The following is a 121896-nucleotide window of genomic DNA, read 5'->3' as shown; positions in this document are numbered from 1 at the left end:
CTGTGAGTGCCCATGGAATGGCTCTTTCCAGCAAGAAAACTCCCCTCAAACAAACACTGAGGGACTGCTGAGCTGTCTGAGGAGCCCTGGGAATGTGTCAGCAGCCACTGCCAGCTCTGATGCTCCATTAGCAATCCAATCATTGTTTCCTGGGTAATCTTCCATCACTTAGGAGGCCTTAATCCCCTTTTAAACAAATTGCACTGGCTCCACAAATGGGGTCAGTCCCAGGAAGGTGCAGGAGGCTCTCAGGGATGAGACTGGGTGTGTTTCATGCCCTGCCAGTGCCAGGGCACAAATCCCATCCTCCCTGTGGAATATTTGCCTTTGAAGTGGGGCTGGAGAAACACTGAGTCATCCATGTCCAAACTTTGGGGCTAGAGGAGGATTTGAAGAACCAGGTAGAAAAAGATGGCTGAAAACTTTGTTTTTATCCTGTAGAACAGCAACATTGAATTGCTGCACTCAGTCTCACTCTGTAGGAGAAAAGAAGTCATTGACCAAACCTCCAGGGCCCTTGTGTGACTTACCCAGAGTTTACACAGTTATGTTGTGTAAGTAAATTACACAAAGCTGGAGTATTTCCTCTTCTTGTCTAACCTGCTATGAGAAAAATTTGGGTTGGACCCAAAAAGTGAAGCTGTTGGAAAATAAAGAGTGTGAAGGTAAAAGTTGTTTTCAACGCAGCTTAAGACCTGGTTTATTTCCTATAGAATGATGGGACCTCAGTAAATAATTCATGTGAACGTCTGGAAATGCAAAGAGAGATTCAGACAAAGTCCTGCTCACCTGGTTCATGAGAGATGCTCCACAGGGTCGAAGCAGCTGATTTTTGGGAGTATTGTGGCTGGGCAGGAGTTGGCAGGAAGAAGGAAAGGGAAATGTGCAGAAATTCCAGGCAGGTTTTGTCCTTTGCAATTCTTCACTCCCTGCAATTGGTTCTTAGGGCGGTGCAAACTCTCATGGTTAGAGTGAATTAAAAGGCAGAGATTGAAAAATGCTCATTTTGCTTTCTGTTAATTTGTAAAGGCAATGACTTGGAGAAATAAAGTAAAACATCTTCTGCTCAACCTCCATGGAGCTAGACCGGGTCTCTGAGCCTTTACATGGGGTTTGTTGCATTTCTAGGGATATTTCCAGGAGAAAGTCTGGACTAAAGATTTACCACGCTGAAAGAATCCATTAAATAAATAACTATGTCCACTGAGCGCCTGGCTCTGCCATCCCCGCGGGGACAGTTCCCTCCCGCCTCTGGAGAACGAGGAGTTGGAAGGAGGATGTGGAAGGACTCTGCCTCTCCTTCCAGGCAGGGCTGCATCAGAGCAGGGTGGAGGAGGAGCCCGCGGTGTCGGGCGGGCCGGCGGGGGCCGTGCTGGAGTAGAATTTCTTCTGGGAGCGCAGGAGCGGGGTCTGCGTGTCCACGTCCCGGCGGGAGCCGCGCTTCAGGGACAGGAACACGTGCTGGGTCCAGCCGTACACCAGGCAGTTCAGGAGCCCCTGGGAAGCTGCGGTGAGAGCCTGGGAGAGAGCACAGGGGAATCAGGGATCCCAGCACTGCTCCGTGCTCTGGGAGCCCTGGAAAACCTCCCCCCTCCCAGCAGGATTTTATCTTCCCTGTGACTGAGAAATGGTGCTGTTATTTTAATAAATGTTTAATAAATATCTAATGAAATATAAATGCTATACAAATAGAGAATATATTGAATATATGTTTATATATTAAATAAATATAATAACATATAGATAACTATAACTGTAGTATATATCTATAACTATATAGATATAATTTAATAAAATGTCTAACTGCAACATGAGATACAAGAAGGAGCTGGACAAGTGTTATTAAGGAATCACATCTGGAGACTTAGGGACATAGGGAAAACAAAGCCAATTTCTGGGGATCATTTCAGTCCTATTTGCCACAATTTCCATGACCACAGAATCACTGAGATTGGAAAAGACCTGTGGGGTCACCAAGTCCAAACATCCTGTTCACCACTAAACTGTTGGGATTTTGGGTACTGAGACCATCTCATGCCTGTAAAAAGCATAAACACCAAACCAAGATCTCTGTCAAACAAAACCACAAATCAGACTTGGGCTCACACAGCAGAGATCCTTGTCCAGCTGCATCCAGCAGGGATGCAGGGCAGGAGACTTAAGGTGAGAAGGCAGGAGGCTGCAGGGGCAGACATTTACCTGCAGGATCAGCAGAGCCATGTAGATTTTGCTGGTTGTTGAAGCAGTCAATTTCAGCATTCCAAGGAGGACAGCTGTGGAAAGGGATGGATGAGAGGGTGAAGTTAACCCCTCCTCTCTGGGGTTCCACAGGGGGATGCTGTGGGAGGAACACTCTGCTCACCTGGGGCCCAGCAGCAGAAGAAGGCAATGGGGTAAAAAACCACCCGTTGTTCCACCATCTTAATCATGGCCCACTGCTGATCCCCCAGGAATCCTGTGGAGTTCACAAACCTCTTGTACAGCCCTCGGGCCTGACTTAGGATAACCTGGAAAAGAGCAGGCAGATGTTATTGCACAGGCTGTGGTCTGCTGGGTTCATCCAGGATGGATCCCAGTCTATCCAACTTTTTCACACAGCACTGAAATCCTGTGGGAGGTGTTGCTCTGCACGTGGTCTTTTCTAAACTGAAGATTCTGAATTGATTTTAGAATCATTAAATTGTTTAGGCTGGAAAATATCTCTAAGATCACGGAGTCCAGCCATTAATCACCTCTTGCTGACCCATGCAGAAGGTGATCTCTTCTGCAAGCTCCAAGCCTTTGAATTCCTGCTAAATATTTCTGGGATGGGTTGACAGAACACAGGACTCCAGATGGATTTATCTGGTGGCACAGTGGTATTTTCCCTCCCCTACCACCCCTTCCAGAAGGGAAGCAGCACCACACAGTTATTCCCCTGCCTTATTTACCAAGAGCATGGAGTGAGCAAACGGGGGAATGGATTGAAAACTGAGAGCAGGTTTAGATGGGATACTGGGAGGAAATCCTTCCCAGAGAAGCTGTGGCTGCCCCATCCCTGGAAGTGTCCAAGGCCAGGCTGGAGAGGGCTTGGAGCAACCTGGGACAGTGGAAGGTGTCCATGCCCACGGCAGAGAGCGACACTGGATGAGCTCAAAGATGCCTTCCCACCCAAACCATTCCATGATTCCATGACTGCCCAGCCTCTGGAGCCATCCAAGGACTCCACAAGGACCAGCCTTACCAGGATGGCCACGAAGCTGATGAGGAAGGAGACGAGGAAGACGCCGATGCCGTAGAAATGCATCGCGCGGCAAACGGAGCCGCTCAGGCCCTGCGGCTCGCTGGGGGGCTCGGCCACCTCCGTGTGCATCAGGAGACACCTGGGGACACAGGGGACAGCCTGAGCTCCTGCCCACCCCCGGCAGAGCAGCCCTGGGGCTGTGCCACAGCAAGGGAGGAAGCTCACCCGTGCTTCTGGCTGAAGTTCTGGTAGCAATTACTGCTGTTGCCCAGGCAAAACACCGGCACCATGAGGAGGAAAGGGATCAGGCTGAGAGGAGAAAGGACAGCACAGTCATGGATTATTGCACTGCTCCACCTGGGCACTGCTGGGTTTTTATCCCATCACTACAGAGGTGTTTAAAGTTGTTTTTATTGGCACTGCTCTGGAAAAGTATTTTATCAGCTTTACCAGCATCAGGGCTTTCATTTGTGAGGGCTAATCATTGGTAAAGGGAAACCTTCTGGAAAACAACAACCAGTTAATAAAGTTATCATTAACTTGGTTAAAAAAAACCCTCTTACTCTGCATTCATGAGGTCACTCTGCTGTTACAGCTTTTTTAGTAAAACTTGATCCACACTCTCCCACTAGGGAAAATTAACTCTCACCAAATCCACACCCTGTGCCAAGGAGAATGAAATCTTACCTTGACAAGATCGTTGCTATTCGGCCAATACAACTTGCATAATCTACAACCTGCAAAATCCAAAAATCCTAATTAAAATTATTTCTGCACAGCCCCTGGTTCACAGGAAGCAGCTTCCAGGGGGCATTTCAGCAGCTGAGGGGGATCTGCCCAGCCTGCTGCTCCTGAACTTCCAGATGGAATATCTGGGATACAAAATTTGCTGTGCACAGCAAATATCTGGGGAAGCTGTGTAGGGCAGTGGGGCTGATGGGTTTGTTGGGAAGAGCTGCATAAGGAATGTGCCATCTTGCAGGAATATCTGGGGTATTCCCCAGCCTGGTCATGGCAGTGGTGGTGCCTCCCTGTCCTCCCTGTTTGGGTGTGAGGGAGGAATTAACTGCAAGGAGAGATTTTGGTCACAGGGTGTGTGAAGTATTTGCTCAGCCTGCAATGCAGGGAGGTTTTTCCTGAGTGTTGTGTCCTGGGTTTCCAGCCTTGACACCAGTCCCACATCAGTGCCACTCACCTGGGGGGGCACCCTGAAGAGGTTCTGGTTGTATTTCACCTTGAGGTCCATGTACAGGTGCCAGGTGTAGTTGACAGTGTAGAGAAAAGAGGCCACGTAGAATATCTGAGAAATAAAACCAGCATTTCAGTCCTGGAATAACAATTCCTGGAGCATGTTCAGCTCCTCCTAAACCCCATGGAACATAGGATGATGAACACCTGTCAAAGGTGAGGGTCTGAGCACAGGGGCTGTGCTCACATCCAGCTGGGAACAGCCAGGTTAGAGATTCCCACCTTAAACCACACAAAAGCAGCTTCACTTTGGCCAAGACAGGAGAACTAATGACAGCAGGACTGTCTTAGAAATAAAATTCTTTGCAATCTGGCACATTTTTTTGGCTCAGAGCCTGGCAATGAGGGTTTCAGAGGCACTTGGACCTTCTCAATGCTATGTCCATTAGGAAACACAGCACAGATGTGACATTTAGATTTCCTTCTTGCATAATAAGCTCGCTACACAGAGAATTCACGGAAACAGAAAACAATTGGATATTTCAAGAGGAATGTGAGGGCAGATATTCTCTGCCCTCAGCCTGAGTTAATATCCCAAAACCCCTTTTCTCCCTCCATGGGAAAAAGGAGAAAAGAGAGAGCACACTGAGAGTTTCATAGCCTTTCATTCCAGCTTGAGATAAATCCAATTATCTAAAGCTTCCTATAAACCCCCTCAAATCTTGATCAAATTTGTTTCCAGATTCATGCTTACTCCAGGTTGCCTAACCAGACCATGTACATGCCTGTGCTGTGTTTGTCACAGGAAACACAAACTACAGTGGCAAAGGGGAAGGGCTGGACAAGGGATATTTTTTTTTTTTCCTGTGGCTTTGCTATCCTCTGCCAAAAAGATAAGGAGCACAGGTTTGCCACCCTGGTATCATCCATGGCTGGGAAAGTGGTCACTAAACAAACCTGGCCTCCTTCACTGAGGTTGTGAATGCTCTTGGCTGGCTCAAGAGGCTGAGTCCAAGGGCTGCCACAGGAACATTGCAGTGACTTTCCAGCTCATTAAATGAGTTTTAATGAGGGGTTGTTACCCTTTTCCAGCTACTTCCAGAGAAGGCCAAAACAGCCCACAAGGATCATTCTCTTGCACTTCAGGACGCCTGGGAGAGGCTCATGAAATGTCAGTGCTGCCTTCTGGAACAGAGACTCAAATATCACTTGTGAAGGTGCCAGCAGGAAGGGAAGGGAATTTTGCTCTCCTGAGCCCCAGCTTTGGGGCTGGGGACAGTCCTGCAGTACTGCCCATGAGGAGATAAAGCAGAGACACAAGAATCCCTCATTATCCCACTTGTGTGGCTCCCATTGTGCTGCCCAGCATGAGCAGAGCCTGCCAGGACATTATTAGGCCACTGGAACTGAACTGGAAGAACGTGGGGGAGTTGTGCAATTAAAACCACAATATCTATTCTGGACTTTATTATTGCAATGCAGGAGGAGAAGAGAATGAAGGACAGCAAAAGGAGCAGTATTTACATTCACATCAATCAAAGTTCTGGGGCTGAAAGAGGGAAAATGCAAGAAACAAAGCAATCTCCTCCTTTATGACACAGTTTGGACACTGGGCAGCTCCATCCACTACATCAGCCTGTGATGGCAAATAATGGCAAACAGCCAGAATAAAGCAAAATATTGCCCTGCTCCTAAGGGAGTGCCTTGAGACATCACTAAGACTCCAGTGTGAGCCTCTCCAAGGGCTGCAAACTCCACTGCTGGGCTGTCCCTGCCTGTCCTGACCTCGGCTCATCCAACACCTTCTGGGTGCTGGTGTGCAGAGAGGCCCCAGGTGTTTGTCAGACACCCAGCAGCACAGTGAGACATTTATTTACTCATTCCATCAGCTTCCAGATCCCTCCTGCTCTGCAGAATCTGCTGGTTCAACCTGTTACCGGCTCCTTCTTACGCACAAGGTGTTCCCACCTCTCAAGGGCACTGCAGGGTGTTGGGTGAGGAGGTCCTGCACTGTCACGTGCCCTGGGGGAAAGGTTGCTATGGCAAGGGCTCAGTTTGTTTTAATTTCTCCCAGAGCAAACAGCAGCGACAGGTCTTGCCAGGCACAATCCGGCTCTGCCACCCAGGCAGTCCCTGTGCTGTGGGGACTGGTGGTGGCACACAGGAGAGGAGCCAGGGGACATTGGCTGAGGTCAGGGTGTGACTCTGCACACCCCACCACAAGCCCTGTCCTGGCCCAAGGCCAGCTCTGCCCACCCAGCATGAACACAAAGCCCCCACCTTGTCCCATCCTGTGCTGGTGTCCCTGGGAAGCACAGCCACAGGCAGAAAAGAGCCAGAAGTGCAAGGGAGCTAAGAAATTACAGGCATATTTTCCACAGCCAACTTATTTCTCCTCTAGCAGTGCAAATTGCTCCAGGCCATAAAAATATCACATCAGCTGAAAGAACTGTCCCCCAGGCAAGGGAAACAGCTCAGGAACAGCCTCAATCCTGCTTTGCTTCTTCCACCTTCCAGCTCTGAAAGCCTCTCCCAAGCTCTCCTCATTTTCCCATTTACCATCACCATCTTTGATGTCATTCTGCATCATTCCCAAGTGGCCTCACTGTTTCTCTCAACATGAACATACTGTGGAGGCAGTAGAGCTGGAGAGACCAGATATGAGCCTGGAGTGGAAATCCTCATAAACACATCTGTACCCCCAAAAACAGCTGCTGAAACAACCCTGGGCTGCAGGAGCCCATCCCCAGACACACAGCAGCAGGAACAATTCCATCCTGCACCTACTTCCTTGTCCTCTCTGAGATCCTTTCCAGCTTTGGATGCTGCTGTTCCATGAGGACATTCAGTTCCCAGTTGTAGGTGCCACCACATTCTCAGGGAGCTGCCTGAGCCCACACATTAAGGCTTCCAAAAGCCCCTTGCTCTTCCCAGCCATATCTTTCAAATGAAAATTAATTCCACAGATCATAATTTATGAACCTCCACACTCAGCTGGACCCTACAGAGATTTTTGAGAGCTGAGATTTCCAAAGCCTGGTGTCAAAATGGGAACTGGGTGAGGCAACAGCAAACTGTCAGGAAAACAGTGCTCACCCACCCTACTGCAGCTAGTCCCCAGCACAGGAATCAGCTGAGTCAATGGGACACGGGCTGAGCTTGTGCTGATGGAGGATCCTTGGGAAGAGCAAGAACTGGGATGTTCATGTGAGTAATTTAAGTCTGAGCTCAAGCAAGTTACAGAGTGTGTCTGTTTCTACCCAGGGTGGAGGAAGCACGAAGAGAAATAGAAAAGCTGCCATGTGAGAGCAGAGATCCATGGGCATGGATCCAAGAGATCGAGTCCCATCTGCTCATTTCACACAAGCAACCACAAAATCCCACCTTCTCCTCCTCTCACACACCAGAGGATCCTAAACCCCAGTGCCATCATCTCCCTTTCCCACACAAAGCCAAGAGATCTGCTAAAGCCCCCACGGCCACGCTCTGATAACCAGCGTGGTTAATTATGACAAATTACAAGGTTAAATATAGAATGTGGTGCCAAAGCCACTCACCTGTCCGGTGGCCTGCAGGTTGTAGCAGATGAGGTCCTGCTGGGAGGTGGGTGAGCTGTAGAGCAGGGCCCCAGCCAGCCAGCACATGCCCAGGAGCAGATCTGAGAGGCTCAGGTAGAAAAGCGGACGCACCTGGAAAAGGGAAAAGGCTCAGCAGGTGTGAGTGGAGTCACAGCCCTTTCACCCCCCAGCTGCAGTTCTACCCCCTTATCAGACATAAAGATATTTAGTACAGCCTTCCAAAGGTTGAGGAAAGTTTTTCAGTAGAAAAACCCCACTGCAAAGTTATTTTGAAAGCCTTAATTGAGGGGAAGTGGGGCATAAGTGGCACTTTGTGGAGGGATGATTTTACCCTCAGGGAAGCACTGTGACAGCATTTCTGAGAGCAGTCAATTCATCTGCAGCAAACCCTGAGAGATCCAATAAAAAAGTCTCCTCTACTTTAAAAGCCAAGCAAATTCAAAGAAAAGTTACCAGATGAAAACTTTTCAGTCTTTAGTCCTGAATATCATCCTTGTTTTCAGTCTTTTAAAACTCCTACACCAATTATAGCAGAAAGATTAATTGTGCTCAGACATCAGTACCAGGTTATCTGGTGTTATTTGAACACTGTCACTTCCCCTGCTCTTCTGGTGAGAAACTCTCCTTGCAGGGAAATTCCACATGGATTTGTGCTCTCAGGAGCTGTTCCAGTGCTCATTCCCTACTCCAACCACCACTTCTGCCACAGGATCCAAGAGCAGCATCAAAACTTACAGAAAATATCCCAAATATCCACCATGTTACAATTTTGCAGAACGGGACAGGTTGGCAGGGAGAAGAGAGATGGTGTTTTAAATAAACTCACATAGAAATCAAACTTACAGTAAACACAAACCTTTCCTCAGATCTGGAATGACTTGAAACAAACATTTTTCTATCTGTTCCATGTCATTTCAGCTGATGACTAAGATTAGGTTTATTTTACAAGCTGGATTAATTTCCACTGAGAGCCATTATTGCTGCATCTTGCTGGAAAGGAATCACGTCTCCTTTAACAACAGTTTCCAGCCCATTTCCAGTTTGCACACACTAGCCAGGACTGTAAACACTGCAGGAAAACATTTGTGCAAAAATTCTGGCCAACATTTTCTTTGTTAGTGGGACAGCAGAGACTCTGGAAAAGCAGCCTAATTACCTACATTCTTAATTAAAGCCTTTGGTATCTCATTTTCAGCATCCAGGAGAGAAAATTGTGGTGTTTTTCTTTCCCTAGAGAAAATTATAATGCCAAACACAGCATGGAAATGCCTCAGCAGGCTTTGATTTTGTATTTCTTTTCATGGAGCTGAATTTTTGCTGAGATTTGCCTCAATATTGTCCTGGAAGTAAATGTATGCCACCCATCAAGTTGTGTTGTATTGTCCCCATGTGCAGTGAGAGAGAGCTTAGGAAGAGTGATAAGAGTTAAGGTAGATCTGATTGAGCCAGCTGTGTCCTGAGGGCATGAAGGAGCACAAGGCATAAAGATCTGGAGTTAATTTTAATTTTATTTCATCTGTAAATGCCTTTTTTTTAACTAGGCTTTTCCTCACTGGTGCAGAAATGAAGCCCTGGCACGACAGGCTGGGGGCACTGTCCAGTTTGTGACCAAGGCAGGTTAAACCAAACAGATCTAAAATAAGCAAAGAAGGCACTTTTGCAATCAAACAGGTGACCTCTTTCTCCAGCACAAGTGCCCTTGGAGCAAGGCACTGCTGGTGGGCCCAGGAGCTGTTTTGGCAGAGACCTGGATAAAGAAGTAGGTGACATAGGGACATATGTGGCTCTGTCTTGAAAAAGGGGAAAGAAAATAACCACTGGTATTTATAAAATAGAGGAAGGGACTGCAAAGATGTAATGATTTACATCCTGGCAGCTCCAGCTGCAGCACACACAGGGATTTGGCTCTATGGCCATGGCCCAGGCACATGCTGAGCTGAAGGTTCTTCCTCAAACCTGCTGAGCTGAGGTTTCTTCCTCAAACCTGTGAGTTTGAGAGTTCTTCCTCAAATGTGTTGAGCTGAGGGTTCTTCCTTGCTTGCCATCATCTCTTCTGAATGATTTATCTCAAGCTGAAGGGTTTTATTGACCCCGTAGAGACAGAGAGCAAGCTTCAAGAATGCAATATTTGATTTCTGAGGTTGGGGGCAGGAAGGGAAGTGTTTCTAAGATCCTTCTCCTCCCAGCCAACAGAGCTGTTTATTTTTAAATGTTTTGCTGTGGGTCCTCATGACTCAGGGAATAATCTGTTTGTGGCTAGCCTTGATATGGATCTCTTCCAGCCCTTTTGTTTACAAACTTCCACTTCAGACCCGAGGCATGAGGACAGGACGATGGGGAAGTTAATGGAGATTTTGTCACTTTTGAAACCCAGCACCAGATCTCCCCTGGCAGCAGAAGAGCCTGCAAGGCTGATGCAAACCAGTCCCTCCAGCTGGCATCCAGCCCTCCTATCCGGATTTGCAGAAATAATCTGAGCAGAACCATCTGGACCCTCTGGAGCAGGAAGGGCCCATTGTTGACCTGGAGCCATGAGTGGCTCATGAGCAGCTCCCAAGCCACAGCCCCATCACATGACTGAGAGCAGAAGGGCTCCTGAGCAACCAGGCCATGGAAGCCAACAGGATGAGGCTGCTGAGTCACACCAGGACACTTGCCAACCCCTGCTCCACACCATTCCAGAGAGAGGACCCCAGAAGGAATCACATCTGGAGCTTTCCAGGTGCAGATGTGGTAGAAGGAGGCTTTGATGTGTAGCAGCAGAAGCTCAAGCAGGTTTTCCATCCCAGCACTAAGGTGAAGTCTCAGCCTTCATTCTTCCCTGGGAATGCATGGAGAGCTCCACAGTTTATTCTGGATGTGCTGGGCAGAGCATTTCCAGGAGGCTGGTTGGGAGCAAGGTCCTCCCTGCTGTAAGTGGGACAGCTTTGCCCTGCAAACATGGACTCATGTTCTCCTTCCCACCGCATCATCCAACAATGTGTCAGCTGCCTGCATTCCTTACTTCTCCAGGGATAGCTCCAGGGATTCCCCTGGAAGTCCCATTCTCTGGGCTATAGATCAAATCCACAACGTCCAAAGAACATGAAGATGAAGGAAGGACAAATACAGCTGCTACCAGCTCCACTGACTTTCTGCATGGTCCACAGGCCGGGCTGAGCCGGCAAACCCTGGACAGCAAATCCCAACTTCACAGGGATCAGCCTGGCTCACTGCCCCCAGGAAGCCCTGGACACACAGAAGGACTGTGTGTGGACACCCAAACCTGACAGGATGGGAGGGAGGCTGTAGGGTCAGTTTTAGTAGCACACCTGCCCAGAGAAACTCCTCAGAGACAGCCAAAATCCAACACTTAAAAAAACATTTCTGCAGGGCAGCTCCAATTTGCACTTCAGCAGCTTTGTGCACAACTGCTCAGCCTCCCAGGAGTTTGGCCCCACTGAGGAGGGCACAACAAGAAATCCCCGCTCCCAGGAATGACTGGAGGACTTTCCTGGAGCAGCAGAAAACACAGGACTGAGGAACCTGCTTCTCCCTGCAGAAGCACAGGTTCAAGGTCAGTCCTTTCACCTCCTACCAAGACAAAGAGCCCAATTCTTAGCAAGCCCTTTGCCTCCCAGCAATTAAACAAGGTTTAACCACATAAACTTGAGACCTGCAACTGCTTCTAGGAGAGGGTCTGTGCTACAGGTGTGACCCTCTGACACCACGGCTTAGGGAGGGAGAAGGAAGCTCAGACCTTACCTCGGGGGACCTCACTGCGTTTTGGAAGACAGCGTAGGCAATAATTGAGCTGGAACCTACAACGCTGAGAAAACAAAGCACAGGTTGGAACAGGAGCGCGTCTGCCTCGCTGGGAGACGCGAGTTCTCTTTTTTTTGCTTTTCTGGGTAAAATCATCTCCACGACAGTAACTCTGTGGGCAGCGTGTCGTACCTGAGCATGGCCATGGTGAACTGGATCCACTGGAGCGCCGAGTAGACCTGGGGAGAAGGACGGGACACGGCTCAAATGACACGGCCCCAGCCGCGCCAGAAGAGCCCCCGGGACCGCGGGGTCCCGGTAGGAGCGGGCAGTACGGACCGGGGAGCGGGGAGGAACAGCAAGGACCGGGGATCGGGATAGGAGCGGGCAGCGCGGACCTGGCAAGGTGGACAGGCGGGTCCCGGAGAAGAGCGGGCAGCACGGACCGGGGACTGGGGAAAGCGGGATCCCGAAGAGAAATAAGGAGCGCGGACCGGGGGAGGATCGTGCACCGCTGCCGGTGCCGCCGGGCACGGACCGGGGCGCAGGGCTGGGGGAGGACCGTGAGGGGATGGAGGAGAAGAGACGCGCACAGCGAGGTGCCGAGGAGGGGGCAGCCGCTGTCCCTAGGGGTCCCGGTGCCGGCGGGGCTCGCTCACCTCCTGCCAGCCCCCATCCAGCCGGTCCGCCTCCGCCGGCAGGGCCATGGGTACCGCCGCTGCCGCCGCACCGCTCCGGGGCTGCGGGCACCGCCCGCGCTCCGCCCCGGGGCCACACCGCGCCCGGCCCCCGCCGGCGGGGCCGGCGGCGGGGAGCGCCCGGTGGCAGAGAGGGGCTGAGGAGACAGGAGCCCCGGGCAAACAGCGGGATTGGCGTCCCGGGCACCGGCGTCCCGCACATTCCTCCAGGGGCAGAACCGGCCGAGCCCCGGTGGGCGGGCTCGCTCCGGTCACCGCCGCCCCGGGCTCCCCTCACGGAGCCGCCCTGAGGCGACCCTGCGGAGCCTCTGCCCCGCCCATCAGTGACGTCACCGGCGCCCGGGGGCGGGAAGGCGCTTCGAGGAGCGCACGGCGGCGCTGAGGGAGCTGCTCCCCTCAGAGAAACCGGGTACCGTTCCTTCAGAGTCCCGGGGGCTGCACCCCTCAGAGAAACCGGGTACCGTTCCTTCAGAGTTCCGCGGACTTCTCCCCTCAGAGAGACCAGGAACGGTTCCTTCAGAGTCCCGGGGGCTGCTCTCCTCAGAGAGTCCGAGCACGGCTCCTTCAGAGTCCCGGGGGCTGCTCCCCTCAGAGAAACCGGGTACCGTTCCTTCAGAGTCCCGGGGGCTCCCCTCAGAGAGTACGGGCATGGTTCCCTCAGAGTCCTGCGGGCTGCTCCCCTCAGAGAGCCCGGGGACTGCTCCCCTCACAGATCCAGGGCACGGTCCCCTCAAGTGCTGATCATATTCCCTGTTCCCTTCAGTGTTCCGGGAATAGTTCCCTCAGTGCTTCGAGAACGGCTCCCCTCAGGAGACGATTCCCTCAGGGTCTCCAGGGCTGAGCCAAGCGGGACATTTTCTCCACACAGCCCTCCCAAGGACTGCCCACCCTGCCGGGGTCCTTCCTCCGCTGCTCATGAGGGGAGAGAGCGCTGCGCCACCCTCGGCTCTCCTCACCTCGATTCAGCAGTCACAGCCTCCCCTCTGACCACGAAATCAGCTGTAGTTTCTCTATAGTGGTTAAGAAGCAGCTCTGAAGTGGAATTTTTTTTTTTTTTTATTATAGCATTATTAATACATTTTATCTCGCAGCAACATCTGCTCCTTGTACCCACCCCGAGATTCAAAAGGCAGCAAAGCTCCCACAGGAATCAGTTTTGTTTAAAGCATACTTTTAAGGTAAAACTCACAGGTGTTTCTGTTTTCAACTCTGTCACCCTGACCAAGGACTTCAGCATCTTCCAGGGGCATCCGAATTCCACAGAGTGTGAACTGCACAGTTCTGAGGACTGACCTGATCCTTGGGCCAGGCATCTGCTTTTAAATAACACAGACGAGGCTTCTAAGGACACAAATACTTCTGCTTCCTCTTACAAGACCTCATTTTCAAATATTCAGAACTACCAAACACTGATGAGGCTTTAGTTTGAGTGTGCCAATTGTTTCTGGAGACTAGAAACACATTTTGTTCATGAAGCTTGGACAGGTAAAACACTTCTTCAGCTGTAAGAAAACTCATCCAAATTTACCTCTGAAAACCTGATTTTTTTTCACAAACTGGTGAGACTGAGTGTAATAGCACCTCAAGGAGACTCTGCCCTTGCTCAGAACTCACTTCACTGTGTCAAGGTATCACAAAGGATTTCAGGAGAATATTTGATGAAACGGCTGCTCTGGACAGAAAATGAGGGGCAAGCTGTGTCTTCACTGCCAGCATTTGGCTGATACCCAAAGCAAACAGGGACAGAAGCCACGGAAGGAGAAGGCAGAAAAAGGAAGCTCTGAGTCTCTTAGTCAACAACAGGTAAGAACAAGACTTAGAGCCAAAGTGGGACAACACAAGGAGTGTGAGGGGAAGATTAACAAGCATAAAACCCAAGGATATTACAGACAGGGAAAGGTGGGGATGTAGAGGGCACCCAATCTGTACCTTTTCCAGCATGTAAGATGAAATGAGAGACTGAATTTTGTTATTTGTTAGCCAGGGAACAGCTGTAAAAACCACCAGGAATGAGCTTCCAGCCAATCTAGAGCTTCTTTTTTTTTTTTTTGTGGTCTGCTTTAACACTGTTAGTGGATAGCATTACACAATACTTGCTGTGTCTTGCTCTTAGGTGATTTTTCCAACATTTAAAACACTGTGTTTTTAAGGAATGTCTTCCTCTTGATCTTCTAAACTGAGAATCCCAGAAGGAGATCTGCTGCCCTCTCGAAGTCAGCGGGAAGTTTGCTTGTATTAAGGAGAACTGGTTAGGACTCTTGACAATGTTTCACAGCTTGTAGAGAGTTCTCCAACACATCAGAGCTCATCTTTTTCACTACTCTTCTTCCGGAAAGAAGTGAGGATGTTGAGGCTTTTCTGGAGCTCCTCCTTCTTTCCATCACTCATCTTGTTCTTCTCGATCAGCTTTGTGATTCGGACGACTTCGTTAGCAGCAAACTCCTCTCCCTGCTCCAAGATCTTGCTCATAATTTTCAAGTATTGCTCTGCTGACTTCTTCTCGGTTTCTTTTGCTTTCCCTAAATTCTCCTGGCCCTTTTTCAGGAGGGCCTGGCGATCAGATTTCTCTGTGGTGCTCATAAATTTGCTGGCCAGCACATCATACTCCTTCAGGCAGCCTGGCATCCCCAGGTAGATGCCATTACTCTTCAGCCAGCGCTGAATAGCCCCAGCCTTGATCTCACCACCATAAAGCAAAGGATTTTTAAAGTCACCATCCTGGAACAAGTAAAAAACAGGGAACTTTTCCTTGTCCAGCTTGTACTTCTCTCCCAGCTCAGTGTTCAGTTTATCACCGTAATCTGTCAAGGGACAACGAAACACAGAAAAGCGCAGTTAATCAAAAATTAAATTAGGATTCCCTCCCACACAAATATTTGTAGGCAGAGCTTGGACATGTCTTAATAACCTGTCTGCCAGGAAATCACAGAGTCATGGAAATATCCTGAGCTGGAAGGGACCCAAAAAGATCACCGAGTCCAACTTCCAGCCTTGCTCAGGACACCCCAAAATCCCACCCTGTGCCTGAGAGCACTGCCCAAATATTCCCAGAACCCTGGGGCCCTGACCATTCCTTGGAGAGCCTGTTCCAAGGAAATGCCACATACTGAAATAAAAACACCCCATAAAATCATTTGTCCAAGGCAAACATTCAGTGGCTTTTCCAAAGAAAAAGACTTTAATGGTGTTTTGCTGTGACTGTGAGAGTGTAAGACATTGACAGGACCTTTTATATAAACCCTGTCCTCCTTATGGGAAATCAATACCCTTTTTTCCTCTTATTTTCCTCTAGCCATTGATTTTATCTGATTTTACAGTGAAATAAGAGTTTTTCCTGTCTGTGTGCAGAGAATGATTTGGTTCTGACAGCATGCCAAGCTACAAGACGTTTACTCATCTTACATAAATGATATTTATTCTTGAGGACAGAAAACAAAGCCATCTCAAATATGCTACTTAGAGAATTCCACATATGTTTAGAAATATCAGAGTGGATAAAACTTCACAGTTTGATAATTAATCCTAAATTCTTAATTCAACCTACAAAGCCAGAGCTTTGTCAGGTGACAGTGATCTATTCTTCACTCTTTTTCTCTTGAATCCAGTCACGGTCACATCGAGTTAGAGCAGCCACAGTGCAACAGCCCCTTGCTGTGCTGCCCCAGGGTTTGCTGCATGGAATTAATCACGCTAAATATTCTTTGTCTGACCAGGACTAAGCTAAAGCATGATTCTTGTGAGGTCTATTCCCTGCATGTGGGACAAAAAGGTTTCTCTCAGCAAAGAAGGGGAAAAAAAAGGCAAGAATTGCTGGGGATGAGGAGGTGGCAGCAGTTCAGCAGCGTGGGCTGACTCCTCATTACCTAGCCCAGATGGATAAGCAGCTCTCCCACGCACAGCCAGGCTCAGCCAGGGCAGGAGTTCCACTGTCACATCCATCCCTCCCCCAGAACTGTCTCAGAACCTGCAGAAATCAGAAATGTATCCCCTCCTCCCCAGCCCACACTGTTTGCATGTACTCAGAGTTCCTCACCTGATATTCCCACTTCAGCCACCAGCAGATCCTCACTGGAGCCTGAGCTCTCCGCCAGCTTTTTAAACTCATCTTGTTTCTCACCATAAGGATACTGTGTGTCAAACTTCACAAGGACAAACTTATGCTTTGGAATAACCTAAAACAAGAAGAAAAGGGGGAAGAAACAAGACAGAACTTGATCATTTCAGGTCTGAGCAATGTACAAGTCACCAAAAGTTGTTTTTGCTTGTCCTTTTTTCAGTGTGCAATGGGGAGATGCAGAGGAGAATGGAAATTTTATATAATTATGGCCTTTCAGAAATGACTCACTGTCGTGTGGAGGAAAGACTGAGCTTTGGGTGTCTGTATTCCTGCACCAGATGATAAAGATAGTACGTGGTAGGTTTGGGGGAATCTGATAATGCCTTTAATTATAAGATTTGCTTATTGTAAATCTGACTGGCATCTTGGAAGAAGATCAGCGAAAACATTTTCCAGTGGGACATGAAGAGGAGAGAGGCCAAATTAAATGTCATTCTGAAGTGTCCCAGCACGAAAGCTGCACTCTTGGCTAGGAGGGGGCACAGGGAGGCAGTGCAGATGCTGGAGGTGTTGTACTGGTACATGAAATGGAGAATTCACATTTAATTGATTTCTTTTCACTTCAACCTTGCTCTGCTGAGATGATGCCTTTTCCAATTAGTTTGGCAATGGACTCTGTTACCCCTTGAGGGATTTTCCCCTCCCTGCAGTAGAAGACCTTGCAAAATCTTTTTGTTCTCGCGAACAGGCTGAGGTTGCACCACAGCTCCCCACCTACACAGCGCTCTGCCAGCCCTGCTCAGGCACTGCACAACATCTACATGCACAGGTGGCTGCAGGCTCCGTCCTGGCCTGCCGAGCGGTCAGTGTCCCGGTGGGGAGCGCACAGGGCCCGGGGAAGATTCCTTCCTTGCAAAGTGATTCAGTGAAGGGAAAAAAAAAGGTGGGGAAAAAAAAAAGCCTGTTGCTGTTTGATGAACAAGTGAAAGCCAAGCAGTGCCAAGCAGCGCCCCGGCTCTGTCCCTGCACGGTCCTGCCCTCCCTCAGCGGCACAGACAGCACAGCCCCCGCCGAGGAGCCGCGGCTGCAGCCGCACCTCCCCGCGCCGGTACCGCCGGTACCGCCGGGCCGGACCCCGCGGCTCGGCTCCACTTGGACCGCGCCGATTGGCTGCCGGCCGCGGCCGCCGCGCTCCCATTGGCTGAGTGCTGCGGCCGCCGCGCTCCCATTGGCTGCGGCGCGGCCGCTCCGCCAGCACCGAGCGCTCCCCGCGCCGGTGGCGGCGGCAGCAGCGACCCCGTGCCCGCGGCCCCGCCGCGCCCCCCGCGTTCCTCCCGGGCCCCGGGGCTGCCGCCAGCCGCGGGGCACACGGCCCGGTGCGGCCCCACGCCCGCCCCCCGAGCGCTCCGGCAGGCCCGCCAGCGCCGTACCTTGTAGAAGGTGATGGTGTCGAGCGGCACGGAGCCCTTGGTATGCAGCGTGCTGCCGCCGGGCAGCACCAGGCCGAGCAGGCAGAGCAGCACCGAGCCGGCGGCAGCCGCCGCAGCCATGGCGGAGCGCGGAGGGAGCGGAGCTGCGGAGCCACGTGACGGCGCGACGGCCGCCGCCGGGGGCTCGCCTCGCCCCGCCCCGCTGCCCGGGGCCACCGGGGGAGCGGCAGCCCTCGGGGGCGGGCGGGGGCCGGGCAGCGCGCACGGGAGCTCTGCGCCCCCCCGGACAGCACCGCTACTGGTGCCGGTGAAATAAGGACAAGAGAACGGCTGAAGGCGGCGAAAGGGCAGGAGGGAGGATCGGGCTGTGCAGGGCAGCAGGGAGAGAAGCCGTGAGGTGGGCGTTTGGATCCAGGTGGGCACTGCCACAGCCCTCTCAAGAAGAGGTTTTTGTGCTGCCAGGGGAGATTTCATGCACTGCCAGCCCGCACTTGCACACAGCGTGTCCTTATCGTGGAAAGAATGGATGAAAACCAAGCAAGCACCGCAGAAAGACAGACTGACAGCTCATCAAGTAAAAGCACTGTTCCATCCACGCTCCCTCCCCCAGCAGACATCATTCTGCACCTAATCCCCAGCTGGAAAACAATGAGCATTTTCCCTCTTTTTCCATCCTTCCTCTTTGTCTGTTTTCATCTGCTTGTCCTGCACCAGCATAATCTGGCTTCACCACAGAGCTTACAAAACCAGTGCAGACAAGCACTTTGATCACATCCAGACCATCCAGGCAGAAAAATGAGGCAGCAATACTGATTTGTAACGAAACTGACTTTTATATAAATTATAAACCCATCCAGTTTAAAGCAGTTCAGTTGCAGCTGTGTCACTTAAGTCCGTAGAAGGCTGAGGCGTACATATCTCCTACAGTCATAAATTAACAATAATCAAGGAAGAGAAAGTTCAGATAAGGCTGCAAATACAACAAAAAAAATCCCTAAGTTTACTAGCCGTTAAAATAAAGTCATGATTATCAAGGATTGCAAAATATAAATGCAATTTTTGAACAGTTAAAAAGTACAAAAATGATGGACAACACAAATAAGCATTGTACAGTTTGTCCTATGTGTAGACAAAGCAGAGTAGGAGATTTCCACCCTTTATCTACATCAGACACTGATTTTAAGCCAAGAGGAGTTGAGGAAATCTGTAAAAGGATCGTGGCTCATGATCCCAGTAGTATAAAAGCAGTAATTTTTCAGTCTGTAAACAGTAGTCTTGGTAGCTTCTTCTAGGTATGTTTTTCAATTCATCACCCAAAGAAAATCCAAAACAAAAACAAATCCTAAGAGTGGAAAAAAGGGGAACAGCAGCAATGGGTTATAGTTTGAATTTCTTACCAGGTCCGTGTGGGACATATTCTGGAGGGGAAATGCTCTTTCATAAGAAATATATATATATTTAACTGTACACAATTTATAGGGGGAGAGAAACTCTCCCTCAACCAAGCCCTCCAGTCACTGGGTATGGAGTCATTTTTGTACACTGTTTCCTCCTAGAGAAACTACAGCTTGGGAAGAGACAGCCTCTGCTTTTAGAAACCACTGAGCAACCCCAACGTTCTGTGTTTGACAAGGCTGTCATTCCCAGTGGCTGGAAGTGGCAAGAGAACAGCAGCTGGCACTGAGAACAGTCAGAATTCCCTGTGCTGGAAGTGAGAGAGCCATGGTTCCATCCTGTCCCAGCCCCTCTCTCAGATGACACCAGTTCCCCCCCACAGTTTCAGTTCTGCTTCCAAGGGATGCAGGAAACCTTTTTTTAACCCAGCTTCTGCTTTCAGGCACACAGGAGGATTTTAAATGCTTGGTTCTCTTAATCTTAAACCTCACTTAGGTTGTCACCATTGCTTATTCATACAACTGAGTTCAATCTGGTGTAGCAGCAGTGGAAGGAAACTCCAGCCTGGATCAGCCCTGGGACTGTCCCTGTGTCACCTTTGCTGTGTTTGTGCAAAGCCCTCTGCAATTAGGGGGAGGGGACAGGGACAGCAGCAGTGCCACTGTGTCCCCTGACTGGGAAGGGCAGTGCCTGTTTCTGGCTCAGGGCTGTTCTGAACTGCCCCACCCCAGCACTGGGGTGGCTTTCACTCACCCTACACACCTGACAGGATCACCTTCAGTCACCAGCCTTGCTTTCATTTAAGGAGCACACCTTCCTTTCAAAAATGATATTTCTAAACAACATGACAGTTCTGTTTGCTTTTTTTTTTTTCCTTTTCTTTTTTTTTTTTTTTTCAGTAAAAGTATTACTATAAAGCAGACTTAACACATTTTGGTATTCCTCCAGCCCAGAGCACTTACCAGACATTGTGATTCAACCATCAGGACATCCTTTACAATTTGACAACCTGCAGACATTCTTCTTTCCCTTTCAGGATGGGGCAAAGCCAAACTAAATCCAGCAAGAGCAGCTATGGGACTTTTTTTTTTTTTTTAATACAGGGGATTTATTAAAAAAATACTCTCATCAACATTCTAGCATTACTAACAAAACAGAGGAGATGACAAAGGCAGTCAAGCTCTCTTCAAACTTTAAATCTAGACTCGGATACCTGTGGCTCTAAACCAGGAGATCAGGAATCTGTTGGGTCTGACCTGTCCCTTGTATTGCAGTTACATGACCTTTTTTTTTCTTGCCTATCAATTTTAGGCTGCATTGCTCTTTGAACATGAAAAAACCCAACAGAAACACAGATTCTGTGGGAGCAGATGATATGGTCACACTTTCTAACAGAAAGCTTCATGGGCCAGTGCTTGGATAATCAAAGTTCAACTGCAAAAAGCAAGCAGACAGGTACAAAAAGGATCTCAGCCTCAGACCACAGCGGAAGCAAAAGTTACCTCTGCCAACTTAAAACCAAAGCCAATAGGATTCCATTTCTATTAAAATATTGAAGTCTTAAAGTTTCAATAATCTAAATACACTTTTTAAAAGTCATGACGTTGCTGTTTGACATTAAACTGACATGATACCAGCGCAGTGTCACACTTCACTGCAGCCATTATTTACAAGGTCTCGCTTTGTCTTTTTTTGCTGAAACACCCATTCCCATCTCCCTCTGAAATTTGCTCCTTATCACATTTGCAGTTTTCCCAAGTTGTGCACAGACACCTCCTCCTTGGAGGATCCTGCCCCAGCTCCGGATAATTCCCAGCCCACCACGGAGGCCTCACCTCTCCCTGATGGACCAATATGGAATTCTGTCAGCAGGACCAGGTGGTTTGCAGACAAAACAGGCAGCTCCAAGCCAGGCTCAGTTCATCAGAGGTGGCTGAACGTGGACATCTACAATTCCTGCATTTCTAAGGCAAGGACCATACAAAAGTTATGAACACTGTATGGTGATGAAAATATCCTTGGAGATGGATGCTTTACACTGGATTGCTATTGCTGCTTCTAAAGACCATCTCCAGTTGGTTCTAGAGATCAAAAGGGAAGAAAGTGACTTTTCTCCTGTTGCAATATGCTTATGAACATGTATAAAAAGTGGTCAAACCCCAGGAAGGGTCCCTGCTTCTTTTATGTACAATAATTTAAATCAGCTCAATACATCTGTAATACCTAAAAAAATTGTTTCATGATTTTAAGTCCTTCATGCATTATGAGGAAGTTCTGGATTTAAGTGATGGTAGAGTGGATGTTGTTTCTGTCTGGGACTCTGGTGTCACTCCCCTGTGGAGTCTGTCAGGGATGCATTGCTCAAATCTTTAGTTTTTTAATGGTATCAAGTCTCTTTTTCAGCAGCTCTCCAATTTCCTGAACTGAGTGATGGTAACTGCTCTGGACCTTCCCTTGCACAGTCTTTGTAAACTTTTTTTCTTCCTGCAAAGTGCAAAAGAGAAATCATTCACTCCACAGCAACTGTTTAAATCCCCCTTTTAAACTTTCTCCAAGATCTCAAACAGCAGAAGGAAATTCCTGAGGACCACGGTGTTTGCACAGGGAATCTCTTACCTGTAAAAGCAGAGTGTCCTTGAGGGACAGCTCTTCAAGTTTTAGTGCAGTCAGAATGATTTCAAGCCCTTTGATATGATCTATTACATTGGAAGTTAATGTCTGGAGTTCAGTTACATAATCCAGGAAATGGGTAAATACAGGTGGCTACAAAAACAAACACAGGTCTTGAATTTATAAACACATATTAATGTCCATTTTCTATAACTCATTTTGTAATACACAATTCTCTTCCCACCAGTGCTAAGCTATAATTTAGCTACTCAGATAAACACTCCCAGCCGACAAGTTTACTGTGGTACATTCCAGGCAGGAAGGTCAATGACACTCCAAACTGTATTTCTCATTAAAAAACTGTCACATGATGTCACAGATATGACATGTCCCTGATTTCAAACAGCAAGAATTAGCCCCGAGTAACCATTACCCACATCAACCTCCACAAGTTTATGAAAACCAGTTCATGTTATCTACCCTGATTTTCTTTCAGAATAAATAAACTTCGATTAGGGGTGGGGGAAAAGAGAAAGAAACATTGTTTGTACCATTGCTACACTGCTTTCTTTTTTTTTCTTCTTCTTTTTTTGCAGGTTGGATTTAAAAGGTCGGAGGACACTGTCACAGTAACTGGATACCCACAGGGCAATGGAGATCGTCTGGAACAAAGGTAAAAATATGTTCTAAGTGGCTTTTAGAGGAGGCTTCTCAACTCATTTTAGTGTTCCTGGTAAAATTCAGCATGATTAAAATATGCACCAAAATCCCTCATGAGTTCTCTTGAGTATCTGAGATCAAACTTGCACTGTGTTTCAGTCCCAACATTTCTACCCCACAGCACTCCCAAATTTCTAGTTTTCAAAGGGGAAAAAAATACCTCAACAAAGAAGACTAAGTTTTCTAACAGGTTTGGATGAGTTTTCAAGGTGCCATCTCTGACTTCAATCAAATCACCTTTACATTTATTGAACAAGTCTGAAAAGAAAAAAGAAAAAAGCCTTACTTGAGGATGAGGGAGATCATCTTAAATGTGCATTTTCTGTACACCAGGTATCTGAGTGCAATGTGCAGAACTGTCAGGGCACTGACCACTGAGTCCTCTCCAACTCCTCTGAGTTTTGGCTCATTACAAACATTTCCACACCCCTGATGAGCCCCCCTGACCCAAGCACCAGGAGAAGAAGCTGCCCAGACTGGGAGATAAATGCACTGAAGGGCACAGCACGTTCTGAGCATGCAGCAGCTTCAGCACACAAGCCAAGGGCGATCCCAGCCTTGTTCTCAAGCTTTCACAGGGTCTGCAGATGCATCACCACAGCCCATCCCTGCAGACACTCCACAGCCATCCTCAGACAGCCAGGAAGCTCTGCCTCAGTGTCTGTTCTTGAGTTACCATTTACCTGTCAGTCGTTCTACTAAAGACTTGAAACTATTCCCTATTCTTTCCTGGATTTCTGCTGAATCTTCTGGAAAAAAAAAAAAGAAGTAAAAAATTATAAGCTACAAACTTCTCTTATTTTCTGCTTCCATAACTTCAAGAGGCATTTAAATGCAATTTAGTGTCAGTACTCAAAAGTAAATGCAACTGTTCTCAAAGAGGTGCCAGTATTACAGCACCATATACTGTAGAAAAATGAAGACTTACATAAAACATTAAATGAAGGCACTGGCTCTCAGATAATTTAGTTTCAGGCAGAAAATTAACACACAAGTAACAGTTTTGAGTCCATCTCCTCCAACGCCCAGCAGTTTTCAGACTCAACAGAGACATGTGGCTCCCTCCCACCACACACCATAGCAATGTGGTCAAACCCCTGCCCCAAACACTTACCTAAGCCATTGGTATCTAGTTCATAAATATCACTAACAAGATAAAACAAGCTAGTCTGGCACTGACAGCTGCCATTGCTGAAGAAGCCAGCCATTCGGGTAGGAGGAGGGCCAAGGACAGGATACTAGGCAAGAAGCAAAGAAAAAATAAAGGTGTTGCAGCTTTTCCTCATCCCACCCAGTGCCTGGCACATCTCCCAGTCAGTCACACACACAAACCCAGGGGCAGTTCAATGCACTCTGCAGCCTGCACGACGCATTCACAGCCAACCTTCGGGGAGAGCTTTTGCCTTACTGGTACCTGGATTTTTTGTTCTAGAAACTTCTTCCCTGAATCCACCGCCGCTTCCAGCTGCTGCAGCAGGGCTCGGATGGTGTCAATCTTGGACGAGACACCGTTCTCTGCAGTCTTTTCAGAGTTCTTTGGCTGGATGGTGTGACCAAGGGTTGGGAGTCCGCTCACCAGCCTCAACGTTAAAGAGCGGATTCGCAACCACAGCGTTTCCTCCTCCAGCGAGAGCTTCCGATGCTCCTCAGAAATGTCCCTAGAGAAAGGCACCAAAACTTTCAGGCAAATGCTCCAGGCACAAAAGCCTACCCAAAGCTCCCCAGTTCTGTATGATGAGGAAGGAGTGGTCAGAAATTCAGAAAAATTAATATCTAAAAGGGCAGCACTGCCAGACGTAGTGGATGGTGCTTAAGCCAGCCAGCTCAAGGAACACTGAAACATGGCAATTGCCCTGAAAGGAATTTCTTTGCTATGTGTCAGCTGAGGATATTTCTACTCACCTGTCTTTTGGATCCCAGCTAAACAAGACTGTCAGGTCTCTGTTGTCACGCAGATCTTTCCATGGAATGTCATCCTCCTCTGGGCTCAGACTCATGGACTTTATACTTTCTTCTAAACTGGTTGATCTGTAGGTAAGAACAAGCAAATCAAACCTCATCACTGCAGAGGGAAAGCAGCTCACTAACAGATCGTGTTCTGTGCACTGCTCAGCTCTTCCCACCGTCAGGAATGTGACACACACAGCACTGACAAGGATGTGAAGGGACAGCAAATCAGAATCATAGAATCCCCAAAGGTGGAGAAGTCCTTTAAGATCTCAAAGTCCAACCACCAATGCAGCACTGCCACCCATGGCCTCAGTGCCCTCCCACACGTTTTCTGAACACTTCCAGGCATGGTGACTCCACTGCTTCCCTGGGCAGCCCATTCCAACACCTGACAACCCTTCCCACAAAGGAAATTTTTTTAAACCTCCTCGGTGCAACCCGAGACCATTAAAATCAGAATGAAGCTTTAGAAGCAGAGCTGCAGCTCTGAGATTTCTGCAGGTGCAACTCCACAAAGGCCCTCTTGGCCCTTTCCCAGTTTTCCCATGGCAGGAGCTGTACTCACATATTTGCTTCAAGTAAGAGGTCCAGCAGCATCCGCTCGGTGCGAACCTGCGCGAAGTGAAGGGAGGAGTTCAGGCGGTTCCTGAAGGCGATGAACTCCGGGATCTTCTCGAACGCCCCGTACTTGTAGGCTTGGATGATGTATTCTGAGGTCTGCAACACAACACATGCCAGCTCTCCTTAGTGACTCCCCAAATTAGCAACAGCCAACAAGGTCGCTGACAAGGAACTGCATTTCTGTGGTTTTTATCAGCCCAGAGGTGCAGGACCTGGCAGATCCTCAATCCCTGGGAGGAGTTTGTGCTTCTGCTTCTCCAAGTCACCCAGGCAGTTTTGCTGCTTTAAATTGGGAATGCCCAGATGCTCCACGGGCAGTGAGGTTTAACAACCAAACCAACACGAGACATCATGTCGTCGTCACCACAATGAGAAATATTTCACAGAGAAGAGAAACTGTTGGAAGGGTTTTTTTTCCTTCTTTTTCCTTTTAGATGCATGATTCAAATAATTAAATCATTATTTCATTGTGAGAAATAATTCCAGGCAAAAGAAATCTAGCCCAGATTTTCTGGAACTGACTTGGATGTACATCACCATATCACCACAACATAGATGAAAAAAAAAAATTACTCACACATTTTTTATTTCTCTTTTTTATTAGAGTTTGAATACAGTATAACACAGTGTGTACACAAACACCAAAGGAAGCTCTCAGGGTCCATGGGATATTTTGCTTTCTCTCTGATGAAATGCAGCAATACAAGGCAGGCAGCCAATATTTCACTTCAGTCCAAGCAATCTCCAAAAAAAGAGATTTTTATGATGAAGGAACTCCAGACAAGCAGTGTTTTAATGAAAATGTCTAACTGTAGACACAGAGTGGACTATTTCTGCTCCTAGCCATGAGTGATAGCTGAGTTTTTACCTCAGAATTACTCCACAACTGAGAAATTCTGGCAAATCAACTATTTTCTTCTGAATAAGTTTATGAACTGCACTGAAGATGAAAAGGTTTCTGCTTAACTGAATTCTATATAGTCTTAACAGGCTCAACTTGTCTGGAAGGCTCTGAGAGACAACAAGAAAACACTCACAGATCTAAAACTCCTTCTTTTTTTCCCCTCCAAACCAAGAAATGTCCTCTAGGGAGCTGTCTTTATTTTTTTCCCCCTTAAGTAATTTTGTTATTTGCACTGAATGAAAAAATATGCCAAATATTCAACAACATACCCTCTGATCAACAGCCTTGCAGAGGTGACTGTCAGGGACTGGGCTATGGGCTCTAATTCAACTGCATCCACATGGTTTTTAAATCCCCCCAGGACACGCTGGAGTGGTTTGCCTGCAGTATCTGGAGAGATTAAAGATGGATGGACACAAGAAAATTAGAGAGATTACTGGTGATTCTGCATAGCTGAAGGAGGACTATCTTGAGGAGGACACAGCTGCCTTTTTAGTTTTGGCCAAATATAGCAATGCTGTCTTCTCTCTCCCCCCTGTCCTTGGCATCCTCTCCCAGAGCAGGAATAGTGGCAGGATTGCACAGCAGCCTACATGGCTGTTACTCATGGGATCACTGTGACACAGGATTCACGTCAGGCTGGGAAGTTCAGCAAGTCAGGAGAATGGATTTATCCAAAGCAAGAAGTCTGATTCAGGAGCTCTATTTTTATGCCAGACTTCATTTACATCCCACACTTCCTGCTCCAGGCAGAGTCCCACACACAGCTCTGTGCTGTGACATTCCAGCTAATCTCAGCATCAACCTAGGGAAGAGCAGGCAGCAGCAGAAATCTGTAAAAAAGGGAACTTTTAAAGGACAGACACCTTTAAACACTGCAGATGTGATTGTGGGGCTTGAGTGGGAGCTGCTCCAAGCACCCTGAGCACAAAGGGGCAGCCCCAGCAGAACCACAGCAGCACAGAAACTGGGAGTAGATCCTGACCTTGTGACATGTTTTATAGCAAGGAATCCTTCTTCATCCCCACTCTTGTCACACCATCATCCTCATGGAACAGCAGCCTGAACTGAGCCTTCACCTCCTGCAATTCATGGTTGCAAGAACAGCTTTTGAGGCACTTCCCATCAAAAGGATCTTAAGGAGACAAGCACTGCAAATGTCCAGAGCAGGAGAGATTGGGAGACCTGAGAGCAACATCAGCAATACCATCTCCAAGGTATGATGTAAGTGGTTCCAGAGTCCCATCCTCATCTTGTCACATGGGGAATTCTGTCCTCCTGCTGGCCTCTTGAAATCCCAACATTTGAAGGTGCAGCAGCAAGGCAACACCTTTTTGGGATTTCTGGAACACGAGTTGTGTTTTCCTGCCAACAGCCACTGGAGACATCCAACTCTTCTCTGCCACAACCACCATCATTCATGCCAGAGAATAACCTGCTCCCAAGGGAACCACACCTCAGTTACTTCAGATTGTTTTCCATGGAAAGATGATTTCTTGATGCTTTACAACACCCAAGTGTTCCCAAGCAGAGGAATCACATCCAGAAGTTTTTTTTCACTTTTCCACCTGGCGCCCAGCAGTCGTGGGTTTCATTCAGACAGTTGGTTCCAGGAATGTTTTTCATTAACATCCACCAAATGACTTTTAAACAAGACTGAAAAGTTACACCTTAGTGAAAAAAAAAAGGTGTCTGGATCCAGGACTTCGCTCCCAGGAATCCAAAGCTTATTAGCAAGTAGGAAAAAATGAGTGAGGGATGGAGAGCAGAGTGAGCTCCCATCCCACTGAACAATCCATGTGCATCCCTCAGGAAAACCTCTGTGTCAGACACAGCTCACAGGAACTGGGCACAGGGAAATGGCCATGGCAACCTGTACACAGGAACCACCTGGGCTGCCAACAGAGCAAGCTGCTGCTTCTGAGTGATTTCTGTGTGAGAACCTTTACTGCTCAGTACAGACAATTCCTGTGGTTTTATCTATTGCTGGAATAGTGGGAAAGCAAATTGTGTGACTGCAGAGCCAACTTAGACAGTGGCTGACTGGCAGATTTAAAACTGGCTGGCACCTTTGTTTCTTAGAAAGTAAAAATAATCTTCTTCACCTACCTTTCAACAGTGCCCATCCAGGGTGTGAAATACAAATTCACAGGATATATTCCCACTCCTCAGAATGGGAAGGTCCCTTTAAAGCACCCCTCACCATCCACTGAAAACACACAGCTCCAGTGATTGTAACATAAAGGATTCATCATGTGCCATCCCCATCCTGGCCCATCATCACTGGCTGCTGCCTTACTTTCCAAAATGCCAAATTTATGACACCAGCACTTATTTCCACAAGATATTCTGCTTCAATTATTGCATAAAATCACAAACATTAATTTAAAAGCAATCATACCCATTTTATGAGGAGCATTAAAACTGGCTTTGACAGAAAGGAAGCTGAAGCAAAACCTCATGTAACAGCAACTCACAAATCCTTGTAGTAGGAAATGCAGGCTGAGACAACCTTTACTACAAAGCTGCACATACTACTTTGTTATGCTTTAAACCACTACATTTGCACAAGCCTTGCACAGGGCTTCTCTAAAGCCCTAAAGCTTCTCAAAGACACTTTGCTGTGTGACAAGGTCATGGAGGGGGTTTCTTTCAACTTACATCTTTCTGGTTGGAGTGGAAAAACCTGAGTGCAAAGTTGCAGGATTGGGAAGCAGCAGCGTAGTGGCCCAGGGAGCCGGCGTAGCGTGTCAGGAGATAACTGCAACAAACAGCACGAGGCAAATGTCAGCCACTGCCCTGGCAAGCAGCTGCACAGGAGACATCTGGGCATTTAACAGCATTAAGAGCATTCATGGGCAAGTTCAGGCTTTTAGTGGAATGAATTCCCAATTTTTTTAAAGCAGTATGTGAGGGCTTGGAGTTCTTTCTTCACGTTAAGGGTGTAAGAGCTGCTCTGTGAGAGATCCCCAGTCACACCAGGGTGTCTTGGCTTTCATGGGTGTTCCCAAGCTGGAACACCAAGTTGTGACTGGCAGCCAGCCAGCCATTTCACCAATTTCCTTCAGATTAATTAATACTCTAAAAAAATCCAACACAGCTCAAAATCTCATGGGCGAAGACACCCTAGAGAAAGGGGGAGCATGCAGTGGACGCGCCTCCCAAAAACCCCAGAACATTTTTGCACAACAGGACACAAAAATGTGACAATGTGCTGAAATCTGGGTGGCAGAGGGTGCTTCAGCTGCCAGGATGGGGCCAGCAGGAGCGATTGATTATTCTCAGTATGTACCACCCACCCGATGGTGTCGTGCTGGATGTGCTTGGCGTCCAGGCTGGAGTAGAGCTCCGAGACGGGCTCGAAGGCGCCGAGCCTGCAGTAGATCCGGATGAGCAGCAGCTTAAACTGAGCATTGGAGGGACTGTGAGACAGCCCCTCCTCCAAGAGAGTCAGGCACTGCCACACAGCTGCCTCTTCACCTGGTGACAGACACAGCACAGGCAGGTGTGAGCAGGGACAGGCGCTGGCACAATTCCCTCTGCCCGCGTTGCACAAGGCTCAGAGCGCTGCCAGGGATTTCAGTGTGCCCAAAGAACACCTGCTCCAGCACTCCAGCTGCTCCCTGAGGGAATGCTGGGGGAATAATCCCTCCCAGGGAATATCTAGCTCACATCTGCACAGAGCACACTGCAGGCAAAGTGACCTTCCCTGATGAATCCTGGGCTGTTTGGGAATTCCAGCTTGCACATTGAAAAACAGCCAGAAATTGAAGAGCCCACATCCACCTTCCTGCCAGAAACCTGACCATGGATTTAGTCAGGCTGAAGACTAAATCTTCCTTGGCAAAGACAAGAGTGTAACAGATAACATGGAAGGGCAGGAGTATACATGTGGACACCCAGCACTGGCCACTGTGGGATTAAGAGTCTAACACAGGGAGCAGGGGTGGAGTACAGACAAATTTAATTCAGGGAACAGGTTCCAGCAAGTCTAGAAACACGGGATCCAAAAGACAGAGTATGTCAGGAAGGGAAAGAAATGCTCTCAAAACACTTCTGCTATCAGAAAAGAGTTATCAGCAGAATTTGTGTAAAGGGAGAGAAAAAAGGACTTAATCAGAAAAATTAAATCTGTTCACAGAGATCAGTGAGATTCAGGGCAAACACCAGCTGATCAGAGGGACTCCTGAAATACCTCATATTGCAAAAAAAACCCACAAAACAACCCAGAAAGCTCCAGGCCTAACAAGCCATGCCAAGCATTCACTGGCCACAGGGACACAGCCTCCCTGTCCCAGCCTCACACAGAGATATTGGAGCAAGGCACAATTTTGGGAACATACCTTCCAGCCACAGATCAAGCAGCAGGTGAACTGCAAGCAGGCAGTAATAATCTGAAAACTGCAATTCAGTTTTCAAACAAGATTTCCCTAAAAAGAGAAAAAAACCCAGTTACCCTTGAATTACTAAAACTAATTATTCATTGCTGCCAGCTGATCTCACAGTCAGGGTTATTGAGTGGCACCAGGATCAGAGAGCACCACATTTTAATTTATAAAATCAGAACTGTCTTAAAATCCAAACAACTTCACACATCACTGAGTGGCCTTTGGGGCACTTCAAACATTGACATCTGCTGGAAGAAGAATTGACTCCCACAGCTGCAAGATTTACAAATTAATAACTCCTGACCACAAATGTGTCCTATGCGCTTCAGTGAGAAAACCTGGCTTTGCTTAAAAGCACAGGCAATCCTGCAAAGTCCAAACAGACCATCTGAACTACCCAGGAAAGCCTCATTTATCTTTAAGATACATGGCTGAAAAGAAAATAAAAGGAACCACAATTCAGGGAAGGTGAAGGGGAGAATCAGAAAGGAGAAAACCAAGTTTTATCAGATTTTCCTCACCAAACTCCAGCCCGTGGCGGTATCTCAGCATCAGCTCCCGCACCACTGCCAGCTTCTGCTTCTTCTCCATGGCGTGGTAGATCCCCAGCAGCCTGGAGAGCTGCACCACACACAGGTGCTGCTGCAGGGCCTTGATGTCACCTGGCAGAGCCACCTCGTTCTCGGCCGCCGCCGCCAGCGGGATCACGTCCAGCAGCTGCCGGATGAACTGCAAGAGACACCCCCATGTCACAGACATGTTTGATGGAAAATCTTTTCCTCAGGATCTTTTCTCCTGAGAAGCTGAGAGGCCTCAGAAACAAAATGTAAACTGATTATCTGCTGCTGTGGAATGCAACAGGTGCATCTTTGACTGGTCTCATGTGGCTGTTTTTAATTAATGGCCAATGAAAGTCCAGCTGTCCAGACTCTCTGGTCAGTCACAAGATTTTATTATCATTCCATTCCTTTCTATTCCTTGCTAGCCTTCTGATTAAATAATTTCTTCTATTATTTTAGAACAGTTTTACTATATAATTTTCTTATAATATAATATATATCATAAAAAAATAAATCAGCCTTCTGAAACATGAAGATTCTCATCTCTTCCCTTGTCGTGGGACCCCTGTGAACCACCACACCAGTGGCAAAGGCTGCAGGGCTGCACCACAAGGTGGGGAAGCAGCATTTCCTCCCTCCAATCAAACCAAAAAAAGGCAAGGTGGGAATATCCATGTTGATGCCACACTGACTCCATGGTTCAAGAGCAGCCTTTGAGATTTTGAGTTGCTCAGTATTTTTTTTTTTTGAGTTGCTTGAGGTTTTATTAGGTTTCATCAAACAGATGGAGGGTAGAAAAATCAGAGGTAGGTTTCCAATTCATTGATACACCAGGGAGTTCAAGCACCTGTTAACACTCGTGGTAATAAGAGATGCAATTAAAATAATTAGTTACTGACAGCCTTCTCAGCACACTTCCAGGCAATGATGGTTTTGCACTGTTACATTTTCCCTCAGCTCTGAAGCAATGTGCAGTTCTCAGTGAGGTCATCAAGTCTGATTAATGACTTCTTTTTGCAATTAAGCTGTAAGAAAAGCAGCTTCTGATTGTTTAGTTTTAATGGGAGACAAAAAACTCCTCACAACACACAGGGCTGGGCAGCAGCTTCTTGCCCTAAAACCCAACATTGTCTGCAAACTGAAACCTGAGTTAAAGCCAATGAATTTGGTTTTACTACACTTGGTACTGACACAGAAGAGCTGCATCAAATGCAAGCCTGAGGCAAAAAGCTCAGGAGCAGCACCCAAGCACAACACACACCAATTCCAGTTTTCCCAAAGAATTTGATGAATGCTGTGTTGACAGATCTTTTCAGTCTGAAACTCTGCCAAGCTGAGCAAGGTCAACCACATCATTGGCTCTACTGTCCAATTTACACCTCTAGGAAGTCAAGGCTGGTGTTGTGACCATTATTTCTGGACTATCTCACATGTCAGTGGCCCAGCAAGATCATGATCTCAGCTACTGAAGTGGAACTCTCTTGTCAAACCTCCTCAGCTCCTCGTGTCCTTGACCAAGCTAAACTGCTGCAGATGCTGCTTCAGGGACAACCAGAACACCAATACATCAGTTTGACACAATATATATTCCAGAATATATTCAGTAAATCAGCAGCAGTTTTAAGGCCAGACAAGAGAATTTTAAAGTCAGAATCATGGTTTTACAAACACTGTGACAAAACTGAAGTCTGAAATATATTTTTTCCACTTCTGGTTTTGAATTTGCTGTCTGGAAAGTTAGGATGAAACCTGTTCAGTACTTCAGGGTTCCTTTACAATGGAATCACGATTTCCAGGACTAGGAGTTCAATATCCTGCTGGCCACATCTCTGGCCAGTGGGCTAAAACCACACCTTCAAACATAAAACATCAACAACAGTCACCCCTGCCAGAGCCACTGCTCCCCTCAGCAGTGGGGCTGTGGGAAGAGCTTGCATTAGGAGTCAAAAAATACTTTAATAAACCAAGAGAACTTTGCTACCTACACTTTGTTTACCAACATTTTATCCCCAGGCTCTGGCTGATCCTGGATTCTCTGCCCTCCCCAGCACTGATCCCTGGACACAATGGCTCAGACAAACACTGGGGTGAGTGACAGAATTCCCAGCTGCTGAAGTCACTCCAGGCTGCTCATGACTCTGCACAAATGGGCTTTTCAGAGAAACTCTTTTCCAGAGAGTTGTTTCAGAAAGAGATTCTGGAAAAAACTGCCATAGGTGCCTCCATGACCCCTGGATTGGGGTCACTGTGTCCCTTCTTTGGCACTGCCACAGCCAAGCAAAACATCTGTGACATCCCTGCATGGGATGAGGGGGCAGTTTCTTCCCATTAAACAGAAACTTTGAGCTGAAAGCACCCTGACACCTTGAAAAATGGGAATAAAAAAGCCAAAGGAATACCAGATCTGAGACTCTGCAGGATCAAACTTAGCTTTAAAGCTCCAGTAAAAATCCTCTGAAACTTCTCAAGTGTTCAGATGTTCATGATATTTTCTACAGCACAAAGAGTTCTCTGAATTTCAAGCTGAAAGTAAAAATTTGATGTTTCCAGTCTTTTAATATGATCCACAGGTATTTTAAGATAAAGGGAGCAGAGTGCAAACAACCACTGCAGTTCCTGCCACCACTTGGTATTTCCTTACCTTTGTGTACTGGCTGGGTGGGAGGAGATCCACAAACACTTTGAGATCAGTAAAACAGCAGGGCTTGTCCCCAAATTTTTTGAAGTACTGGAACATTAGTTCTTCTGGATCACCTAGGAAAAAGGCCAGGTCACCTTTTTAACACCCTCCAGTAGAAGTGAAATCTGTAAAATCACTATGACAAATCTCTGTTCATTCTTTCTTTTTTCCCCCCCCTTCAAGATTACAGAGTGATTTAGAAAGCAGAGAGCTGCACTAGTGCAGATTTTAACAGAGCCTCAATGTCTCTGGTAACCAAAGCCACAATAAAAAGAGCCCAAGAGCTTCATTCAAGCTCCTTTAGCAGATAAGAGCTCAGCAACCCAGGCAGGCACATGCAGCCTCCACTTATCTCCCCACGGCTTCTTTTGGGATGGAAAAACAAAAGGAATTAGGAAATAGCACAGATGTTGCTCTAATCACATTCCCTTTCGTGGATTCCCTAAATGCCATTTTGTGATGCAGGTTTTTAAAAAGCAAAACCTGGCCTCGTTGCCATAAAAACTTAAGTCAAAACCCAGCCAGAGATTCCAGCACCAACAGCAAGACTTTCCACGAGGAATACAGTGTGAGTGACTGGATGCTCCTAAATCCCTGAGGTCCTTCTCAATACTCCAGGGCCTGGAAAAGTCAGCAGGGAGCTTATCTGAAAATACCTTCCTTCCTTCAAAGTTCATCTTCCAATGCTTTTCAAATTCTTTACATACACAACAACAGGTTATCATTTCCTAACGAAACCTGTCTGTAACTCAGTGATTTAGCAGCAGGTTTGTGCTCTGTCTGCCTCTGTGCAGAGAGCAGCTCCTGCCCCAGGAGGTTCTTACCCAGCTTGTACTCATCATTGCAGCCCCTGTGTCGCAGGCGCCTGATCAGCTCCAGCTTGGCCAAGTACGGTCCCCGCAGCGGCCGCGAGCTCTTGGACTCCTCTGCTATCCTCTCCTCGATGAAATTCACAGCCTGCTCGATGGAGCAGTGCACCTCCCCCTCCAGAGAGCTGCAACCACACAGACAAAAGATTCTTGGAGAGGTCTCGCTGATAAAACACGCTCAGCACGCTCCCCGACAGGGAAATGATGGATTCTGCAACTCAGCTGCCACAGAAAGCGTGAGCTGGAAGAGTTCTATGATGTACAAACTACTTCCATGAACTATTCCCAGCCTCCAGATAAAAGCAGGGAAAACACACCAAACAAAGCAGGGAAAACACATCATTTGGGCTCTGACATCAATAACTCACTCTAATACTGAATATATGAACCCAAACAATTTGCTGTAGCACAAAGGGAAAACAAATCCACAGCAAAATTTTCAACTTACTGCTCTTCCTCTGCTGGAGGTGTCCAGGATTCATCAATGAGTTGAAACACTGAATCAAAGTAAGTTATATAAAACTGCCAATCATCTGAGCTGAAACAAAAATCAGGCACAGGACAAAATTTAGGGAATTGCCAAAACAATTAACAGCTAAAGCTACGTTTCTTGCCAAAGCTGAATTAAGGAATAACACATAATCATATTACAGAAAAAACTCCAATTGTAATCATAAAATTGTTTCTCCTTGAAAAGGAGCACCATCATACTGAATTTCTGGAAACATATTAAGCAAAACCATTTCAATTCAAAAGTGAGGCAAGCTGTGAACTCTCCTCCTAAAATTCACATTCCAATCACAGCTCAGCAACATCCCCACAAAACGTGAAGGCAGAAGTTTCTCTTCTGCATTTAACTTATATCTAAGATGAAAGCACAGCTAAATTCAAAAGCAAACACCACATCTCTGCTGACAGTTCTGAGACAGATTTGATCACACTGGAATGTTCTGTCTCCTGATGCATCTGCTCCAAGCAATAAATACATTTCCCATGATGAAGTCTGGCCAAATGGGAGAAATTCAGATGTAGAAAATTTAATGTAAATCACAGACAGGATGAGAACTGCAAAATCAGAGCTAGACAATCAGCACAGAACTTAGAAATAAGGAGTTAAACAACCTTTTATTGCGTTAATGTGTTGCCAAATTCTGCCTGAAAAAAGCAGCAACTCCAGTCCTGACCCTGACTCTCCCTGACCTTCACCGTGCCTGGCTTCAGAGTGGAAAAGCTTCCCAATATTCTCCTATTTTAACCAGAAAAGCCACCAAACAAGGCCATTCCCAACCAGGTGAAGGTTTTATCTCTTTGCAGGACTGCAGGAATCCTCTCTCACTTTTTGAGCAGCAGCCTCCTGGCCAGCGCGTTGCACTCGGGCCACCGGTGCAGCTTCTTGTACATGGCCATGCACTTGTTCTCCCGGCTCTGCAGCTCACTTGTCAGCTTCTCTGCACAAAAAAACATGGACAGCTCAGCTCAGCCCTGCTCAAACCTCCTCATTCCAGCCCAGCACCAAAGCAGGTCTAACACAGCAGCAGCCCTCAAAGATATCCCATGGAAATCTCCACATCCCAACTCCAAGTGCATTTTAATCTTCAGTTCGACTCCTCTAAAATGCAGATATTGAAGATTTTTCAGTTTTGAAGATGGCAGCTACGACAAAGAACACAATCCAAATTTACCACTGCAAAGCTCAGCCTGAGTAGTGTTTAAATACCATAAACAAAGGTAAAACCAGGTTGCACAAACACCTCCAGAGTTTACACTGAGGTTAAAACTGGTGCTAAGTCAGGCTTCCTAATTTTTTTTTTTTTTTGAAGTAGTGGACAAGTCTGAAGTGAAGGGGGACTGCTGTATTCTCCACATTACTCTGATTTAACACAGAATAAATTACCTCCAAGTTTTCCCCTCACAACATCTAAGGCTTCCTTGTACTTCTCCAAACGTTCCAGGATCATGTAGTACAGTTCCACCTTAAGAGAAAGATTAAACTGCAATCAAATTTGCCAGGAAGATCATACCCAGGTGTGCCAAAAGAGAAAACTGGGGATATCAGGCCTGCAAAGCTATCTTTAGTATCCCAAAGGGTGCAAGACTCAAATTTAGGTCTTTTTTTCCATTCTTAGTCCTCAGGTTTTTCATGGGGCCTTCCAGAGAGCAAAACACTTCATCAGTCAAATCAAACACCAAAAATTGCCTCAGCCACAGGATTCTGAGGCCCCCTGATTTTGGTTTTCCTTCTGTCCCCTACATTCACATTTAATTCCAAACCACTGTTGATTATTTTAAGTTTTCCAAGGTAATCAAGTTTCCTTAACAGTGCATTCCTTGTCTGAACAAAGCTCAAACCAAGCCTTACTTCAGCTTCAGCTTCAATCTTGTCCTCTTTCACCATTTTTTCCACCATTCTTTCAGCAAGTGGCAAAAACATTGTCTTGGAGAGGTTTTCATCCTGTGCTGAGATAGACTGAGGAAGAGAGGGATTATTGTAACAGCTCAGCAACTTGCTGTCATGTCCCACCCACTGCTCTTTTCACTTTAAAAGAGGAAAAAAAAACCCAACCCAGGTGCTCCAATGCCCCCCAGCCACCTGTTTTGGAGCTGCCATCTGTGTCTTGAGAGTGCAACTGCTCTGGGGAGAGGCAGCAATAAAATTGCTGCTGCACAGAAAAGCTCATTTTTGATCAGATCAACCAGAGCCCTGCATGTCTGAACACACAAACCTCGTGGTAAAAACATGGAGCCAGAACATTTTTGTGTTTTACACAGCACAGGATTTTAGAGGATGTGATTAAAACCCTCCAAGCTTATTTTTGTTTGATTTTATGTCTGATTTTTAGTGCCCAAATGTGCTGCCTCAACCAGCAGCAGCACAGCTGATCTGTGCCTATTCCTGCAGACTTGCTGCTAATTCCAGAGCTCTCATTTATTCCCTCCAAGAGCTTTTATAACCTCGTTAAAGAGGAACAATTCTGACTGAGAAACTGCAGATAGCTGAGGATTTATTCATTATCTCTGCCAAAAGGACAGGTGGACATTAGTGCAGATGAGAGAATAATTCAAGTTGTATAAAGGTGGTAAGGCAACAGTTAAATTGGATTATAAAAACACCTCAGAGTTTATTTTGAACCACAACAGTAATGTTACTTAAGGAGGGCTCAGCCTTTCTGCCAGCATCACAAAGAAACAGCTCAAACACACATTTTACCCAAAATCATCATGTTTTCCCTCAGAAAACATTTCTGCACCAGCACTGCAGTCAGAAAAGAAAAAAAAAAAAAAGAAGCAGCCAAACCCAATATTGCACACACCTGCATGATGAGGCTCATCACAGACCAAAAATAATATGGATTTTTGGGAACAATCTTATAAAGTGCCATTCCAGCCTGAAAAACAGAACACACAAGTTTCATCATCCCTGAAATAGATTTAATGCTCAGATCTGGTGATGGGCAGCAGTGATGGGAGGGGGTTTGCACAGGGCAGGATTTTCCCCACTCGTGAGTTCTTCCCTCCTAGCACAGATCCCTGAGGAAAACAGAGGGTGGAAATGTTTCCAAGGACTCTGTGTAGGTCTGATGAGAACAGCAGCAAGCACTGACTGCCCACACAGCTTGAACTGGAACTGGGAACTCCAGGAGGAAGCAGGTTTGCTCTTTGGGAATGAGGGGATTTCTCCAGTGCTGCAGGACACAGCAAACCCACCCCTGCTCCCAGGAACTGCCCTTCAGCTCTCACTTTACACCCACTGACACCCCCAAATTTGGGGTCACCTCCAGGTGCAAAGCAGGGGGAGCAAAGGTTCAGCAGAGAATTTGGCTGAATCAAAGCAGAGCCAAAGAATTCACAATTTTCCCTAACACATTAACAGCTAATCCCACATTTCCCTCACAGTGCCTGTATGTAACAAAGGACAAGACTTTTACCCCTACAAAATCTGTAATCAATTTCAAGAAACTACACACAATATTCTACCTCCACAGCTGGACTTTTGTCCCAACTCCCTGACTGCACTTGGCATTTTCCAGGGTTTTCAGCACAGGACACTGGGGTTTATTTTCATCCCCTAATTAGTCACCATCCACACATTCCTCACATCCCTAAATCCAAAAGCACAGGGCAACATCCCACTCTGACAATGTGATATTGATAATGATGATTTGATTCAATTGATATTGAAAGTAATTTAATGAGCTCCACATTTTGATGTCACTTCAGACATACAAAAGGTCACATAAATGTCAATTATTGTTATCTGTGGCATTTTCTCCACTCAGTGATTGTGATCTATCACATCTAAAGTTTGGGTTGTACCATGAGGTTTCTCATTTCAGGTACACCAGAACTCCTTTTAGCTATTTAAGCCAAACCTGTCACAGCAGGAACAAGAGGGAGTTTAGCACTTATTTCTTGGCTCTCTGTGCTCTTTTTTTTTTTTTACACAGAAGAGTGAGCACACAGGCCTTGAAAATCATCTTCCATTTACAGGCATTCTCCAGGCACCTCATTTGGAAAGGATGAAAACAAAACCAACCTATGTGAGTGACACTGTGCTGCCAGCTGACAGGGGATATTTCAAGTGCTTTTTAGTTTTTCTTCACTGAATGCCATCAATACATTATTTTAGGTACTCAGAAAGAGCGTGGGGAGGATTTATCTTCCTAAAGTTAACAGAGAACTGAGGCCAGAATCAAATGTGAAAACATGGATCAGATATGCCTATTCCAGAATTCCTTTATTTTCTACTGTAACTACAAAACCACAGATGAGTAAAAGACACAGCCTTAAGTTAACAAAACTTTTGTCTCAGACAACCCACCTCCAAAAATGAGGTTCAAACCTCTCTATAAAAACCAAGAGTTTACCTTCTGCATTAACCCAGCTCAGCTTTTGTGGAAGATTACTCATAACACATAAATGAGAGTAAAAGACAAGAGAAAAATACACTTCAAACCATCCAGAACACAAATTTTTGGTCATACCTGTTGCATTTTCTTGTATTCTCCAACCCTGGCATAGGCCATGAAGAGGTGGGAGTGATACTCTTCACTGTTGGGGACCTTCTTCACAGCTGCCTCATAAAGTTTAGTCACCAGCTCAGCTAAACCAAATCCAGATGCCAGAGTTAAGACCAACTTAGGAATATTTTAAAGCACAGCTCCCTAAAGAGCATCAGGGATGCTCTGAACAGGAATGAATTCCACTCATCAGCCCCAAAAATGGTGCTCTGTCCCCCAGGCACTGCAAACAGCAGGCAAAGGAGGAAAGTGCTTAAAAAACTCTAAATAAACCTCAATATAGACTTAAATCAAAATAGAGTTCAACAGCAGCAACTGAACTGCTCAGAAGAATTTTAGGTCTACTTTTAAAGTAGGTTTTTCTCTATTTTTGAGCATTGAAATGAATGAAGGTTTCTCCTGCTGGCAGAATGACTGCTCCATGTGAATCATGTATCAAAACAAACAGTTTCAGAGCCTAACAGCAAATTCATTATTCTTATCACAGGTTTACTCATATTAATCATATCCTGCTATTTCCCAATTGCCTATATCAGAACTCTAAACAATTGTTTCACACTAAACTTTTTAATAACAGTTCTATCATGATAAAATACTTCTGATAGTACAACATGCAAAACTTTCTTACATTTTCATCCTTCCATGTTGTTTTTTCTCACACAAACAATTGTAGCTCAGAGTAGGAACAGAAAAACAAATGTAATTTGCCTTTCACACAGTTTATACATCCCTGACACAAATATAAAAAACATCTAATGACAATTTTCTTGCAGGACCAAAAGTGGAAGTGCTTCACACCCACCAGTTCCTGAGTTACAGAGCTGAAAGATACAAAGCTCAGCTTAATGGAAGCTGTTAACAATCACAGAGAGGCTCCTGTCATTCATAGGGGTTTATGCTGAACTCAAAAATACACAAAAAATGTTGGTATTACTCAACAAATGATGCTTTAACTCCACAAACACACAAAGAAATCAACTAGGAGAACATAAGCAATTCTCTTTTGCAGACTGATGCAAACACCCTTTTCTGAAGCTGTTTCACCCCTCGATCATTTCTCCAGCAGTTCAACAATAAATTTTGGTGCTACCACCCACCAAACTCCACAATAAACACTGGTACCACCACACCACACTCCCCAAGAAGCTGCCAGAAACAAGAACTGTTTGAGCTGCAGAAAAGCAGGACAAGAGGGCTGGCATCTTTCAGAAAAGCACAGGAAACTTTCCTCCATCTCTCCAACACTGATGAGTCAGTATTTTCAAAATACAAATCACTGTGAGGAACCTGACAAAGCTGATGTGGCCAAACTGGGAGGTCAGGATTTCCCTCCTGTTTTTCACCACTTTCCTGAAGCTTTTCATCATGCCCTGTGGGATTTGTCATCTCTGTCACTCTACTGACAACAAATTCCTGTAGTTTCACTAACAAAAGTGAACTCCATGCTGCTGGATCGTTATCAACACGCTTCACTTAGGACCTGCCACACAATTGTGTTCATAACAAGCCCAAATGAGGATTTTTTTGCTTTATAAAGATCACTCCAGCTTTAAAGGCACTACAACAGGCATCACTTCAATTCTGAGCCTCTTAACAGTCTCTCACATACACAAATCCTGGATTTTACACTTTTCCCACCAAACTGTAGGGCACAAACCTTCTGGAAGAACACAAAGAGAGATTTCTGGGAGAGGAACAAACTCACGTCTGTGCATTTCCCGGTACAGAATGGTCAGTGCTTGCAAGGAATTGTCATCTGTGGGTTCAAGTGCTGCTACTTCTTGTGCCAGGGCATAGGCTTCATCCTGCTTGCCAGTCCTCTGCAAGCCAATGGCCTTCAGCACCTGTGGACACAACCCAGGCAGCTCTCAGAGACACAGTTTGCATTTGGAAACCCTCTCACTCCTGCTGGGAGCAGCCCAACCACCTCATTCCCTCTGCAGAACTCCAGGATTTATTAAGGGAAACCCCAAAATGCAACAGCATCAAAGAGAGGAACTGACTTCTTAATAAATGCTGAGGTTGCCCTGAGGCACCACCACATGATTTTCTCTACCTGGAGGCTGCAAACTGGCAATTTTCCTTAGTTTTCTTTCACTAACTGGCCAGAGAGAAGTGACATAAATGAGATTCAGGTCAATGACACTCTCTGCAGCTTGGGAAGCTTTCAAAATGTAGAAGTGGAGTGAACTGCAGAGGGAAACCCCCAGGGAAATGAGAAAAGCAGAAAGAGAGTCACACGTTCAGGAAAGGGAGGACCAGAACCCTTTCCCTCAGTAGGGAAGGTGGTGAACAAGCAAAAGAGCAAGTGCCTCCAAAATCATGGAATCCTGGAGTGCTTTGGGTTGGAAAATCATCCAGCTCCATACCCTGCCATGGGAAGGGATATTTCTACGGACCAAGTTGCTCCAAACTGGCCTTGACCAATTCCAGGGGCACCCACAGCTTCCCTGGGACACCTGCTCACCTTGGAATGTTCTCCTCAGACATTTCCTCCCAAGGAGATGCTCTGATCCAAACTCCTGCAGATGGGCATCCCAACTCCAGGGCTCCAAGAGGCATTTTTAAAGCCCAGCCCACCTGCAAAGGTCACCTGGAGTGGTGCTGACAATCAGCCCAGGTGGAACCAACACTCCAGTCCCTATCAGGTCATTTTCAGACAAGCAAGATTACAGGTGGGCTGGAACAGAGACATTCCAGAGGGCTCAGAAATCACTGTGGAGGCTCCCAGAGAAGGGACAGTGGAACACTCTTGAGGCTCAGGCAGAATGAGCTCAGTGGCACCCCCCAGTCCCACTCACCTTGGCACAGTGAAGGTCCTTGTGCTTTTTGAGCAGTTTATCTGCTTGCTGGATTGCCATTTTATTATTGCCATTATCGAGATAATCTGCAGGGGAAGAGCACACACAAAATCACACCAGAACACCAAGGCCATTCTGGAAAGCCACCTCCAATTTTACCAGAGAGCATCTGCTGTCACACCAGCAGCACAAACCACATTTTCCCTGTGCAGCTCCTCCTAAGCCAAACATTCAGGAAACTGTCATTTCAGGGATGAAGGATTCATCTCGTTGTACTGGTTTTAGTCACTCAAACAAACAAGCTTTTGTAATTACTCCACACAGATCATTACAGCAACAAAAGAGACCCATAATAGAGAGGATTCTGCAGAAACAGCTCTTTGCTGGCAGTGCAGCTCCAGTGCTTTAGCAGGAAAAGTAGAAATTAATTTGGTGTGTCTTTGGGAGACTTTCAATGACTTTTAACAGGCAGGAGGTTAGAAACCAAACACACACACACACCAGCAAAGTGGGAAACACTTGTTCATAGCATCCATACTGTGATGATGATGCTGAGCAAACCTGTCCCCCTGGAGTACCACTACCCTTCCACCAGACAGGTTTTGAAGACACAACTGTGAAGCATCAGCATTTCCTAGGGGGATATCCCACTATCTCCAGACCATTTTCTCCTTTTTTAGCTCAGAATTAAAATTTTCAGATTGATCTTCACGTTACTACACAATTACAAACAAGCAGTTTTAGGCCAGGACACGACCCCTACGTGCTCCCCTTCCCTCAAAAATCCCTCCTCCCTCAGCAAACCCAGCTTTGCTGCCCCTCATGTGCCAGGGGAAGGAAGGGGCTGCTCACACACTGCTCTGGCCTCTCTCCTGCCAGGTAACAGAAATGACACCACACACCTTTACCTCATCAAACCTCTCGCTCCCATTACGAGCCAGAACTCTTACTGAGAGGTGACCTTTGGCAATCCTCAGCAGAAATTGTGCATCTATTCTGATTTACACATTTACATTCAACAGCTCCCACATTTGCTCCTGTGGCCAGGTGGATGCTGTATTTAAAGCAGAGATAATTGGGCTCCTGAGCCTCTCACGAGGCAGCCCTTCCCCACTCACCAAAATAAACATTGTGGCATGAAATCCAGTCTGAAGCCACAAATTTCAACTTAGGAAAACCTCTGTGTCACCTCTCACATGAAAACTCTGAGGATTTCCCAGTGAAGAGCTTTCAAAGGTGTGGAACAGCACATCAGAGGCTTCTTGCTTTAAGGCTCTGTCACCCAGTTTAGTGACACACAAATTATCCCCCAGGCTGAGCTGCCTGACTGGGATTAACAGCTGTGCCAAGAACATCTCAGCATTGGGTGCTCCAAAGGAAATCAAATAACCCTCAAACCTCCCTAAAACCCAGCAGAATGAGGAGACTGCATTTTCCTAACGAGTCAGGTTGTTGGAAGCCAAAGCAGCTTCCAAAGGAAACGAAGATAAATGAAAATAAACTTCAGCCTATGCTAGCTCATAGGTGGGGATGTTCAAAGGCTGGAAATGCAACACCTGAACCTTCAGGTGAAGGGAGAACAAGTCAAGATCAGAGATAACCAGAGCTGTCGAGGAATCCTGGGGAAGCATGGGACAAACCCAGGCACACCTTGAAACCCAGAGGCAGCCCTTGGACCTCGCACTGCACCTCCCCAGCTGCTGAGGTGGGGAAGTTGTGTGTGTTTATCACACGTTTTATTTCGGCTTCTGCAGCACCACAGCCTGAGATCAAACCTTGCACTGCAGAGAATCCTTTCCAGAAGGAGCAGAAAGGAATGCTAAAGCTCTCTCCAAAATGAACAGAGCGAGATGCTCAACATCACCTGCTTCCATATCGGCTGAATTTACCCAGATTTTTCTGTTAGTACCGTTTCTCACACAGGTTATGACAGAAATAACTGCACGTCAATGAAACTGCCAATCACAGCACGGATAGAAAACTAAGGAAAAAAAAAAAACCTTAAAATCGTTACATAAAGACAAACTGCACCGAACTTGAACACTTCTAATCGAACAAAACCATCTTCCTCCCTTTCCCTGGAACCCACCGCGGACGCAGCCTGTACTGCACCATCCCTCTGCCCCGGCAAAGGACATCCCAAAGCACGCCCAGCCCAAACCAGGGCAGCTCTCCGCGTCTCTAGGGAGAGGTTTTTATCCCTGCTGAAAAAGTTAAGAACGTTTTCCCCAATCTCTATCAAATCTTCAGTTTTAGAGACGAAACGATACCGTAGCCCGGGGAACTGTTTTCCTTTTATTTCTCCATATTTGCATAGAGCCAAGCTTTGCCTACAACCTCCGAAGCAACCCCAAGAGCGCAGAATACCCGGGGACACAACAACGCCGGACAACTCCCAACGACACCGTCCCCTTCCACTTCTCTCCTGCCTCCCAATTAATTCCCCCAACAGCGTCACCGCTCCGTGCCACAACATCCAGCACAACTCCGGGGCATCCGCGGCTGCTCCTTCAGGGATTAATCCACTCCCGGCTCCTCCGCGGCAGCGCAAAAAGCTCCGGCCGGGGTCACCTCGGCTGCGGGCGGCGGCGGCTCCGCTCCCCCCGGGCCGAGGGGGCACCCCCGGGGCGCCGCGGGACCCCGGCCCGGCCGGGCGGGCGCCGCAGCCCCGCAGCCCCCGCGGGGCCGGGAGCGTGGGAGAGCCGCGGGGGGGGCCCGGCGGGGCGGCGGCGGCGGCGGGGCCGGGGCGGGGGCGCGGCGGGTCCGTACCGTAGATGGGCCGCAGGCGGCGGTCGTTGGGGTCCTGCACATGGCCCCGCGCCGCCATGATGAGAGCGCAGAACGCAGCGCGCAGCCGCGGCCGGGGGCGGGCAACGGCGAACGGGCTGGCGGGGCGGGGCCGCCGCGGGCAGCGGGACACAGCGGGCACCGGCACCCGCCGGGCACCGCTACCGGCACCGCACACCGGCAACGCCACGGCGGGGGCGTTAGAGATCGGCACCGAACTAACCTGACCCGACCCGGGCCGGGTCACCGGAGATCGGCACCCGACACCGGCACCCTCAGCAGGCCGGCGGACCCGGGCCCGGCACCCCCGAGCGATCCCCGCAGCGCCGCGCTCTCCCCGGTCCCTCGCAGCGCTCTCCCCGCCGGGCGGAGGCGGCAGCGGCCGGGCCCGGTGCCCGGGGCTGTGAGGGGAGCGGGCACCGCACGGAGCCATGGCCATCGCCGCCGTGCCCGCGGCCGAGTCCCGGCTCTGCGGCAACTGGTAAGGCCGGGCCGGGGGTCGGTGAGGGCTGGGGATCGGTGAGGGCCAGCCCGGGGTCGGTGAGGGCCAGCCCGGGGTCGGTGAGGGCCAGCCCGGGGCCCGGGCCCGGGGTCAGTGAGGGCCAGCCCGGGGCCGGTGAGGGCCAGCCCGGGGCCCGGGGTCGGTGAGGGCCGGGGGTCGGTGAGGGCCGGGCTGGGCCGAGCCGACCCCGCCGGTACACCGGGGTACAGCTCCTCGGAAGGCGGTGAAATAGCGGATACGGCCGTGGGGCCTTTCCGTGAGCGTTTGGGCGTCGCATTTCCCTTCTGATTTAGCAGGGAACTAAATAGAAACCGAAACGGTCGGGTGGAAATCCAGGCTCGCTTTTCAGCCAGACCCACACACAATGCACGGTTCCAAGTTCTCCTTCGGCAGTTCCGTTGCTCAGGAGCAGAAATACGAAGATAGATCAGCAGGCAGTGTTGTTGTGGAAGTTTTTCTTTGATTACACCTCTCTGCAGAGCCCAGGGGCTGGTGAGGAGTCGCCTCACAAATTGTGTCTCGAATTCGAGCAGCTAAAAAAATTAACTTTTTCTGTAGTTTTTCCCTAAGAGACATCAGAATCCAGACAATTTCTTGCAACATCAGCCTGGTTTGTTTGGTCTGTGCAGTTCAGTCGCTGCTGTTGGACTTTGTTGCTTTGCCAGGCTTTTGGCTGCCTGGGATCTGGCAGGGGAGAGAACAGATGTGGGTTTAACAAACAAAAGATTATAAAATGAATGTAGGTGTTTTCAAGGTGGATTTCTTGGAAAGGGGATGATCCATGTAGAAATGATGCTGCCTGTTTGAGGCAGGGGTAAGGACTGAGCTCCAGGTACCTCAGTTCCTTTAGGTCCTTTTTTCTTTGGTTTCAAGACAGAAAATGAGCAGCTTAGAAATTAGGTGAATTGGGGAGTTTTGGGGTAAAATGAGGTGCATTGGGAATTTCGGGGTGCAAAGCAGTGTTGTTACTGCTGGGGCTCTGAGCAGCCTGGTCTGTGGAGGTGTCCCTGTGAGCTTTAAGGTCCCTTCCAACTCAAACCATTCCATGGTTCCATTATCCTGGAACAGGATCTGTCAGGTATAAAAAAGGCACTGTTTGACTGCTTTCCAAAGCACTGTTTGACTTCTCAGAGCCAAGTTATTTTCAGGAAGAAACTTTTATCTTCTCAGACTAATTTATTAACTTGATCTCTGTTGATAACTTGTTTGTGCTGCAAGATTTGCCTTTCACATAAGGAAATAAATCTACCTGGATTTTATCTGAATGCAATGTGAGTTTTGCATGTTAAATACATTAATATCCACCTGTGCTGGAACCTTGAGGCCTGGCTGGGCCTTTCTCTACTCACTTTAAACCATGAATTCATTGAAATCTTTCTTAGCATTATCTTTTTGTTGTGAAAAACTGCTTGGATTTGTTGTCAGTGTGTTTCTGCTCAGTAACCTCAGCGACTTTCTCACAGCAAAAAGGATATTCCTGCAGTCAATTTCATCATCCATGAAATCCACTGTAGAAGAAATATTGAAATATGCCCCTACTGCAGCGACTCCATCCCAAAGTCTGAGATGAAGAACCACATTGAGTCTGAACACGTGCAGGTGAGAGACACCTCTGCTCTGGAGCTGCTCATTGCTGTGGAAATTCATCTCATGAGGTCTCTTTGCTGCAGGTCACCTGCAAGTGCAGGATGAAGATGGAAAGCAGCCTCCTGAAGGATCACGAGGTTGGTGGATTTTATATTATTGATTTTCTATTATTGAACCCTTGGGGGATGCTCTGGTGTTTCACTGATTCCAGAGCCTTTCTGTCAGCCTGCATCTGGATTCCAGGATGGGGCTTCTGCTTCCTTTGAGTGGTGCTTCCTAAACTCACACCCTAAACTGCCCTAAAGTCCTGGAGCCACTCAGGGATTCATGTCAAAGGGGTATCTGTCATAATTGGTGATTTTTTTTTTGTCCCTTTCAGTTGAAAAATAGCTATGTAAAGTATGATTGACTTGACTTTTTTCATTCCTTTCCTGTTTCATGTTTCTGCTGGAGCCATTATGTGACTTTTAATAACTCAATCTGTCCAAACAGACTTTAAAAATAGCCTGTAAAATAAACTAAAATAGGCCAGAGTGGGATTTTCTGAGTTCTGAATCCAGTTGGCTGCTGTCACAGACAATCTTGTTATAAATGTCATCCCTTCCCTTCATGTGGGCTCCTTTAGAGACAACTCTGGAACTGCCACCTCAGCCTGCTGATTGCTGAGGGAAAAAGGATTTTCTTTGGAAATCTGTCCAGTTCTAAATCCTGGGAGTAGCTAATCCTGCCTGTGTGTGTGTGTGTGGTGCTTTTGGATTATAAAGCAAATGATGATGTTTTATTAGTGCAGGTTGTTCATTAATGCAGCATCTGCACATATTACATATTTTATCTATTTTTAACCCCTTTGGAAGGGGGTTCAGTGTGGGGTAAAGAACATGTCCAAGCAGTTCTTGTGGAGCAGTAAATGAGGTGTAAGTCTGTTCCCTAAAACCAGTGTGGATTTTAGCTGTGCTATGGAATGCAACTGGATTTTGGGTTGTATCTAAAACACCAAAGAGCCTGGACAGTCTGCCCACCTTGGTAGAACAGACCTGTCCAACATCTTCTCCTGTGACTCTCCAGGGTCCTTTAGCACATCAAACCACAGCAAAATAGGTATAAACACTGTTGTGGTGGGGTTTATCCTTAAATTGGAGGGGAGGGGAAAAGGAAGATCCAGAAAGCTCCACGTGACCCTGGCAGAGAAGAGCTTCAGCTGCTGAGTTTGTGCCTCCAACACATCATTGTTGCATTCCCACGTTGTAGCATCCTCCAGGTTGTTCCTTTGGATGTGGCTGAGGACACAGCAGAGCTCCAAAGCTGAGAAAGCTTCCCTGTTCTGTTCCCCATGGGAAGAAGAGTAACTCTCTGTGTTTTCCCAGGCGTCCTCGTGCCCCCTGCGCCCCGTGCTGTGCCAGTTCTGTGACATCCAGCTGGCCTTCAACAAGCTCCAGGAGCACGAGCTCTACTGCGGGGCCAGGACCGAGCCCTGCGGGCGCTGCGGCCGCCACGTCCTGCTCAGGGAGCTGCAGGAGCACCCGCGGGTCTGCGGGACGCGGGAGACACCGGAGAGGGCGGCCCAGGGCAGCGCCACAGCGCCGGCCGCCCGCAGTGAGGGTGGAGCCAGGGCGGGCCGGCGGGGAGCAGGTACCAGGGCGGGGAAAAGAGATTTGGAGAGGCTGTGGGACACAACTGCAGGGATAGAACCCCTTAAGGGACAGAATCTTAAGGGACCAGAACCCCTAAAGACAGAATCTAAAGATACAGAACCTTAGAGACAGAACCCCTTAAGGACAGAATCTAAAGGGGCAGAACCCCTAAGGACAAGAACCTTAAGGGCATTTGCAGGAACAGCAGGAAGAAATCAGAAGTGAGGAAAAGTGGACTAAGGAAGGAAAAGCTGGCTGTCATTTGCTAGCTGGTCCAGGTGTGAGGTTTTGTGATTCCTTTCTGTGGAATTACAGGATGGTGAATGCTCCAGAGACACCAGGTGGGAATGTTTGCCCATGGAATGAGGTGTAAGCCAGGAGTGCTAAGGTGCCTGGGATAAAAGCCCAGTTGCTTCATTTTTTTTGGTCTCAAAGTACCTGGCTTTGACAAAGATGAAACTGGAGTTGCTTGCTCCCTGTAATTTGGGCTGTGATTTTTCTCCATCCTCCTGGATTTGTTAGAGGTGCCCTTGGAGGTGCTGAACTCCAGGAGAAGCCCTGGGGCTGAGTCTGATGTCCAGAGGGAGCTGCTGGTGGCAGGTTTGATGTTCTCCCAAATTGACAATATTTGTCTTTTGAAGGGGATGAGCTAGAGAGACCTGAAATCCTTCATTCCCAACTTGCTGAAGACTGGAATGCTGACCTGGACTATGTGTTGGCTCTCAGCCTGCAGAGTGAGAATAATCCTCACCATAACACTGCAGCTGACATTCCCAGGGATTTCTGGGAATATGACTACACCAAAGAGCCTGGACAATCTGCCCACCTTGGTGGAACAGACCTGTCCAACATCTTCTCCTGTGACTCTCCAGGGTCCTTCAGCACATCAAACCACAGCAAAATAGGTATAAACACTGTTGTGGTGGGGTTTATCCTTAAATTAGAGGGGAGGGGAAAAGGAAAATTTGGATTGGGAATGTTAAACATTACCTAGGTATTCTAAAAAGTCAAAAATCAGTAATTTTGAGACTCCTAAAGCAAAGCAGCAAGTGAAGAAATAAAGGCTTATTAAATTAGTGGGTCTCTGACCTTGGTGTATGGTGGGAGCCCAGGTGGGGAACAAGGAAAAAAATGGTGGGAAGGAGGATCTGGGGGAAACAGGGAGTGCAGCTTGTTCTGAGAGGAGAAATGGCACCACAGGGTTTCCTGGTGCAGCAGGAGGTGTTTTTACCAGGCTCCACAGAGGATGAAATCCTTCCTTCTCTTGCAGACAAGGAGATGATCATGTTGCCCTGCGAGTTCTGTGAGGAGCTGTGTCCTGCTGAAGATCTGATCCTTCACCAGGTTTGAGTCTTCCTTTTGTCTTGGGGTTTGCAGTGGAGGCTTTTCTGTGGCTGTTACTGGGAAGGGTGTGGAAGGGTGTGGGTGACATTGGGAGAACTCTGGCATTTGGCTCTTTGCCAAGGAAAGTGGTTTTCAGTGCCCACCTGGCTCATCAGGAAAGGTGATTTTTCCATGTTGTTTGTGTAACAGACAGGGTGTAACCCAGCAAGTGCCTTTGCCTCATTCAGTAAGAGAAGTTCTTCTCCAAATCCATGGGAATACAGTGGTCTGCAGGCTGGGGGGTCCAACAGCCACAGGACTGTCCCTTCATCCCAGCCCCAAGCTGTCCAGGCAGAAGGAGACATCATGATTCCATGTGAATTCTGTGGCATCCAGCTGGAAGAGGAGATTCTCTTTCATCACCAGGTACTGAACAGGACAGGCTCTGCTGGGTCACATCCCATTGTTCAAGGATGGGCCCAGTCCCAGGGGCTCTTGTGGCACATTCCAGGAATTCAGGGAGCTGCCCTGGCTCAGATCTTCCCCCACAAAGCTCTGGGATCCATGTGAAGGCTTGTGCTACACTGAGGCTCCTCCTGAAAAGTACTGGATTAATTTGAAAGCTCTTGTAACGAAACTAAACAAAAGGGCCTGAAGTTGCACAATCAGAATGTTTGAATCACACAGAAAATGAAGTTGAACCCTGGATGAGTCAGCTGAGGGGAGAGAGGAGCACAAGAGTAAAACTGGGTGGGAGGGGAAGGAGAGAACAGACTCCAGCCCTGGGAGTGGCGTGCCCAGGGAAGAGTCCTTTGGAATCTGCTGCTGCTACAGACAAGATGGGAGAATGCTGAGCTCAGCCATTCTCAGTGTCATAGTTCATTCAGATTCCTAGTCCCAACAAACTGCTCAAGCTGGGGTTGGGTTGGTTCTGTGCCTCTCCTCTCCTGGGGGACAGCAAAATCTGTTCTGGAAATGAGATCTGATCAAACTTCAGAGCTTATCACAGGATCCCAGAATGGTTTGGGTTGGAAGGGATGGTGAAGCCCATTCCATCCCACCCCCTGCCAGGGGCAGGGACACCTTCCGGTAACCCAGGGTGCTCCAAGCCCAGGCCAGCCTGACAGGGGGATGGAACTGGATGAGCTTTAAGATCTCCAAACCATTTTGGGATTCCACAATTCCCTACTCACCTTAACATCCCCAAGTGCTGCTGCTCCGCAGTGTTTTCCTAGGAATGTTCACCTGAGCGAGCTTCACGTGACCAGCACTGTGTGTTCTGTGCAGCACCACTGTGACCTGCGCCCTGCCAGCCCCACGGGTGACCCTGCAGCTCGGGAGCTGCCAGCCCAGCCCCACCGGGACAGAGGGGAATCGCCAGAGCCGGCTCGGCGACGGATCCGGCACCAAGGTGTGGGCAGAGCACAGCCTGAGCTCCCCTGAGCTCCCTGGGGAGATGCTGGTACCCTGCTCTGTCTCAAAAATCTTCATCCTGTGCTCTTGGTCTGGGTTCAGGGAGGGAGGATTAAATCACTGGAACTCAGTCCCTTGGGGCTCCTGGGGTGGACACTGGGGTTGTTCCTGGTGCTGTTGTTGCTGTCCCTGTTCAGCTCCATGTCCTGTTCCTGCAGGAGATGTTTCTCCTTGGCATGCAGAAGGCTCTGGGAAGCCGGGGCTGTGCTCTGCTGCAGGGACCAGGCTGAGGACGGAGCTGGCCAAGGCTGGGAACGCAGCACTGTCCCCTCCAGGGAGAGCCGGTGACGCTCCGGCCACGCGGGGCAAGCCCAGGAAGGGGAGTGGCAGTGAGGGGACATGGAAGGACAGGGGTGACTCTGCAGCTGGCACAGCACCCCGGGCAAGACCTGCTCAGCCCTTCCAGGCAGAAACCTTCATTTCCAGCTGCTCCAGAGCTTCTCCAGCCCAGCCAAGGTAATGCCTTTGCCTTCTGGTCCATTCCCCTTCTTATGGTGCAAATCTGATCCCCTTGGCTTTGCCTGTGGCTGAAAGGGTTTTCAAAAGCTTTCAGATTCACCCAGTTGAATTTGGCTGGTGCTTATCTGAGTTTCAAACAACAAATTTAGGTTTTTAGCTCAAAATAGAACAGACCCACTGGTCACTGGGATCAAATATAGGTTAAGGTCTCATTACCTGTCCTGTCTCTGCTCTCACCTGGGCTCTGAACAGGAGCTGGTTCTGCTGCTGAACCATCTGGGCCAGGGTCAGAGGAGACTCAAGGGCCTCTCCCTTTCCCTGTCTCCCTGCTGTGCTGTGTTTATCCTGCACGGGTGGCTCTGCCTCCTCTGAAGGTGTCCCTGTCCCTGTCCCACAGCTCCGGCACAGGCGGAGGAAGGAGCCTGGGGCTGTCGGACGGGCGCAGCGGCCTCCGGCGCCGGAGCTCCAAGGTGAGGCTGCGGGGGCAGCTCCTGCTGCTTTTGCCAGGACAAGGAGCTGCTTTTTACAAACCTCTCTCTTAGTAAGTTGTATTTGAAAACAGCATTTTTCTTTTCCCCCTCCCATAAGGCAAAAGGCCAGAGCCCAGCAGCTGGACACCCAGAGGAGTGAGCCAGTGCCTGTGGAAATCATGGAGCACCCGGCCCTGCCCCCGGGCTCTGCCAGATTCTTGCAAGCAAATTCTGACACTGAGCTTCAATTTTTAGGCAGTGATCATTTTCTAAATCTCTATTTTTAATCTGTGAGAGCAAACTTCAAGTTTTTATGTCTCTGATTGCCTCGAGCACCACCCCCACGGTGTCAAATTGAGTCTCACCTTGGGCCCCACCTGAGTTCTGTGTCCGTGTGGGCTCCTTGTGCCACCCTGGCCTGGGATTTGTGCCACCCCGAGCTCTGGGTGTGTCCTGCCCTGGAATGCTCAGGGACAGCAACAGGGAGCAATCAGTGCTGCAGACCTGTCCCACGCAGAGCAGGGGTGAGGGTTGGGGCTCAAAGGCTACTCAGTGCTGCATTTTCAAGTTTAAAGCTTTTTAAGTTTCTTGGAATAAAATTTCTCTGAGGCTGTCCCAAACCGTTGTGCAGTGCCATCTGTCCCCTGGGGTGACGTGGGACCACAGCCCCTGCTGAGGATCCATTCCTGCCGTTATTCCCTGCCCTGGGTTCTGTTACTGTTGGAATCCCAGGGACTTTGGGAAGTGGAGCAGATCCTGGCTAACACCCGTCAGCATCAGCCTAATTAAGGAGGTGCAGCAGATGGCACTGGCAGGGCTAATTAGCCACCCCCGGGGCAGGGTCATTCCCCAGGCCTTGTCTCAGGTGCCAGCTCCATCCCACTGGAACAGCCAGAGCCCAGCAAACGCTGGAGGGAACTTCCTCCTAAAATAAAGACATTTTACAGATGCTCCCACCAAATGTGCTTATTTAGACAAGAAAAGAAGAATAAAAGTATTTAAAAACAGGGGGACATCAAACCTCTGTTCTTCCCATTCCTGGGGCGAAGAGCTGTGAGAAGATCAGGGAATGGGAGCTGAGGTATGGGATGGATAATGGGATGCTGTGGGTCAGGAATCAATAAGTATGACAAATAATTAATGACTGAGGTGGCAGAGCCTGTGCTGTGTCTGAGGCACAAGGAACAGCCCAGAGGAGCAACCTCAGCAGTGGCTGGGCTTCCCTTTGGTACAAAATCCTGACATTTTGTTCCAAGTACACACAGAGAAGTGGGATTCCAGCAGAGAAGCTGCATCTCCCTTTCTCCCCCTTCTCCTCCTCTGCCTCAGGCAGCTCCAGCAGCAGATCCCATTCCCTGCAGCCCCAAAGAAGGACACAAACACCTCCAGGGATGTTAAGAATCTCCTTTATGCAGGTGTACACTCGATGGCCAAGAGCACTTACAGGTTAATGCCGTGTATGGAACCGAGATGGACACACACCAAGCTAGAACTAATACCCAGCTCCAGAGTTTTTCCATTGTTTAGTATAATTTTACATTCTGAATGAATATATATTAAAAAAAATAATAATAATCATCACAAACCAATCTTTGCTTCGACAAACAAGCCTAGTACAGACAATGTCAAGTTCATTTAAAGCACGAGGAATTAAGGATGATTAGAAAAGCTTTAATTAAAAGGCCATTTGAGCCACAGCTGAGGTGCTGCAGCACTTCCTTCCCAGGAGCATGGAATTTAAAAAAAAAAAAAAAAAAGCCAAAAAACTCCCACAATTCCTCTTGTGGGGCTCATCCTGTTCTCCAGAACAAACCAAAGTCGATGGAAGTTGGTTATTGGTGTGACATCTGTCCTGTAGAAGAAGCTTCATTTACACCCCCAGGTGCAAACGGCAGCAACGAGAAGTTCGTTATTTGTAATCATAAATAATTAACTGTAATAAATACGGATCAAGTAACGTTCCAGCACACGCCCGGGTGCAGGTGTGCTCCACTCGGATGTGCTTCCCAAAGGAGCACACACACAGCAGCAGCAGTTTCTTACTCACAGCTGGAACTGGAGCCTCGGGAACCGCTGGCACACGGAGCCCTCCGGGATGGCCCCTCGGGATTTCAGGGTTGGAGCCCAGCGAGAGCCCAGCCCGGGGCCGCAGCTCTGCCTCGGGATCAGCCGGCGCTCCCCGCCTTTCCTGTCTGGAACAAACCGGCTCCGAGCCGCCCCTTCGGCTTCCTTTTCCCTCGGTCTTTGTAAACTCCAGGTGTTCCCGCTTGCTCCGAGTGGTTTCTGAGCTACATAAACGCTTCTACCAGGAAATGGACGAGATTCAAGAGTAAATATTCTTCCTACATGGATCTGTTCCCTGGACAATAGGCATTGGGAGGGTAACAGCTTCCTAACCACGGGGTTGGGAGACTCCGGATGCCAACGACTACCTACGAGTGCTGCACACACATTCCCATTCCCACTCGCTCACGGAAGAACAAGGACACCCATCCCGAACTCACACCGCCTCTCCCGCGTCCCACGCACTCAGCGTTCCCACTATTCACAATAATGTACAATAAATACATCTGGGATTCCCAGGAGCTGTTCTGGAGCCAGGGGACACCGAGCTGAAGGTTCGGTCACCTCAGCCAGAGCCTCCCGGGCGGCTCCGCGCCGGCACTCGGCTCACGGACAGCACCGACGGATTCCGGGATGGTCTCTTCCTCAGAACTCAGGATCCGAGGGATCAGCAGAGCTGCAGTGTCCCAGAAATCCTGCTGAGGGATGAGACACCTGTGGAGGGGCTGCTCTGAACCATCCAGAACATTCCACAGAACACCAGTGAAATGTGGAGTTGCTCCTGCTCTGCAGCTGCCTCCCAGCTTTCCACACAGAACAGGAGCTTCGTCCTCCTGCCGGGTGTCAGAGGTTTTTAGGATAATTTGCTCTTGGATCAAAGATTTTTGAGTACAAAAATGAGTTCCAGGTATTTGAGCACCCCCTGGTTGTTCTGAGAGCTCGTTGGGAAATGGGATAAATTCCCAGGTTTTTGGGATGGACTGTGGTATCTTACACCCTTTGGAGAGAAGCTGTTTTGTTCTGCTCATGTTTTAATTACAATAAATTACTTTGTTGCTAAGCAAAGCAGACATTCAAGAACATCTAGGGCAGGAACCCAACGGAATCACAACCCTTTCACTGTTCTATTGGAAATTTTCCCAAAAGTGTTGAGCTGAACCCCCCAGTTCCCTGTGGCAGCCCCCATGTGCTTGGTCAGAGTTTAGAAAAATTTCAAGGAAAGTGGTGGAAAGGTGGAAAAGCAGTTTGACAGCAAAGTTCTGCTTCAAACCTCAAGCAAGTGCCACAAATCCTGCCTGTGCTCTACTGCCTGTGCAGTGATTCCCTCCCCACACCCAAACCTGGCATTTTTGTACTCAAAAACCTCTCGGGGGAGAGCGATCCATGAGCCTTCCCCTCCGAGGGCTCCCGGCCTCGGAATGCCCTCCCTGCCAGTGGTGTTTGCACGGGGCAGACCATTGTGGATTACAAAATTAGAAATGTACAGGTGGAAAGGTTTTTTCCCCAAATTAAATTATACACAAACCGGTCTTTACTAAACTATCCTACAAATATTCCACAAACAAGGCAGCAAAAGAACCAGTCCACCACAAAGTCTACGAATACAAAATGGAAGTCTTCCGGGAATTACTGTAATGGGAACGAAGGTTCGGGAAATAAATTAACCCCCAGCTCATCCCAGGGGAGGTGCTGGATGGGAACTGAAGGGGTTCCACTGGGCAGAGTCACGGAGTCACCTCCAGGCATTCCCTGCTCCTGCTCAGCCGCTGAGCGGATCCTCGCGGTAGTGGATGGCGTAGCGGAGCTTTTCCAGCATGATGTCCAGCGAGGAGTACTGCGGCAGCTTGATCATGAACATGCACGTCTCCACGCGGATGTACCGGGAATCCGGGGAACCTGCGCGACAGACAGGGGTTACAGCCCAGCCCAACCCAACACCTCCTTCCTCAGGCTAGCCAAAATCCTAGCCCTGCCTCTTGTGGGGCTGTGGAATTGTAAGTGCTTCTGTGCTTCTCCCATCAGGCCTCATGCCAGTATTTTCCCAATATTTAATGATTTTTAAAGCATTTTGAACAAATAGCAAAGTGTCTCTGCGTCTCTACAGGGCAAAGTTTTAATTGTGGAATCCCAGAACAGTTTGGGCTGGAAGGGACCTTAAAGCTCATCCAGTTCCCCCCTCCCACCATGGGCAGGGAACTCCCCACTGGATGCAGTTCCAGTTTTAGGCGAAATTTTAGCTTTATATAATTTAAACCCCAATTCTCTTCTGATTTACCCTCATAACCCCCTGTCCCTCTTTGTTCATTAAAGCCCAGTGCAAGGGGGGCTGCAGGCTGGCACAGAGCTGGGAGCAGCAGCAGCAGCTCCTTTCCCTCGCTCCGTACCTGCGGCGCCGTCGGGGGGAGCGATTTTCATGGGGTAGGGGGGAACGTGGGCGGTGTCGGGGCCGCCGTCCTTGCAGGGGCAGGTGAAGGGGATCCTCTCCTGGTTACAGGCAAACTTGATGAACTTGCAGAGCTCCTCCTGAGTGAACATCTCCAGGGCGCTCCAGAAGAACTCGATGTGCTGGTCGGTCTCCATCAGTCCCACCTGGTACATGGTGTGTGCCTGAGGGGACAGGGACACGTGTCCACTGCTGCTCACCCCTCTCCCTTCAGGAATTTTCCCCACTACACTTTTAAATAAAGGAAGTTCAAACTCTTACTCCTCTCTGCCCCACAAGCCCCACCCTATTATTCCCTGAATCCAGTGAAATCTTAATAAACTTCCCTGGGGACCAAGGGGTGTCCAAGCAGCTTCCCAGGGCTGTCCTGGCTGCACCAGAAGCAGAAGATTCTCCCCTCCCACCTTCCCATGGGAGGGTCCCCCTCTCTGTGTCCCACAGGAGAGTGGCCAAAGCACCTTGAGGAATTCCAGGTTGATGTAGGGAAGGCCACAGGTCCTCAGCTCCATCTCCAGGGGGGTGAGTGTGGTCAGGAGCTGCAGGGGGATGATGGAGCCCAGCCCTGCCCTCACTGCTGTCATGCACTCCGGGGTCTGCAGCTCCCGCATCCGCAGGCTCCGGATGGCGGCGGCGTACACGTCCTTGTTCTCCCACCTGCAGGAGCAGAGACCTGGGGTAAGAGAGGAACACCTGGGAGAGCCCTTGAGCCCCACCTGTGTTACACATGGAAGGGTTTTATGGAGAGATCCTGACCTGGAACAATCCAGAATTAGCAATACACACTTTGCACTCCGAATCTTCCCAGTTAACTCTGCTGTCCTCCGCTTCCTCCTCTCCTCCCACCTGTTCCATCCCTCTCAACTGGGAGCCCCCACAGCTGGGACCAGCCCTGCTCCTCTGTCCCTTACAGAGCCAAACAGCACCACTGATCCAAATTCTGCCAACTTCCCACAAAGCAAAGCTTTCCCAGATCATTCCAACTTGTTACAAAAGCACCTCTGGAGAGGCTGTGCTTGGAGAACCATTCCAGAGACGTTCTGTGCCACATCCTGCCTGGAAGGCTGCTCCTTACCCCACAGGGATGTGCCTGCCCCTGGGACACAGCTCCACCTCCTCCCCAGTGAGGCTCAGGTAGGTGAATTTGCAGCAGGGTTTGTTGGGGCAGTCGGGGCTCTCCATGGCCAGGTGCTGGGAGGCGATTTCGGCACACAGAGCTTCCAGCTCTGTCTCGTCACTGATCTGTCACAGAACAAGGACAAGGACCTGGTCACCTCCATGGCAGTGCCTCGTCACAGCTGTCCCCACAACAGGGACTCCAACAGCAAAATCCTGCTTTGGGGGTTCTGGCCTGGTTTAGCAATTCCAGTAAATATTTCAGAAGCTGGAATTCCACTGTGCCCTGCAGCAGGGGAGCGTGGGGAACTTCTCCAAGGCAGCAGGATGTAAAATCCTGCATCCATCGAGGAATCAACCCATCTCCCAACCCTGCTTCCACAAAAAGCACCTGGCAGCCACCAAGTGAGGGCAGGCACATTTGTGGTGTGGGGAAATCCTGAGGAAAAGGAGGGAAGGGGAAGAAGGGACCTACATTTTCAAACTTTTTGACATAGTTGTAGGTGAGGATGTCAGCTTCCTGCAGATCCACATCAGGATCCAGGGGCTCTCCCACCAGGGTCTTCCAGAAGGAGGGCAGGAGGTCCAGGGGCAGAGGAACATCGGCTCGGATGGCGATGCCCAGGAGCTGCCCGAAGAAATGGAACAGCTGCTCCTCGGCGTAGGTGATGGGGCTGGGGGTCAGGATGTATTTCCCCTGGGGAGAAAACAGCAGCACTGAGCAGCTGCCCACAGCCTGAGGGGCTGGGTGTGAGCAGGCTGTGCAAGTGTATCCTTCCTGTTCCAGTCCGGAAAGGTTCAGTTTGGAGACCAAAGGATCCACTCCAGCACAGCAGGAGTCCCTGTATTTTACACACTGGTATCACCTTATCACTTCCTGATCCAATCAGCCCCATTTTGGTTGGTTCCCACTTTGTCAAGCTGTTGATCAACACTCACAGGATTTTCTGGACTAGTTACATCAGTTTGATATCCAAGTCTTTCAGTTGTCGGACGTTTCTAAACCTGGATTTGCAGAGCCGGGTTTGCTACACAGTTGGTCTTTAGCTGAGGGAACCAAGCTGTTTCCTACCCTAAGAACATTCCCAGGAAGGAATTATTGAGAATTCATTGGACCATCAGCTTTATCTTGTTTCTAGAGAACATCTACTGCACCAAATAAGACACTAAATAGCATGGATGGAGCATCTTATTCTCCTGACAACATGCCAGACCTTCCTGGTGACATTCCTGGAGTAAGGCCACAGAATAAAAAGTTCATGGAAGTTCAGTTTGGGACAGACACTCACTCACTCTGAATGCTGCCCAGGAGTTTTAACTGTGCTCCATTTGGCCTCTTTTCCAAGTACCTGCTGCACACAAGAGGTGCAACATCGGGTCACCAACTCCCAACTCTCTCCCAGGAAATGGGATCTTGGTTTCATGGATCTGAGGCCTCTCTCTGCACCCCTGACCAAACGTGTCCCACTCCAGTTCTAACCCAACATTCAAAAAGAGAAAAAATCCCACATTTCTGGCACTAGGATCTCACACCTTGTTCTTATTGACAGCAGAGCTGGGGCACAGCAGGAGCAGGGAGAGGGAGGAGCTCTGGAGCTCTTTACACACTTGCCAAAGGAAGTGACGGAAAGAGCCACCTGGAAAAGAGAGAGGGAAAACAATGAAAACATTCCTTTGTTCCTGCTGAATTCCTAACTGCTGCTTTGCTTTCTAGCACTCCAGGAACAGCAGGAATATTTGTTCTACCAGCTGGCCTGCAAATGGGATTTGGTGCTGGATGAGGAGATGGATGAGGCTGCACTACAACAATGGAGGTGATGCTCCAGGGATCAGCACAGCTGCTGAGCCACAGCCACAACATTTATCTCCACATAAACACTGTCAGCACCACCACAGCCTTTCAGAAGACAAGAATTCCCCTTGGGAGAAGGCCCCCCAGAGCCTTGGCTCAGCTGATGGCTGTACACTCACTTCCTTTACACCTCAGACAGGTGACAGGAGCTGCTGGTGTCAGAAGTGTGTTCTGGGCTCTCTGGCTACATATTCCCCCATGGATCTCCACCAAGGACCAGCACAGCCCATGTGGATTTGGAGAGCAGGAATCCCTTTGCTCTTTGGGATCTGCCTCAATACCCCATGGAACAGCTCTGCAAAGCTGAATCCCCTCAGCCCGTGGTTAAACCCAATCTCCATCTGGTGCAAACACTGAGGTGCAAACATTCCAGGGGGATGCCATTCTTTTCCATCCACAAGGGAATGCTGCTCCCTGAAGTCCACACGAGGCAGGTTGTGCTGAAGAGCTGGGCTGTCCCTGGGGGATGCCACTCAGGCTGGCCCTGTCCCCACTCCCTGGTGCCCTGTCCCCACTCCCTGTCCCTGTCCCCGTGGCCTGCACTCACTGGTGCCGTGCACCTCCTCCCCGGTGAAGCGGATGTTGAAGGCGTAGGTGGGGTCGCCCCCGCTGGCCAGTTTGACGCAGAGCTGGGACGAGGGGACGCAGCCCAGCTGCCGGGCGGCCTGGCAGAAGTAGGAATTCTCAGAGGAACGGATCTCTCCTGTCCAGCACAAAGGGAAAATGAACCTTCAGCCACACAAATCAGCTGAGCTGGGGGAAAGCAGCTCTGAGCTGCTGCAAATGGGGTTGGAAAGGATCGGTGCTGACTGTACCTCCAACGATTTCCAGGGGATCCAGGGTGATTTCGGGGGCTGCGTGGTCAGCAGTTCTCTGCACAGTGGCATTGAGCACTCTGTTCATGACAGTGACTTTTGTGTCATAAAAGATTAAACCTGAAGAAACAAATACATTTCAGCAGAGTTAATCTACCCCTGAAATTCTCCAGTGGGAAATGGTAGAATAAAAATTTCCACTTATAAGACATGGCTAATCAAAAATGTTTTAAAGCAATATTTCACAGTGTCATGGAATGGTTTCCATGATTCCACTCATCCAGTTCCACCAGGGATACATTCCATAGTCCAGGTTTCTCCAAATCCCATCTATCTGTTCCTCAGGTTTTTTGGAATAAGTGCACTGGGATGAAATACTGATGAACACAATTCCAATGTTCTATAATTAGACCCCAGCAACTCCACCACAATCTCTGTAAATAGGAACAGCTTGCCAAATAGTTTTCAGCAGTCTGAGATGTTTTGACAGCAAAGTTACAGGCAAGAAATGATGATAAAAAATAGGGCTGTGACACTGCCCCAAAAATATATTTAATACCTCATATCCCTGTGAAGAGAAATCTCTGAACACTCCTCACTCCCCCACACTGGTTCAGGAGTGTTTTTTTCCAGCTGGGCCAATACAAAAACCTTCTTTCACACACTGACACCCCTGGTGAATTCTATATCTTCTTCTTCAGAAAACAAATCTGGGCAATGTAACTCCCCAAATCTTGGGGTTTTTTTGGTGTCTAATGAAGGCTGTAAAAATACTCTGATGCACTTTGAGTATTTTCTTGTAATGCTACAACATGACTATTTTCTTGATCTTTTATTTTCTTGTAATGCTACAGCAGCAAAGTCCTGGAATACTTTCCCCTGACCTGCTTGTTAACTAACAAAGTTTTGATTCCTGGATACTCCCAACAGGACAGATGGAACAACTTCCTCTGCAGCTGTGGTGTCACAAGGATAATCTCCCTCTTGTTTAAAAGCAAACCAAGAGAGAAGTGCCCCATGGTCAGTGCCCCATGGTCAGTGCCCCATGGCCAGTGCCCCATGGCCAGTGCCCTGCTGACCTTTGGCCTCCTGCAGTAAGGCAGCGATGCTGTTCGCGTACATCTCGCTCTGGCGCAGCTCCACCAGCGGCAGGAAGAAGGTCTCCAGGGTGGTGTTGAGGGACTGCAGAAGGGCAAAGCGCAGCCTCAGGCTCTCCACGGGGACATCTGCATAGGGAAACTCCCAGTCAGGGACAGGAACAGATCCCTGCTCCACCTCCTGCAAATCCCAGCAGGTTTGGTCCATGAGCCACACCAAGCAGTCCCTGAGGATGCAGGAACAGCATCCCTGATGTTCCTTCCGGGATCTCCAGTCTCTGGGTGTGAGTCCACAATCTCCCATTATCACTTAATTTTCCTCCTAAAGTGCTTAGACCAGGATTTAGATGACTAAAATCTGTGGAAATCCTGCCTTCCTTCCCCTGCTGAATCCACCAGGTACTTCCTGCTCCACCCAAGGAGAGAGGAGAGCCAGACTCAGCACTCCCCTCATCCCACTGAGCCTCCAACCCTCCAAAGGAACACCAGGAGCGCTCCTAACTCTTCCCCTGAAAAAAGCCTCTATGCCAACCACCCCTACATACTGAGGAGACAGGAAATCCTGGGATCTGCTGCATCAGCTGGGTCCAGGTACACCTCGTGGGGGTGCAGGCGAGCGGGGGTGATGGCCAGGTGGCGGCACAGGCGGTTGATGTACTGCACCAGCGCCACGTCCATCTCCAGGCTCCACTTGCGCGACGCCTTCTGCGCGTGTCGGGCGTCGATGCAGGCACACCTGGCAAGGGACAGGGCAGAGCTGCTCACCACAGGATGCTGGACAACTACACCTGGAGTAGGATTACACCTGGAGTAGAAGCTGGTGCCCTGCTCTTCACTCCCCTTTCCTTAAGCAGAGCTGTTCCATGACAAGAATCCCAGCGTGAGGCCAAGAGCTGCTTCATCAGCCACTTCTCCTCACTGATATTAAATAATTAGGCACAAAGGCACTGCCTATTAAGCACTCTTAGTGCACTATCTCCTCTGGAGATGATAAGGGGCTATTAGCCTATGGCCTGACACAGGCAGATAAGGAGAATTCATTTAAGGGACTTTGTTCCTCTACAATATTAAGAAGAAGTTTAACAGTTCCCTCTTCTAAAGCAGTTCTGACCCAGTAACAACCCTGACAATGACCCAGTGCACTGGTTGGGGAAGGAAACCAGAGGCAGACATGGAGCTACAGTTCCCTTCAGGTAATTTATTATACAGCTTGGAAGCTCTAAAGGACACTGTGGCATCTGATTTTGTCAGCCATGCTGTGCACAAGAAACCAGGACCTGCATTTGGACAGCATGCGACTTCTAAAATGTATTTTGAGGACATAACTGATTTCCCTACAGGCCTTGCAGCCATGGATGGAAGTGCTAAAGCTTCCTGGATTAGGAACACTTGGGATCAAGTGTTTTAAAGTGAGCACAGTGAGTATCCCCTCCTCAGAGAGGTTTGCAAGCTGTACCTCTCAAAGTGCAGGTCGTAGCCACAGGACAGGATGGCTCTCCACACGCTCCGGATGTCCTGCTTGGAGCGATCCACCACGAACCGGTGAAATCCATCCAGGGTCAGGTACTTCTCCTCAGGAACTGCCACCAAACGTGGACCAGCAAAGAGTTCATGACTTGCCATGAAGTTCTCACCCACCAGGAGCAGGAGGTGGCTGCTGCCAGCTTTCTCCTGCTGTCCCATGCCACCATGGACCCTTTCCCATCTATCACACGTTGGTCAGGCCCACCTCAGTCAGTGGCACCTTCTCGCTCCCCTAAGGGGCTCAAATCCCCCAGTGCTCCTCTGGACCACCTCCCTCTAACCCTACTTGGCTGGATGCTGAAATTCCCCTTTTCTGAGCTAACCCAGCACTTCCTGCCAGGAAGAGAGGAGTCCAAACTCCTGTCTGCTCACTCTTCCACCAGACTGAAGTTCTGAGCACAACCCCAATGGCTGTGCTGTGTCCTCCAGAAGTTATGAGGTTTCCCAATCATCTTTTTAATCCAATTTCCCACTTGCAATTGAAGAATTTTAACTGTGCTTCTCAGTTGGAATATAAACTCAGTTTGAATATTAAATCCACCTGGTTCAAGCCCATAATATCCCAAACCCTCACTACACCAAAGCCTTGGAATTACCCCTTAGGAAGTTTTCTGTCTGGTTTATTGACATATTTATGCCCTACACATTGCTGCAAGAACTGTTTGCTCTCACACTGATGGGCCCAGATTCACAGACATACAAATAAAAGCAGCATTTAAAATCACTATTTTTAAAAAATGTAGTTAGACTTGTTAGAAATAAAAGACAAACCAGACCTATCGTGAAGTCATATAAACATGTCAATAAAAATATTTTTCTAGGATCAAACAGTAAGAAATTCTCTGCAGCTCCCCACCTTCCTGTTTCTTTGTGGGAGACTTCTCAGGGTCCTTCTCCTCAGGTTTGCTCTTCTCAGGAGATTTGGGCTTTACAGTGGGCTTCTTCTCACTTAAGGCTGTTCGGCTGAGGGACAAAGTGGGTGTTAGGATCAAGAGTTTTCTTTCATTTGTTCACAGAATCCCAGAATTGTTAGGAAGGATCCTAAAGCCCATCCAGTCCCACTCCTGCCATGGATTACTACAAACCCTGCCCAACCTTATCTATGTTTTGGAACAAGTGCACTGGGATAGAACACTGATGAACACAATTCCAATGTTCTATAAATAGATCCCACCAAGTCCACCCCAATCTCTGGAAAAAGAAACACTTTGCCAAATAACTTCCAGAAATCTGAGATCCTCTGACATTAACACCACGTGTTTCCCTGTTACAATACAGAAGCACAGAGGGATGGGGGATAAAAACCTGGATTCCTACAGTGAAATCCAATATTCCCCAAGTGCCACAGGGCTGAGGACACCCACCTGACACTGTTGAGCATGGACTTCTCCTTGGTGGGGGGTTTGGTGACCGGGCGCTTGGTGCTCACCACCTTCACCGGGTGCTGCTCCTTGCCTGCCTTGTTGTACTTGCTCTTGTCAAATTTGGGCTTGGGAACTCCATATTTCCTTAAAATCTTCCAAGACAAAAAGCAAATCGTCACCCAGTGCTTTCAAGTGACACCAAAAGAGGCTGAGAGGAGCTGGCAAAGCCCTACCTGGGTGAGCTGGTCCTCCAGCACCTTCTTGGGAGGGCGGACGTTGGTGAAGAAGACGTGGAGGAGGTTCCCAGGGGTTTGGGAATTGATCTGCTCCTTGCTGAGGTAAATGTCAGCCACCTTGATGGGCTTGGCTGGGGTCAGGCTCAGCATTTGTTCTGAATGGACACAGCTTTTAAAGATCTCTGTGAGAACTTCCCGAGCACCTGGGACCAGTTTTTCACCTAATTAAAAGAAAACCAACAATTTGGTACAAAATACCATTAGAACTGGTTAGAATTTGAAATATGAAAATAGATTTTGCATTCAGATAAAATATTCTGCTTTGACATGGAAAATCACTTTTGCAAGGGAAGAAAAAATCACTTTTTCAGTGAAAAACCTGCTCCTTCTGCACCCCATTAAAGACAGAGAATTGGCCACATCCTGTAATTATTACTTGAGGGATTGGAGGAAAAAAGTGGAGGAAAAAAGCAGCTTATTTATCATGCCAGGAAAAAAATTATGTTGTGCAGGCAGACACCAACACCCATCAACTGAACAAGCAGTGAAATGTTATTTCAGTGGCTATTTTCTCAAAAAAAGTCCCTAAAGAATTTAATCAGTAGTTTTTTGTGTGGACGAGGAGTGTTTGTTTATTCATGATTTATTTGATTAGCTGGGTGGACAAATGAGCAATGTTCAGCTTGCAAATAGCCCCTGGAGGGATAAAACTGACTTTGGAATTTGTCCCTGGCTTGTTGTCACCCCTGATTTATACTGAACCAAGGAGAGTCTGAGCCCTGTTCATCCCCCAAAATGCTGAACACAGGAGGGATTTGGCAATATCAAACCACCTACCTTTTATTGACTTATCATTGAAATAATCTTCTAGTGCAGGGCTCCCCTGGGTGTCAAACAAACTCTGATTTACAGTGGAAACAGTTAAAATCTCTTCAGTTGACATCTCCATGAGCTCATCCTCCCCATCCAGGCTGGACAAGCCAATGAGGTCACTGCTGTTGAAGAGGCTGGCTCGGATTTTCTCTATTTTAGCTCTTGACCTTATCTGTACAAATAATGAAATTAGTTCATAACAATTCTGAGAAAACAAATTCATTTCCATTCATAGGAATTTGGGGTTTAAGCTTCCACCCCCTCCCCATTCTGATAATCATTACTGCTTCTCTTCTCTGCATCAATAATTTGATGTTCAAATTCAGGTTCAGCCTAGAGAAGATCCTTTCTGAGAGCACTGAAATCCTCATGCTGGGATGAGCAGGCACAGCTCTGAGCCATTTTCCAGGCTGGAGACAGCCCTTGGGAACAGCAGGGCAGGAGCTGAAGGTGTCAGCCAGGTAAGCTGGCACTACCTGTCACTCTGCTGTCCCTGCCTCAATTCTCCACTCTGAAAAATCTCAATTAGCACAGGCACTGAAGCCTCAGCTACACAGAGTGGGAAGGGGAACAGCAACTTCCTTTGATTCCCAGAATAACCACTAGCAGAGCAGCTCCAGACTTGGAATAGTTTCCATGTGAACACTCTGGCAGCTCTCTCTCCACACTTAATGCTTTACTTCAATGATGTCTTCACGTCAATTAACAGCTCAAGAATAGGAACTTGCAGGGTTTTCATCTGAATAAGCTGATTTTCTTCTAAAAGAGGAACTGATACAATCCCAGACTATACAAAAACATCTCTCTCCATTCCCAGGCTATCAGGAATGGCTGTGCTTTTGGAAGCTCCTGATAAATCTGCAGCAGGCAATCTGTGGAAACAGCAGAGAGGAAGGTTCTTGTGCAGAGCTGAACACCTGGAGTGACCCAGCACTGATGGCAACCACCCACAATGCTTTTAAAAATCAATCTGGAACCAGATAGCAACAAAATTTATCATCTCTCCTAAAGTAGCTTCATAGAGAAATCCATAGGTGGTTCAAAATAGGCGAAAAGGTACTGATTAAACATTAAATAATTGCCTTGTGGGTCAAACCAAAAGGGCCCCAATCTCTAAATTCATCTCAGCAATGGCCAGAACAAATCTTAGAGAAAGGCACATGAAAGGGGAAATGAATTGATCTTTCCCCTGACATGTTCTCCCAGACTCTGCAAAGCAGTTTAACTATTTCCTCAGCTGGAAGCTGCACTGGCTACTGTGCTCCACAGCTACCAATCCTCCAGGAATTGAATCCCTTAAGAGTTCATTTATGGCCTTGGCTTCAGCAGCACTCTGTGAAAACGAGCTCTACAAGCTGGAACACACAGGAGTTTTTCCCTACTTTCACCTGTTCTCCACTTGAGACAGGGATTGTTCCCAAGACTGTCAATGTGGGGAAGGGAATTCTGCACTCCTCGGCCATCCTGTCCAAGCTGAGATCTCCCAGTCTCCCATGCTCTTAGACAAACATTCAGCAGAGAAAAGGCCAGTTCCTAGAGTGAGATCCCATTCTCCCAAAACCCCTGGCCCCAGAGGCCCCTCTCTGTTACCTCCACCACAGCGAAGCCCTTGATGGGCCGTGCCAGCAGCGGCTGATTGTCCAGAGACGTCACCGTGTACATGGAGCCCACGTCCGACACCGACGCCGTCTCCACGTTGTCCAGGGGCTCCCCGAGGCTGCCCAGGCTGCCCAGGCTCCCGGTGCTGCAGTGGGAAAGATCCAAACTCTCCTGGCTGGACACCACGTGGGGCTGCTCCAGCAGGCCGGGTGGGATGGGCAGCTCCAGCCCTGCCTGGAACTGATCCACGGAGATGTCGCTGACGGTGCGGGAGATGCCCTGGGAGCTGCACAGGGAGGCCTGGCTGGTGGAGGCCGAGGCGCTGACGCTCATGGCGGGGGTGACGCTGCTGGAGCTGCTGATGTCCAAACTGTCGGCGCTGCTGGAAACCGTCGGCTTTTCCAGCTCCGTCCTGCACTCTCCTCCTTCTGCTTTGTCCTTGGTTTTTTTGGGATCCTCCTCCTGCAAAGGGATGTAGATCTCGTCCTTGAAGACCCCGCCGTGGGCGTTGCAGGCTTTCCTGATGGCGTTCCTGACGGTGCCCTCCTCCAGGTGCGTGGGGATGCCCGAGATGACGAGCAGGCGGCTGTGGGCCGTGGGGCCCACCAGGGCCTGGCAGGCGTCTGCCACGGCATCGTTGGTCACACCCAGCCCCTGGGGGTCCTTCTTTGTCAGGTGCCTGAGGATTATCAGCAGGGTCAGAGCTCTGTGGAACCACAGCATGTCCTCAGGCTTGCTGCCCCCGATGCTGAGGAGCGCTGCGTCCGTCTCAGCTGCCCTGGATGAAGCTCTTTTCCCTGAAGATGAGGTTTTTTCCCGCTTCATTTTGACTTTTTTCCTCTTGGACAGCAAGCTTGGGCTCTGTGGTGTCTGCCCTGGTGAAGATGAGGACGAGGAGGAGGAGTCACTAAGATTTGGGGCACTGGTGGATGAGATGACATTGGCTGTCACGCTCATGTTGATGGGCAAGGTGACTTCTGCCACAGCCAGGCACACTTCCATCAGGGCATGGAAGTACGTGGAGAATCTCCCCTGGTCGGCCACTCCAACCCCAGAGCCACCACAGGCATTGCCAGACACCCAGTTCTGGGTTTCCTCATCGTAGAGCTTGTGCAGCTCTGACTGCAGGGCCATGAGCATGGCCAGGCAGGGGTTGAGCTGCAGGGCAATGGATGAGGACAATCCTGCTGGATTCTTCTTCTGCTCCAGATTGTGGATTTTGCGAAGCAGCTCGGCCAGGAGGTGAAAGATCAATTCCTTCACACACGCTGCCATGTCAGTTGTCCAGAGGAAGTTTCCTGAGGGAAGAAGGCAAGGCATGGCAGTCAGCAGTGTTTCACTCTTAGCAGAAAGTAACATTTGAAAAAGCACCAGAAAAGTGAATTTCAACGTCACGGCAGCAATACGGCAGGAAGGTCATTCCAAGAACTGCAAATCGACAGAAAATTTCCAGAAATTGAAGAAAATTTCATTATAATGGAAGAGCTCAGAAAATTTCAACTGCAGTTTTTGTTTCCTGAACTCTTCACCCAAGCCAGCACATTATCAATGCTCATTACTAAGGAAATATTCCATTCTCACCTAAAAATTCCACTACTTGCAAGAGAACTGAGGCAGGAATAGTATCCAGTTCATCTTCAGATTTTCCATCCCCATCTTCCAATTTCCAGGTTAAGAGCTGTTCTGTGAATGCCATTGCCAGGGGGAATTCCAGGGGAAGGGAATGCAACACCAGTACAGCTCCAGGAGGAGGAGATACTCCTAAACAAAAAGGTCCAAGAAAACTCTTATCATGATTCTGAGCATTGATAAAGTAAAACCAGTCACATTTCGGACTTTTTTCAAGGCTAAACTTCTATTAAGTGAGAATTTTCTCTGCAGCACCTTGTAATACACAAATAGGAATGTTTCTCTATATTGCTAAATTAATATAATCTGGAATTATAAATGTACAGAGAACATTTTATTCACATAAAGAAACAGAAACATTCTGAGTCTGAACATATCTAAATATACAAAAAGAACTTCCCCCAAAATCCTTTAGTTCTGTCTGATGGGTGCTGAAAACAACATCAGCAGAAGAACTTTAGGATCTCCAAGGGGAAGTTTTAAGAACTCACTGCATCCAGTCACCTTCACTGCTCTAAATCCCTCTGTCTCTCCCCCTGGGCAAGAGTAAAAAGAATATTAATGATTCTTCTTGCTGGAGTGACCTATGTATGGCTACACTGTATTACTCTGTGGATAAGAGGGTCTTATAAACACCTAAAAAAGCAATAAAAAAATTATTCTCCACCTGCAACAGCTCCTCAAACACCAACACTGCAGAAATTAGTATTTTGAATAAAATATTTCAAATACACCACTGGGTAAACTTCTGGAGTATAAAAATCAGAATCACATGGTTGCCAATGGTTACAAAACCAGGCTTTTTTGGTTCCTTGTACAAAAATCGTGTCCTGTCTGCCGCTAGGACTGGTGACCACACAGGAAGGTGCTGCAGAAACCATCATGAAACTGCTCTCAGCCTTGAGAGCACAGTGAAGGCTGTTCCCTGTGTGCTCACCCAGTTTGATGTGCACCCTGTCAGTGGGGGTGATGACAGCTGGGTACTGGTTGGTGGTGGGGGGCGGCGTGAGGCCGGTGTTGGTGGGGGAGGCGTCGCGGGGGTAGCACACGGCCTCGATCAGGTTCAGCTGCCCGTTCCTCTTCACCTTGTGCCCCAGCCCGTAGACCAGCACCCGAGCCCAGGGGGCCTTGTACAGGGACGAGCTGGGGAAACAGCAGCACAGCTTGGTCAGGCTCAAACCAGATGGAAAATATCCCAGCCACCGCTCAGAGCAAGTCTGGGAGAAGAGAAAACTGAAACAAAATAAATAACTCCATCCCCAGGGTTGCCAGGCTCAGACCCAGCTTTGCCCCCCTCCATGACTCACTCTTTTCGGAACCCAGACTGACTTTCCTTGCAGGACACAATCACAAAGGCAGCCCCAGGAAAATTCACATCCATGTTGACCTTGGATTCAGAAATTGGGAATTCTTCAGCAGGAAATTGTTCTGGTGCCGCCTGTAACAGGACAATTCATCATGAGAGATCCAAGACAGCAGCAAACCTCCTCCCTTTTCTTTATTTATAGAGTGCTCTATACCAGTGCATTTAATTAACTGCAAATTATGACACAGTGGGAGGCCACTTCATTTTAATTCAATCCAGAGCATTGCCACCGCTTCTGTTTTCAGTGTGCCCACTAGAAGCAGGATAACAGAACCCATGCAGAGAAACAATTCCCTGTGAGGGACAGCATCATGGAAATTACAACCACCCAGAGAACAAGGGCTCCTGAGAAGGGAACCCAAGAGTGAGCATCATACCTGCAGAAAGGAGCAGATCTGTTTGGTGAGGTCCAACAGACTCTCTTCTCCCTGATGCAGTGTCCGAGTGATGGCCACAGTGAGCCACTCCCTGATGGCCTGGGAATTGCCCTGGTAGAAGAGGTCTGTGGCAGCACAGGTCTGGGAATGGATGCAGTGCTGCAGGGACTGGGCCAGGAGAATGGAGCTTGAGCTGATGGTTCCATCTGGAATAACAAGGAAAAGGGCACAAATCTCAAGATCACTCCAAATGTTTAAGTAGCCTGGGAAACAAGAGCCATAAAACACCTGAAAGATTCTAAACCTCTGTTTTCAAGTGCCTAAAGTCAGGAGAAAGGACCCACCCCAGCCCAGCCCTGTGGCTGGGGTGGCCTCTCCATGCCAGCTGGGCCCCTCATCAGCCTCAGCCCAGCCTCTGGTGAGGGCACACACAGAGCTGTGGGATCACCCCAGCTCATTCTTAATATCATCTTTATTAACCAGCTAATAAAGAAATACCAAATCCATTAATTTTTTTGTTACCAGAAAAATGCTGTACCAAAGAGAGCTCTGACAAAACCAAGTGTTTACCAGGAAGAGGTGGTGCAAGAAGCTGGTTGGAGAGCAGCTGCAGGTGCTCCAGGGTGATGTCCCGGATGGCAGGAATGTGGAACAGCCGGGTGAACATGTGGGGAGATTTGGGAGCAAAAATATTGAGCAGAGCCATGCGACAGTAGAGCTTGGCCAGGGCAGCTTCACTCCTCAACAGCTCCCTAGGGAACACAAACATTAATTCTATTAATTCCTTAACATTAAATCCAACCATGACAATAAGATTCAGAAGTTTGTACTGCTTAGAACAAAGCTGTAGCAGGTAACTGTACTACAGGAAATGCTCTTCAGCTAATTCAAATTCAGGTAATAATTGTAATTAGGTGTGTTTTTCACCTGTGAATTTGGATGTTGGTGTTATCCAGGGTGACCAATCCATTGGTTGCAGTCCTCCTGTACCCTGCAGGTGGCCTTTCCAACATGTCAATGGGATACCAGTACCTCACCAGGACCCCCTCACTCCGCAGGTAAGTCTCCACTTGGACCAGTTCATTCACCTGCAACACCAAAGCCAGCACTGTCAGTAACACAATAATTATAACCACATTTTTCCTTCCCAGAGAGCCCCAATCCAGCATCCTCAGCAGTTTTTGCTCCCAGCTGTGTGATGTTGATCATTAAAACTCCTCCCAGAGTGTCTTTACTCACCGAGTCCACATCCAGGACAACCCCATGAAGACCAAATGTCTTCAGCATGCCCCGAATGGCAAATTTGGGCAGAGCTGTTCCTACAGCACTGCTGGTGACGTTGTTGCTGTCAGGAGAGCGAGTCACCACGGTGAGACCTGGCAGAAAGGGGACACCACTTTGAAGGTGTTTTCCTCAGGTGACAATTAGATCTCAAAAACCTCTGAGCTTTTTTCTTTACCCCTCAGGATCTGCTGTGCTGCTCTTACCTTTCCGTACTTTATCAATTGTGAATTTGTTTGCTTCATCTTTGATATCCTCGATGGTGGGAAGGTAGAGATCCCTTGGGATGCCTCCATTTTCCTCATACAGGAATTCTACAGTTTGCCTTGCTATATCAACCATTCCTGAAAGACAGGAGGGAATGCAAGTTATTTCCCTCAGCCACTTGAAATAAGTTCTTATTCTCACTAATATCCCAAGCAGGTGAGTTTTCCAATTACTTAAATACTCTCAGTCAGGCTGAAGGATGGAAATTGGGAATTTTCCTGAGGAAGATTTTTCTGAGCTTCTCATGGGGGCTCAGAAATCCTACCATGGTCTTAATGTTACTTTCCCACAAACACATTGTCCTGCCAGAGCTGAATTCCACAAAACTCCCAAACCTCCCCTTATTATTACTTAAACCTAAAAAGTTTTGCCTTGATAGTCACAGACTATCTGTGCAAGAAAATGCACAGACATAGTTTCTTCCCAAGCTATTATTCCAGAATGTTTCTGTATCCACATCACAACAAATTCTGTCACTATTTCTGAAAACCCTTTTCTCTATTTAAATAGTCAAACACAGTAAAAGGGTTAAAGAAAAAGCATGAGCATGAACCAAATTTTAAGGCATTGGAAGGAAACAGCAAGTGATTTTTTTTAAAGTTTTCCAGCCCTGAATACAGTAAAATATGAAAGAAACACAGATACTCTCTCAGACTGCCTGCACATCACAGAAAACAACATGCATGGAAATAAATACATACCTAACTGTAAAGCTCCTTTAATCTGGTCCAGCCCAGACTTCCTCTCAGCCTCATTACGGAATCTTCGTCTAATTGTAGGGAAAACTTTGGTTTCCCAGGCTTTGACCAAGAGGGCATAGTGATCCTCCTACAAAGACAAAAATGTTTTAGAACACCAAGAAGTGATAAGTTATCAGCAGTTATATTTTTATAAGGGAAGCAGGAAGAACTCTTGCGTGGTCAAATTTCAAAATTTAAATGACAAGATCTGATTTTGGGCTATAAGTTAGAGGAGGAAGAATTTGCCGCATTCCTCACCCTGGGAATATCATCGTCATCATCATCATCACTTTCATCATCTGCAATAGGAGGGGGATGAGGATCAGGGCCTGAGGTGATGAAGTTCTCATAGCTCAGCTCCATTTTATAATGGCAGGATGTGTCACTGTCATACTCTGCAAGACACAGACAGAAATAATGAGATGATAATGCATGCAAAGACATCCCACGAAATTGGAGATACACAGCATTCCGTGCTCTCCAATCACGGGGTGGGAATGCAATTCCTTTTGACACAGCATAACCAATTGGCTGATCCAATCCACCATGACATCCCATTGTATCCCAAACCCTAATGAGATCATTTCTCATTGAAGCTGCGTTAATTACGAATAATTTGTGTATTCACATAGAGGAAGACCAAAGAAGACGCTTTAATTGCCTTGTCTGAAATCAGATAAACACAGCTTTGACTTGTGGCACTGCCCTACCTAAACAAGCACTACCTAAGGCCTAAAGACTGCAGCCAGGCTGTGCTTAAATCCTATTTCTTTGCTTGGTATTCCTGCTGGGAGGGCTTTAAAGGAGCGAATGTCACTTTACGTTGCTGAGCCGTGGCGACGGCGGCGATCCTGCAGGGGGGCCCGTGGGTGCCGGGGTCGGAGGCGATGCTGGTGCCAGCGTCATTGTCACTGTCAGAGGCCATGGCAAAGGGCAAGGCCTCGAAGTTGGCACTGATCTCCTCGGCCAGGTCCAGGCACAGGTCGGCGGCGTTGCGGTGAGCCTGGCCCTCGGCGTAGGCGAACGGCCGCGAGCCGAAGTTCGCCCGCACCTTGGTGTTCTGCAAAAGGATGAAGGGAAGCTCTCAGATCCTGCTCTGAGCCATCACTCTGCCCCAGGCAGGAGCTGATCACAACCCCCTGCCACCAGGATCCCCAGCTGGCTCTCTGGGAAAGCTTCAAGCTGCTAAAGACACTTTGAACTCGCCTGCTTTCCAGCTTCAAGCTGGGTGCTTTGAATCGAGGCCACTGCTGGCCAGGAATGCTGAGAGAGGAGCTCCTGGCATGGCACAAGGCATCCTGCCAGGCCAGCTGCACACTGCTGTGCTAATGGGCAGGGAAAACCAAAATAATGACACAACACATGCACCTGGGAGGCCTAATGAATACCTCAACCTACCCAAGAAAGGGGAAAACTAGCAATTTGCTTTTCTACAGAGCAGGTTCAATATTTTATATAATGTTTTTAATATTTCCGAAATGACATATTTCTGTTATACACTTGCCTTTTTCTGAATGTGGACAACTGGCCACATTCCACCAGACACATCCTCTAGGTAGGGCACAAGTCTCTGCCCGCAATATGTAAAATAAACTCTGCCCTTTGCTGGCTGCCCTGGAGGAGGGGGAGTTCCTTCTGTTCTTTCCCATCCAATTCCTGCTACATCACCTGGAGAAAAACACAATCATAAAAAGGATTGAATCAGTTTTCTCATCCAGCATTTCCCTGACTTTTAGAGGATTTTTTGATGGAGCAGATAAGGATTTTAGCCATGCTTTCACATACCAGGGGAAAGAGTCACATCCAGTCTGACACTCTTCCACTGCAGCAGGCTGGAGCCATTGTAATGCACTGCTCGCCCATTGCTGAGGGGCAACAAGGACACAGTGAGCCACAGCACTGAGCCAGAGCAGGATCACCACCCACCAAAGCTGTGATACTCAAAAGGCAACTCAACCTTCCTGATTTTGCAAAGATATTCCAGTCTATTTTAGCATTCAATTTATAAGTATGTATTGCCCACTACAGCCTCCTCCCCAGCCTGCTGACAAATGTACTGAACGTGGTTTTTCATGTGCATCTCCAACCTACTTGTGGAACAGGCAGGTGCCCACTGGGTTTGTCCAAGCCCCATCCCGTTTTTCTGCCTCTGTGGCAAATCCAAAGGAAACTATTGGCCCAGTGTCATCATCTGTGTCTCCATAGGAAACCACTTCAATTTCCCAGTAGAATGATGGTGCCTAGAAATAAAAATAATAGACCATTTTAAAAAGTTATTGACAAAACAGAGCTTAAAGAAGCTATTGTCTTGCTTATCCTTGTCATGCCCTGTTGGATATTCAATGACAAAGCGCTGGAGAGCTGTGAGGTCTCACCTGTACTGGCACTGGGGAGGTGGCATAGATAAAGGTGCCCCGAGGAAGGCCCCCACCTGCACTGGGATCAGCCAGGAAGGTCACTGCAGTGAGGTGTGAGGAGAACATGCAGGCTCTCACTGGGGGGAACACCCTGGATGGGCTCCATGTGATTTCCTTGGGCTGCAGACACAACAGAGCAGTTTATTTTACCAATCACAATTCAAGTCACCCACTAAAATACAACCACACAGTGTATGAGGGGCACATTTAATACAACTCCAAGAAACCACATCCCAACAGAGAAATTCCCATTAAATATTTCAAGAATGCCCCCAGTTTGGGCAGCAGCAGGGGGTTCTCCCAGGGCAGAGGGCTCAGCACTGTGCTCACCTGTCTCCTGTCTGCTTGCAGGGGAGGAGGAGGGGGCCGAGCACAGTCGCGGTACAACATCCGTAACCTCTCACACTGCATCTCCACAACCACCAGCCTCTCCCCTGCAACAACAACCCACACCAGGCATCAGCCTCCAGCTGCTGCCTCGAGTCCAACAGTGCAGTCTTAATTCAGAAATAAATATGGTATTTGCACTTTGAGAAGGTTTGATCAGCCTTACTTAACTAAACGACAGATTTAAAGGTAAAATGTAACATATGCAAGTATCTTCTCATGTTTGATTTACATTTGGTTTGCAAAGACACTGTTATGTTGACTAAGATATAAAGTTCATTTTAGTGAGCAAATTTATGGTCCAACAAAGGCAGGAAAGCAAAAAAATTTATGTCTACTGTCACAAAAATCAGTCCTTGCTCTCTGACACCTAAATCCCTTGGCTCCCACCCTTCACTTCAGCCACTTTTTCTCTGGCATGTTCCTAAAAACTTTTCCCTAAACTAAGATTTCTGCTGGGCCCAGTAGGAAAGCTCAAGGATCAGGAATATAACAAAGCATTGCAAAAACCAGCAAAAAGGTCATAAAAAGAAAACATACAAATGATAATGCCAAGGAATGCAGAATAGGATATGCTGGAAGCAAGGAAAGTGGACAGTGCAGAAGAAAACCAGGACTTGCTTTTCTGATACACAGAATAATCCTCTTCTGGCCTAAATTAATGCCTAATGTTTAGTGATTTAGGCTGATTATTAACTGCTCTTCCATCAGCAGCTCTGCAGCTGTGACAAGACACTCTGTCCCATGCCAGTTCCTAAACTCTGGGTAGCTGGAGGAGAAAACACTGAAATGATTTAAAAGCTGATCTGTTTTTGACTTGAATATGCCAAGAAGGTGTTGGCTACATACCAGGGCTGCACTCCTGGGCGACCAAATTCAGAACTTCTACAGCAGCTGGGCACTGTTGAATGAATTCTTCACAGAATGAGCTGTCTTCCAACAGCTGAGCCATCACCAGGCATGCTCTGAAGAGAAAAATAATGAATGCATTTAAAGTGTTACAAAGTGTGTGCTGAATTCAAAGCTGGCTTTAGTGAATTCAAGGGTGATTTAAGGGTGATCTTGACCCTGGTTTTAGCTGGACCCTCCCCAAAGGCAGCTTTCCCCTGATTCATAAATGGATTTATTGAGGCATTTGCTCAGTGTGTTGCAGGGACACTCATGAACAGCACCCAGACACTTCATGGGAGCAGAGAGGAATTTGTGCAGCCCCTTGCTGCACAGCCCCAGAGGAAGGGCACAAGGACTCATGCAATTGCCTGGGATGTTTGTGCACAAAGGCAGGACTCACCTGGTTCTTATTTCAGCAAGGAGCCGGACCACTGCCATTACTGGGGTTGAGCCATCTCCTGTTGCAGGAAGTGAGGTGTGAATAGAGAGACTTCCCTCCTGAGGGAGCAACATGGACTGGACTGCCTGTACTACCTTCTCAGTAATGGACAGTTTATGAAGAGGCAATGCCTGATGGTGGGGGGGCACGGTAAAAAGTTAAATTCAAGTAGTTAGTTTCTAAGAAATGAGGGTGTTTTTATTACCTGGAGTTAATTCTTATATTTTACTATCACAAAATCAGCATCAAACACCAATAAAAGAAAAATAAACAAACCCCAAACCGAGCCAGAAATTAACCAAAAAAACCTCCCACCCAGTATGCAACAGAATATCCTTAAGCACAAAAATGACCATTAATGTTACTTGAATGAGAACTTAAACATATTGTTAATATATGCTTAAAAAATAAGGCAAACATTACAAATCATTTATAAGCAAAGATGAAACACTTTTTTTAACGTGCTGTAGATTAACAGTCAGTATGCTGTGACAGAAATAAAGCAAGAATCAAGATTATACTGAATACTGGATGTTTCAAACTGCCATACCTCAGATCTTGGAACACAGAGCCTAGATAATGGAATAGTTAAAGTGTCTGATGCCTGGGAGGTCTTTCTAGTGTCTATAGTGGTGGGTGGGAATTTGACCGTGGCTATACCTTCTTGCTCATTAATAGATGCCACAACTCCAATGCTTCCTGCTATTCCTTTGCCTAAAACCTACAACCAAAGAAGAGCTGCATGAGATTGAAGGTGTTACAACCAGGAATCAGTGTCTGACATCACACACCAACTGCACACACAAGCACAGGGGGGTGTTTAAGGAAAAAAGCTCCACAAGCTGCTGTTCCACAAGCACATCCTGCTGCCAAGGATCCCAGTGCAGGGAAAACCTCAGGAGAGCAGCAGTTCTCATCTAGGATATCAAATATGAACAGTGCTGAATTACCTGAACTTCAGAACCTATTTTAATTGTCTCCTTAAAGCCACCCAGAGCACACAGGGCAGCCACTGCCTGCCGAGCAATCCTTTGAAGTTTAGCCAGTTTCCTTCCACTGCTACTCCCATTCTCCAAAATGCTCTCTGCATATTTCCCAAGCTGTGGAATGTACATCAGAGCCCGAGACAGAACCTGAAGACAGAAGCAAAAATACCAGGGAACAACTTCAAAGCACAATTCCAACAAAAACCAATGCCCCAAGCCTCCAGCCCACACAGTCTCAGAAGAATTATTTTTGTTCTTGAAGAGAATTATGTAACTCAGAATATTCCACATTCTCTGAAGTGTGAGCACCATCAAAGCCATGACCATTCCCTGGTAACTTTAAGGATAAAATACAATCTTAGCAAAAGTTTTTGCTGAGGATTTCACCTCAGGAATAGATTAGGTGCTGCAGGATTCAGAGGAACATAAAATCAACATGTTTTGTTCCAGGCAACACTTTGTACACTCAGAAGCCACAGCCAAGGCAAAATAACCTGCCACAGGCAAGGGAACTCCCCAACAAACAGCACTGTTAATCCCTGAAAAGAAATGACAGCACATTATCTAATGGTGGGTAAATTTTGAGTGTTTGTCCCACCCTGAGACAGCTGAGAAAGGGCTGGGTCTGTCCAGCTCCACACCCTGGTGTTTAAATCAGCAAGGAGCAGCTCAGGCCTTGCTAATCATCAGATTCTCTAACTGCTCAACCCCCAGTGAGGCATGTGCCACTCATGGTTGTGTTTGCTCACTTTTTCAGCAGTTGTTGTCCAGATCTGGGCTGCATTGGACTCTGGGGCCATGAGCAGGCTGTGCAGCAGGGCAATCACCTCTGCTGCCATGCTGTTTGCAACGTGCCCGCTGATGAACGGCCTCACCGGATCCGTCCTGGCCAGGGGACAAAGGCAATTTGACAATTCAGTTCAAAACCACAAAATGAAAAGAAGCTTCAGGTGTCAACAAAAAAAAAGGAAATAAGTTTATGAACAGCCAGATTATCTTTGAGAGCACTACAAATATTGGTAGAGAGAAAAGCAGAATGCAGGCTAAAGGATTTACCTGGCGAGCTCTGAATTCCTCTCCCTGCAAATGGAAGTTTGTGCTGTCTTCTTTTTGTCCCCAGTGGACAAGCCACTGGTGCTCTCTGGATTGACAGTCTCTATGGGTGGCCCCACACTCACTATCAGCCCAGATTGTGCCCACTTGGTTGCCTTTCTAAGAGCTGCAGCAGCTTCTTCTGTAATGACTTCACAGCAGCCACTCTGCAAAGGAAATTGCCATGGAAAGCAAATGTCAGACCTGTTTGGTCACTCTGCTCATGTACAAGTGCTGAGAACACAGCAAAATCCCCTCCTGGGTGTGTGTTAGTTATAAACAAGCTCTCTCTCTTGCTTTTTATCATCTACAGAGAGATCGGGGTAAATTCACTGCCTTTAACATTCCATTCTTGAATTAACAGTTCAATTTCTCTGATCAAAAAGCCACCATGAGTATTTCTGGTGCAAAAACTGAAGAACACCTCTAGAAATAGACATGAAATTTTCATTCAAGTGTGTGGCTTAAAATTTGCATTATCAATGTGCATTTAGCACTTGAGGAAAGAGAATATCAAAGGGGCTTAAACCTAACCTACAGTGGCTAGAAGATGCATCAGCTTAAATTCTTTTTCATCATCTACCCCTGTATTTGATCTGTATTTACAGAGGTAAATGATGAATAAAACAACATTTAACAAAGGGGTCTTAGCATCAGTAAAACCCAAGAATTCTCCCTGGCTACCAGTTTTTAGGATGTTGAGCAATTCTTTAGTTATTTCTCCTCTTACTTTTGTCATGTCCCGATCCATCTTCACCACCTTCTCCATGTTGGCTCCAGTTCCCAGTCGGAATGGGCGACCTTCTGAGCTACTGTTGGAGGGGAAACAAAACACAGGAGCTTTGTTCTGACTGCTGGAAAACACAGCTGAGCTACACAGTCCAATTCCATATATTATGGCTGGTTTGAAATGATTTGAAGCCACCTCTGCAGCTGAATGCTCAACAGCAAGAGAAATATGAGGCAGTTAAGGACATACCCCATTTACAGAGGGAATTTAATCCTATTGAATGCAGTTATTCAAAGCAATTTAACCCTTCCCCCCCTCAGGAAGAAGCCTCATGAAATGGTTTTTATTGATCACAAATGCCCAGGGCTCTGAGTTCACCTTTCCCTTGGACCTTTTAGTGTAATTTTTAAGAGTGTGGGTTCAGAACCAAATCAGGGAGAGGGGGAAGATGGAACAAATAACACAAAATGCAGGAGGTGACAGCATTGGCATTCAGTGATCCCAAGATCCAGGTGGGTGCTGAGAATACTAAAGAATCTTTAATAGCAAATTATTGTCCAGCTTATGCATTATTAAAGCAGTGCTTTTAAAGCCATTTTGCCTTGACAGTTCTATTTGTTAGTCCTACCCAGCCTGTCACACCATAAACAAGACAAATGATATTCCATCAGAAACACTGAGTCTAAGTAGCTAATTTTTCATGAGATTGTTTTCAGACAGATGAAGATGTTCCCATGTTCCTTTGCATTATCTTATTGTTTTGCCAGTAAACACAAGACATGGGAAAGCAAAGTGTCTGCCCAATTTACTCTTATATCTAGGATGTATTTTTCTGCAGCACTAGAAGAAAGGAGAAGATAAAGGGAATTGGCAAAATTGTTTCTAATTCCAATCCAGTGAGCTGAGATTACCTTAGTAAAGGCTGAAGGACTTCATGGGAGGACTGATCTTCTCTTTTATGGATAAAAATAGAGAGTTTACCATCCACTGCCTCGCTTTCTTCTCCAGGATCCTTATCACCTTTTATGGAATTTTTAGGGCTGGCTTTTGCCAAGGTAGTATCTGGCTCAGAGGCAGTTGGAGAAAGGACTGTCTGGCAGCCTTGAAGCAGAAAGGAAAAAAGAAAACAAAGAAACACAACCATGAATTTTCTTACCCTTGGAACTAATGCTGACACATCTGGGATGTGTCTGAAACATCACTGAGACACCCACTTTGGTCTGAGACCAGGGAAATTAGGAGGCAGATGGAAAGGCACAGAAATATCCTGCTCTCAGAAATACCTCCCACGACCTGAGCTCTCTGTCAATACAAAAGCTCCTGGCACAGGGAGCCCAGAGAAGCTGTGGCTGCCCTGGATCCCTGGAAGTGCCCAAGGCCAGGTTGGATGGGGTTTGGAGCCACCTGGGATGGTGGAAGGAGTGGAAGGGGGTGGGACTGGATGGGCTTTAAGGTCCCTTTCATTCCAAGATTCCATGGAACACAAATCCCTTGGGCACAACACCCAACAGCTGGTGGTACCTGGCACGACATAATCTGCCAGCTTTGCCAGCAGCAGGGAGGCAATCTTGGAGGCTGGGTCACTGGGATCATCCTGCTCGCTGTTCAGAGAGGGCACTGAGTAACTCCAGGGAGGCAATTCCACATTTCCACAGTCCTCAACACTCATGAGAGGCAGAGCAGCACGACACAACTGCAAGATTATTAGCACCAGCTTTGGAGAAGGACGCTGATCCAAGAGAAGGGACAGAAGCTTGGACACACAGGCTGGCTGGCTCAGGATGGCTTTACCTATGTGACTCCTGAAAGGGAAAAGAATCTTGAAATTAAAACCAAATTCATTTATTATTTACAAGATGTATTAAAACCAATTTCAGTGTCTGACAAAACATCTTTAGCAATTCTTCCATAACTTGACAGCACTGATTAAACACTAATATTAAGGGTCAGTTTTAGAATGGTTTAAAAAAATCCACAGAAGATCCCACATGGGCTTTGATACAGAAGAAGAAAATACTCCAGAGGAAAGGCCTGGTACCTTGAGAGGTCATTCAGAAGGCTGAGGACATCCTGCAGTGCATCATTCCCTGCAGCCTGGTTGCCACAGCACTCAGTGGCTCTGGCCAGGTGGTTGGTGAGGAGGCTGGAGACCTGCCTGGCCAGCCCAGAGTGGACAGCATCTGTGGAACCCCCTTTGGAAGGGATGGAAGAATACACAGCTGTAATCAACAAAAATCAATGTACACACCATAAAAATAACCCCTGATACATCCACCATTAGCCAACAGCCACGTGTAGGTTTAAATGTTTTATGGGTGAATTCTACCACAGGAAAAATGCCAAATGATCATTTAATCTCCAGGTTCTCTGATTACGTTTGGACAGAAACAAATGGCAAAACTTGAAATTATTTCCATGGGGAGGAAAAAAGGCAGAATTAAAAAACAAGAAGAAGAAAATCTACTGAATTTTGTATTCACTTCTTAAGAATCCACAGAATCCATTCACCCAAGTCATAGTGAATGACTGCCCTCAGACAGTTCTAACAACACCCAGCAGAAGATATTTCCAGTGTCCCTACCTTCTTCCTTTTCCCACTCCACACAGCGGTTGGCCAGCACCTGGAAGGCAGCCCAGGCCATGGTGGCCACCTTCTGTTTCTTGGTCTGTTTTTCATTTGAGCTGGACTCTGTCTGGCTGCTCAGGCTGCAGAGCCGGTCCATGAGCTGGACCAGCCCACTACGGACCAGGCACTTCTCCTCACTCCTGCAGGGAAAATTCAGGGTGGAATTCACTTCTCCATCACAATGGCAATCCAGAACTTGCTGTTAGCTCAGTAATTAATTAGTTCACTTGGCAGAAATACGGTTCTGCCTCTCCCTTGTCCTCCCCAGATGGAATTGTGAGGGAATTGAACTGGATGTTCTCAGATGCCCCCCATGATGAGGAAAGGGGATGTATTTATGCTATTTAACACTTCTCCTTAAAGCAGAGCCTACTAAGGCCAGGTGTGGATGTCCCCCCATCCCTTCCCCAAGCCCTTCCCCACCTTGTGTAAGGAATGGTGCACAAGAGGCCAATGCTGTTGGCACAGGCGATGGGGTACCGGGCACACAGGGACACCACCGATGTCATTGTCTCCCCAAAAGCCTCCTGGACCTGCTCCACCATCCCACCACACGTCAGCTCTTCAATCCTGTTGAGGGTTAGAGATTGGGAATGGAAAGCTTCAATTCACAGACTTCCAAATGTAGCTTCAAGAAAACAATAATCACTGCATGTTAAGAATCACTCAAGAGAGACTTGGAAAGCAAACTGCAAGTCACTCATTTTTCATAGGAAACATGTGAACAAGACACTGTGGTAGTTACAGCCCAGACATGATTAAATCTTACTACAAACCAAATACAAAACATTTACTACATTTAGATAAAGAATCAGCTAAATCTACCACAAATACCTAATTAAGAACAATTTAGAATTAAATCAAGAGAGAGGGACACCCTCTATACATGCCTGGGTCCATGTCAGCCCAGTATGAAAGGAAAGTTCATCTACTGATAAATAAAAGCATTTCTTAGAAGTTTCTGCCTTTTCACCCCACAAGAGTCCAAGTGTTTGTTGCAACCCTTAGCTCTGCCAACTTGTGCCCTCACAGCTGCTCACTTCTGGCTTTCCCTTATGCAAAGCAATTTATTCCCTACCACAGAGACCAAACCAGAGAATTCTGGAGAAATGCACCCACCTTGGCCCTCCCTGGAGCACCATTGTCACCGGGCCCACCAGGTGGGTGACGCCCCCGACGCGCACGGCGGCCGTCAGCAGCTCCCTCATGTGCACCAGGGCCTGTTTCCTGGTGTTGCCACGTCTCCAGCGGGTCTGGGCAGCCAGCAGGAAGCTGCTGCTGGACACCTGTGAGGTTTGAGAGGGGATTTTTGTTAGACACAAACAAGGCACCTCCTATTTCTGAGCAAGCTGGAATTTGAACTAAAGTAACAACGTACAGCTTGGTCGGGGTTTGTCCCGATGAAGGCAAAGAGCTGTCCCAGCAGGACACTGTAGGTGGGTTTGTCCCTGCTGTCCTCGATGGCCAGGGACTGCAGCAGGGTGAAGGAGCTGCTCCTGTGGCTGGTGACGTGCCGGCGCCTGCGAAGAAACCGCAACGTTACGCCCGGCGGCAGGGAGCTGATCCAGGCACCACAAACGCTGCTGTGCTGGCAGTGATAAATTTGATCAAGCTGATCACTGGGACAGCACAGAGGGGTGAAGGGGAGGAACAAACCCTGCTGTACCTCTGGCTGGCCCGGGCAAACTCGATGTCCTCGTTGCCGATCATCTCCAGGTCGGACGGGGCGGACATGCTGCGCAGGAACACGGGCTGGCGCACGGCGTGGGAGATCACCTTGGCCTCAGTGGCTGATTTACAGGCTGAAGTGTTATAAAATAGGAATAAAAAACATCATTCCTGGTGCAGGACAGTATTTACAAACTGGCTTAAAAATCACTGGTGGATATCCCAGTGGAAGCTGAAAGATAGGGTGGGGAAAATCCAGTCTAAGCAAGAACGTGGAACTCAGATCTGAGGATTTTCCTGTTTTCAACCCTGTTGAGAGTTAAAGATTTGGAATTGAAGGCTTCAATTCACAAATTCCCAAATGCAGATTTAAAAAATAATAATCAGCACATGTTAAGAATTACTCAAGGGAAATTTAGAAGGACAACTGCAAGTCACTCATGTTTTCATATGAAATATGTAAACAAGAGAGTAGGGAAGTTAAAGCTCAGACATGATTAAATCTCACTACAAACAAAATACAAATCCAGCTCAGAGGATTTTCCTGTTTTCAGGTATTGTTTCAAATCAGATTTCTTTTGATTTGGTTAAGTATTTTTCCTCAATAAATCAGGAGACAAGTTTAAATTCCACCTATTATTACTCAGCTTTTTATTTACCATCATCATGGTAATCAGAAAACAAAGACTCGACTTCATTTATTGTAAAAGAATAATTTAATTTAGGGGAAAATAGTTTAAAGCAAAAGAGGTAAAAATAAGGAATAAAAACTATCTTTAGAAAAAGCTGGTAATGAGAAATGTACCTGGAGTCTCTGCAGGGGTCCCAGATATGCTCCTTGTGATCCCAGACTGTGCTGCGATGGTCACATGCAACAACAGCTCTGCTCTGTTCATCAAGCTCTTCACCAAGGTTTTTGTCTTTGCTAAGGGATGAGAGGTCTTCTGGATCAGTGAATTCACCTCTTGGAAAAACTTCTCCCTAGGATTATAAAAGGGAAGTAAAAGAAGCCAAGTCAATGTTTGAATGCTTTCAGAAAGGAAGTGTTACTGAGAGAAAGGTCAGCTAAAGAGGACTTATGGCATCAGTCTGTTCTGTGCCAGCAAAGGAGAAAGCAGAAAAAATGGAAGAAATTAACAAGTGACTCCTTAGCAAACACAAGGAGTTGTAGGTATTAATATTAATATATTCAGCACAAAAGTTTCTAATAATTCCATCAGATTCTTTTTGAACTCCCTGGAATTCCCCTGAAGCTGCCCCTCCTTTGAGGCCTAAATCTTCACTAATACTGACCTTAATGCCAGGACCACGTTCTCAAGATCACTCCCATCAAAAGAAACTTCCTTCATGGAGCACAGAAGCTCCAGCTCCTTCATCTTGCTCTAAACAAAGGCAAGGAGAAGGATGAGCAGGTTTTGAGGAAGCAGAGTGAGGCCCAAGCACCCAGAGCAGCCCCAGGGCTCACCTCGTTGAAGTGATAATCATAAAAAAAGGGGACATTGTTCTCCAGCTTCCCATGCATGGCATCATCCACCTCGTTCTGCCACTTCTGCTCCAGCTCAGCCACACTCTGATAAAGAGACAAAAATCACACTTGTTGGACTTAAGGTGTAGAAGGGATTTTAGAAGAAGAAATCTGAGTACATTTTGTATTTCTGTGGTGCTAAAATACATCTTTACTCTCAAAACAAGCCTTGTGTTGCTTTAAATAATTTTCTTTTTACCTGCAGTTGTCTCTCCATGGCATTCAGCTTCTTAAAGGTTTCTCCCATAATTTTACAAAGTAAATCATATTCTTCAGCATGTTCCTCCTGATACTGGAAATTTATCAGGGACTGGAGAGCATCAACCAAATTGAGATGTTTAATCACACATGAAACCACCATCTCCTCCATGACTTCTGGCTGGATCACTTCCCTAGGGTTCCAGGGAAAGCCAAACTCATTAATCAGGTGTAAGAGACCAACTTGAACAATTCACATTCATAAATCATCAGATGCTGCATTCACAAACAAGGTTAAAAACCCAGAGGGAAACAAGGACTCCTTACTTTATACTGGGTCTAAATTGAGGCCGAGCACGTCCAGAAATTTCCCTGAGCTTGATCATGATTCCTGGGGGCAGCCTAATCCTGGGCAGGTCAAAGTAGTGTCCAACAGGAGGCACGAGCACATCAGAGGGATATGTGAACTCCCTGTCCTCCTCTATGGTGAGAGGCAATGGAGAAGGGCTTGGAGTAAGGGCTGGAGATATCACCCCGTTGGCTTCCACCTGCCACTGGCACCTGCAAAAAGGAGTAAAAACCAATGAAAAGGATTTTTCTCTCCTCCCTAATTCCCCATTACACATTACAAAGAGAAAATATTAATATTTGAAGTGTGGCTTATACCAAGCATAACCCAACCCTCCTTTTACTCTAAAAACACCTCTGTTTTGGAGAATATCCCCTCAGTTTTAGGCAACACAAACTGCTGAACAAACTACAGCAAAATACAATCCAAACATCACCTTAAAGAGCAAGACTTGAACACAAGAAGTCACTTCCCCTCAGAAAAAAAAAACAATCACATTAAAATTGTTTGGTGTTTTTTTTTTTACCTTTGTAAAAGTTTAGATCTTAAGAGCTCTTGACAGGTTTCTTCATCTTTGGTAATTTCTGGCCCATTGTACAAAATCCTCAGCATGGAACAGGCCAGCACAGAGAGGCCCAGGGCCAGGTCAACCAGGAATGGCAAACCTCCTGACACATCCTCTGAGGATTCCTGCAGCAGGAACAGGAAGAAGTTCAAGCAATCCACCAGGAAGTCCTTTCCAACAGATTCAAGATAGGAAATTTTATATATAATCTTCTAAATGTAAGATATAGCTCAATATCAATCTTAACTCTTAAACAAAAAATGCTTAACAATTAACAGCAACTTATAAGAACAACTCAAGACAAGAAGTAAGGGATTTAAACATTATTTTCCTGAACCAAGAAGGAACAGGTAAAGTTATTTTTGGTTCAGTCACCCCAACTTGTAGTGGGATTCAAGATCCCCTGTGTCTGATCCCAGAATCCCTCCCCTGTCTTCTTCATGGGCTGGAATCATTATTTCCTCAGGACTTCTCTGATTTTCAGGTTGTTACAAAGAAATCCTGGAGTGGCTTCAGGAGATAGATAAGACATTTGATAACAACTATCTCCATGAATCCCTAAGTGCCAACCCATCCACAGGGATCTCTGCATCCCAAACTCAGGTTCCTTTCATTGCCAGCACCAGATTTGTCTCACTGCCCAAACCAGTCACTGCTGGTTTCCATCTCCAACTGCCACGCTGGAAGCACATTTCCCAGGATCTGGAACGTGCTGTGGCAGGCAGGAGGCAGTGGAAGCTGAAGCTGTCCCCTGGGATGCTCCCCCTGGATACCTGTGCTCGGACCGTGCAGGCAAAGCCCCACATGGCTTTGTCGGGGGTGTTGTGCTCGCGCCCGCTCCGCATCTCAAAGGAGAACGTGACTGTGTCTCCTTCCACCTTCACACATCCAGGGCAGGAAGGAAGGGGGGAAAAAAGAAAATAGATTTAATGATTGAGGCAAACAAACAGGCTTTTCACACAAGTGGTGATGACTTTTAATGACAGTTATCTGGGGTTGTTTTTATCTCAAATGAAATATTCTGATTTGATTTTTTTTTTCCTTTTTGTAAAGGTGTCTTTAAGTGGAAAACTTAATTTTGCTGCCGGCTGGCAAGAGTAAAACAAATAAAACCACCATAGCTGTAAAATCAAAAGCAGAAATTATCGGTGTGTTATTTAGCCTTGATTTTCACTGTTTGTCTGCAAGAAACCAGGCAATAAATAATTAACAATTCTCTTCCTGAAGGAAGACAGACAAGCTCTTCAATTAGAAAAATGACAACAAATTAATCAAGGAGCTTGCTAAAAGAACAGCATCAAAACCTATGTGTGAAAAATAAACCAAATTCCCTTAATTGTGAACAATGGAGTTCTTGTCTGAAATTGCTTTCCAGTTTATCACCTCTTGATTTCTTTCTACAATGTGTTTTTGTCATGTAAATAAGCCCAGTTTTAGCGTGGGACAATGTAGCAGCACAAATATATATTAAACAAAAATAAAAACACACTGCAGAGAGTGTGAGGGGACACACTGCTAAAGCACTGAAATGCTGATGTTTCAAGAAGTTTGAGATATTCTTCTTAGCTTTACTGCCAAAAGCACCAATTAAATTTTAAAATCCAACATCAATGGTTGGATTTTATTTGTTACATTTGCCACTTGATATATTTGTGGGTTATTATCCAAAAAATTGACTTTAAGAGAATCTGCCTAGAGCTTCTCCTAGGAGGGTGTACTTAGGAGAAGTACATTAGAGACTGCAGGACTCAAACATCTCCATCAAGAATTCCAGGAAGACACAAAACAAACTCCAAGGGAAGCATCACACGGAACACAGAGCCGAGTTTAAAGTTCTCCCCCAAGGACACAACAGTTCACCGAGCAGGGATCTCATCATGGATAACTGTACACTTAAAAGCTTGGAATGCATAGCTATGAGGGTAAAATGGGCTGGGCATGGTTTCCAAAGGGATTTTTCTATGGGGGAGAGAGGTGCATGGGAATACTGTACCTTCACTAAGTCCTTGGGCCACCCCGTTCCTAAGACACTACGGCTGCCATATCCCAGTGTATTGCCTCCATACTCAGCAACCTTCCTACTGTTTGTGCTAGGACCAGCATAGATCACCAACTTCAAAACATAAAATACACTGTTAGACTGTAAGAGAAAAACAAGAAAACCTAATAATAATAATAATACTTAGCACTTCCACCGCGCTCCATGCACGTGAACCGATCCTCACAGGCTCGGTGAGGGCAGCAGGGTTAAGTATTATTATCCCCATTTTACAGATGGGGAAACTGAGGCACACAGGGACTGGAGGGGCTTGGTCCCTGCTCACACAGCAGGGCTGGGAGCAGAGCAGGAGCAATCCTGACTGCCAGCCCTGAGGCAGAGAGCAAACTCCTTCCCTAGCAGTGAGGGGCTGATCCCGCTCCCAGCAAAGCCAAAGTTTTGTCAGTGACTTTGGTGGGATCAGGTTTTTTTGGGGAGTTCAATATTAATGTCACCCATTACTGATTAAAGATATTCCCATTAGTTATTTATGAGCATCAAGTCTTGCTCTATGCCAAAGAATAAACAGCAGCACTCAGCAAGCAGCACAAGCAGCTCTCTGATAATACAAAGTGGATAAGTGCTATTGGTTGTTTTCTTAAAATTAAAATATTTGTTCCCATTAACCCAGGTAAACAAGCTCTTTATTATCAGGGAAAAAGGAACCTCTCCAGCTCCACCCAGTCTAAACCAACTGTGCTGATCAAAGGAGGCAGCTGGATTAAAATTTAGGAAATAAGGAAAACTGAACATGAGTAAAACTGAGAAAAGTCAAACTTGGACAGTCTGAGCCAGCCTGAAATAATTTTTTTTAAAAACCAGAACTGACAGAATTTCTGAGGGGAAAAACCAACCCAAAGCATCCCTCAATCTCCCAATCCCTGGAGCCTCCCACACTTGTCCCATGGCAGAACTCCCACTTTTTTGGAGGGAATTCCCTCACTGCAGAGGGGCTGAGCTGGCCCTTGCTTACCTTGTCATAATCATACTGGGAGGAGCATCTGTTGTCAAATCTAAGATACAAACAGCGGGCTCCTGGAATGTGGACAGTCTCCTTAAATTTATAGTTATCCCTGACAGGATGCACTGTCTCCACAGTCTTGCCAGCAGCCCAGGGAGCAGGGATCTTCAAACCAGTCAGGAATCCTGGCTCTTCCTTCTCTTCCAGCATCCTGAAATTAGAGTGAGAAATTGGGCCTAAAATACAGCACAGAGATTTCTGTCATTCAATAAAGTAATTAAAAATCACCTCTCAGTATTGATAGAGACAAGGAAGTGACTCCTGGTTTTAGGCAGGACTCTATTGAGGGAATTCATGTATTACATATATTATCATCATTATTCATACATTACATATACTCTTACACACAAAAAATCCCATTATCATGAATTCTTTAGTATTGCAAATTCTCCAATGCTGCAAATAAGCATTTTAATTTGATTTTAGTTGTTTGTTTCTGTTCCTAAGCAGGAGCCGGAAAACTTTGAGCTGAGACACAGCATTTAAATGCAGGAGTTAAAAATGTTATTTCTCTGTAAATTAAACCATTTAATAGCTTTGCAATGGTTTTAATTCTGTATCTCATGCTGCCAGAGCAATTTACATTTTCTCCTGATGGTCCTCCCTAGCCTAATTTATTGAGAGAGAAACATTTAGATTTAATTTCTAATGCTTGAGATGAGGAAAAAAAACAGAACAAACCATACTCTGTGTAAACAACCTGAAGTTATTAATAGTTTAATTCTATATACAGAACAAAATTTGGAACTAACTGCCTTTTGCAAAAGCTTATATAAAACTGAGACAGCCTTAGAAATCATTCCAGCATGCCTTTAAACATTAATTCAAATTAAAAACTGCTGCTTTATCCCACAGCAATGGGCAAATAGACATCATAGTTCAGTTTATCCCATAAAAAGACCCAAATGTAAAGAAAATCACCTCTCATCAGGTAACTGCTTCCCTTTCTGCTCTGGAGCACAACTGGGGGAACTGTTCAGTTCTGAGAAAACTGGAGACTGGGTTTTAAGCAGCAGTGCAGTCTGTGGCCCAAAATACACAGTGTTAGGGACATGCAAACTGTAAAGCATTTTAAGAGCTCATGATTGAAATAATTAACAATTGTTGTTATTGACAATAAATCATGACTGAGTAGCTCCTGGAGCAGTCAAATTTAACATTCAGCATCAGCAGCTGTGGAGAAACTCTGAACTCTGAGTGTGGATGAGTGCCTGGAGGAAGCTGAGCAGCATTTTGGAGGCTGCAGGCCCCAGGTTTGGCCCTGGGCAGCCCAGGGTGGCACAGAGCCCATACCTGGCTGGTGTAAAGGACCAGCTGCACCAGCTGAGGCATCAGGGCATCAGCCATGGTCAGGGTCTGCAGGTTTGGGTGCATCAGGGATGTCAGCAGCACAGGCAGCAGGTGGCCAAGCATGGTGGCCTTTGTGATCTGCTCCAGGCCTTTTAACCTGGAAGGAGAACCAAAGTTACAGAGGAACAACTCTTTTCATAGAGCAGCACTTCTGCTTTTAGTCACTTCTGTTTCATCTTGTAACAGCAATTCAAAATTCAGCAGAGAATGTTTGTATTATATTAACAAAATCCCCAAAACAATCTTGAAACCACTACAATTTCTCCCAAGTGCCAGTGACCTTGAATTGCTGACAATTTTTACCGAACAATCTGAGAGCAGAGACAGTAAATCAACAGTTTAATAATTACTCAGAGAAGGATAAGCTCCCCTGGGCACAGGATGAAAGTCCCCATCAAACACAAATGCACCAGTGTGGATATCAGCTCCCAGCACATGGAGCTCAAAGGACTTGAAAAGGATCTGCAGCTACAAAAATATATTTGAACACGAACTCATATGAAAATATCACCCAGGAATTGTGTGTTGTCAATAAACACAACTAATCTTGCAGGCACAGAGAAGCAGAAAGTGAAACCTGGAACACAGCTGGGACAGGGAGCTGTTTGTTTGAGGAGAGAAAAAGTTCACAGCTTTTGTTTCCACCCCATTCCCAAGGTGTATTTTTAAGAGGAGGGGAGACAGGGAAGGGCAGGTGATGGAATATGTTGGATATAAAACAACACCCAGGGATTGTCATACATAAATATCTAATCCAGCTCCTAGGGATGCAATAATCAGAAATTTAAAAATAAACAGATTGCTCTAGCTTACAGGAGTATTCCCAGCTAATTACAGTTTATTTCCAGGTATTCTCCTCACAAATACCATTATAACTGACTAAAACCTTCTCAATTTGAGGTTCCTACAGAAATATCAACCTACAGATGATCAGGACTGACATAGAGAGTGATTTTAAATTCTCCACCAGCTGAGTGCTAAACAATTGCTACAGGAAGAAACAGTTCCTGTGCATTCAAAGCTCAAATATGAAATGATAAGAATAATTAATGTTAACTGTGCTTGTACAATAAGGCACAAAGAGCAGCAGCTCCCTGTTTCCAAATTAGGATCCTCCCACTTGTCTTACCTTTGCTCCCTGTCAGAAATGTCACTGTTAATTAGTGCTGTAGTGACTTGTTGCAGCATTTCTAAGACTTCATCACATCCTGTCAGAATTTGTGTGGCAAGAGACAAAATGCTGGTCTTGAGTTCCTAGGTAAAAAAAAGAGTTACAGGATACTTAAATTCTTAGAGAATCCCCCCAAAAAAGGACAACAGAACAAAAAGATGGATTTCCAAATGAAAAGAATGATAATGTGACCTGGCAGGCCTGCAGCAGGAGATTCATCCAAGACTTAAATTTGATTAATGTTAAGCCCCAAAGTGCTGGGAGAAACTAGGTGCATGTTTTACAGGATGCACATCCAGTTTCTAGAGGGAAGGAAGCCCCAAGTCCAGCACAGGAGAGAGCTGAGAGCCAGCCAAGGTACAGGACTGGTGACACAATGTCCTAGCAGGGATGAGGAGCACTGCAGAGAGAGAAACTGAACAATGAACACGGTGTGAACAGTGAGACAAGAAAAAATACTCCAATATTTAGCATTTACTCAACGAGCCTGAACAAATCACTACCAACTGCAGCAGCTCACAAACACACACAGCCTCAAAGAGCAGCAGAGAAAACTGGCTTAGCAAAATACCAGGTATGCAGAAATCAACTCCATTAGGGAGATATTATTATTATGAGCAGACAACCTGCTCTCCAGGGCAAACCTGGGAGCTGGAGGAAGCAGTGTGAAATGCAGCATTTTAATAAACTTCCACCAACCAAAGCCTGTCCTCTAACAGCTTCTTGCCACAAACTTTAGTCCCTCTATTTCAGACAAATGATGAAAGTGGCTATACACAAGCTTTGTTTGTTTAAACTGCAAAAATGCAATAGCCAGGTAAGGCAAATATTTATTTATTTAGTATTCTATGTATTTAGTAATAATTTTTTCAAGGACCACCTGAGTGATTTGGAGAGGAAAAAGTGTCTGGGGTAACATGTCCAGGAAAGGAAATTCCCGGGTCAGGAATCCTTCTAGCACATACTAATTAAAATCTACTTAAAATCTCATTATACATATATTTAGGAAGAGAAGTGTCTGCTCTCACTGATAACAGGGAATGCAAGCTGGAATCCTGAACACAGAATAACTGCAGATTTTACTCTGGACTGTTTTTCCCTGATCTCCAGCTATTCAACTGTATCAAAAGGATATGAACCACCAGCAAACAGCAAATGCACTGCAGGAACAAGGTGTCACAGGCACACTGACTGAAGAGAGCCATACTAGAATAAAACTTGGTGTTTACCTGTACCTTCAATGTCTCTCCCTGCAAGGAGCTGTCACTGTCATCATTGTCATCAGGTTTAATCAAAATAGTGTTACTGAGGAGGTGGTTCTGCACAGCCATCAGGTACCGCAAGCACGAGGAAGCAGCCTTGAACACAAATAAGTAAAACTTTGCATTATCCAAACCCTCCATCAACCCTGAGTCAGGGAAACCTCAGACTTGGAAGTTGGAGAGAGGGGAAAAAAAGATTGAGGAAGAAGAAAGAACAAAGAAATCATTTTATATATTTAAGGAAAGAAACCGGTTGCAAAATGCTGAATTTTGTGAAGTAACTCACAAAAATAAAAAGAGGCAGCATAACTTTGTTCAGGTTTGGAACATTATAGCAACATTCAGGAACTCTAAGGATGAATTCATTCTGAAAAGATTGTGCCACCAGAGAGAAATGTAATTCACACTCCTGCAGGGATGGTTCCATGCCACTCCTCCTTCCCCTCAGACCAGGACATCCTGTCCCCTCCCAGTGTTTTTATGGAAGCTCAACCTGCTTGTCTCAGGGAGCTGATCCTGCTAAAAACACTTGCCCATAGCTTTACCATCAAATGTCAGCTTTAACTCATTCCTGTCTGTCACTGGTAACTCTTTCAGCCTGTATGAACCACAACACACAACTGCATGTTTGATTCTTTAAGCTGTGTCGAATATTGAGATCCACAAACTTTACTTAAACTGAACAGCAAGCAGAAAATAAATCCATGTATAAACCCATTCCAGCATTACTGAACAACTTCTTTTGCTGTGAGAAATTATTCTTTTCTTCCCTGCACAGCACAAACAAAAGACAATTCTTCTCCTGGATTTGTTAAGACACAACTATAAAAGTTTCACCTCCTTGTACTCAGTGAAGAGGATGGATTCAAGGAAGAAAAAAAGCCAAAGGCAGAGATACTTTTATCAAAACACATTTTACTTACAGGCACAGTTGAAAGAAGCCTTTGAAAGTCATCTTTAGATACAGTTTGGCACTTGGTGATTAAGACACAAGATTCTCGGACAACAATCTTGAGGATGTAGTGCAAGAGCTCATCATTGAGTCTTCAGGAGAGGCAACAAAGGTGGAAAATGTAAAACATTAATTACTGTGCATTTTGTACAGCTCAGCTCACTCTGCAAACTGCATCCCACATTATGAGAAACCTAAACAAGGATCAAACTTCAAATTCAGACCCAAAAAGCCCCAAGGCTGAAACGTTTAACAACAAGTACAACAGATTTCCAGGGGGCTGCTGCACTGTGCTGAGGTAAATCTGTGATTTCTTAAGGCTCCTGGAAAAGACTCCTCCCAACTTGAACAGGTACTTGAGACTGGCAGTTTACTGCTGGAAAGTCACCTACTATACACAGAGCAATGCTATAAAATCATCTTTATGAAATTATCATTCAAATTTACCAAGAACATGGCAAAGAACAAGGAATTCCAAACCCAGTCTGGGCACAGAAGCATCCAAAGTTTGCCCTAAAACATCAAATCTCTCCCTCACCCTAATGAAACCTTCCCCCACAGACACAAACAACATTCAGGTCACACTGCAGGAGCACACCAAGCAATTCCAGAAGTTCCTACAAGTTCACCTCAAGCAAGTAACAGAAAAACATCCTATAAACAGAGGCTTTTTACCTATAATGATCATCATCTTCACTTCCAAATCTGTTGTTCTGCAGCTGCTCAGCTAAATTGGTCAGGATAACATCCCGGAGCTGGGAGAGGCCACTGTTCCTCTCTCCTGAAAGGGAAATAAACTTTTGCAAAGCAGCATTTTACAGAAGAGATTTCATTTCCCCAATACCTCATTTAACACAGACTAGAGCTCAGGAATGGCTGCATTCCCAGGGTGACCAGAGGTGCTGTCCCAGACTGGGAGCACTTTCCCTGTCCATGGCACTGTTGGAAATTCCCAGCACTGAGCTCCAACACGTTCCTGTGAAGTAACAAATTACTGAGCATCAGCTGCTTCCAAGGCCAGATTCCCATTTCCTGGTGAACTCAAGGACATGATTCCCCCTCCACTGAGGTCCAACATCACCTCTGATTACTTGGTGCTTGCAAATATTCCTTTTCTCCACCTGAGCTACCCCAGGCCATGCAGCCTTTTGGAGCATTCCATAATTTCCTACAAAAGCATGGATTTAAATCAGAGCAGTGCTCAATATCCCACACTACTCTCCCTCTAAGTTTGAGATGTATTTTGATTTTTTGTTCTCAGAAAAACCCCACTCTCACCTGGCAATAAGACATTCTCACCTTCAGTTAAGACCAATTTCAATAAATTATTGATTTCTGCTTCTCCAGGATACAGGATATTTAAACCAGAGCTAAGGAAAAAATAAAACCATGCATTACTTGATGGATTTAGAAGTGAACAAAACCATTTCAGTGGACATTTGACAAATGGCACCACACATTCAGCATCTGATGGAACATTTACAATGTCATCCTCCAGATTTTAACATCAATATTAGAACATAAGCAGCTGTTTTCTCCAAGAATCTCTTATAATCAATTATATTTTATTGTTTAGGTCCCAAAGCTTCTTCCAAGAGCTATTTGCTTCCCTCTGGAAAACTCCCCATTCATCACTTGCACACAGTTTAAGAAACAGAGATACCAGGAAAAACTATGATGGCTCAGAGAAAACCCCCAAAACCTCTGGTGATGGGGTAAGAGCTGAGGCTTCTCTGTGCTAAAAACAGTGGAAAACACAAACACAATAATCAAGGGATCACTAACTGCCTTGTACTTTTTGGAGACTGGCTCTATAGAAGCCTTAGTTTAAGCTCCACAGAAGATTCTGGAAGGAGCTTTTCAGGAGCACCCCAGCTCTGCAGAAACATTCCAGGTGGAGACTTTTTCCCTCTAACTTGTGATGAACTCTGTCCTTTCTGTGTGAATTCCCCCACTGAGATCACAATCACTTCAAAGGAGTACTTCATGCCTGTCTGAAGTGCTGAAATCATTATGCAACTTTGCCATTTCCTTTCCCTTTTCTTTTTCAGTAACAGAAAAGAAAACTGAGATGTTTTTCAGCTTCACACTGTGAGCAGAGATTACTGCAGCTTCCTTCCCTCTGGCTCATGCTGATCCTCTCTGATAGAAACCTCAGGAAAAGTTATCACACATTGCCAGCTCCCTTTGAGGGCTCCACTGGCACCAGAATCCCCCAAGGAGGAAACAGGAGGAAGGAAACATCACCCAAGGTATCCATGCAGGTGACAGGAGACACTTTTCCCTGTCAGCACAGCCCTGAAAATGCCAGGTAATCCTCCTGAGCCAAACTGTTCTTCACTCAAGAGTAGCACAGAGCCACAGAAATTTGGAATGTTGTGATTCACACCAAGAAAATGCAGGCTGATCTTCAAAAGATTTTGTTCTCAACCTCTGGAGCACTTCCCACTGGAAAATGCAGGTTCTGTTTGTCCTTGGCACACTGGAGCCAGCATTCCTTGGCCCTGAGGTTTCCATTATCTCCTTTTCAGGAGATACAACCACACTTTTTTTCTTTTCCCCTGGGCCTTCAGTCTCAGAGCATTGCTCAAGTATCATTAACCCCTCCAGTATTACTGACCCCTCCAGTACTATTAATTCTGCTTCTCCTGATGTTCCTTTTGTTCAGGAGAACTCCAGTGTTCCCACTGAGGTAAGAGCTGCCAACACCACAGCAGCCAAATAAGGAACTCATTCAAACAAACTCTGCTTGAATTTAGCAACTATTTTATAATAAATATTTTTTAAAATCCTTAAGAAAGCAAGTAAAAAAAGAAACAAATTAAAATAAAGTAATTACTACTTGTTATTTCATCAAGACCAACACATTGTATCTCTTCTTCCACAGACACAAACTGTAATAATTTTATCATATTATGTCTTAAAATCCATCACACTACATTTCCTCATATTAATGTAAAATTAAACTGAACACAATGTGAATGTTCATCTGTTACCACATTTCAAAGAAACTAAATCCTAAATTAAGTTGATATTCACCTAATAGCCAGACAAACTTCCTTCTGGATTTCAGAGCAGATCTGATCCCTTGGGGCCATCAGTAACTGCCACAGTAACAACCCAGATCTTCTGACAATGTCTCTGTTCCTTTCAGTTTGAGGGCTGAAGAAAAATTTAAAAACCACCTAAGAAAAATTAAAGACAAAAATATTAATATTGAAAATATAAACATTACTTACATTAACTTATTTTCTGCAGTCAGTTCCTCAAACTATTTGTGTGGGTCTAGAAATCTGAGAGAATCTGATTTTGAATCAAAAAAGGGAGGGGGGGAAATACAAAGGAAGAAGGATATAACCTCTCTGTGTTTTATTTTAATCTATAGAGATTGTATTGAAATTAGGGCTCTTAAATCAATATATAAAATATTGCAAAGCCACTGCTTAATCAACTTCCATTACATGGATACCAATGGAGAAAAAATTAAATAAAATTAATTAAAAATAAAACCAGTGCTTGTGTGTACTCCAAACCAAGTTTTTCATTTTTCCATGTGAGTTTTGAAGCCCACTTCAGGTTGTGTACCTGGAAGACAACGAGGATGCAGCGGATGATGCAGGTGTCTCCATTGACCATGGCCTTTTCCATAATGTCACAGATGCTGCTCAGGTGATGGGCTTCAATGGGATGCTGCTTGCCCAAAAAATTGCTGATGGGGAGGTTGTTGCTGGCTGCCAGGAGGTTGAGTTGGTGGATGCACATGGCACCAACATGGTGCAGTAACTGGTTAATGACCTCATTTGTGGTTGTTGCATCCCCTGCAAGAAGAGGAGAGTTCAAATGCTGTCTATAGACACAGACTGGATTATCAGCCTCTGTCTCTAAAATGCAATAAATCAACTTCAGGGCATAAAAGGATTACCCAAGCCACCTTTTTATTGTGCTGAAGGCAGCAAGAATCTGGAATCTTCCCCACATCTCACTTTGTACTTTTCCCTCTCTTAAATGAAAGCTGAACCATGACCAATATTTACAACTCTTTTCAGGAATTAACTCAGCTTTTAACAGCAAGGCAGTTTCTGTCTGTTTATTCTCTGCCACTCCTCTGTTTCACTTCCCCTTTGTACAAAGTGCTGACTCGTGGGCTCCCCTCACCTTTGGGCTCTGTGATGACGTGACTCACTCCCAGCCTCTGGCACACACAGTGGAATGCCTGGTTCCCAGGATTGCACCACTGATCAATATAATCATTGGAGCACGTCCAGATCATGTTATTCATTGTATCATAACAGGCACCTGAGAGAAGGAAAATATTTCACACATCAATTTAGTAGAAAACCAGACTGAAGCGTCATTATAGGCATCATAAATCCAAACTATTTGCTTTAAAAAATTATCTAAACAATGGGCATGCAACCCCACCCCACTGCAGCGTTTCTGACTGCAAATTCAATCCCAGATGGATCATTTAGGATCTGAGGGACTCCTACATTCCTTACCAAGCCCTGGCACCAGAGCCCCCCGTCCGAGCGAGCTGCCCGCAGCATCGATGAGATCCGCCCTGCTGGTGAACTGCCCATCCGAGATGTTGAACACCAGGCTGGAGGCAAGAACTGCACAGAAACACAGCTCCAATCAATTCCTGAGAAGTTTATTGCATTCCAGACAGCCAAGGACTCCCAGCCTGCCACCAATGGCCCTGACTTACTTTTTAAGGAGGACAAAGCGCTGGTGCCCCCGAAGAGCGAGCGCGTGGCCGAGCTGCCCGAGCCCCCCGGGGGCGGCACCAGCATCACCAGGTACGTGCCACACGTGTAGATCGGGGTCTTCCTCAGCATCTTCAGGGGCAGCCCACAGCTCGTGTTGGCAGCTGCAATGTGCACCAGAGAAAGGTCACAAACTGCACTTCTGCAGAACAAGGCAGAGCTCTGCTTGGGGCTTCAAAGGAATCCACAGTTAGAAGCTCTGTTGAGAAGTTTCTACAGAGTTCCAGAATGGCTGGGATCAAGATCATCCCATTCCAGCCTCATGGATAGGGACAGCCCTTCCATGAGACCAAGGTGCTCAGAGCTCCATGAACCTGGCCTTGAGCATTTTCAGGGATGGGGCATCCATGACTTCCCTGTGGACTCCCAGCCTCACACAATCAATCCCCACAAGGCTACAAAGAGTTTCACGGGTTATTCAACTAAAGAAACCAACTTCAAAATAAAATAAATAAATATCTAAGCTATAACCAAAACTATTAAGAATTGTGTGGTGATAATTACATTGAAAGCACTTGGAGCCAAATTATCTCCTCACATCCAGAGATCACTTGAGATTCACTATGCATTTACTATTTTTAAGTTCTCCTGCTCCTCATGAAACGTAGACAGCCCAAATGATCTCCTTCCTGCAACAGCTGATCAACACCTTTTGAGTGCTGACTCAAGAATTAGCCAAGAATAGCCACTTACTCTCCTTTTTCTGTAGCACTTGAGTTGTTAAATGGCAAAACATAACCTTTAAAATAGCTCTCTGAGCTAACTCCTTGCCAAATTCCCTGGAAGCAGAGCCATTTCATGTATAATTTATTTTTATGGAAATACTTTCAATTGTTTCAAATTGAAGAAAGAAAGCTCATGTGCTTGTGAAGGAAGAAGAGAAATAATTCAAGATAAACTGGATAAAACCTTCAGACAAATCTAACAAAGCTCCAGATCATCCTGAAAACCATCAGTGCAGCTCAGTTCAAGAGTCCCTCATTAACTTTGGTTGTTTCCATAAAAGAAGACCCAAACATTGTGCAGATACCCTCAAAAAAGTGAAAAATCACCTAAGATTTGTATTATTCCAGCGACTGGTGAAGCAATAATTCCATTTTCTAACCTACAGGCCATTTTTACACACCAATTAGAAGCCCAGCTGAGCTGCAAGCAGAGAAATGCAACTACCAGATTTCCCCAAATTAATGCAATAATGAAATTGGAAAATTCTTCCAATTTTCCATCCCTAAAGTTTCCTCACAATCCTAATTCAGCAAAGGAACTCATAATTCCAGCATCAAACAAATACTGTGTGGATCTTCCAACTACATATTTGGGGGAAAAAAAGACAAAAACACAGTTTTTTTTTAACCTGTGCTAAGAGGTCAGTAATAAGCAGGATGGATGCTGTGTGAGTTAAGAAATGAAAAGTGAAGTGTTTCTGACCTGCCTGGTCCTCCTTGAGGGTGTTGGAGATGGTGGAGCCTGTGAGAGCAGCCAGGGTGGCCGAGGGGGAGGCGCGGTACCGGGACAGGCGGCTCAGCAGCATCTCATTGATGCTCTTGGCAGATTCCCCCTCTTTCCTCATCAGGATAATTCTTTCCTGCAGAGGATTTGCTATACAAATGCCATTTTCTACCTGGTAAAATGGGTGGGAAAAATACTTTAGATGTTGAAATCTCTAGCTGAGAGATCACCCAAATTCTATCAGGCAGGAACACAAAGTGAAACTTTGCTGACAGATGTTCTTGCAAAAGCAAAGTTCTGAAAGCAAGACAGGAGTATTTTTTTGTTTGTGACTTCATGGTTCAATAGAATAATTTAACAGAAGATATCTAACATCTTTGAGATATTTAATAGGATATCTTCTATTTATGACTCTTCTTAAAGACAGAACAGCTTGTCGTAAACTTGAGTTTATTTAGGAAACTCTGCTTAAAAATACATAATCCTCTTGTATTTTCTTAGTGGTGTTTCACTTGCAAATCATTTGGCTCAATCATTTTTCCAGGGAAAAAGTGTGAGCAATGATTTCTTCAGACCATGATGTTCAGGGGATGTTTTACTGCAGAATTCATCTCTTAATGAAGATGTGATTTAGAGCGTTAGGGATTTTCCATGAGTTGTACTACTACAGCCTCCCAATTCCAGCTCCACCATCCCACTCCATCCTCCTCTGCTGAGGAGAAATACAGACATAAAAACCACATTTTATGCTACAAGAGAACTCATATTGCTAAATATAATAATCCTCTGGAGATGGAATTGGACAGTTCACCTTCTGTTCTGTTCAGTTATTTCACATAAATCCATTCAGATCACGCCCATAAATATCCAAAACTAATATGTCAATTAAAAGTTGCTGATATTTAATTAAACTGGGTTATGCTACCAACATCAGGCATAGAAAACACACAATTTGCTTACTATAATTTCAAAAATATCCATAAAGACAGAGTGGCCTTTGGGGGTTTTTTCATTGAGGCTTGCAGGAGACCAAATCCAGTAGAAAAAGGTGCCATCTGAAGAAAGATGCACGGTGGTCATAGTGCTGCCAACTGGGAAGTGATTTACTGGCATTGGGATTATCTGACATACCTATGAGACAGAAAGCATCTTAACAGGTCAGATTTTGCACTTTGGCCTTACAAGTATGAACAGTATGAAAAATAAATAGAGATCAAATGCAGTTAGTGCAGAAGAGGCTTAATATTGGACTTAGTAGTAGCATTACATTGATTTATTACCAACAGCTATTCTGTGATATTTGCCAAATATTCAAACCAGCTCATAGATCTCAAATTTAACTTATCTAAAAATAAAAGGATCATCTCCTCTCTAATGATGGAGAACAAACCCACAGTACCACAAGGAAAATACACATCCTATTGAGTCACCTACTTTCTGCAAGTTCTCTTAAACACTGCTTGAAACTTGAGAAGAAAAGGGGAATCTAAAGACTCTCAGCATCAGGAAACACACTGGACATAAATGTGCGTATCCATCCTTAAAACCACAGCAGAAAAAACCCCAAAGTAAACAAACTACCCCAGTTTTACAAAGGGCAACAGTTGTTTATCCACAAATCACAACCAGATCTGAAACAACACCTGAATTTTGGGACAGGGGAAGAACAAAGAGCTGTTCAGGAAGAACACATTCTTGATTTAAATAAAAGTCCATTTTGCTGTTGTTTGATTGCTTTAAGAAGTGACCACAGTGGAAAAATGGAGTATCACAGGGATCATTATCAAAGTGGCCCTGCACAGACACCCCAGCAATCCTGTGCATCCCCTGGGAGCATTGTTCAAATGCTCCCGGGGTTCTGGCAGCCTTGAGCATTCCTGGGGAGCCTGAGCAGTGCCCAGCACCTTCTGGAGGAAGAACCTTCCCCGGATACCCAACCTAACCCTGTCCTGACACAGATCCAGCTGTTCCCTGGGTCCTGTCCCTGCTCACAGAGAGCAGAGGTTGGAGCTGCCCCTCCTGAGGCAGCTGGGGATTGGTCTCCCTTCAGTCTCCTCCAGGCTGAGCAAGCTCCACGAGTACCCCATAATACAGAACAGTGTAATTATAGATAAATACATATATTTATATATAAGACACATTGAAACAGTAACATCACTACCATAACTTCCACATTCACCACAGAGTCGCTTCAAGGCGGGGTTAGAAAAACGCAGTTTCACAAAACAAGAAACTTCAAGGATAAAACCAATTAAAGTTAAAATGGGTGTGATTCATTCAGCCTGCTTTGTTCCTGTCCCCTTTACCTGCAGGGTATGTTGATCCACGAGCTGGAACAGGTAGTGAGGTTTGCTATCAAAGGACACGGGCCGATGGAGGAGTTTGCCGTTGCCAAAAGCCACCCAGCCCGTCTCCAGCTCCTCGTTCCGGCAGTACACAAACCCCCTGGAAAAAACCCACCAGGATGTTCAAACTCCATCAACCCTGCCCTGCTTTTTTTGGGTTTTATTTCAAATAACAACCACAATGCAACCACAGTGCTGAACTTTGACTGAACTTATTCAAGTCAGCAATTTTTGTTGTGAAAGGCTTTAAGCGTAAAAAGCCTCGTGGTTTTCAAGCAATGAAGAAGCAAGGAGGTACAGTGAGTCACAGCTGCACTAATTACTTAATGAATGACATAATTAGCAAACAAACACTCACAAACTCAGCTATAAATAAGAAGTCACAGAACTGGTCTGTAGTATATCCCTCTCAGCAGAGAATCAACCAACATACTAGACATTAAAAAATAAAACTGATTTGAAAATTCTGCTGCTGTGGAGGTTGAACTAAAAATCTCTACAGGTCCCTTCCCCCTCAACTTGTTCTTTAATTTTAGACAAAACACACTCAAGAAGAATTTCAGATGAGAAACCAAACACATTAGAATAGCATTTAATGAAAATTCACAATATCATGGAATCACAAACTGGTTTGGCTCGGGAGGGACCTCAGAGATCACCTCCTTCCAAGCTTCATATCCTCCAGTTTTGCTACTCCCAACATCTGGGAGAAGTTTCCCACATCAGGAACCTTTGGGTTTCAGCAGCTCTGCAGAAGAGCCAGCCCTGAAGTGTCCCTTACCTCAGAGTTCCGTGCAGGCCTGAGCCCAGTTTGCTGATTCCCCTGCCCACGGAGTTGGTGGTGTACAGGTAGAGCCCGTCGGCTGCAAGGCACCGGCCCAGGTCTGCGTCTGCAGCAGGAACAAGCAGAGCAGAGAGCAGCTCTGTAACACAGCAGCTGGAACATTCCAGCTGGGAATTCTCCTGGGGGCTACACCCCAGGGAAACCAGCAGGTGCTCATGGCAGGTCACTGCCAACCCTTTTTTAATACTAAATGTATTATTTGGTGCTCTAAGAGCTGCTGTAACACAATCACAGCCCAGCAGACCCAGTGGTTTTCTCACATCTCCTTCAAGCCTCAGAGGTACCCAGATGGTCTCAGTCAGTGTGAGAGGGAAGAACAATCTAATATTGATCCTTGATCTCATTTCTGCCAAACTCTGTGATTCTCCTAAAGCTGCTCAGATCCTTTCACTTCTGAACACTTCAATTAAGACAATATGTATTTGAAACACAAAGCAGTAATTATTAATAATCAAGATGGGACACAAATCCAGTCAATCTATTGAAGTTAACAGGGTCTGGACACTCAGCTCAGGAAGGAGATGTCCACTCACACTCTCTTGCCTAAACGCCTAAAAAGAGATGTCTCCGATAAATCTGCAGGTAAAACAACAACTCAGATTTTTAAACTCCTATGGACTGCATTAAATGTCATCAAATCAGAACTAACATTTCTAAAACCATGTGAACTCTTATTTATTACAAAAATAGTAAGCAAACAAAGCAGTAAAAACTGAGAATGAATTCAGGAAAAGAAATACAAAAGAAAGCATTAAAAAAAGAACTTCAAACTCAACTAGGTAGAAACAAAAGCAGAGTAGGAAAGAGGGGGAAAAACAAACCAATGAACTTGTACTTCTAAAAATAAACTTGCTGTGCCACTGATAGCTGGCTATTGAAGACAGGGAAACTGCACAGGGCAGTGATTATGCTCTAACGAGGGGATAATATCCAAACTCTGCCTGACCCCTCTGAAAAATTCCCACTGGAGTCAGGAAGGGTCACTGGATCAACTGCTTTGGACTGCTTCCCACAGACTGACAGTTTAAATCAGCAGCTGCTCTCCAGCAACATTTTTTTGAGCCCCAACTCTAAAGTCTTACATTTGTCTTTAAACAATTATCAGCACTTAAAGCATCCTGTCCTCTTCTGCTGATGGTGACAAGGATGAAATAATTCACCTTTATTCTCACTGCTGGCACCAGTGTTGGCATCAGGGGCAGGTAACATGTCCTCAAAGCCCCAGGACACGATGTGCTTCCCTCCAAGTAGGCAGGAGGGGGATCCAGGGCCTCCCTCCAAAAGCAACAACCTTTAAGCAGAAAATAAAATAAAATTTTATAAAGAATAACTTTAGGAAACATGAGTTAAATTAAAAGTTAAGACCATGATGTATTTAAAGTAATTATTCTGTCAGAGTTCATAAGTCATTTAAAGGAATCATCAATATTTAATGAAAAAATAAAAACAAAACACCCAAAATCCAATCAATGCTTTTAGGTTTGATTTTCTGATGTCTTCTGCACATGACTAAATCTTCCCTAAAGCCTTCAATAACTCTAAAGCCTTTTAATCACTTTTAAAGACATTCTTCCCTACATGCACTCAACACATTTTCAGAGCTGCTGGAAACTTTTATAAGGAGAAAAGTTCTACAAACCTGTAGAGAACATCAGCCACAGGCAGGGACCCCAGCTCAGTCTGTTTCTGTAATAGATGCACTGTATGAACAAAGGTTTTCAGCGACCCTCTAAAAGGACAAGAAAAACATGAATTAAAGATGTCTATTGAAGGCAGACTGAACACACACAACAGCAGCCACAGAGAACACCCAGAATCACAGCCATGACATGGCATTAGCTTCTCTTCTAACTGGCATTTCCTTCCTGGAGGATGTTCATTCTTTGGGGAGGAAGGGGAAGGAGGAAGAGAGGGGGACAGGCAGAATGCTGGGGAACCTCTGGCCTACATTCCATCTTTTTTGGAAGAGGCTGAAGTCCCAGCTGGGAGGGAGAGCAGCAACCACAGGCTGGGCTATCAACAACAGGTTCATAAGGCAATCCAGGCACCTGATAAACACCTCAACCTTGCTCCTGAGGCAGCTCTTTCAGGACTTCTTGTAGCTGATTAATCACATTCAGATCTCCAGTGCAACCCATGGATATTCCTGGCTGAGCCCAAGTGCGAGCAAGAGCTGCTGCACTCCCACCTGGAGATGCTTTTCCTAACTCAAATAGGAAAGACCAGACCCATCCATTTCTTATCAAGATTCTGACTTCTTTTCACAGAATCATGGAATATCCCGAGTTGGAAGGAACCACAAGGATCATCATCCAGCTCCTGGCCCTGCAAAGACAGCCCAACAATCCCAGGCTGTCCCTGAGAGCAGTGTCCAAGTGCTCCCGGAGCTCTGGCAGCCTCTGGGCTGTGACATCCCCTGGGGAGCCTGGGCAGTGCCCAGCACCCTTCCCTCATCTCCAACCTAAACCCCCCTGACACAGCTCCAGCTGTTCCCTGGGTCCTGTCCCTGTCCCAGAGATCAGGGCTGCCCCTGCACTGTCCCTCCTGAGGAAGTTGTGCACTGGGATGAGGTCTCCCCTCACAACCCCAAATTTGGAAGATCCAGATGTCTTTAAAAAATCTGCATTTTACCATTTCTGTTTTAAAGGTCAAGGCCATTTTCTGGAAGGTGTGGTAGCTTGATTTCCAGGCATCACAGCCCACCTTAAGCAGGAGAATTTGGCTGAGTCTCAGGTCAGTTATGAGCTGCTTTCCCCACAAACAGGAGTGATCAGCTGCAGAGGTCCATGGCCTGCACTCTGCTGAGTCCAACCTTTTGCTGTCACATGTGGTCACTCAGCTCCCAAACTTCCCTCCTCCACACCCCAATCCCTGTTTTCCCCAGTGACATCTTCAGCTCTTTGCTTTCACTGATAAACCTCAGCCTGGAGAAAATTGACACCAAATACATTAAAGCACCTCCATTAATTATTTAAAGCAATATTTACCCTGTTGTTTTATTTTTAGCAATAAGAAGCACCCAAGATTGCAACTAGGAATGTCAATAATGGTCTCATTTTCAAGGTTTTTTCTTCAACACATGACTTAGATATTTAAAGGAAAAGTGTGAGGCTTTCAGAGGTGAACAAAGCACAATGGGATATTTCAACTCTCTAAGCAATGCAAGGCAGACTTGCAAAGAAAATAAAAGATCAACCTGAAGTTCAAAAGCTCTACGTGAAATTTAGCTCAGCTGCAAGGGAACATCCCATATTTCCTGCAAATTGACATCTGGGGAAAAAAAAAGAAATGAGATTGTGTTTATCAAATCCAATTTCTCTGAGCTATGTTCAAGTACATTGCCTTTCAGATAAGGCAGTTGTCAGGACAGAATAATTTGCCACATACCATAAATTTCTCATTGACTTCATTAAAACAAGTGCACTAGAAATTAAGTAGGTTTCATTTGAATAAACCTTTTCCTAAAGCAAATCATGCCATATCCTGGGAACTCCAACATCTTAAATGAGAGTTAAACTTCACAGACAAGGCTGTGACCTGGAGAAGCAGTCAAACCACTATTTCCAAAAGGCTCCTTGTGACTTTAAAGCCACATTCATGGGGCTTTGCAGAGGTTTTGTATTTCCTCTCCCTCTCCCCAAGCCCCATTCTCTTAAAATAGTAGGTTTTGATTAAAAGCAAATATGTCCAATTTGTCCTCAATCATTTGATGCCAAATCCATACAGGACAAGGGGTATTTTAATCTACAATGATTGAACTCTTCACTGGCAACAAAATTAAAAAATACCTCCAGACATTTGAGAGACAACACTGAAATCAAATCTGAAAGGAATTGCCCTGAAACCTGGCAGTCCCACCTTCTCCAGCCAAAGAAAGGTGCAGGACAAAGGGAAAAGGAGACAACTTTTTTCCCTGATAAACACATTTGGAACCATTCCTAGAGCAGCTCACTGCAGTAGAAGCAGCAATGTGCACACGAGGCATTGCTAACCCAGATCCTTCTGCTTTTGCATATGCTAAACACATGCAAAAATGAAATGCTTAGCAGTTTCACCCTTTCCAACCCAATATTTAAATATCAGAAAGAAAGGCTGGTGCAAGCTAAAAATAACTATCACCAGTGCAGTCACATCATTTTTGATTTGTTTCAATGGAAAGAGAGAATGAACACCAACCACAGCATTGCCCAGGGGTGCTGGAGTCACCATCCTGGAAGGGTTCAAAAACCATGGATGAGGAATTTGGGGATATGGTTAATGGTGAATCACTGCTGGACGGTGCCAAAGTTCCTTAATTCTCTCTATTTTGCAAGTAAAACTTTGTGTGCTTGTGACCCCTCAGAGAACAACATCTGGCTAGGATTTCACCTTACGCCAAACCTCAAGAACCTCAGTGCAACCCTTGAATTTAAGAACTCCAGGGAGTTATATCCAATTTTACCAATCCCATGATTCTCTGTTACTTCAGCTCCCTTACCTCGCACAGGCCAAGGCAACCAGGGCAGCAGCAGCATTTTCCTTCTGCTTGTAGGGGATGTGCTGGCCGGAGGGCGCCGTGTCCTCGAGCCAGGAGCAGAGCAGGGACTCGATCCCGTTGAGGCAGTCGGCCGGTTCCTTGGTCAGGCTCAAGGGCTGGCAGTCCCGAAGGCAATTCAGCAGCACCTCAGCAGTGATGTTACACAGGGAAGGGTCCGTCCTGCTCTGCGACTGGATCAGCGGGAACACCAGCAGCAGCCCCATGCGGGAGGTGAAGGGAGCCTGCTCCGGCTGCTGTAGCAATCCCTGGCGCTTGAGCAGGGCCAGCGCCTCCTCGTCGCCGGAGCTCTCGCGGTCGTGCTGCTCCTCCAGGGCCAGCTGGCGCTGGGCGTTCCAGAGCCCGCGCAGGGCGTTCAGCCGGTACTCCAGCAGCCGCGCGTACGCGTTGCTCTGGTTGCCGCACACCGAGCGCAAGCGCTCCGCCAGCTCCGTCGGGTTCTTGGTCTCGAAGGTCAGGATCTGGAAAGGGGAAAGTGGGTGTTGATAGAGGGTTCTAAAGGGGAAAAAATAAAATCTCGTATGGCTGTGGTGTGATTTTTAGATCTGCTGTTCTCTGCAGCAGATGGAGGGATATCATTTTTAATTTCTGGGCCAAAGAACAAGCGAGTGGTGCTGCGTCCATCTCAGGATGAGGAGTGATGGCCATAAACGGAAGCACGTGGAATCCCATGAACCTCTGTCCATGGAGGATGGCAAGGACTGGGACAGCTGCCCGGGGAAGGTGTGGAGTCTGTCTCTCAGGACATGTCCCCGTGTCACCTGCTCCAGGTGACCCTGCCCTGGCAGGGGCTTGGATTGGGGATCTCCCAGGATCCCTTCCCACCCACTGCTGTGGCATCCTGTGAGCCTGTTATTGCTGAGTCAGCATCCTCACCAAACCCAGGTTTGGGGGTTGCTGACGGGGGACTTACAAGCTTTCAATAAACAACAACAACACCACAGATTGTAAAGAAAGATACACACACAAAAGAGTAGCTTGGAAAACAAACACTCCCCTCTCCTCTGGAGCCTCTTTCTGTAATCGAGGCAATTTTGTTAAAAACTTCAAAAGAACTGCAAGGCTGGAGGGTCCCAGGGGTTTAGAGCCCTTCCATGAAAACTGGTAGGTCACTAATATTGTGTAACAAGAACACGCTTGTTCTAGTTTTGGAGCTCTTCAAATAAACAAACAAACCAACCAACCAACCAGTTTATTCCAATCCACCAAGAGCTCTGTTACACTCTCTCCCTCCCCTGCTTTTTTCTCTCTTAAATTTTACCATCTTGCACTTAGCTACACCTTTCTCAAAATACTTCAAGTTGCTGCTGTAGTTAAAAACCCTAAAAGTCTCCTCCTCATCATTTCAGACAGAAGAAAGAGGCTTTTTTGGCACTTCTAAATAAAACTGGAAACCAAGTTAGAACAACAGAAAACAAGTAAAGCATGACACAAAAATATATTTATGGTTTAATACCCAAGCCTGGGACTGGAAAACTCAGATTTTTAAGTAATTTACAGACAACTTTTCTCCTTCTAGAAAACAACAGTGGAGATCAGCAAAGTCACTGAAGCTGTGGCAAGCTCAAGGAAAGCCATGAGCCAAGCATTTTCTGATACTCTGGATCCAGCGTCCAAAGGGATTTGGTATCCAAAGGGCTTCTGGCCATGTTCCAAAGTGCATCATTTCATCCACCCTCAAACACAATTTCTGGCCCATCTTTAAGCTGTAAAACTGTCCTTCTCTCATTCAATAAATAAATATAAACGTGGGAAGGGGAATGTGAGACACAAATCTGCCATGAGGAATGGCATCCAAGGCTCTTTGTTTTGTGGGGTTTTTTAATTGCAGGCAGCAGTCATAGAGATCGTGAAATAAATGTTCCTGGCTAATTGCAGACTCCTGAACAGCTTGTTAAAATGCTGCAGGACAATCACATCTGCCAGTGCCACACAGCCTCTGACTAAAGGCAAGGAAACAGCTTTGCAGTAGGACTTTGACCACTAGAGCCAGGAAAAGTTCACCTGAAAGGAATTCACATCATAATTACACCTGAATGGATGTTGTATTGAGCTCCTTACACCTAATAAGCCTCCTTTAATTAACTTCTCCAAGAGATTATGAATATTAATTCTTAAACCACATATTACACATTTAAAATAACCACCTTCTGTTGTGTGTTCTGCTGTCTCAAAAATAAGTTTGTTTCCTGTTCTAGATGGAATCACTTTCTACAACAGTTGGCTTTTGATTTTCTTGAACTAAACTGGGCAGATTTTCCACTAAGTGACGACAAGCTGCAGAAATGGAGGAAAAAGAGAATTAATTTTTGCATTTTCAGAGTTAAATGCTGGAGAAAACAGGTCTGTGGTCTTTGTTAATAACAAAGATACCAACACAAAAGACAAGCTGTGATGTACTTGATGTTGCATGTCTTGCTCCTCAAATCCCACAGTTTAAATAATGAAATTTATTTTTTTTCCTTTGATTTGGCCCTACAGCTCTGAGTCTGTCTTGTAGCAATCAGGACGAGTCAGTGTCATCAGTTTTGCTGATGAAAAGCCTTTTCCTGCTGAAGTTTTAGTTTCTCCCTGATCCCACAGTTCCCAATTTGCTTTAAAAGCATGCATGGTCTGTCTGGGATTTTGCCTCAGTCTTTCATAAGGGAAATGAGCACTAATTTGGGTAAATGATACAGGAAGTACATCAGTTCCAACAGATTTACAAGATCATTCCAAAATGGGACTTCCAGACTTTTGATAATGCAGTTTACATCAACTGATTTTCATACAAGGCTTATGGAACCAGTGGAAAAAAACTCTAATCATTCAACATCATCTGAGGGTCTAAGCAGGCATCTGCACTTCCAGTAAACAAGAGGATGTTAGAAAGGATGTTAGAAAGGATGTTAGAAGAAAGGTGTGAGGTCATCTGCTGTACAGAACACTTCAGCAAATTAAATTAAAGGCTGTTTTCCTCAAAAGCCTTTTTACTAGAGGTCAGTACTCAGAGCTACCTCCAGAAAGGAGCTTGAAGACCAAATGTTCCCAGTGAGGCTGGGACAAACACTCTGGAGCTTCCAGGATTCAGACACATCCCAGGGAACTGCTCTGGCTCTCCCTGGGAGCCAAATCCAGCCCTTCCCTCCCCAACAGTGCCAGAGCTTCACTTGGCCCCTGCCAGATCCATCAGTGCTTCCCTCTGGATACATTAAAGACTCCACACAGGAATCCCAGTCCTTGCCAGGATATCTCCAGGCAAAGCTTGTCATCTTCCAACTATCTGAAGTCAAAACAAGTTAAAATAAAATGCAAGAAAACCCTCCTCATGTTCTTTCACAAATTCTGATACAAACAACACAACTACCAGGGTTTATAAAAGGGAAAATTCCCTTTCTTGCTGCCTCTGAGCTGCCTCAGGATTTACACCTGAGCCTCAGCTCTGATTTGGGACTGATTCCCAGCACCCTTTGGGGTGCCTCGATATTTCCCTGTCAGGGGCAGACACCAAACCCAGCCCCACACAAACCTCACTGAACCAGTCCCTGATCCATCAGCTCCCAACTCCAACCATTCCTGACTAACAAGGCTTGAAGAGAATCAAAGAGGATGAAGAGGATGCAACAAACATCACTTTACCATAGAACAAGTTATCTAAGTAGCTACTTACATATCACTAAAAACTGTTATTAAATAGTTTAATTGACACTATTTTAATTTTACAGTATCTTATCCTTACACATTATTTCCTTGATCTTTTAAATCAATTTTAGTCAATATTTTAATTAGAAAATGGTAGAGCCAGAGTTCAATCACTCTAATTGGTCCTTGACATCATCTTCAACATTGAGGAGCACAAAAGGTATCTGATTTTAGATGAATTATTGGGAGGTGTCATCTTTCCCACTGTATCCAATATTTGTCCTTTTGCATCCCACTATATGACCTCACTCAGGTAATTCTTCCCATCAAACAGAATTTTTGCCAAATCTGCTCCAGAAAGGAGTGGCTGACATTCCCTATTTTCAGGGCAACATGTTTCTCTGCTGATAGTAAATACCAGACCAAGTACAATTAACACACACTAATATACATGAAGAGTTTTAGCCTGAGGTTTTATGACCCTATTAAGTAAATTTAAATGTGAGCTGTCACTAAAAGGCAGCTTTCTCCTCTGGCTACAATTCCTGCCCTTTGTCCTCTCCCTGGTGCCTGTAGGGGGTGTATTTTAATTCTGCTGCACAGGGAACTGAGGAGCAGGGAAGTTGTGCAAAAAGAGGGGTTTTTATCCTGAACTGGCATATTGGAAAGGGAAGCCTCAATCTCCAACAACATTTAATTCTTTCTCTCCAAAGCTCAACTGGCTGAAGTTCACATGGAGGAACATTTATCAGGATCAATTACACCCCTTTACCCCCCTGAGTATTAAATATGGATTATTACTATCTCACAGGAGGTGAGATAAACCAGACAGAAAAACAGAAACAGCCTCAAAATTGTAAAATATCTTTAAATCAGCATGAGAAAAAATTAATTCCATTACTTTGATCACCCCATTACAGGTTTAAGGTCATTCCTCTTGTACAGAATTAACAGAGAGGCAGCACCACTTGTTTACCGGGCTCTTTTGTCTCTAGAAACACCAATAAAACAATGTAAAAAGACTGAATTACAAAAAGTATGGATTATTCTCTAACAGAAAGAGCACAAGTGACAGTTTTAAAGGTACCCTGAAGATTGAAATACACATCCCAACTGAACCTGCTCCATAAACAACCCTGTGTCCTTGTCTCCCACTGTGTTGGGGAACAGCCTTCTGCTCCTGGCATTTTCTGGGACACCCAGCACGAAGCTGCCCTGGTGCAAAACCCACCTAAATTTCTTCTAAAACATTTCCTAGCCCCCCTCTAAGGCCTTTGCCTTGCTACACCACGTGCCAAATATACAAATATGTCTGAACATTTTCTCCCTGATGTTTTAGCAGCTGCTGCACTTTACACCATGCTTTAATGCTGCAGTTAAAAAACTACAAGTCTCAAGGTTGTTCCAATTTTTTCTGCTCCAAGAAATTTTAACCTTATCCTCTTGTTCAAAGCCTCTGCTGAGTCCTGTGTGGAGCAGCGCAGGTTTTTAACTACTCAGCTAAAAGCAGAAATTGTTTTCTTTTGTGAAAGCACTGGAAATCTCATTGCTCACAAATAAGCACTAAGACACTGCTATCTTTTACAATTTTATCCCAAATCATTTTTGTAACCATACAAATTTACGAAATAACCTTCATATCTGAGATGAATTACAGAGAACAAGCAAGCTGTAAATAAATAAAATGCTATAAAGTGTTGTTTCTTTGTTCATTAAAATATTTCTTTGGCTCTTACTCAAATAGTAGGTGAAAAAGGTAAAGAAAAATCTTTGTAATTTAAACATCTGAGAGTGCAGATCACTGAATTAATAAGCTGCAACTGGTAACAAGATCTATATTTGGGAAACAGATTTGCAAAATCATCCTTGAGAAGTTTCCTAATGTTTCTCTACAAGGTTACCTAAAATACAACTGCCAAACTCCAAAGTCAGAGGCCCAGTGGTCCATATTAGAGAAGTTTAATAAATTCCAAGTGCTGGCAGAGGACCCCTGGGGCACTGGAAGGGGAGGAACAGGCAGGATGAGGCTGTTCCAAGCCTGCCACACGCCTGGATCAGCAGTTTTCAAGTCAGAGGTCACAACCCCAGGAAGGGTCACTCACTTAGGAAGGAGTCAATTGTTGATGGTGGCATTAGGGACTTTCAGCATGACAGAGGTGACGCTTGTAGATGGCAGAAAGGTCACAAGCAGAAAGGTTTGGGAAGCACTGACCCAGATAATTGCAGGGAACTGCTCTCCCCCTCAGCAATCAGGCAAAAGTGACAAAATGTTTTCTCTGGGCCGGGAGGAAAATGGGTGAAAACTTCCAAGATTAGCAGAAACCTTCCAGTCTAAATCATTTTATGGCAAACACAAGTCAGTCACAGGACTGGCACATGCTGAGAAAAGAGCACTGGGCTTCAGCTCTTCAACCTCTCTGCAGAGAGCCAGCCCAGGCCATGCTGGGGGAAGGAGGACAGGCCACCACTTTTACCTTACTAGTTTCATTTTTATTATTTTGTTTACCTTCCACTCGATTAAAGGGAACTATTTTCAATGCAGAGCCACACCTGCTCCTCACTCTGGCCTACAGAACAGAGCTCAACAAGAGTCCAAGCAGCAGATGAGGACAGACATGATCCCAACAGCTACTGAGGGAGGAGCTGCTCTCCCAGCTCCATGGGAAAACCAGAGGAAGATTCCCTGCCCATGGCAGGAGGGGATACTGGATGACCTTCACCCCAAACCATTCTGGGATTCTGTGGCGACTCTGCAGAGCTGGCAGATCAAATCTCCCTGGTTTGAGGGACCTCTCCTCCTCCAGACAAACCCTGAACACAATCCTGGTGTTACTCCAGGGAAGGTGCTTGGCTGGGAAGATTCTGGAAGTGCTGCAGTTCCCTTTGGGCCACATTAAGGAACTTAAAGGGAACATTAAGCCCTTCCTGCACTCCTGGATGGGCACTGACCAACCACAATGTCATGGTAACACCTCCAGCTCTGTCACCCAGTGTTGTCTCCAAGAAGGAGAAGACTTTGCTCTTTCAAAGACTTCTCTGTGTGAAAGGTTTTAAAATAAAGGTCCAAAGGCTTCTGTAACCACTGACTAATCCAGGTCTCTCCAGACTAGAGAATTTTAGTGAGAAACCTGCACCAGGAGCAGCTGGTTCATGCATAACGTTACAAAATTCTATCAAATTTTTTTTAAAAGCCTCAATTTTTTTAAAATATGCTGAAACAATCTAAGAAGTTGGCATACATCATCACAGAAAAAATAAAAACAGAGCAAAAACTCCACGCCCTTTAAAACTCAACTCAATACTCCTAGAACAAGCTGAAAGAGAAGATTAAGGCACTTGTAACATACCATTAAAGTATATATATGTATGTATACAAATACACAAAAAGATAAAATCAAAGCTGCATGGGAGTCAAAATAGCAAAATAATAAATTTCCATAAGCCTTTCTTGGCATAACACCAGCAATGTAACACTTTTTCCTCTGCTTTTCTTTTTATAAATAGACAGAACCTTTGAACAGAAGGACAAAGGAAACACATCCAAACACACTGACATTAGTCACCAATACGCTCTTTAAACGGATATTTAGGCAAAACAGACCAGAAGGACACTTCTCCACCCAAAAAAATCCATTAAAGTATTCAACATTATACATTTTTAATTGAGCACTTCAGCTCCGAAATTCAGCCAGGCTTCTGACCACCACTGATGAAGCACAAGAAGTGAATTAAAGAAGTTTCCTAATCAAAGCAGCAGCTGCAGCATCTCCTACCCTTGGCCAATAGCACATCCCAAGAGATTTCTGTTTGGACCATTTTCAGAGATATTTATTACACTGCAAGTAGGAGTAGAAAGAGTGTAAATGAGCTGTTGTGTAGCAGTCGCTTGCATGGCCATGCTTCAGTCAGATGTGTGCACCTATTTCCACAAAATGGCTCCTCAAAGCCATTCCACATCACCAAAGCGCCTCTTATTTCAATGAAAACAGCATTAAAAAAAAGGCAGAGAAAAGTTATGAGCTAAATGTTTTACCTTTGCACCATGTGAAATTTCATTTTTTAAAAATCCTTCCCCCTCAATACCAAAGTCTAAACCAATTTGCAGATATCTGAAAATGAAATTGATCGCTTGTGATCATCAATTCCATCAGTGGATGGAAATAAAAGGCTTTAATAAGCTGTGACTTGAGAATAAAGATCAATATAAGTCAAAATCAGTACTTATCAAAAATAAGCACCACAGTAAAAAGTCATATTTAATTACTTATTTCAAAGTTTTGCACTGCAAACACAAACAGGAAAAGAATCTCTGGAGCAGAAAAAATGAGGTGAATCAGTGGCACTGGATTGCTGCAACACTTGTTATAATAAATGTCAAAGCACAAGACACAGTAGCACCAATTCCATTCCTATCCCTCCCAAACAACTGGAATTTTAGAACATTCTTAACACTAACAAAAAAAAATTCTCCAGACCTTAAGTGTTTGTCAAGTGAAGCTGTGTGTCAACTTTCAGGCTGGAACATACTTCTGGCCTGGCTGGCAAGATCTTAAAATAAGGTCTGGTTTGTTTTTTAAAGGATATCCTCCTTTCTTGTGATATAACATGAAAAACGCTGTGGGAGCATGTGATTTTTCTAGCACAGTTTTTAAACGCAATTCTGCTTCTAGAATCAAAATATTTTATTGCATCCAAGCTGCACTGAATGCCAGAGCAACTCTGATCACAAGGGAGAATCATTCCATGTTTATATACACAGAGATAAGTCAGCCACCTTAAAAATCTCCCTTTTCCTGTTCATGTGATTTTTGCCAACATCCATTTCAGGGGAGCAGCTGATTTCTCCATGCCATTCCCCAGTGTCCCAACACACCGGACAGAAAACACACGTTCTGCAGAAAATATCTTTCCTTAGATAAGGCTGGGGGAAGTTTCCCCAAAGCCCAGTGAACAATAATGTTGTCAGGACTGCTCGTGGGGTCATCTCAGCAACAGCCCAGACAGCAGCTAAAACCTCACTAAAAAGGGTTTTTCGGCCTAAAATGCCTGGTACTAAAGAGAGGCCGGAGATAAAGCTCCGGCTGGAGCGTCCCCTGCGCGCTCCCACCGCTCAGCTCCGGTGACAAAGCCCCTGTGTCATTGCGAGCCACACTGCCGGGGAGGAGGGTGGGGTGAAAGAGGAGAAGGGAGGCACACAGGGGGGAAAAAAAAATGCAGTCTACCAAATAGATGCAACCTATAATCCGTGACATTCAGTCCTTCAGCGGCTCCTCCTAAGATAAAACAGCTGCACCGCCTGCCTGCAGCCAACAAACACCAGGGGCAGTTCTGGGAAGGTAAAAAGCTGGGATGAAAATCTGGGCTGCCCTCCTGGCTCCTTAATAACGATCACTGTCAACAGCTGAATAAAACACCCGGGCATCCCTGAGCATGTCGTTGTAAGGCTGATGAATTACAAACCATCTAAAAGTAACAGCAAGAAAACACAAAACCTTCAATAAAAATAAACGGGCCAAAGGCCACGCTGAAATCCGTGAGCACGGCTCTGATTTCCAAACCTTACGGATTCAAAACAAGGAGGACGCACCAATAAATACTTCACCCTCCATTTACATCAGCACCTCACCATCCCCCTGCCCAGCTCCACTTTCGTTATTATCTGAAATAAATCAGATTGACTCAAGACAAGCAGAACGCCTCGACCCCGGCTGGCCCCGGACTCCAGATCCCTCACCCGGCATCCGCAGGCAGCATCCTCCATGCCGGCCCCCCATCCTCCCCTAGTCATCCTCCCTGCACCCCCATCTCCCATCCCCCCGTCCTCCTCGCCTCAGGCCTCCGCTGCCACCGTGCCCCTCCGCCGAGGGCATCCTCCCCCTCACCCCCCGGCCCTGCCCCGGCCCTCCCCTCAGTTCGGGGGGCCGCCTCACCTCCAGCTCGGTGTCGCCGGGCTCGGCCACCCCAATGATCTCGCTGGGCAGCTCGGCCAGGTCGGTGACCCGGATCAGCCCGTCGTGCAGGAAGATGGTCTCCTCCTTCACCGACAGCCACTGCGCCGAGTCGGTGGCCGCGGCCGCCGAAGCGGCCGCCGGGGACCCCATGGCGCGGAGGGCGGGGGGGCTCCGCAGGGCTGAGGCGAGGCGGGTCCCGCTACCCGCCCATGGCGGGGGCAGGGCGGGGGCAGGCGCGTCCCCAGCGGCCTGGGCGCCGGACAGCCGGGGCGCGGCGGGCAGCAGCGAGGAGCGGCGCGTTGCCACCGCGGCGGCGGCGCTCCGGGGAGCTCCGGGAGCCGCCGTGCCCGCCCGCAGCCCCGCGTCCCGCGCCCGCCTCACACACACCGCTGACAGCGCGACGCCATGTTGGGGGCTGAAGCGCGCCCGGCATGCACCGCGCGGGGAACAATACACCCGGCCCCCTCCCAGCCCGCGGGGCCCCGCCCCCCGCGCCCCGCGGCACCGCCCCGAGCGCCGGGACACGCCCCCAGCGGCGGAGCTCCGCCCCTCAGCCGCTCCCGCCGCTCCGCCCGCACCGGCGGCGATGCCGGCAGCGCCTCACCCGTGCCGCTTGCGCTCCGTTCAGTGCTCCACCCGCACCGGGCACGGTGGATCGTCCGCACTGGGCACAGTGCCTCGCTCGCACCGCGGGGAGGGTGGTAACCGCACCGGGAAGAGCGGGTCAGCTGCACCGGGCGCGGCTCCGCATCCGCACCGGGAGCGCTCCCCTCAGAGCTTCACCCGGGGAGCGGATCACCCACGTCGGGTGTTCTCCCCTCAGCGCCTCATCCGGACCGCGGGGCGCTCCCCTCAGCGCCTCCACTCGTCCCTCAGGGATTGCTCCCCTCAGCCCCTCGCACGTCTCTCAGCGAGGGACGCTCCCCTCAGGGCCTCACCTCACTCCCCTCCTGCAATGGCCGCTCCCTCACCCCTTCACTTCCCTCCCCCGAGAGCTGCTCCCTCAGTGCTGTTCTCAGTTTCCCTCTCAAACATCTTGGATTCACTTACTGGGCCCCTCTGAAACTCCCCATTTCCCTCCAGGGCTGGTCCCTCTTGGTTCTCCCTCATGGTTGTTTCTCCTCTCCCATACCCCTGCTCATTCCTATTTTGTCTGTCCCCTCACAGAATGATTTCCCTTTCTCTCTTCCCCTTGACCCCTCTGTCACCATCTCACAGGAATGCTGTCACCTCTCAAGGAGCTTTTTCCAAAGAGCTCATGAGCAAGCAGGTATGTCCCTTCAAATCTGTACCTCTGGATTTATGGATTCCAGAGCGTGTAAAGCAAAAGGGTTGCAACACCTCAGTATGTGTGGAAAAAAAGGGGATCCAGAGGAAAATTGATCCTTCTTTCTCAGCCTAATTTCACCCTCATTTCCCTCAGACCTTGCCCTGAGCCCCTTCAGAGGCACAAAGTATCAGAGGCAGCTGTACCTGGATGTTCAGCAAAGGACGTGCTGCTGAGACAAATCATGTTAATGAGAGAGACGTGGTGATAAATGTTAAATAGTTTTAGTGGATAATTGCTGTGGGGATTCCCATTGCAAGTGTCTGCTTTTCATGGAACAGTGACTGTGCACAACTGAGCAGAGATAGGGCTCTATGCATTTATTTACCTGTTTGATCAGATTAAATTATTTAACATATTATAACGAATGTGCTATGCTATTGCAGGAAAAGCTTATTCAGAGCTGGAGTAAAACGAGATCTACCAGCAGTGCTTTATATCCTATTAAATCTGGTTGGGAAAAAGCACATTTTTTCCATGTAATGGATGACCACTCAACATAGGACCCATGCAAAGCACTTTTGTGGCACTGATTCAGCAGTGTGAGCACTCACACCACTGTGTAGCTTGTTTTTGAGGCCAGTTCAGTTGACACAGGGTTCAGGTAAGTTCAAACAAGCAGTAATTTAGAGATCTGTGTGATAGCTCCATGCACTGTTTGGTAGGACACCCCTGCTATTCATTGTGCTGGAGAGTAGAAGAGTCTCCAGGCTTGGTTTATTCTAGAAATAGGTATTATTTGCCTCTGTGCAGCAGTAATTTTTGATCAGGGAGAGTGTGCAGAGTTTTTATGAGGGAGAAGCTTCATGGGCATCTGTTATTTTTGGTCAAGACGTGACAGAGAGAACAATGGCTGCAGACAGACCCTGATCCTCCCGTGGGAGCCCTGGGAGGAGTCAGAGGAGAGGGAATGCTGAGACTGGAAGATTTTATGGCAGGTGGGACGTGGCAGCTGAGTTCTGGCAGGGGAGATAAGCCAGGCTCCTGAAGTTTCCTCGGAGCAAGGGAAAAACTCCTGGGGTTGAATTAGTCACAACATTTCATGGGGAGACAGCCACGGGTGTTGTTGTTGTTGTTTTGTTCCCAGAGTGGGAGTTTGACATTGTTTCCATTCATCCACACGTGAAAGGAACAGAGTGAGAGAAACACAAAGTGTGTGTGCATTTTAGTGGGAGTAACATTCCACCAAAAAATCATTCCTTCTATAGATCTTGTGGTATTATCATGGTGCTAGTTGAGTATCTTCCACAAAATCAACACAAACAGCAGAGCTGGCAGTCAAGTGGGATGTTCCCTTCACAAGCAAGGTGAAGAACATCAGCAGAAGGGGTTTGCAGTGTTTCCCAGAGGTTTGGATGTACCTGTTCTCCAAAGGGATGTTTTACAGGCTGGGTAACCCAGGCTGCAAATGCTTTCTCTGCAGCTCTTTCCAAGGCCTCCTGGGCTGCTTTATCCCAGGGGAATGTGGCTGCCACAGCAGCTCCCAGATGGAGAATCCGTGTTTGATGCGGCTCTGGATTCAATCCTCTGCCTTGGGATGCAAGCCAAGGCCTTTTACAGGAATGAGGAGCTGACTCAGAGCCAGGAGAGGCTCTGGAAGCTTCCACAGCAGGTGAGGCACTGAACGAGGTGTGTGGCCACGTTATTCCCTGGCAGGGGCTGTGCTTTGTCCTTTGTCCTTTATCTGGGGGCTGGTGACAGTTTCTCCCAGGAAGGATCCATGTGGGTTCCTGTGGGAAGTAACCTGAGCAGCCTCCAGTGAGAACAGCCCCCTTGGCTCTGACCTGCACATTGTGCAGACTTCCCAAGCTGAACAGAAGGGATATTCACCATTTTATAGTTATTGATTTGCTTATTTGGAGTTCTTCTGAATTCTATTGACTTGACAATTCCAAGTTAAAAAGCAGTTATTGAATGAAAACAGTGGAATAAAACTGAGAAATGTACCCTGTCCTGCCTCACTGCAGGTAAATAACATAATTACTGCTAAATGTAATTTCCTGAATTATTTGAAGTGCCTGCCATTCAGGAATTAAGAGTGTGTTGTACCATCTATAAACTTCCATGGAATGCTGATGTGATTTCC

The 121896-nt window shown here is 46.6% G+C and overlaps 5 protein-coding genes across 9 annotated transcripts; 1 reads left to right on the top strand and 4 right to left on the bottom strand.

The window, feature by feature from the left end:
* Positions 1-625: 625 nt before the first annotated feature.
* On the bottom strand, positions 626-12665 carry TMEM116 (transmembrane protein 116). The gene is given in 13 exon segments (XM_084217549.1): positions 626-1518; positions 2200-2273; positions 2363-2507; positions 3224-3362; positions 3449-3532; positions 3911-3960; positions 4419-4523; positions 7969-8100; positions 11734-11797; positions 11926-11972; positions 12393-12445; positions 12448-12474; positions 12477-12665. Coding segments are annotated over 13 exon segments (1278 nt in total). The 5' UTR covers positions 12634-12665; the 3' UTR covers positions 626-1317.
* Positions 12666-13458: 793 nt separating this feature from the next.
* On the bottom strand, positions 13459-18100 carry ERP29 (endoplasmic reticulum protein 29). Its single transcript, XM_084217219.1, has 3 exons — positions 17919-18100; positions 16465-16603; positions 13459-15232 (listed from the first exon to the last, which is right to left on the bottom strand). The coding sequence occupies exons 1-3, from the start codon at positions 18036-18038 to the stop codon at positions 14730-14732; spliced, it is 762 nt and encodes a 253-aa protein (XP_084073345.1). The 5' UTR covers positions 18039-18100; the 3' UTR covers positions 13459-14729.
* Positions 18101-18775: 675 nt separating this feature from the next.
* Positions 18776-45273, bottom strand: NAA25 (N-alpha-acetyltransferase 25, NatB auxiliary subunit). Of its 2 annotated transcripts, none has more exons than XM_084217208.1 (24): positions 45204-45273; positions 42435-42520; positions 41339-41477; positions 39598-39716; positions 37927-38001; positions 36975-37082; positions 36510-36588; positions 35952-36063; positions 35064-35153; positions 34571-34740; positions 33708-33820; positions 31028-31235; positions 30462-30548; positions 29418-29598; positions 28780-28879; positions 25159-25310; positions 24546-24671; positions 24058-24301; positions 23758-23881; positions 23327-23392; positions 22804-22901; positions 22475-22585; positions 21930-22076; positions 18776-21797 (listed from the first exon to the last, which is right to left on the bottom strand). In XM_084217208.1, exons 1-24 carry the CDS (start codon positions 45259-45261, stop codon positions 21675-21677), a joined length of 2916 nt encoding a protein of 971 aa, XP_084073334.1. In that variant the 5' UTR covers positions 45262-45273; the 3' UTR covers positions 18776-21674. The 2 variants fall into 2 exon arrangements, with proteins under 2 accessions (XP_084073334.1, XP_084073335.1); XM_084217209.1 differs by having other exon boundaries at positions 23327-23389.
* A 58-nt stretch (positions 45274-45331) lies between these two features.
* Positions 45332-53545, top strand: TRAFD1 (TRAF-type zinc finger domain containing 1). Its single transcript, XM_084216943.1, has 11 exons — positions 45332-45702; positions 47187-47322; positions 47394-47447; positions 48675-48939; positions 49583-49846; positions 50212-50285; positions 50475-50690; positions 51552-51675; positions 51896-52193; positions 52594-52666; positions 52785-53545. The coding sequence occupies exons 1-11, from the start codon at positions 45653-45655 to the stop codon at positions 52824-52826; spliced, it is 1596 nt and encodes a 531-aa protein (XP_084073069.1). The 5' UTR covers positions 45332-45652; the 3' UTR covers positions 52827-53545.
* Positions 53546-53761: 216 nt separating this feature from the next.
* HECTD4 (HECT domain E3 ubiquitin protein ligase 4) lies at positions 53762-118885 on the bottom strand. 4 transcript variants are annotated; one of them, XM_084217405.1, is made up of 77 exons: positions 118463-118885; positions 108855-109372; positions 106017-106106; positions 105538-105668; positions 104315-104423; positions 103495-103633; positions 102149-102319; positions 101168-101360; positions 99682-99843; positions 99473-99586; positions 99129-99269; positions 98559-98791; positions 98013-98158; positions 96273-96343; positions 95649-95754; positions 94945-95065; positions 93989-94117; positions 92718-92842; positions 91532-91685; positions 91160-91260; positions 90191-90389; positions 89173-89319; positions 87953-88057; positions 87141-87304; positions 86593-86826; positions 86267-86459; positions 86008-86112; positions 85836-85924; positions 85348-85523; positions 84541-84676; positions 84253-84394; positions 83994-84160; positions 83298-83444; positions 82830-83014; positions 82287-82440; positions 81770-82050; positions 81160-81349; positions 80249-80330; positions 79483-79685; positions 79176-79311; positions 78391-78573; positions 77991-78161; positions 77402-77571; positions 76960-77075; positions 76054-76157; positions 75682-75843; positions 75398-75546; positions 75092-75171; positions 74811-74974; positions 74129-74366; positions 73565-73701; positions 73268-73394; positions 72506-72643; positions 72258-72394; positions 71946-72106; positions 71589-71770; positions 71019-71224; positions 70583-70713; positions 70213-70418; positions 69228-69407; positions 67638-68944; positions 66012-66219; positions 65172-65395; positions 64939-65090; positions 64431-64537; positions 63507-63630; positions 62596-62786; positions 62033-62179; positions 60954-61073; positions 60686-60841; positions 59820-59923; positions 58762-58983; positions 58246-58412; positions 57632-57827; positions 57115-57337; positions 56467-56626; positions 53762-55425 (listed from the first exon to the last, which is right to left on the bottom strand). In XM_084217405.1, exons 1-76 carry the CDS (start codon positions 118631-118633, stop codon positions 56490-56492), a joined length of 13287 nt encoding a protein of 4428 aa, XP_084073531.1. In that variant the 5' UTR covers positions 118634-118885; the 3' UTR covers positions 53762-55425; positions 56467-56489. The 4 variants fall into 4 exon arrangements, with proteins under 4 accessions (XP_084073531.1, XP_084073530.1, XP_084073533.1 ...); XM_084217404.1 differs by having other exon boundaries at positions 53762-56626; XM_084217407.1 differs by having other exon boundaries at positions 53762-56626; positions 83355-83444.
* Between the last annotated feature and the right edge of the window lie 3011 nt (positions 118886-121896).

This window comes from Fringilla coelebs, assembly GCF_963513975.1.
Source record: "Fringilla coelebs genome assembly, chromosome: 17".
Taxonomy (NCBI): Eukaryota; Metazoa; Chordata; class Aves; order Passeriformes; family Fringillidae; genus Fringilla; species Fringilla coelebs.
Note: the sequence above shows the minus strand (reverse complement) of the source record. Positions and strands in the feature narration are given on the sequence as shown.

Bases quoted from the DNA above. Each gene is read 5' to 3' on its own strand.
- ERP29 (XM_084217219.1), bottom strand. From the start codon at position 18,038: ATGGCTGCGGCGGCTGCCGCCGGCTCGGTGCTGCTCTGCCTGCTCGGC. The intron at 16,604-17,918 runs GTACGGCGCTGG...TTCTTGTTTTAG, and splicing joins ACACCATCACCTTCTACAAG to GTTATTCCAAAGCATAAGTT. The intron at 15,233-16,464 runs GTGAGGAACTCT...GTCCCTTGACAG, and splicing joins GGCTGAAGTGGGAATATCAG to ATTACGGTGATAAACTGAAC.
- NAA25 (XM_084217208.1), bottom strand. From the start codon at position 45,261: ATGGCGGCGCGGGGCCATGTGCAGGACCCCAACGACCGCCGCCTGCGG. The intron at 34,741-35,063 runs GTAAGTTGAAAA...GTGTGGTTGCAG, and splicing joins CCTCCAGCAGAGGAAGAGCA to CTCTCTGGAGGGGGAGGTGC. The intron at 21,798-21,929 runs GTAAGAGATTCC...TGCACTTTGCAG, and splicing joins AGGACACTCTGCTTTTACAG to GAAGAAAAAAAGTTTACAAA.
- TRAFD1 (XM_084216943.1), top strand. From the start codon at position 45,653: ATGGCCATCGCCGCCGTGCCCGCGGCCGAGTCCCGGCTCTGCGGCAAC. The intron at 45,703-47,186 runs GTAAGGCCGGGC...ACTTTCTCACAG, and splicing joins TCCCGGCTCTGCGGCAACTG to CAAAAAGGATATTCCTGCAG. The intron at 47,323-47,393 runs GTGAGAGACACC...TCTTTGCTGCAG, and splicing joins TTGAGTCTGAACACGTGCAG to GTCACCTGCAAGTGCAGGAT.
- HECTD4 (XM_084217404.1), bottom strand. From the start codon at position 118,633: ATGGGGTCCCCGGCGGCCGCTTCGGCGGCCGCGGCCACCGACTCGGCG. The intron at 73,702-74,128 runs GTAAAGTGACAT...TGTGTCTTGCAG, and splicing joins CGTCGCCACGGCTCAGCAAC to AGTATGACAGTGACACATCC. The intron at 70,714-71,018 runs GTATGATGCTCA...GTCCTGTTACAG, and splicing joins AGATCTGCTCCTTTCTGCAG to GCGGCACCAGAACAATTTCC.